General features: G+C 38.7%; 1 long non-coding RNA gene across 1 annotated transcript; it reads left to right on the top strand.

Annotated features, from left to right (window-relative positions):
- The first annotated feature begins 13,173 nt into the window (after positions 1 to 13,173).
- On the top strand, positions 13,174 to 66,684 carry LOC125755971 (uncharacterized). Its single transcript, XR_007413660.1, has 3 exons — positions 13,174 to 13,334; positions 38,492 to 38,571; positions 66,461 to 66,684. It is a non-coding gene; the product is annotated as an uncharacterized LOC125755971 (long non-coding RNA).
- Positions 66,685 to 131,832: the final 65,148 nt, after the last annotated feature.

The following is a 131,832-nucleotide window of genomic DNA, read 5'->3' as shown; positions in this document are numbered from 1 at the left end:
ACTTTCAGAGCAAGAAGCCAGGTACATTATTTAGGAGATAGTCTGAAAACATTTTTGCAGCCTCTTCCATATACTCACCATTCCTGGATCTAAGCATTTGTGTCAGGAAATAGAATAATTATTTGGAGTAGAACACATGAAATTAGAGAGAATTTGTTTGGGTGGATAAAGTTAGTCTTGACTATTTAAACTAGCAGAACTTGGTAATAGTCAACCGCGGGCCAGCCACAAAAAAAGCAAAGACATAGAAAGAAAAAAAGCATGCAAATTTTTATAGTAGCTCTGGAATTAATGAGTTCCATGGATTCAGTAATATCAGACAGTTTTCATAGTTTCTTAGAAACATAACTGTATGCATCAGTGCCTTAAAATTTACAAAAGAATCATTCAGAATTTGTAATTATTATTCAGAAAGCCAATACATGTATCTAGTAGTATGAAGTGTTCTCCTGTGTTGTTCTCTTCTGTACCCTTCAATTGTCATTTCCTTTGACTAAATACATTTCCTTTTCATTTTTTTACCAGACATTGAAGAGAGCTTTTCACTCAGGAGAAGTTCAATGAGTTGACATACTCAATGTTAAAACTGGTGTTTGGTCTAATTTACCAAACATGCATAGAGTGCTTACTGCACTATACTAGGTGCAGGGACATGGAATTACATAGATGGTGGCCCTGATTGAGGGGCTAAGTCTTGAGATGCCAATAAAGCATTTATTTGTCAGGATCATTGGTTTAGGGCCTGCCAATCATCCCATAGATTTCCTCTCCAGTGTCGTATTCCTGCTGCAATCAGTTTAGGTGTCTCACCCTTAGCCAGTAAATCCTGGAAACTGTTGAAAACTCATCTACCATCCATTGCTTGGGGATATGGAAAGTGTCATTTTGAAAAGGAAGATTTACAAACAAAAAACAGTCTTTCATAAAAGACACAAAACAAAATAATAAAATGTCACAACATCTCAGAATAATTTTTATATCAATTTATAAAAATTGATATTAAAATGAGTTCTTGGTATTAATCTTTCTTTCCAAAGAAGAGGAATGACCTTAGTAAAGCATACTACAACATTGCTGAGTCATTTGTATTGTTCTGCCAAATGGAAAACAGAGCTAAGAGCTCTCATTATTACTTTTTTTGTTCCTGGTTTATATCCCAATGGAACACATTTGGTCTAATATGCAACTTAAACATTTTTATTTTCTGTTTTGTTCCTGTCCTATTTCTAAAAAAAATTTCTACTAGAAATTTTCCTTGAACATATCTTCCATGACAGGGTTTAAAACTCTATTCTCATTACTCTATAAGGGGAAACAATGCATCAATAGCACAATTATATAAAAGTCACAAGTCAGTAATGTGCTGGGGCAAAGTTCCTCATGGTTTAACCCAGAGGTTGACAAAGTACAGCGCCAGAGTAAAATCTGGCCTGTCATATGTTTTTAAATAAAGTTTTTTTGGACCATAGCTGCAGACATTCAATTACAAATTGTCTACCCAACAGATTATAGTACAACTACAATGACAGAGTTGAGTGGATACAAAAGAGATCATATAGTCCACAAGAGCTAAAATATTTGCTACTTCGCCCTTTATAGAAAAAAAATAATCTACAAACCCTTGCTCTAAGCTATGTTCTTGGGGGGGAGAAGGGCAAGCAACTTTAAAATTATAGTTAGCAGTCTTTCCACTTATTTTTGAATAAGATGCATAAAATAAAAGTGAGGACTTAAAGAAAAAACGTTATTGATCAGTGATCCAGACATTAGAATCTTATTCGGATTTATGCAATAGACACAAGTTGAACAATTTTAATTTGGAGGTAATAGGCTACAATATAAAAATAAAACTAGAAAGATGACTAGATAAGAGAAAGGGACAGATAATTTTAAGTAGGAAAAAGAGTTAAGCAAAGACTTGAAAATAGGAAAGCATATGAAGTTCAAGGTATGGAATGCCATATTTTAGAAAGGAGCTATTAATTTTGATGGAATGTGTTTTTTCAGAATGTTCTCTTTTTTTTAGAATTTTTTCAAAAATCAAAGAACTAATGATTATGCGGTGGGTTTAGAAGGAATACAAGATCGTGGTTCTTGCCATGGAAGAGCTTAAATTTGAATTATAGATTGGAAAGTAAAGTCCATGATATTTAAAAAAAAATAGAAGACTTGTATATAGAAAACTATAAAACATTGCTGAAAGAAATTAAAAAAGGACCTAAATAAATGGTAATACATCCATGTTTCATGTATTATAAGACTTAATAAGATGGCAATAATCTTCAAACTGATTTACAGATTCAATCCCTATCCAACTCCCAGTTAACATTTTTGAAGAAACTGATAACTGATCCTAAAATTTATATAGAAATATAAAAGATCCAAAATAGCCAAAAAGATTTATTGTAAGACTTATACTCCCAGTTTAGAACTAAATAGCCAAAGATGGGGTTAAAAGAGCCAAAGTTGGAGGACTGATATTCACAATTTAAAAACTTACTACAAAGCTTATAATAATCAAGACTGTGATATTGGCATAAGAATAAACAAATAGGTCAGTGGAACAGAATTGAGAGTTCAGAATAAACATTTATGGCCAATTGATTTTTTACAAGAATGACAAGCCAGCTTAATGAGGGGAAAAACAGTTTTTTCAACAAAGGGTATTAGGACAACTGAACCCACATGCAAAAGAATGAAGTTGGACCCCAACCTCACACCATGTATAAGAATTAGTTCCAAGTAAATCAAAATCCTAAATTTAACAGCTAAAACTGTAAAGTTCGTAGAAAAATATAGGTATAAATGTTTGTTTCCCTGGATTAGGCCACCTTTTCTTAGATAAAATACCAAAAGCATAAAGCAACCAAAGAAAAGGTAGAAAAATTGCACTTCATTAAACTAAAAGCTTTTCAAAACACACTATAAAGAAAGTGAAAAACAACCCACAGAGTAGGAGAAAATACTTGTAAAACATACATCTGATAACAGTTTAGTATACAGAGTACGTAAGAACTCATAGCTGAGCAATGAGAAGAAAGAACCCAATTTAAAAATGGGCAAAGTATTAAATAGGTATTTTTCCACATGTTATGCAAAAGTTTAAATAAGCATATCAAAAGATACTCAATGTGATTAGTCATTAGAGAAATGAAAATCAAAACCACAGTGAAATACGACTCCATACCCACTAGGATAGCTATAAGCAGAAGGATAAACATTAATGTGAGTCGGCAAGTATGTAAAGAAATTAGAACCTTCATTCACTGCTGGTGGATGTAAAATAGTTTAGCCTCTTTAGAACACAGTTTGGTAATTCCCTAGAAAGTAACTATGTTTAAGTTACCATGTAATCCATCAAGTCCACTCCTATGTATATGCCGAAAAGAAGTAAAATGCCCATACAATATCTTCTTTGTGAATGTTGACAGCATTATTCATAGTAGTAAAAAAATGAGAACAAAAAAAAATAGAGAACAAGTCAAATTTCCACCAACTGATGAATGTGATATTTATATTCAGTGGAATATTATCCAGCCATAAAAAGGAATGAAGTACTGATTTATGCTATTACATGGATGAGCCTTGAAAACATGCTAAGTAAAAGGAGGCAGCACAAAAGGTGACATATTATATGATTCTATCCATATTAAGTCTCCCAAATAGGCAAATCCCTAGAGTATAGAGATTCTTTATGGAATGATAAAAATATCCTGGAATTCAATAGTGATGAGGGTTGTACAACTTGCGTGAATATAGTAAAAAGCACCGAATTCACATGGTATGTGAATCATATCTCACAAAAAGCAAAACAACAAAGTGAAAGCCTATGAAGCAATTAACTAGGTGAGGATGTGTCTATGGGAAATAGGAGTTTACACAGGAGCAAGCTTCTATGTCCTAAAGAGGCTAGAAAGGTGAAAGGTTGAGAGAGCTTTGGCTGTAGCAGGTTGCATATTGAGGAAAATGGAGAATTAGTTTGGAAATAGAGTTGTAGTTAGGTCACGTGGGGGCCTTAAGACTCATTCATAAAAATTTTATAAAGGGTTGCACATGGAGAAACAAGGAATCATTGCAGGTTCACTAAGTTGAAAGTAGAAGAAAGAGAAGCTTCAAAATGTCAGAGATGGAAATAGTAGAATTAAAAGGCCAAAGCAACAAAACCTCCTTAAATGGAACAAGACTAATTTAAATAGTAGATATATTCTACAATTTTATTTGTAGATATATTCTACAATTTTATACATATATGTGTATATATATACATATATATTATATATACATATATACATATTATTATATGGGATCACATATAACAATATGCATGCTAAATTCAGGCACATTATCTCTTTTGTTTGACTTACAAACATAAACTGTGTTCTTCTGCTTGTTTAAGAGCTATCAAAATTTTTTTATTTATTTTTTATTTTAAAAAAAATTTTTAAATTACAGATGTTAAAGCTCACTGCAAAAAATGATGAAATAAAATCCTTCAGTTTATTGATTTTTATCATATTTAATGTTTGCTATGACAATCTGGTGTATCTGTGTAATGAATGAAATGACTCTTACTATTAATATGCAACACCATGTTTCCCATTAAATATTACCCGTTAAATATTACAAAAGGAAGATTTTATCTTGTTTATTAGGTGCCCTCTTGAGAGTCAACACAAAATTATTGCAGGTGTAGGTAGGCCTGCTGATTGAAATCTCTGATAGGGCAAAGTACTTTCGAATCCATTTCAGTTTTCTGGGGTGACTAGAATCTATGGGCAGAACCAAACTTGTAATCTTGAATTTGTGACCAAGAATGTAGGACCTAATCCTTTAGTGTTTTCGACCGGAATGAAATAGGCAAAATCTTGGGTTGGAGTTTAGTGCCATGGGTCTGTAGCTATAAATGATCTTCCTTGTTTTGGCAGACTTGTCTATTTTGAGTGATTTTTAATAGCCATCCACCGTCAAACTCAACAGAGCATGTAGAACTATCTACAGAGAGGGTGTGATTATCGATACTCAGGTGTCCCATAAGTCATTTAGACGCTGGCTTGATTAGTAGGCATGAATAAACTATGAATAAAAGGGTGTGGGTATCCTTACTCATCGACTTTTATGTATTTATTTGCCAAAGTTTTGGCATAATTTAGACATTAGGGAGGAAATAATAAAGTCTTTGCAACAGATACAGATTTCTCAGAGTGATTCATCGTAGAGTGGAGTTGCCATACTTTTAAGTAAGTTGTGGCATATAAAATTCCCAGTAACTTTCCACCTATTCTTTGCTCACTAAAGGAACACTTAAAAAACTTGCGTCAGTTGTAGAGTACCATTTGAGGCATGTTGTAAAAGACACAGCCCTGGTCCCAGCATTTTGGGGAAAAAAAGGAAGAATTTTGTACATCATGAAGAGGTCAGAGCAAAGATGTCATTGGTGTTGGGAGCACATATATTTTCTGCATTTTTAACATTTTGGGTACCTTCAAAGTTTCCTATAATGAATACTTATGACTCTGATAATCAGAACAACAGAACTACAGCAGGAATAACAAGACATTAAAAAGAACTGTCCCTGAGAGCAGAGATAAAAGAATAGGGCAAGGCCTCAGGGGAAGTTTGAAGGACGATGGCAGACAGGGTTGGAAGGAAGGTTTTTATATCTGACAGGAGGAATGAGGAAAGACTATATGGGAAGAAATTGGGGGCGATCCTCATGATAAGCAAATACCAGTTGCTCACTCATGGCCCTGGTGTTGCCTGACCTTGCTTCTCTGACATGTCCTCTAGTTGTCCGAAGTCTGTCTCTCCTTTCTCCTTCTTGCTGATTCCAGAAGCTTCTACGGTGCCTACCCTCAAATCTTCAAATGCTTTCCTTTTGTCTGATGAATGAACTTTAATCTCCTCACTCTGCCATCGAAGACCTCTGGTCATCTGACTCCAATTGTACCGCCCAATTTTAATGCTCATTAGATGCCTCCATTAACCTCCTTGTCACATAGGCCCACTCGGCACTCTCTGATGACCCTTTATCATTTGCCCTCCCAGCTCTAGTTTTTGAGACTTTGTTCCTCGCTTCTTGACTAAAACTCCTATATTGCTCAAAGCTCAGTTCAGGAGTTCAATTCACAATGCTTCCACACAGGCATTCAACTTACGATATCTTCGGCCTTACTTTGGCACACATTGCACAGGCGTTTGACTTGAAATATCACTAAACATTTGTGTTACTATCTCTCTCCCCACCCCCGGCCCCAAGTGCACGTACAAATGTGTTGTCTCTTCAGTGAGATTTCAAATTTCTTTTCTTTTCTTTTTTTTTTTTTTTTTTTGAGATTTCAAATTTCTTGAGGGTGAGAGCCACTTACCGTTTTTCTCCCAGTAACGGTAAAATGACACTACCTAATTGGTACTCGATAATAGTAACTGCAAATACTTACGTGGCACTTGCTATAGACCAGGTGCTGCCCTAAGTACTTTATATGTTTAATTTATTTATTGCCAACGATATTCTGACATAGTAGAAACTATCATTATCCCTCTTTGGCAGACAAGAACACAAAGGTACTAGATTTGTACTGTCTGATGGTTTTATTCTTCAATCATGGGAGTCACATTTAAAGTGATCAATAGTCACACACTGCTAGGGGCTAATGTATTGGACAGCACAGATTATAGAGCATTTTAGTCATCGCAGTAAGTTCTGTTGGCTAGTGGTGGCCTATGTGGTTAAATGACTTCTCCAAGATCACACAGCTAGTTGGTGTCAGCAGCAGAAGTATGAACTCACTCCCCTGGTTCCAAGTTCACTTGCTACAAAGAATGAACCTAAGGCGCAGGTACACGAGCAGATATGCACACATACACGCACAGATGCAAAACACATGCTAACTGAAGGCTGAGGAACAAAACCACTTGAATAAGATAAACATGAAAGTAGATTTTTCACTGTCAGATGGAGGAACAGTAAAGGGACAACTCTTTTATCCAGTCTCGTGCCACCTATTGTAGGCAGCAATTCAAGAGGATCTAAAGAAAGGTCCTCAGCCAGGTAGGTATACACAGATATGCAAGGCCAGGTGGGTGCCAGTGCTCACTCATCACACCCACAAACGCATAACTTTTGATTTATCCAGAATAGAGGTCCTCAACCTTGGGTTGAACTTCTGGAGACTGTGAAACATCCACTAAAACATTAAAGTTTGGTAAAACTGTGTCTGCGCACTCTTTCCTTTGGGGCAAATCTGTAACTTTTATCAGATCCTCAAAGAGGTGTGTGTCCCCCCCCCAAATTTAAGAATCGTTGCTCTAGAATAATAAATCAATTATGACGTTAGTCTGAAATGCGATCATTATATGTCATAGGTTATATATAAACTTGATTATTACTTTGAAAACTTGAGTTATTAAAGAACTCTCACTCATTTTTGATGGTTATGTAAATTGGTACCAACCTGTCAGAGACCAATATGATAGAGTCTCTCAAAGTTTAAGAATATGTTCTTTGAATTAGCAATTTCCCTTAGGAGTATCTGTCCCACGGAGATATGTGTATGTGCACAATAACATATGTAGATAGCCCACTGTAACCTTGTTTATAAAAGTAAAAAAAGACAGGAAATAACCTGAATATTCATGAACAGAATAATTAATGAGGGAAGGGAAGAAATAGCAATATTTGGAATACTATGCAACAGCCGAAAGGTGTATCTATTATACCACATGTAAAGATATTTAAACATAGTGTTTAATTAAAAGGAAAACGTAAAAATGTACAGTTTTAAAAAGCTAAAAGGTTATGTGTACTTGTAAATGTGTAGAAAGAAGCTTGGCATCCCAGTCTAAATCCTTAAAGTCAGAAGTCACTCCCAGGGGCGATCCTGGGAGCTGCTTCATTCACTCTTGTACTGGTCGTGTTTTTATAACCAAAATGCATTTATCTACTGCTTATGTAGTTAAAAAAAAACCCAAACAATGCAAACAAAATTTGTATCGGACTGTAATATAGCTCTTCAATTACCAGGAAAATCGATCTTTCTTTTGTGCAGCTCAGATTTTCCATATTTCTAGATAGTTAAGAGTCATATACAATTTTTTGCATCAAACCACTAAGTGTGTGCGTCTAGCAGGGTCCTTTTCCTAAGGCGGTGCTTTGACCGGGATGCAGCTTTCGATGATTATCTGTGGATCTGCAGTCTCCAGGCTGGGCTCTAACTATCCCCCGTGCTAATATGATGATGCCCGTGGTGGCGGCGGTGACAGTGATGATGATCTGACAACGACCAAACTATTTCAGATACTGGTCTAAATGCTTTCGAGCTGGTAACTCACGCGACTGTCACGAGCACGGCGTGGAGTGGACCCCCCCGTCGCCCTCATGCTGTAAATGAGGAGCCTGGAGCACAGGGAGGTGAGGGCCTGGCCCACGGCGGGCTCCGATTGCCGAGCTGGGACGCATGCTGCTCTGTCGTGCCGAGGTCCACGTGTCTCACCGTGATGATCCTCAGGCTCAACCCACTCTCCAGCCTCGCTTTTCCTCACCTCCCATCTTTCTACCTCCCCCACACGCTGTGACCCAGTCCCTGCACTCAGGAGCATTTGCCAGGAGCCCCTGTGTTTCGGAGGAACGTAGCCTTTTACCTAATCCTGGGAAACACGGTTGAGAGGAGCCTGGAACCCAGTGCACCTGCAGCTTGGCTCTCGGACTGCCTCCTTTCTCCTGATGTCTGCATCCTTTCCAGGCTTGGATCAAATGCTGTCTCTTCATGGAAGAATTTTCTTTCTCAGCCGGAATTCCTTCCTCCTGCACTGCTCCCAAAACCCCTGTTTGTCACTTCTTTTACACCACATTCATCACATTTGGTCTTTTATAAGCCTTATTACTCTTTATGTCTTCTTTACCCCACTAGACTCTTAGGTTTCTTTCCTTTTTTTTTTTTTAAGATTTTATTTATTTGACACAGAGAGAGAGAAAGTGCGAGAGAGAGAGCAGGAGGAGCAGCGGGCAAAGGGAGAGAGGGAAGCAGACTCACCACCAACCACGGAGCCTGGTGTGGGGCTGATCCCAAGACCCTGAGATCATGGCCTGAGCTAAAGGCAGTTGCTTTACCAATTGAGCCACCCAGGTGGCCCTAGACTCTTAGGTTTCTGAAGGCAAGGGTCGGCTCTTGCTCATCTTCTACAGTGTACAGTTTTAGTAACATCTTCTTGAATTTACTTGGATTTGTGAGATTGTCAAGAAGCATACTTAGTGTTTGTGTCATTAGAGTCAGACCATTAACTCAGAAGCTTTTATTTTATTTTAATTTTATATTGATTAATTAATTAATTAATTAATTAATTTTGAGAGAGAGGGAGAGAGCATGGGGAAAGGTGCTGAGGCAGAGGGAGAAGCAGGCTTCTCCAGCAGGGAGCCCAGTGCGGGGTTGGATCCCAGGATCTGGAGATCATGACCTGGGCTGAAGGCAGTCACTTAACTGAGCCACCCAGGCGCCCCACGTAGAAGCTTTTTGAGCAGAGTTTTATGTGCGTATACAGGAACTTAGAATTCCCATTTTAGCAAACGAAGGTATTCAAAAATTATCAACAGAACTAAGGGTTTCATGTATAACATGTTTGACTAATAAAACTTAATAATAATGCTAATAGTATTGGTAACAATAGATGAGGTTTATTTAGCACTTACAGTGTAGCAGTACTTTAACTATTTCACTTGATATTTGAACAAATGTTTAAGGTTGGCACTATTAAATCTCTCTCTCTCTCTCTCTTTTTTTTCGTAGAAAAAACTCAGGCGTACATAGGTTAAAATATGTTGTGCAGGCTCAAAGAGATAGAGTCTGAGTCTGAGGTAGGACTTGAAGTCCACTGAGCCTGATTTCAGCCTCCTTGTTCCTTTTTTTTTTTTTTTTTTTTTTAGCCTCCTTGTTCCTAATGCTAACTTCCAGTAGTGTGCACTGAAGCATGGCGGAGGGAGCTGCATTTTGTCGTGGGATCAACGCTGGGCTGGATCTCAGATAACAAGTCTTCCAGTCCTGATTCTTCAATTAATTATGCAAACTCTGGGTTGTCCATCAACATTTTTAGATCTCATTTTCCCAACGTGCTGAGGTGGGTTGGGGTAGTGGATCAATAAGTATCCAAGGTCCTCTCCAATTCTAGTCTCTGATTCTCCAAAAGGAGCCAGCCTCTTTGACGTTTACCGAGTGTTACATATGGCACGTGTCAACAGCTGTGAAAATTTTATTTAATCCACTGTGTTTATTTTCTTCAACATAAAGGTGAAATATTTTTACATTTTCCCAATGCATTTCTCAGTAATAACATAGCCAGTAAAAATATTTTTGTTCGTGTAGAGCAGTGCTATTATATCTTAGCCAAAGAAAAAGCACACTATTATAAACTGGTGGGGGAAAAAAGCCTCATTTGTTATCAAGAAGAAGCAGAAATATAGCAATTATTATACTGCCCTTTCCCTAATTTGACTTAAATTAGTGACTTTAAGTTATCAGAGGTTATGAAATATACCATATGTGCACATAGGAGACAAAAATATTGCTTGCTAGTACCTACGTTTATGACATTAATCTATCTCTCAATGATCTAATATAAAATAAACCATTTGAAAGCAATTTCATTGAAATACTTTCAGAAATGTTGAAATGAAAATATTAATCTTTTGGAAGTGTCATGTTGGATTTTTTTTTTTTTTTTTAAATCTCAGGAAGATGGGTTAGGGAGTGCCGAGCATAAAGAAACAGCCAAGAAGATGCAAAACCAAGAGGTAAAGATGCCAGCAGGTAACCAAGAGTGCCACTTCCTCCTTACCTTCCTTCTTTCCTTCCTTCTTCTCTTCTTCCTCTTTCCCTTCCTTCCTCCCACAAATCTTATGGTGAACCCATGTTGAATAAAATACTGTCAGGCAAAGACATACAGACGTAAAACAAAGCAAAGCCTTGTCCCATGGAGCCTGGGTACTAGGGATTGTCCATAGAAGTGGGCTGGGCTCCTTGCGGGGGGAGGGGGTCCAAGTGCGATGATAGACTGAAGGGTCCTTACTTCATCTACTCATGGATACGCATTTTAGGCTGGTGCCTATTCAACATGTCCTTTTAAGTTGCTTTTTTCTGCCTCTTGTGCAGCTACACTCCTACATGTTAGCATACTTTCTTAGCCTACTTTCTCCTTAACCAAAGGTAAGTAAGTAATAGGAAAACTAATTTTAGTCTTTTAGGAATATTGAAATATGTTCAGTATATGTAATTAAAATCATTCCAGAAAAATATAATTGGGGCTGGGAGTTGAATGCATTTTTCTACCTCTGATACACAGGTGTATTTCGTACCTACTAATGAGTTTCTTTGCAATAGGAACCGAGGACAGCTCTACCTTAAAGTATGATTAAAATTCTTCAATAACTTATCACATCACCTAAAATGAAGTCCAATCTGCTGTTTAAGGTCCCGGATGATCTAGGCCATCTCTACTTCTTTTTTTTTTTTTTAAGATTTTATTTATTTATTCATGAGAGACAGAGAGAGGCAGAGACACAGGCAGAGGGAGAAGCAGGTTCCCTGCGGGGATCCCAATGTGGGACTCGATCCCAGGACCCCAGAATCACTCCCTGAGCCGAAGGCAAACGGTCAACCACTGAGCCACCCAGGCATCCCTGAACCATCTCTGCTTCTGTTTCATCTTGTCTCCTTTCTGTACCTTCAAAATGCCACGGCCTTTTCCAGTGTTATCATCCCGAACTGCAGCATCGATTCCCTTTGTTGCCGTCATTTACAGTCTCTATCTTCTTTGTTTTTGCTTACTTGTTTATTATTTATCTTCTCCCCAAAGTGTGAGCTCCATGAGGGACTTTGCCTCTTGCATTTGCTGCTATAGCCACAGGGCCTAGCATAGGTATCTGGTACATATTTGCTGCATACATGAATGAATGAAGAAATGAATTTAAAACTGAGAGAAAGACACAATGGTCAGTATTCTGTAAGATGGAATAAAGTGTTAAGGGTATCAATCAGAGGTGACACAGCTTGGGTTCAAATCCCAGTTTTATCATTTATAAACTATGTGACCTTGAGAAAAATCATTGAAGCTATCTGTGCCCCAGTTTCTAAAGAATGAAGATAATAATGGTAACTACCTCAAGGTTTATTGTGATCATTAAACGAAGTAACACATAAAAAGCACTTGGACCAGTAAATGCTAAAGAATGGTCAGGAAGTTTCACATTCTCGAATTTCAGAAATGCTTATCAACCACTAGAATTCGAATGCCAGTGAAAGCTTGGAGGTGGGATGTCCTGTGGCTCTGTGCTTGGAACCCGAGGGCTGGTAGCCCTTGCTAGGAGCTGGGAGGACCAGAGTACTCCCTTCCATATAGCTGGTCTCGGACATCCCATACGCACATGGCCCCATCTGGCTTTACTGATAGAAACACTAGAAGGCCATTCACACACACATGCAGCGCAGGGCTGGGTATCACTGACAGTATTTCACTAACAGTTCAGAGGAAAACAGTGGTGATATAACTCAGCTACTGCCTGCCCAACTGCCAGCTTCCAGAGCATCAGGGGCTTGCCAGGCAGAAATGACAAGACATTGACATTTTTTAGACTCTACACTGGAATTTGATTAGGAATCAAGGTTTGTAACAGGCTGAAAGTGATTCATCAGTTCATTTTTGCAGATAAACGAGCAGTCTCTTGTTTCCTTGGAAACTTGGATCTGAGCATATGTAGCTCAGAATGTGCACCCTCATGTTTTCAATTGAGCAGATACAGGATGGGTTTCTCCCAAGAGATTCAATATGTTGCCTTAAACAGAAGAAGCTAAAATAGAAGAGAATTGCCATATTAAAATTGGATACTACAGACATGGCTAGATTTCTCAAAACACAGTAATTCTGAATAAAAGAGACAGACACTCATAATCTAGCCTTGCTGGGTTAGCAATTTGCATAATTTATTTTTCTGAATTGGAAAGGTGAGTGTTACTTCTTGAAATATTCCTTTGTATGCATTTGGAATGTCTAGTGCTTACACTGCTTACTCTTTGGGGATCGTCATGAGCTAGAATCAAGCTCTAAACCCCTTTTCTGCATAGTGGCATATAGGGAACTACATAGATAAATTCTTGTTCTAGAATATATATGACAAACATGAGGCGACGTTAGCTTCTTTAAAGGAGCCTTAGATCTAGGATGATTTTTAGTTCCTAAGATGCCTCCAGGGCTTCTCCCAGCTTAGAGTGTGGGGAACTTGCACGTTTTCCTGTAGCATGTTTAAAGTGCCTGCTACTTTCGACCAACAATAAGAGCTCCTTTTACGTCAGGTACCATGCTGAACTTTTGTATACCTTCTTTCAAAGTCTCACGTTTTCCTACATAGCAAACGAGGAGATTGATGTTCAGAAACATTAAAGCAATTTGCCTGTGGCCACACCATTTTTAAGTGGTGAGACCAGAAGTTGAATTCAGGTCTATCTGAATCCCAAACCTATGCCTGTTACTCAGGACCTACTTTATCCATTAGGATAAGGATAAGTGAGTGAAGGAGGATAAGGAGTGAAAGGAAGGAGTGTTCTGTTGAATTCATATTCTGGTTAATAAAAAGTTACAAGTATATCATTTATAATTTACTAATAGTTAACATATTAGAATAGGACAAGTTGAGTGGGAAGGAAATAGATAGTGACTCGGTGTGAGGTGAAAAACACTCAGCAAGAGTAAGGATGAGAGATGCCACAAAACAGTATGGGTATCATGTGAAGTTGCAGGCCCCTTCTTGTTGGGTCTATATTTAGAGGCTAAAAGACCACACGTAAAGCATGTAGTAGAAGAGGTTTCTGCTGTTTTGTGAAAGACGATGTTGAAGTTCTCTAACAATTTTAAGACTATGAATCTAGATAACAGTGACCACAGTGAGTGAGATTTAATCTTTGCTGATTCAGAAGGTACTTCAAGGCTTTTCAGTGCTTCAGGGACATCACTGTGACCATCAATTATGAGTCCTGAGATACGAGGAAATATTGGATTTCTGGCTAAAAGAAGGCCAGCTAAGACAAACTTTTTAAAAAAATTTTTGATTCTTTTAAACTATTGCCAGGAACCGAAGTTACCCCTAGATCTGGAGTCTGAAAACTTTTTCTTTAAAGGTCCAGTTACTAAATATTTAAACTTTGTGTACCATATAGTCTCTGTCACAACACTTGACTCCACCATTACAGGATGAAAATGGCTATGGACAGTTTGGAAATGACTGAGCATGGCGTGGCTAAGAATGGTTTTCATTTATAAGAACATTTGGTGATGTAGCTTTGTAAATTTCCAACCCCTGCTCTAGTTTAACATCCTAAAATTGTCATACATATTTCCTTTTCTAGTGACTATACAAAAAAATCAGACCCAAGGACCTAATCACAATGGTTTAAGATCACCCAAGGGTCTTTTTTTCTCTTCATGTACATCAGATATAATGCATCAAAGATAATACAGCACCAACTGGTTTCCTTGAAAAAGAGAGCCAATAGAATAAGTGTATTTGGAAGTGATGTCCAACATTAAAAAAAATACTTGGAAAAAAGAAAGGAGTTCTCAGAATAGCATCTGGAACATTAACTAGGACCATCAATTATGCTGAAATAATTGCCAAGGATTTAGTTGACACATAGCCAATGTTCAATATGATGACTGTGGCCAAAAATTATTTGTGAAAGTAACTACAAATGAATTTAGAGGAAATTGTAATTTTTCCCTTTAGTTATTTAAGTGATAAGAAGCCCTTCAGAATAATGACAAATGTTACAAGCTGACTTTGCCCCATGGAAATGATGTTCAAATAATACAGTGCCCGAGCACCTCTGCCTAATTACCTAGGTACTATAATGACAGATAGTTTAGAAATATTGAGGTAGCTATTGATAAAGCACATGGAAAATGTGAATATTCTTCAAATTTCTGACAGCAGAGATGGACACTGTACTCCTGGTTTAAATAAAGAGCTCATGGCTTCTTTCCTGGATTTAGCTCATTTCAGGTCCATTGAACATGCGTTAGAATCAGTAGTGGTGCTATATGTTGGCTAATTGAATTTAAATTTTTAAAAAATCAGTAGTGGTTTTTTAATGGGAATTCATTCTTACCTCTGATTTAGAATATAGTAAACCATTCTTTCGTTTCCTTTTTAAAGATAGCCTGACATAGACTCACGATTTAAAAATACTTAATAGAAGAATGCATGCTTACTACACTCAAGCAATTCTACACAGATGAGATTCTGGGGTAGGGATATCTCTAGAGCTGCTATTTATTATGAAAATCTGGATTAGTCATGTGACCTCTCAGCCTCACTTTCTTCAAGTTTAAAATGAGGTCAGCAATACACAGTTCAAAGTCTTTTGTGGGGATTAAGTGATATAATGCTTGATGAAACATGCTATCCTACAAAATAGATAAAACTATAATTGTTATTAATGTTGTTAAATGGCTTTTAAAAATGGCTATACTAACAATATTTAGGCAAAACAGAAGTTAATTCATTAAAAATTCACTTAGCTCTCTTCTTTCCTTAAAAAAAAAAAATCCACTTGGAGTAAAAATAATTAATGAAATAGCCAGGTGTCGGGATAGCCACAATTTTCATATTACTAAGAATCGCACTACATGGAATTTCTCTGACTGTGGCTCCATTTAGAAATCTTAGAGGTTGGCGATTCCTTTCTTGACTGAGTGCATGGAGTCTTTCCTTTTGACATCCTTTCCAGAGGGATTTATTGGCTTAGTCTTTGACTATTCATTTCTGTGGCTACTTTGAAAAATGTGTACTTCCAGCTAGTTAAGTTCATGATTCCACTTGTGTAAAATTCCAAATGAGAAAAAAGCCAAGTTAATAGACTTGGATTGGTGAAGCCCTGAATAATCCCCTTATTTTTTTTCTGTTATTCTTTCAAGTAGGACAAATCTGGAGTTACTCAAGTCATAATGTTTTACCTGAAGGCTTGCTATTTAGTTGGCTAAATATTTAGTTTTATTTAGCAAAGTAGTAAAAGAAATATATATGTATAATTGCATATAAGAATCATATATGATAATACATGCATACTATACAGGAATCAAGTGGCTTATCCTAATCTGAAAGAAAAACTCCAATAAATTCAATTAAATGTGAATTCCTCCACAAATTTTCTTCCCTTTACAGTCTGTCTCTGGACTACCCACAGATCTTTGGTTCATCTTCCTAGTTAGGTTCAACTCTTCAACTAAAGATTCATAGATCCTGCAGTTTATTCTATAATGAGTTATAATTTCTCCTGTTGTTATCTTTACATTAGAAGCAGAGCTAATGCTTATTGATCACTTGGTCCATGTGAGATAGTGTGTTAAGTATTTTTCTTTATTTTTTTCACCTTTAAAACAATACTCAAAAAAAAATAAAACAATACTCAAAAAAGTAAATATTTTTATTATTAAAGAGGAAGAAAATGAATATTAGGGAGTAAAATTGATTAAGGACATACATTTAATGAATGGTATAGCCAGTATTCAAATCTCAGGCAATTTGATAAGAAACCTTGAATTGCAATCTATCTCTCATACTCTGTTGCTTGAACTTGTGAATTTAGAAATTATGGATGAGAATATCTTGATATATATTTTTATATATTATATATAAATATTTTATGTATGTATCATATAATATATGCAATATATATTGCATATTATTTGTTGTGTGTCTATGCCATTTGGTATATATGTATTGATGTAATATATGCCTCTATATGTATGGTGTGCATACATGCATACATATATATTTCATGTATCCATAAATAAAATAGCCCAGCTCATTGCAACTGCAGCATACAATTTACATGGTCACTTACATGTTTTTTGCATTTCTACAAAGGAATTTGCAATGGAAGCCATTAAATAGGATGCAATTTGTAAGCCTTTCATTAAATAATGATTCTCAGCTGGATTTCTGAGAAGGGAATATTAATGCAACCATATGTAACTAGCATTGCAAGAAATTAGCGTTGCTGATTTAGTCTTGAATCAATCATTTTAAGCTATGCATTAGACTCTTTGCTGATACATTTCTGTCTCAGACAACTTAGCACAAATTGTGGGCTGAATACAGTCATGTTCAGAGTATGATTTTTGTGAAATACCACTAGCATTTAAGTTTCTTGGGTTTGGTAGGGAATGATCAAATCCATATGCTAAAAGTCAAAATGCTGCCACTCAGGGTCCAGTGGCTAATTACTAATCTCTAGCATGTATTTTTTGGGCATGAGATTAGGCAGTGAGTCAAGGTTCTGATGCCAACCCAAAGCTAGATTTCTGAATGTAGAAGCTGGAATGAATTTGGATGTGGGTGTGGCTGCTGTGTATTAAAATCTCTAAAGCCCTAATAGTCTGATTACCAAGGTTTGAAAATGCTTTGAGGCATTTTGGAGTTTTCCTGGAAACTGTCTTATTGGGACAGTTGTACGGAATTTTCTCCACGTGTGAAGCAATGGAGTATGTTATTGTCCATGCCTATTTTTTAGTCACAAGAAGCTGTTTTAATAGCAAAGATTAAGTCACCACACAATGATGATCAGAGTTTTAGCTAAGAGAGATCATGAGAGAAGAGGAAGAAGAATTCTACAAAGAACTAGATGAGACATGTCTTCTGGGGGAGAAAACGGTCTAAGAAGCCTTCGGTTGGTAAGGCATGCAGATTTGTTGCCACTCCAGCGTGTGCACTGCTCCCTTTAGACAGAACTCTATGGAACCTACACCATGGCTGTATTTGATTGTCATTTGTTTTAACTTCCTTTCATTCTGTAATAGTCCCTTCCTCTACTCTTACTTTGAATAATTGGTTATTTTTCTTCTGAGGAATGACTTTAGTTTATTGCTTTCTCATGGTGTCATTTAACTGGTTTTTCTTTCTCCTGTATACTAGTGAGATCTACACATTTGATTAGATTATGGCTCAAATTTTTGGCCAAGAAGAATTCATAGGTGTTGCTGTGTCTTTCCTATTGCATCATATTCATAAACATATATCTGGTTAATCAGTCGCTGAATGGCTTCCTTGGGTGGCATCCTCCTGATACATCCATTTATAAAATTTCCCATAAACCTTTCACATAATGATTTTGGCGGCTGTGAATGAAGGCTGCCTTGATCTCTTATTTCATTAGGTAGTACTAAAGTGTTTTAGAATGAAGTCTACTCCAGCTAAAAGGAGAAGGTGAGATTGGTCACACCTCCAAAGACATAAGACAGGGACAATGCAACAGTACAGAGCAACTGAACAATATGATTCAATTGGATGAGCTTGTAAAATATAGTCAACATTCTCAAGTAAATTTCATAGGCATGTTTGCCAGTGTTAAGCAATAAGAAAATCTCCAGACTGGTACAGTGGCCAAAGCCGCAACACCGAATAACTCAATCAAAATAAAGGCTTAAGAACAGAATGGTCTTAATCGTTATGCTCCTTGGTGTATCTTCTAGTGGTATCCAGGTGGTCTCAGTCTCCTTCAAGCCTCAAGGAAGATTACAAGGTGACAGTCATATCTCTTTTTATGAATGTTGTACACGTAATTCTTCCAAGCTGAATATTTAGTCAATACCAAACAAATTGTAGAGGCCACATCGTCTTGCTGTTTCTTAGTGTATTTATCCCATAGTAGCAGCCACCAATATAGGTGATTTTGAACATCTTCAAAAGGAAACAACTACCACCAAAAAAATTTAAAAAAGCAAAACATGTTTAGGATCTTTTTCTTTTATTCATACCTCTCTTCCTTTCCCAACTGATATTTCATATTTCTACCATAGAAAATAGAAAGTGATTTGAGTAAGTATTTTCTCAATTATACCAAGGATGGTTCATAACCTACTCTGTGTCATAGGAGAGGGTAAGTCATTACTTAAAGTGAAGGCCTAAAGGCATTAGGCCTTTATTCTCTTGTGGGACTCTGATGGAGAAAGGCTGCTAGACTGTAAATACTTAAGCATCTTTGTTAGCCTGAAAGATCCTTGAAAACATTTCTTGTTCATCTTTGTCTTCACCATGTTGCCTAGCTCAGCACCTTGCCCATAGCAAGTAATCAAATAACATTTGACATTCATTAAATAAGTGTTTGATTAAGCCTAGATCCATGGCCTTGGTTGTCATAGTCCACAAAACTTGCTCTTTTGCAAGAATCATAAAAATAGTGCCAACATTTCTTATTGCTGTACGTTCCAAACATTTCTACATCCCTTTCCTCTTTTATTTCCTTTATAGAGCTTATTGTCTAACAGACTCTATATTTTTACTAATTTTTTAATTTCCCTCCAGTAGAATAAATATTTTTTTCTGTTTTGTTCACTGTTTTTCTCCCATAGCGTCTAGACTAAATACCTGGCACATAATAACAGATATTTAAGGAACAAAAGAATGTTCAGAGTATTCATTCTTTAAAATGTGCGAGTGGCATGTTTTCTGCCCATTTCTTAAACTCCATGTTTGTGAATATTGCCCAAATATTCTCAAGTTCTTTTGTCTTTATCTTTAATGTCTAAATAAAACAACGCAAACCTAGTTCCCATGTAATGATTTATAGGCAACCCTATCCCTGAATTATTTTGCTGATTCCTGGTAGATGCCTAGATGTCCCATTGTCTATCCCTTCTCATCTTGGGTCTAACCCAAAACTGCTCTGTTATTGCCACTTACTCTCCAGGTGGTGCTTGTGGAGACTATGGCTTTTTCTTCTCTCGACGCCTCTTTGAGTACAAACAGCAACCTTACTTCTATTCCCCTGATTTCCATAAAAGTTGCATTAGGTTGCTATGGTTAAGCACCTCTGCTGAGGGTTTAGGGAAATCATGAAAACCATTCAGCATAGACAACTCTGGAACAAACACTGCAGGTTATAAAGTTGTTGGTCAGAGTCTGTCATGGGTGGTCACCTGTTTGCCATTTCTTTCCTTAGACCCAGGTCTTCTGTTGTGTTTGCGGGCCCCTTGCCCTCACCTGTGTCAGAGTCTCCTTCCCCCCTTTCTCTCTTTTCTGGTCTATACACTTAGCTCTTCTCAAAGACCTCAACTACTTTTGGGATTTTTTTTCCCTCATATTGCTGGTTACTTTCCATTGCTGATGGCTTTCCTTCTAGGCCTGGCTTTAAGATTTGCCTTTGGAAACTAGTAGCACCCATTAAGGAGTTTCCTCAAAAGAAAACATCATTCCCCCATTCTGCTGCTACTTTTAGAGTGTGACACAATGTCCTTGTTTTACCCTTGTTCTCCTCTGGAGAGTAGAACTCAAGACAGACTTCTTTCTAAAGAAGTGGTCCTAGGGAACAAGAAATGGGATTTGAAGAGTGAAATATTCAAGGGCGCAATACTGAGCAGACCACCAATGTGGTTAACGTGCTCGATCCTACTGGTACTTGCTGAGGAGCTGTGCAAACTTGTTTCAGAATGGTCTCAAAGAACAGAAGGGAAAAGCATTTAGCCACTCCTGACACTTCTGGGCACGTAATGGGTATCTGCATGTGTGACTGGATATCGCATGGTCTGAGGACACCTAGGGCATATGCCATATGACTGAGGGAGGCACTGCAGGTTATCCTTACGCAAGACTGGCTGCCAACATTGTGGTTGGTATATATGCTTTTTTCAGGCTGAAGGCATGGAAGGTGGTGCCCCACATCGTTAAATATAAAATTTAATACTGGGCAGGAACTCAGAATTCCTACACCATTACCGACTGCATTGAACTTGGACAAATTCCTTTACTTCTCTGAGCTTACATTTTCTCAAAATAAATAATACCTATCTCAGAGGATTATTGAAGTTTGGAGAAAATGTAACTAAAACACAAAACAGTGAAATCAAGCAGATAATATGGATCCCAAATAGAGTATTATTTTAATATATAAACAATATTAAAATCTGGCTGTTGAGTGACTACCTGAATCAACATCAAGAAATAATAAACTATTTCTGTAGTAATGGGCAATCAGATTTCCTTGGAAGGGGATGCTGCTCCTTATTGTGGGAGGGAGGTTCCAACATTTGCATTTTTTTTTCATCCAGAGGATTATGTGAAGGGTAGATGCCCTACTCCTGGAGGACTCTGAAACCATGGGAGCAGATGCACTGCAAACATGGTGTATTTGGCATATTTGAGCATCCTTGATGTGCAGTAACCCCCTGCAATGTTAGTGCCATAGCAGATAGGCATGCTTTGGGCTGTAATTGAAGGAAGGCTGAGTGTAAGTGTGGTAATGATCCTTCCGAAAGGAGAAACTCTATCCTGTAAAGCCAACTGCCACTTAAAGCTGGAGGCTTTTCCACTTGAGAGTAACCTGGTTGGTACACTTTCTCATGGGTACTTATGAAAAGGTTAGCAGTTGACGCAAGGTTTTGTTGTTTTTTAAGATTTTATTTATCTATTTGAGAGAGCATGAGAGAGAATTTGCACAAGTCAGAGAGAGGAGCAGAGGCAGAGGGAGAAGCAGACTCCCTGCTGATCAGGGAGTCCGATGTGGGACTCCATCCCAGGGCCCTGGGATCATGACCTGAGCCGAAGGCAGATGCTTAACCGAGTGATCCACCGAGGTGCCCTGAAGCAAGGTTTTTAACCAAAGTTTCAAATTGAATATTGAAGAGATGATTTACTGATCTTTCCAGGAAGTAACACATTAAACAGTACCATCACTGAAGTTTGTCTAGACACATCTAGAAACAAAGTCCATCAAGATATACTCAGGCAAATCTAGATTTGTTCCTCAAAATATTATCATGGGGCATAAACCGAGCTGCCAGGTCAAGGTGAGGCACGTCCACCAAATGCTGCAAAAAGTTTTCTCTTGTCAGAAGTTCCAGGGAAGTAACAAAAGGATAAAAAGTACCACATATTCTCTAAGAATGATTGTGTATTTAAAATACTAGAAATTGGTTTTGTTGCAGTTACTGAAAACACCAGTAATTCAGACTCCCATAGCCTATGATAAAAAAAAAATCAACTTTTGTAAACATATTTCGGCTTGTCTGAAGTACATCCTTTACAAAACAGGACAGTTGACATCGTTGTCAATTACTGGTCACGGTAAGATGCCTGTGACCGCTTCTGTCAATAAGTGAAAACACTGTGTTAAAAGTCAGTTTTTTGGTGATTCTGGAACCAACTGAGTTATTCGGGATTTGCCTGGGATTAGTTTACGTCATTTCTATAATTCTTTATTTTTCTGTGATTCTTGATTTTCTATTTAAGGAAGCCTGTGTCAAATGAGTTGACACACAACACTATTTATAAAATATTTATCCTTTTTTGTAAGTTCTTTCATATTTGTTAATCTCATGTTTACATATTACCAGGATGGTGTTTCAATTTGAAATGTCTCTGTGTGTGTATGTGTGTGTGTGTGTGCACCTATGTCCATGTGTATACTCCCGTGATTGAACATATAAAAACCTCATGAGATCATTGCATCTACAAGGTGTTATCTCAGCAGAATCTGAAAAACTCCCTTTCTACCCTCAGTGCTCTTCTTGAACCACTCATTCCCAGAATTCCATTTTTTTTGTGTGTGGATTCATTGCTTTGGCTCAAGCGTTACTCCTTTGCAATTCCTCTAAGAGAGGTGATACCTAAAGTCATATCAGGCATTGAATATCTATGAGCCAGTTTGTCAGAAATGTTTAGTTTGAAGGAGGTGAGTAGCTTGTGAGGGCACTGGGCACCCAGAAGGCAGGAAGGAGTGGAGTTACCATCAAAGAATGGAAGAAGTAATAAAAGACAGAGAGGAGGGCCTAGAAGAATCTATGACCTATCGTGTTCACCACCCACTACATAACTCTAATGGGATGCAAATTAGAAACTATCAAACTGATGAAACTTTCATTTTTTCTCACATAAATGATGTCCTATCTTCCACAGCTACTCTTTTCTCATAGCCATCGAAAAACCATGAAGGCAAATATTACTCTTAGAGGATGACAAGATAGAATAGGAAGAAATCCCATGGCCTGCATGAAAGGGGAAATGAAGGGAAGCCCTCCTGGTTCTCAGGGGCTGTGAAGAGAAGATCGGTGGTAGGTTGGGGCTGGTCTTCTGAGTCTCCTCAATGAGGGTGAGGCAGAGTGTCAGGCAAGGCATGGTTGACCTATTAGCATGAGAGGCTAAGTATCCTTAGAACATCGAATGAAATATGTTAGAATCAGCCAACACCCACCAAGTACCAAATGAGACCCTGCAGCAGACAACAGTCCAAGAGCCATATGGAGATCCACCATGAGGCACTACGCTCCAACACTAATTAGGGAAAGGAATGAGTAGGGGAAGAGACAGCTTTTACAGGAGGCTGAAGTATTCAAATGAGAAGAACGTGGGTGGGGCACTGGAGGAATTTGGAGGCAGTTGAAGAAAATAAAGATGTTACGATTTTCAGCACATCTGAGCTGTGTGGATAATTTTATGACAACAACAAATTTCAAGGAAAATATGTACCTTTGGAGATCTTGTCCATGTCATTGTCTAGGTATTCTGATAGGAAAAATTCTGACGTGTCTTTATTCCAGGAGAAAATTCTAATGCTTTCCTCATTTTCTTAAAGGAAAGAAATGATAAACCAACCTTATGTGATCTGTTTCTGTCCTTAACACAACTTATAATTTTGTGAGATTAGATGAGAGGCTCCTGTTTATGATGAGTATATGGAAGCTTTGGTGGCTATTTTCTGTAGGCAGATCCAAATTGTTAAGTTTTATTAAAAATAATATCTGTTAAGAAAATAATGCTAGACGCTTAGGAAATGTACAGTTCTTTGGAATTCTTCATTCCGATTACTAAGCTAGTCTTATGTTTTGGGATCATTGCATAGATTCAAGTCAAAGCAAGATGGTGGCAATTTTCTGAATAGGCCCATTGATGGAGGACGCAGGCTCCTCTATCTTTAATGGCTGTGACTTGGGCATATGGTAATGGGTGGCAATAAAAGTTATTTGAGATGTCACATTATACAAAATAATAATGACTTTTAAAAAAGGTGTGAATTGAAATGAAAAGACTGCAAATCTGAAGTTTCAAGACAAGCTATGCAATATAAATAATCAAAATATCATTTGGCTTCAGTTTGAGTCCTAATTCTAAACAGCTTACACATTTTCAAGTCAGAGTTACAGGAAAAACATTGATAGCTAAATAAACAGAGTGAGTACATGATTAATGTTTAAAATAGTAAACACTTCACATTTGTAGCATTCCTTTAACAGATTGGTCTGGGAGACCTTGTTTTCATTCCTGCTTTGCAATCTGTGTTTTATTTATTTATTCTCTTTATGTTGAATTCCTCTCTTTTAATTTACCTTTCATCTTAATTTACTCTAGGGGGCAAAGTGAAAATGTCTAAAATAAGTGAAAAATCTAAAACAATTAGAAAATTTAAGACTGAGCTATAATCAACTCTAAGAACATTATTGCCTTTTTCAGCAGGATGAATTGTAGGCAATAAAAAGATACCATTAGTAGCTATTTTCTTTAGACTTTTAAAGACTCATAAAGCTTCATTTTATATTTCTAACAAAGAAATAAAATCATTCAAGAAAATTTTGAGGCTATGAGAGAGTCTTTTTGCTTATTTGTGCTTATTATCTTAGGAGGTATATGTAAATATAAGGAGAGTGAGGGTCTCCGACGGGGATTTCCCCTCACAGATCCCTGGGCCAAGTTGTACACACACTATGAGATACTGAGTATCAACCAAAATTCAACCACTCGCCCTTTAGGAAAAAGATTAAGACATATGTGATTCCTGTGGTTTTTGTACCTCAAAAAAAGAGATGGCCTAGAAATTATCCAGAGATAATGCTTGAATCAGATTGGATTTAAAATCTGCTCTACTGATTTACTTTTTGGATGGAGAGGGGAAAAGGTCCTGTGCAAAAATCCTTAGTGGCCATGATTGGGTTGATAAATGCTGAGCATGTGGGTACATTTTTTAAAAATTTAAATTCAACTAATTAACTTATAGCATATTATTAGATTCAGAGATAGAGGTCAGTGATCCATCAGTCCTACATAACACCCAGTGCCCATTACATCATGTGCTCTCCTTAATGCCCAACACCCTGTTACCCCATCCCGCCTCCAGCAACCTTCAGTTTGTTTCCTATGGTTAAGAGTCTTCCTCTCTGATTTCATCTCGTTTTATTTTTTCCCCTCTCTTCCTCTGTGCTGCTCTGTTTTGTTTCTTGAATTCCACATATGGGTGAAATCATATGATAATTGTCTGTCTCTGATTGGCTTAGTTTGCTTAGCATAATATCCTCTAGTTCCATCCACGTTGTTGCAAATCAGAATATTTCATTCTTCTTGATGGCTGAGTGATATTCATTGTACATATATACACCACATCTTCTTTATCCATTCATCTGTCAATGGACACCTGCGCTCCTTTCATAGTTCGGCTTTGTGGACATTACTGCTATAAACATTAGGGTACAGTTTGGATCAGTACATTTGCTTTTTTGGAGTATATGCCTGGTAGTTCAATTACTGGGTCATAGGGTAGCTCTATTTTTAACTTTTTGAGGAGCCTCCATACTTTTGCCAGAGTGGTGGCTACACCAGTTTACATTCCTATCAACAATATAAGAGGGCCCCCCTTTCTCTGCATCCTCGAACATTTGTTGTTTCCTAACTTGATAATTTTAGTCATTCTGACCAGTGTGAGGTAGTATACCATTGTGGTTTTGATCTGTATTTCCCTGATGCCAAGTGATGTGGAGCATTTTTTCATGTGCGTGTTGGCCATCTGTATGTCTTCTTCAGGGAAATGTTGGTTCATGTGTTCTGTCCATTTCTTGACTGGATTATTTGTTCTTTGGGTGTTGAATTTGATAAGTTCTTTATAGATTCTGGATACTAGCCCTTTATGTGGGTACATTTTAAAAAATGTTAGCCACTGCTTCCCAATGGGAGAAATACAGAGATACGTGATCCTGACAATTTGTTAGTAATATGACCCATGTCCTGGTTACTCAAAGTGATTTCCATAAGTAGAAATTTTGATCCCTTACAGAGTCAAGATAGGCCTACAACACAAATATAGACAACTCTGTCCTCTCAATGAGACAATTATATCCAACGTAAGGGTGGTCTAGGTATACATACTCTGCGCATCTTCCTTTGCTCAGTGGTATGTCTTCCTAGGGTACTACCAATGTACTGTTAGGTTGCTCATCTTCCTCGTAGGTCGAAGGCTTACCTTTGGGAGATAGTTTTGAAAATATCTGCTCATCATCCAGCATTTTATCATTTTCCTATGGGTTGTCTTTATGTCTGTATAAGTAAAATCAAGTTTAATTCTTTGAAATCAACAGCCCATAAAAAACATGTCCACATGATCACAGGCAGAGTTCCCCTGAGTCTGCCAAAGTCCAGCAAGAGCAGTACTCACAAAGGAACATTTGGGTCTCAGGCTATTCTCTTTGGTGGGGAATCCTTATTTTACAGCTAGAGGGTGCTTTAGAAATAATCACATTAGAAATTATCAAGAAGATAAATGGACCGCTTGTGTGTTGGGATGTCGTGTCACTGCTTTCAGTCCCCTAAGGTTGTGGTTGTCCTTTCATGCTGCCACATTCAAAGAAACCTAGGTTTGGGCATTAAGCATAACCTGTAATGGAGATTAACAAATTTTGCCCTTATCATCTGAAGGATATTATGCTTGATATTGTGTTTAGACAACTTGAAAAGCTACTTGTATGTGGATCCTAAAATGTAGCACTTGGGCAAAGTAGATATTTGTAGAATGGGCCTGAAAGGCGTGTCATACCCTCCCTCCTTCTCACCCTCTCATGAGCATTTATTGAGCACCTACTTTAGACACGTATCCTGGGGACTACAAGCATGAATAATTCCTTGAGGAATTTATAATCTAGGATGAGTGTGGACACGTGAAGACCAAGCTGTGAAGAACAAGGCAGAGTAGAATGAAATAAGGCTTAAAATACCGAGGTAAACAATGGGTTATAGACATGCTGCAGTAGGACTAATCTTGTAGGAAAAATTCTTCTAGAAGATACATTTCAAAAGATACATATGTAGAATTTCAGTAGATATAAAAAGAGGAAGAGGTATGTAAGTCAAGTTGAGGAAATGATGCACAGTTGAAATGTAGAGAGGGAACAAAACAATAACAGAAGACTGACCTGAAATGTGATTAGAGATCAGTGTGTTGAGGAATAGAAAAACTTATTTAACAAACACTTTTCTAGTGCTGATGATCTGTCAGGCGTTCATAACAACTTCATGATGTCTGTGCTAACACTATCCTAAATGAGAAACCTGAGGCTCAGAGAGCTTAACTAATTACAGCCAGCAAGCACCAGAGCTGGATTCACACCCAGGCTCTCTTGCACCAGTGTCTATACTCTTCGTGGTGAAATACGAGTCTTGGAACTTTGTACCATATTTTTTATTGAACAAAGAGTCTTTGGCAGTTTTTGAAAGGGTTAATGATCTAATATACGTGGTGGGAGATCATTCTAGTAACAGAATGATGGTTATATTAGAAATTAGTCATGCTGGCACAGAGATCTTAAGCAGAAGAGAGTTTATATTTGTCAAAGTCTATTAAATTCAAGGCAATGTACTAGGCTTATTTCATGTGTGCACTGAGTTTCCCTGGTTTCCACCTTGGGTGGAAAGAAGTCACGTTAAATTCTACTTCTGCTAACTCTTAGCCCTAACTGCTGTCTCAGGACCTCATTCCTTCCCCTTTCCCACTGCTTCAGTCTTCAGGCACTTGGGAAGCTATTAAGGGGTCTTGTACATGTGCTTTGGAACGAAGCAGTCGTCTACTAGTCCAGCATTGTCCAACTGAACTCTTGATTTTAATTGATTTTTATTTAAATTACCACACATGGCTAGTGGTATTATGTTGGACAGCACAGCACGAGTTGGTGTTTCCTGGGCACTTCTACTGGTTACCACTTCTCCCATGAGTATTTTGGGGTGAATGCTCTTTCTCTGAACATGGCAGCTGCCTCTGTTGGGAACCTCCCATTCTCTGGTACCACTGCTTCTTCTAGGGACTGCTGCCAACTCTGAGCAGAATCCACTACTTCCACCAGGTATGGCCATGCTACTGACATCTCTCTGCAGTTGTGCCCTTGGAGTGAGGAAGACAAATCCCCAAAGAGTATATATATTGTGCCCCAGTATATTGTAGAAATTTTAGAGAAACAGCCATGTCTCAATTTTTACTTTCAGTTATTTACAGCTTCCACACAAGTGCATAGAATGACAAATACCAGTTCGTTAACTTTACTTCTCTCAATCAACTTCGAGGTTGGTTTTCAGTTTGCCTTCTTGCCAGATCCCCTTCTCTTTGGGATGAGTTTTCTTTCAAAGAGCTCTACAGTACATAAGACACCTAAATTTGAGCAAGTTCAAAACTTTGACAAATTAAAATACCAGTTTAGGTACAGATAAGGTGGTGTGATAAACCCAAGTTACCTCATTTAACCCTTACAGCAAAAATGCCTCCCTTAGGTGACAGAAGAAAAAAATGAGACCCTGAGAGTTTAAATTTGTCAGAGGTCCCCCAGCTTTATATATGGTTGAACAAGATTCAAATTTAGGTCTGAGGTCGTGATTCACATCAAATCCAGTGTCTTCCCATATACAACAAGCTGCCCTTCTATTAAGGGCCTATTGCACAAAGAGAAGAGAATTTATATTTACATGAGAAGTTCATGCATATAATATACTGACTTGAAATTTAAGTACATTGAAATTTTTTTATTTTTTAAATTAAAAAAAAAGATTTTATGTATTTATTCATGAGAGACACAGAGAGAGAGAGGCAGAGACACAGGCAGAGGGAGCAGCAGGCTCCATGCAAGGAGCCCGATGTGGGACTTGATCCCAGGATCACGCCCTGAGCCGAAGGCAGACACTTAACCGCTGAGCCACCTGGGCATCCCAGAAACATTTTTTAAAAGAACATATATTTAAGAATGACCAGTGAATCTCAAACAGTGGGTTAGTGCATAATTACAAATTGTTGTTTTCAAATTAGATGCTCTTTTGAACTGGGATTTCATGTTTCAAACCAGTTTTGCATGCACATGCTAGATCAGATATCAGAAACTTCTATTAGTGGATGTTTGGAATGACTACAACCAAGTCCACGTGGTCGTGGTGACTAATCTTAATGTATTGTTGGATCCTACTGACTAGTATCTTGTTGAGAATTTTCGCATCTGCATTCATCAGGGATATTGGTCTATAATTCTCCTTTTTGATGGGGTCTTTGTCTGGCTTTAGAATCAAGGTGATACTAGCCTCATAGAACAAGTTTGGAAGTATTCTGTCCCTTTCTATCCTTGGAACAGCTTTAGTAGAATAGGTATTATTTCTTCTTTAAACATTTGACAGAATTCCCCTGGGAAGCCATCTGGCCCTGGACTTTTGTGTTTTGGGAGGTTTTTGATGACTACTTCAATTTCCTCCCTGATTATTGGCCTATTCAGGTTTTCTATTTCTTCCTGTTCCAGTTTTGGTAACTTGTGGTTTTCCAGAAATGCATCCATTTCTTCCATATTACCTAATTTGTTGGCATATAGATGCTCATAATATGTTTTAAAAATCATTTGTATTTCCTTGGTATTGGTTGTGATCTCTCCTCTTTCGTTCATGATTTTATTAATTTGAGTCTTCTATTTTCTTTTTAATAAGGCTGGCTATTTGTTTATCTATCTTATTAATTCTTTTGAAAAACCAACTCTTGGTTTTGTTTATCTGTTCTACAGTTCTTCTGGTCTCTATTTCATTGAGTTCTGCTTGAATCTTTATTATCTTCCTTCTTCTGCCTGGTGTAGGTTTTACTTGCTGTTCTTTCTCCAATTCCTTTAGGTACGAGGTTAGCTTGTGTATTTGAGTTCTTTCCAATTTTTTGAGGGAGGCTTGTATGGCGATGTATTTCCCTCTTAGGACTGATTTTGCTGTATTCCAAAGATTCTGAATGTTTATATATTCATTTTCATTAGTTTCCATGAATCATTTTAATTCTTCTCTAATTTCCTGGTTGACCCATTCATCTTTTAGTAGGATGCTCTTTAACCTCCATGTGTTTGAGTTTCTTCCAAATTTCATCTTATGATTGAGTTCTAATTTCAAAGCATTGTGGTCTGAAAATAGGCAGGGGATAATCCCAATCTATTGGTATCAGTTGAGACCTGATTTGTGACCCAGTATGTGGTCTATTCTGGAGAAAGTTCCATGTGCACTTGAGAAGAATGCATATTCAGCTGCGTTTGGATGGAAAGTTCTGTATATATCTATGAAATCCATCTGGTCCAGTGTATCATTTAAGACCCTTGTTTCTTTGGTGATGTTGTGCTTAGAATATCTATCATTTGCAGAAAGTGCCATGTAGAAGTCTCCTACTATTAGTGTATTATTATCTAAGTATGTCTTTACTTTGGTTATTAATTGATTGATATACTTGGCAGCCCCCACATTAGACGCATAAATATTCATGATTGTTAGGTCCTCTTTGGATAGACCTTTTAAGTATGATATAGTATCCCTCTTCATCTCCTACTACAGTCTTTGGGGTAAACTTTAATTTATCTGACATAAGGATTGCTACTCCAGCTTCTTTTGAGGACCATTTGAATAGTAAATGGCTCTCCACCCTTTCATTTTCAGGTTGTTGGTGTCCTTAGGTCTAAAATAAGTCTCTTGTAGACAGCAAATAGATGGGCCTTGGTTTTTTTTTTTTTTTTTTTTTTATCCTGTCTGAAACCTTGCATCTTTTGATGGGATCATTAAGCCCATTCACATTCAGAGTTACTATTGAAATATATGAATTTAGTGTCATCATAATACCTAATCAGTCCTTGTTTTTGTGGATTATTTCTTTGGGCTTCCTCCCTCTTTTACAGGGTTCCCCTTAATATCTCTTGCAAAGCTGGTTTGGTGGTCACATGTTCTTTCAGTTTATGCCTATCTTGGAAGCTCTTTATCTCTCCTTCTATTCTGAATGAGAGCCTTGCTCGATAAAGTATTCTTGGCTGCATGTTCTTCTCACTGAGGACCCTGAATATATCCAGCCAGCCCGTTCTGGCCTGCCAGGTCTCTGTGGAGAGGTCTGCTGTTAATCTAATATATCTCCCCATGTAAGTTAGGGATCTCTTGTCTCTTGCTGCTTTAAAGATTTTCTCTGTGTCTTTGGAATTTGCAAGTTTCACTATTAAATATCGAGGTGTTGAATGGTTTTTATTGATTTTTTTTGGGGGGGGACTTCTCTATCTCCTGAATCTGAATGCCTGTTTCCCTCCCCAAATTATGGAAGTTCTCAGTTATGATTTGTTCAAATATTCCTTGTGGTCCTCTCCCTCTCTCAGCCTCTTGTGGAACCCCAATTATACATTGATTCTTCCTTCTCAGGCTGTCATTTCTTTCCCTTAGCCTTTCCTCATGGTCTCCTAATTGTTTTCCTCTTTTTTCCTCAGCTTCCTTCCTTACCATAAGCTTGTCTTCTATGTCACCCACTCTTTCTTCTACCTCATTAACCCTAGCACTTAGAATATCCAGTTTGGATTGCATCTCATTTAATTTATTTTTAATTTCGGCCTGATTAGATCTAAATTCTTCTAGAGAACAAAGTCTCTAGAGTCCTTTATGCTTTTTTTTCCAGAGCCACCAGTAGTTTTATAATTGTGCTTCTGAATTGGCTTTCTGACATCGAATTGAAATCCATATTCTGTAACTCTGTGGCAGAGAATACTGTTTCTGATTCTTTCTTTTGTGGTGAATTCTTTCTTCTAGCCATTTTGTTCAGTGCAGAGTGGCTGTATGAGCAGGCTGAGTCAAGAATATCAGCCACAACCTAAGTAAATTCCACCCTAGATGATTCTGGTGGGGTCAGAGACCAGAAAATGAAAAAGAAGATCAGAACAACATAAAACAAAAGGACCACTAAAGTGAAAAACAGATTTAAAAAAAATAAAGTAGTAATAAGTAAAAGAGCAAAAAACCCCAAGAAGAAGAAAAAAGAAAAAGAATAAAAGAAAAAAAAGTAAAGAGGAAAAAGAGAAAAAAGAAAAGAAAAGGGCAGGACTGGGGGTAGTGGTGGTGCAGAAGTTGTAGTGGAGAGAATGTCTACCTGAGGGATCCTCTTGGTTCTGAGTATATTTTGTTCTGTATGTTAGAAGATGCTCAATCCCAAATTTATATAAACCAGCAATACTTGTAGAGAACCCCCAACATTGACCACCTAAACATAAACAAGATAAAAGAGGGGGGCAGAATGGGAATGAAGAGAGAATATAATCTCAGAATGAACCGGCATGGTATGCCACTTGGTTCTGGTGCATGCTGGTCATGGTTTAGAAGGTATTAACTTCTGCTGTTCTAGAACAAAACGAGGCAGAGAAAACAAAAAACACAAAAGAGAAACCCATATCTCCTGTATCTCCCAAAATTGAATTGAATGTGTTGAAGAGAATCCAGAAGTGAAAAATAGACCTAAGACGTGTAATTGTCAAAAAGGAAAACACTTAAAAATGAAGAGCTGGTAACATATTGTAGTTATGGTGGGAAAAGAGAAAAAATATTGGAAATTTTTAGTTTGATATATAAAAGAGTTGTAATGGAAAAAGGAAAAAAAATTCAAAAAGGGGGGGTACCGTACCCTCTAGGTCTATATGGTATTTTCACTGGATCCTGGAATTTTCCAGCACTGCTCAGTCAAGAACTTGCTCTTCCCCTGTCCTTCCAGCTGGTCTCCTGGGGGAGCATCTGCTGTGCTGATTCTCAAATGGGTACACCTGGGGAGATGCCCCCCACACACCAGGTGCCCGGCTCAGTGGGAGCTGTTTGCCCTGTGAGGCCTCTGTCCCTAGCTGCCCCCTCTCCCAGGCACAGGGTGAACAAGGAAGAACAACCACACTGGTGGGAGCCAGGTCTGCAGCTCTGGAGTCAGCTCCCCCAGTAACTACCACAGTTCCCAGTCCGCACTGGCCTGGATGCTCCCAGGGTGGGGGCGCTGATCTACACAGCTCACTGCAGCCCAGTGGCAGGAGTGTCCTCACTTCCCTGTGCCCTCCCCACCTCCACCCATCCCGGGGGGGACTGCAGGATCCTGGCCTGTATCCCCTGGTGCCCTGGGGTCTGGGGCCTGCACTGTTTTAATCATACTCCCAAGGCCTCAGCTCCCAAATGTAGTAAGGTGCAGCCCCTCCCCTGGAGCACCCCCTGACCACCGGCTTCTCCCCAGGCCCCCCCACCAGGGCACGCTCCAGCCCTTTATGGTTCTCGGCCACAGTGCGTAGGGTGCTCTCCTCGGGGCACCCCTCCTCTCCTAGTGACCCCGGGAACCTGGAGGCGCCCCTGCCCCTCCTGCAGTCCTGCCCGGTCAGTTCCCCTGCTGAGCACTCTTCCTTCAGGAAGATTCCAGCTTGGATGTTGGAAGTTCCCACCTGGGGTGGAGGGAGTGCTCACGGCCCCCAGGCTCCCACTGCTCCCTTAGCCCCAGCTCCTGGGGTCCCTCCCCCACTGGATTTATTTATTTATTTATTTATTTATTTATTTATTTATTTATTTATAAGTTTTTCTGCCTTCCTGCCTTGCTAGAAGCAAAAACTTCTCTCCCTGTAGTGATCCAGCTGTTCTCTCTTTATTTTTTATTTATTTATTATTTTTTTACATATTTTTTTAAATTGGAGTTCAATTTGCCAACATATAGCATAACACCCAGTGCTCATCCCATCAAGTGCCCCCCTCAGTGCCCGTCTCTCTTTAAATCTCAGGTGGGATTGGTAGGTGCCCGGAGGCTTTGAGAGCAGGGTAGTAAGTTGGTGGGGCTGAGCACTGAGGACCCTACTCTTCGGCCACCTTGTCCCTCCCCTTCAAAGCTTTAGTTATTTCACCTACTGATGATCTTGCAAAGCTGGAGACTTAGCTAGGAAGATGTGATTCCTACAGGGCAGATAATTTGTTGCATCCCTTCCACGATCTTTTTGTCCACTATCTTGTTTTCTTTGTTTTCATCATATATTCCAAACATATTACAGTTTGGGCAACAAATGTATATTTTCCTGTTTTTTTTTTTTTTTTTTGGTTTAAATACTTTCAGATGCTTTGAAAAATAATGCGACATTGCACACAGAATTCCTCACCATGCCATTGGCACTTTCGGTATATGCATTTTTGATCATAAGTCACGTAGCATTGTGCCATTATCTAACCTGCCTACTGCAGAACTCAGTGGTGGAAGTAAAATGCTTCTGCATAATCAAATGTTATTTAATAAGTGATATTACCTTAGGTCACCCCTTTGGTGTGAAACCCTTTTATTTGATGTGGGGACAAAAGAACTTCCGAGTGTCACCCCTGGCATATTTGCTTCTCCCTTGCAGGCCTAGCTGGGTTTTCTGTGCTGGCAAGCGAGGTCTAACATGGAATATCCAGAAATCACACTGCAGTTCCACCATTCTTGATGTCCTCCCAGGTGAGCTGCTGGGCTTCGTGCTCGTGCTTCTAAAGCAAGCAAACTTTAAGCTAATTACGTGCTAGTGTAGTCTCCCTTGCTGAATTTTGGCAGGTTGCTTCTGTAAATTATGAAAAATAAATGTGAAATATGCAGATGTCTTTTGTTTGAAGCAGATGTTTGGTCCGTCTTGCCAGAATCCAATCAGCTGTTCCCTTGGGGCCCTTCTCTCCACAACATTATCCCAGAGCAGCTTAGAAACATGAAGGGGTGATCAGAATAGCACTTCACAGGCCTTGGAGGAAGCTTCTGGACTTAGAGGTCTTTGTTAAGGAGAAATAAAAATGGAAATATCTCTGCCCACAAGACTGAAACAATCAGATAATTTCTGGTGAAAGACACTGGATGCAGAACACTTTTATCTGGTGATGCTAAATAGAATTGGGAAAGGGTGGGTTTGTTGTTGTCACGATATTCTCTGAGGGCCTACCTTCCAGTCCACCATCTTGGTGATTTATGGCAATACTCTGAGCTGTCGCAGTCACAAAATTGCTGCCAATGCTGCTCACACTACGGTCCAGTGTTTCCTCACACAGAGGTCTCACTTTAGACAATAGATTCTTGGATATTTGGCCATTTGGCCATGTGACCAATTGATTAAGTTTTAAGCAACAATACAGAATAATCCGATCCAATATAGTTCAACGACGATGCAAACTGCCTGCCACGCCATTGCAGCCTGACCATTCTCCTGAGGACCTCTGATTCACGGACACCCAACTAATGCGGTGAAACTGATGACCAACCCTGAGCCATACAGAATAATTCAGTGCATCCTTTATCGATGTATGGCCAGATGGCAGGATAATGAAAATGTTTAGGGCCACATATTCCATTTTGAAGATGAAATCATTTTGCTCACTGATTCAATGAATCTATCCTACTGGGCTCTACTTCTACTGTGAAATCTGGGTAAGGAAGACTTACAGTAAAATATTTGCCTGGGTAATATTTATTTGTATATATGAATATGTATATGCATATAAGAATATATTTATATATAGCATATATTATTTGTCTAGGTAAATAAATATATCCATAGGCAAATAATATATGTAAATATTACTTAGGCAAATAGTATATATATATATATTTTTTTTTCTTAAACAAATAAGTCTTTAAGCAGCATTAGTATTTCGTAGTACTTTGTATATGTATTTAGTATTTTGTATTAGTATTTTGTATTAGGTTTTGTATTATCACAGCTGTCCGTCAGCTTTTGCTCTCATGCAGTCTAATAAATAAAATAAAAAAAATAGAAATTGGGCTCCATGGAGGGAAAAATTGTAGAGCTGGTCACTGTTGAGATTGCATATGGTGGGTGTCTTAAGTGACACTTGGATCTAGGCGATAGAGATACGCACTAATTCCAGGCTCTGCTGAGCGCTGCTATGTGACTTTGGGCAAGTTACTTACTCTTCCTAGCCTCAGCTTCCTCATCTGTGAGGACATCTACCACAGAGAACTTGTTTAATGAGACAATGTAAGCCAAGCACTTAGGCACACTGTTGCCTGTGTCTGACACACAGCTCAGGAAAAAATGAAGCAAAAGCTCAGGAATGAAGCGCTAATGCTGTAACTTACCTATTCACTTTCTACCACTCCTCAGTGAGGGTTTATTTTGTGTATGCACACACATATGTATTTATATATTTATTTATTTTTACTCATGCACATCTTTTGTACCATAGTTGAGCATACTTCTGCTGCTTCTCTTCACGGCGGAATTGCAAGGATCCCCGTGCCAACATGTTCTGCTCCACCCTAGATATTGTGTAGGAAGCTGTACGATGCTTGTAATCTCCCCTGACTTTTCTTATTGGGACTAACTTCTTTAACTTTCTTCTGTGAGTCCCATTTCCAACACTCTCTCTTTTCCGAATTTACTTCAGAATTCCAAGTTCTTCTTTAAAATTTTGTGGTTTTCTAAAGGATCTGATTTATATGAGTATAATGAAAGACTTAATACCTAGCTAGTATTTATTGAGCACCAACTATGAGCCAAGCACCCAAACTACTGATTATGAATAAAATAAACATCCTCTGGGATGAAGTGGTTACTCATAACTAGGAAATACCTCGCAGCCTGATCCACCATTCATGATTTCCAGAATCATGTACTATGCCTTGTGTTAGCTACAGCATTGTAGAGTAGATGTGCATTTTATTTCTTACTTCTGGAATTTTTGTGCTTTCCAAGAACATTTTGCCATGTGTATAAGAGCAGTACAACTGATTAATAAGTAAAAATTTTGATCAAATAGTAGATTATTATGTTCTTCCTGACATCAAGTAAAATTAATGTTACTCTAGCAACATATAGATATACCCTTACTGTGCTTTTCTATTACAAAGCACTTTGCCATCTGTACTGAAAAAATTTATGATCTGAATCTATTTATCAAGCCACCTAAAAGAATGGGATATGAGGAAATAATAAAATAAGAAAGAAATAAAAGATAGATATGGCCTGTGTCTTAGGCCTATTAATATTAAATTGATGATATAAAATCTACAGACTGAAAATAATAATAATTTATGTAGTTAAAAATAGTATTTTCATACAGTTCACATAAAAATGGATGAGTAATAGTGCTCATCTTATTCTGTCATTTGGGGATTAAATGAGATAAATATGCAAGAATTTTATAAACCCGGAGAAGTATGCAATTATTAGGTAACATATTGCCAGCTCTACAAACCACATAGGTTTTCTCATTCTTCTTTGACATAAAAGAAACTGAGTCTCAGGCAAATAGAACAACCTATCTAAGCCCATAGAGATAATAAGCCTTGGGGCTTAAATGTGAGTCTAGATCTACTGACTCTCGATTGAGCCTTTTCTCACTATATCTCTAACTCTCAAATGATTTATGAATAATTAAAAAGCTACATAACAATAAGACCATATTAATGAAATATAGACTCGATATATAAGTGTTTGAGGAACATAAAGAAAACAAGCATAATCAGAAAGGCTTCCTGAGAGAGGCAATAGGTTTTGAAGGAGCTGGAGCTGGATCAGTCTATATATTGTATATACTGTATGTACTGTAGCCTCCAAACTCCTCTCTTTGCTTCTGGCTTCCTTTCTAAGTTAGGCTTATAATTTAAAATGATTTTCACGACTTTGAAAATATTTGACCTCTCTTCCAGTGTTCATTGTCCCCCCCAAGACCAGTTTTCATGTCCTGAGGAGGTGTGCCCAGCCTGAGGGGCAATCTCGAGTGAAACAGAGTTGGGGGCACACCTAAGAGCAGCTGTGACAGTTTTCCTCATCCACCATACAGGGGGTCATTCCAGCTAGTGACCCAAGGCTAAAAGATACAATAACTAACCCCCTGAGAAAGTCAATGCTCAATTTCTCAGCCAATTTTTAATTGGAATTTTTCTTGGGGAAAATAGAAAGTTCTAAAAAGGACTGATCATGTCAACAACAATAATCATATAATAATTCTTTATAGATCTACATCCAGAGTTAAAGGGAGTATATTTTAAAGACATCACTAAAGCATTTATCTAGCTTTAACTGCCTCATCAAAGAATATTATTTTTTAAAAAGAAGCCTCATAAAGATGTATGAATATATAGACCTGTGATTATTCAAAAAAATTGTACAAATCAAAATAAATTTGCTGGAGCAATTTAAAATAATTAACCTTTGACAAACCTCCCTCTCTGGTAATGGAATAGTAACTATATGAATAAAAGATAAGTCGTGACATTCAATGAATTACAATATTCATCCCATAAATTACTTGATATAATAGCTCTATAGTCTACATTTTTATAACACTAAAATGTCCCAAACACTAAAGAACCCATTCATTTCCAGTGTGTGCTTTGCAAATGGGTTGGGTAATTTCTTTTGCCTTCTATGGGTATCCTTTAATTAAGTCTTTACTATTATTTTTTCCCCCAAATATCCCTTGTTTCAGCCTGTCAACCATTGCTGCAGTTACGGACACCTGGAAAAATTGAGGCTTGTGCTCACCATCCGAGCATCTCTGGAAAATGAGTGAGTGTGAACCCAATTTGTTGTGCTGGGTGGGACGGTTAAGGGTCGGCATTACTATATGGCTGATGGCCATGTTTAAGGGTCTGGTGGTCCAGTTCCTTGTGCAGACTATGGGCCCTTTGGGCAAAGTGCTTCTGTCTCCACTTCCAGTAATCTGTCCTGCCAGGTAAACTGAAGCCATCTTTGACCCCATAATGGTAATTAGAGATCACAGCATGAAATATCAGTGCTTAATAATGATAACTAGAAGGTGTTCATTGGCACATACAAACCTCAGGATGGCAGGATGGCGGTAAAATGCCCAACATTTTTGGTCCTAAATGTGTTGCTATTTTAAACAAAGAAAGGAAACTGATGGCAATAAGATATCTCCTGAGACATGGATGCTTCTCTGGCTCCCCATTTTACCCATTAAGGACAAGATTTGCTAGTCATCTAGCAGTAACCGACTAGTTTTCTTTCACAGTTTAAAGTCATCAGCGAGGGTAAGGTGAACAAAATGAACCAAAACGAACCAAAATGAACCAAAACGAACCAAAATGAACCACTGGTTTCCAATTCAACTAGGATACCTTCTTGGTGTCTTTCTAATACATTCTACATCACAGTAGAATGTGTCTACCCTAACACATTGTTTAAGATTTCTTTATTCTTGATCTTTTAATCATGATCTGGATTCAGTTATACCATCATGAAATACACACCATTTATCGAACACTTACTCTGTATCAGGTATTGGGTCAAGTCCCACAAATGTATTTTCTTATTCATTCTTTCCACAACGTCTAAGGTAGATTCTAGTTTTATTCCCATTTTACATGAGAAAATTGAAGCTTAGAGTTCTCAGTGATTTGCTTAATTTAACATTATGCGTTTAACTATTACACTGTACTTCTCCAGACGAACCATGCAGTCTGGCTACCCAAACTCAGGATCTCTTCACAGACATGGTTATCTTTGTTTCTTGACACTAATATCTGTGAGCCAGAGTTGCAGCTGTAGGCGATGGCAGGTACAACTCAAGAACTAGAGCTCATTTGCCTCCGTTTTTATCCAAAAGTCGCAGAAGCAGGTGGGTGGGGTTCATGCTATTTCCAGCCTCTAAGTAAGTACTGATGAACCATTCTCAAAGAAATGATGCAGAGCCCTTTGCTGTGGTGTCTTTTGGGCAAGATATGGATTTGAGCCAAAATGCCTTCTGTTTCTCTGTCAGATGTACAAAAATAAAGGATATATGGAAAATAAAACAGGTCACGAATTCACAGCCAAAACATTTGTTCTTAGTTTGGGGGCTAGATAGAATTGTGTCTGTGTAGTTGGACATTTATTTTTTCCTACTAAAAAAAAAAAAAAAATCCAGAGTGATTTTTTTTTTCTGATCTTTTTTGAATCCTCCTCTTCCCCCTCTTCCTCCCTCCTCCTCCTCCTCCTCCTCCTTCTCTTCAGCCACTATTTCTGAGCCAGGAAGTTAGGACTCATTGAATGATTAGGAATATATAGATGAAGACGGAGGACATAGAAATCTGGTGAAGGGACCACCTATTAATCTGTCAGTTACAAATGATTTTCATGGGTTGTCTATTAACATTCCAAGAAAATAGTTCTGCAGATGTCTCTGGAGGAAACACTGCTCTTGCCCCACCATTTCTTTGTTACCAGTTGAAAAGTTGGAGCTCAGAGAAGTTAAGAATTTTACCCAGCTTTGCACTGCAAGTTGACTCTCTTATCTCCTAGTTCAGCATTCATTCAACACATATTATGAAACATTTACTATGTGCCAGGAACTGAATAAATTCAATTTGCTGTGTATCCCAAACTTAGATTTTAGGAAAGAAAAAAAAAAGTGTATCTTAATACCATGAAGGAATGTTCTGTTTCCTTTTTCATCTGTTATGTATTTGTCCATTCTCTAGTTTCTGATGCTTAATGTTTCCTTATTAATAATCTACAGAATGCTGTAATAGGTCTAGGGTAGAAAGAACATTTTAGACTGCAGTGACTTAAAAAGAAATGACTGTTTAGCACAAAGATCCCCACTTTTTTTTTTTTGAGAACATGCTATTTTACATTTCTTAGTTTTTTTTTTTTTTTTTTAAGAAAGTTAAGTGGAGCCAAAAGTGAAAATCCTATTAAGCTGAATTTCCTTCTTTTTAGTATGACCCACAATAAGACATACATTGTTACTCAGCATTTGTGTGTACCTGTAAATAGATATACATACAAAGAGGTACACATCTAAATAGACAGTTGACCCTTGTGCTTGCTTTGGCAGCACATGTACTAAAATAGACAGTTGACCCTTGAACAACGTATGTTTGAGTTGTACAGCTCCACTTATACACGGATTTTTTACAGTATAGTACTGTATGTGTATTTTCTCTTCCTTATAATTTTCTTAACATTCTAATTTTTCTAGCTTACTTTATTATAAGAATGTAGTACATAATACATATAACATGCAAAATATGTGTTAATCACCTGTTTATGTTATTGATAAGGCTTCCTTCCAGTCGACAGTAGGCTATTAGTAGTTAAGTTTTGGGGGAATCAAAAGCCATACTCAGATTTTTCAACCACGCGCAAGGGTTGGCACCCCTCAACCCTGTGTTGTTCAAGGGTCAGTTGTAATTGAAACATGAAAACTTCCATGAAATAATACTCTCGTATGATATAATAAAAATAACATATTTTACACCAAATGTGACCTTACTATTATTTAAACGCTACAAGATGTGTCACATAGTCTATTCTACTTCATATTTTTTTTAAAGCTAAACAAAGTTCAATAAATTAACCAAAGCAATTTGGGCAAATGTTTCAATTCTCTATTTAATTTTGCTTGTAAAAATACCAAAAGGTCAGGTGGCCAGTGATTTTTGTCTGGTTCAGCCCTTGATCACAGTTGGAGTCATTTGCCATTCAACTGCGAAGGGTACAATGGGAAATCTGCCCCCAATTTCTCTTCAGCCTTTAGATTTCCTGAAATCTAATCATATGAGCTACCTAGCGCCATGTCTCAACCTCCCTGAACTTTCATCACACATGTTGAATGGGGGGAGGGGAGGCCTGTGTGACTCTCATGATCTTTTCCAGCTTCAAAGGTCTGTGATAATTTTCATGTGAAACCTGGGTACCTGTGGAAATAAAGTCGCCTCAAATGTATTCAGTGGATAAAGTAAGAATTTCTAGAACCAAAAGTATATTCTGTTTGAAGTTTCTCTAAAATGTTGACAGATGTGAAAGGGAACATTATCAAATGCTTGGTTTTACATTTGCATTCAGATCTGCTGTTTCATTGGGGGCATTTTTTATAAAACAAAAATGTATGACTGCTGTTCTTGGAATTCTCCTGCTTCTGCAATGGATTTAATTAGCTAAAGTGCTGGATACTTCTGTGCACTTTGGTTTTTGAGAGGTTTAGCTGTTGTTGGGTTTAGGGAATCCCAGGAAGAAAGAGGTTCGGGTTTTCAAGCTATTAGGACTGTTAGTACCTCCAGCTGTGTGCGGGAATCCCAGTGGCCCCAGCACTAGCACCAGTGGCTCTTCTGCAGTCGTCAGGGGCATGGATATGGCGTTTAGCTAAGTTTAGTAGAAGTAATCCAGGTAACAGCCTGAAATGATACTACCTTTATTGCTTAGGTAGCTCACTGGCCAAAAAAGGTAAATTGTTTTTATAGTTTCTTCGTACATGGCTGTGTGAACATTTGACCCTTGAATCTTTAGATCAGTAAACCCCATGAATCAACTGAGGTAGCACTCAGGGACATGGAGCGCTCGTGAAACTGGCATAGAGAGTTTGGCAATCACTGAAAGCTTGGGAAATCTTTATTCTTCTAGTCCTAAAGCAAGTGAACCAAAGTTTTTGTCAAATTGATTTTCTATAGAACAGAGCCAATTCTATCTACATTTACAGTGAGGATTGTCATGTGGCCTGGAATCGTTATTTGGCTGAGCATGACCTGTGTGTAGTTGCACCATTGGCATCCTGCGCCAAACATAACCAGCAGCTTGTGAGGTGCAATAAGGGGCGTCGGTTACATAAGTGGAATAGTTCATTCCGTACGGCCAAGACAGTCTGTGTGTCTGTCTTTAAAAAAAAAAAAAAAAAAAGGACTTGAAAAAAAGTCCTTGAAGAAAGGATTTGCCCCAGCCTGTTGGCTAAGCCTCCTTTTCCACTAGACAGCGATTAGATTCTGGAAAGAATATCATCTACCTTTCAGTGCTGCTGTGAATGATAGAGATAGCACACACCTAGCACAGTGTCTGCCGCCTTATAGACCTGCTTGTAAAATGATGGTTATTTTAACCTTTGTGACAGGGCTTCTGTGCCCCACCAAGTACTCTTCTTCACTTCTGCATGGACATTTTCTTTCTTTCCTCTATTGTGCACGTAATAATAATAATTGTAGATATTTACAACATTCAGAAATGCACCCAAAAAAGGATAAAATAAGTATAATCTATGCAGACAAGGAACAAAACCCTCTCATTAATATTTTAGTATATGGTTTTCCTTTAAATGTGGCTCCATTTGAAATGTCTTTCTCTAAGATGGAAGGACAGCACTTATTTGATGCCAATAAAAGGGACACTATATTCACCCTTTGTTTAAGATCTGACCTAGTTCATCTGACCCACATAAAAGTTTTTTTTTTTTTTTTTTTTTTTTTTTGTAATTCAATTCTACCTTCTTCATCTCTGGCCAAGTAAAATGAGAAATAAAATTTCTGGATTCAGTCTTCAGATCACACTAAGTCAAGTAGGTAAGTAGCAGAGCAGAAATAACTGGTGGGGAAAACATTTTTGGTGTTGTTATTTGTGGCATAATTCCTGATAGCCTGAATTGCAGACCTAGGATAGAGCTGGGGTAAAGGTGAGGAAGGAGTTGAGGGAGGGCAGAGAGAGGTAGGGAAAGGGAAAGAGGACAGGGGAGGTGTTTAGCTTTCATTTGCAAGCGTGATACCCGCTGCTTTGTTTATGGATTTGATGCTATTCATACAGTCTTTGCAATATTAATTTTTAATTTATGATGCTCATTAGGAGACACTTAAAACAGAACAATTATCATTTATCTTGATATATTATTTACTAGGACTGACTGTCATGGTTAGGGGCCCATGATTAGTGAGAGGGGCATCGAGAAGAGCTTCTAAAAGGTGCTGGGGTAAAAGAATAGGAGCTTAGGAAGCGGTTGTCAAAACCCAAGACCCAAAGTTCTGATGTCAATGCGAAAGCCACACAATCCCTAATCAAGACTCAGGAGGCCCCCTCCAAGACAAGCCTGGAACAGTACTTAATGAAACTGCAGGATTATATTAATGAGACTCTCTGTTAGGCCACCAGCTCATCAATTATTCATCCAGCTGCATTCCTGATACTTTGCTGTCTTCCTCCTCTTTTTGCGTTGGTGTGATTACTTTTTTTAACCCTCGATTTCCTTACCTGGAGTGTAAACAAAGCCTCCTGTTCTATAGTTTCCTTTTCTTCTGCTTAAACAGCATCTCCTTTCAGTTCTCATCCGAGATGTCACATATGATGATGGAAGTCTACTGGAGGGAAGTCTAACTCTGGAGTCTCAGGGAATTAGGGCACCTCTGACTTTGCACTTCTCTAATACTTTAGGCCTGTCTCCGACAGGGTGCTTATCACATTATGTTATAATCATCTGTTTGTGTGTGCCTCTACCCCCACAAGACTGCGAATTCTTAGAGACAGAGCTTACATTGTATTTAGCTTTGTATTTTCAATTCCCAACACAATGCCTGACACATGACACTGAATGAATGAGTGAATGAATGCATGAATGAATGAATTATGGGTACTTGATCATGCCTAATATTCACTAATATCCAGCCCTACCCATTTATAATCAAGCAGATTGGGAGGTGGAGGCCTGAGTACTACCTGCATGTTTCACAGGAAAATAAAACAAAACTTTACATTTACAATCAGGTTCATGTAGGTGAAGGTGTGTCTGTGGGCTGGAGGCAAAGTACCCGAGTCTGTTTGGTACTCAGCTCTACATATACTTATTCGTTTCTTTTAGAAATTACTTATTAAAATTGGGCGTAGTTTTAGGAACAAATTTGTGTTGTAGTAGGGCTGACTGTCGTGGTCTAGACGGCTAGATGATTGTGAGGACGATTTCAGTGAGCTTTCACAGTAAACACCCCTGAGGCTAGAATGGGCTTTGGAGCAGGACAGAGGCCAAGGGCTGGGACTTAGACCCAGAGTCTATTATTTGTTTCACTCACTCAAGGTCAACAAGAAAACCAAGCAAGCGAGTTTCTATTCCTCAGGAGGTAGGATGTTGGAGAGGGTGTAACACGGACCCAAGTCATTACCTCATGCAGTAAGGACGGGAAGTACTTCCCTTTGTCCTGGACAGGGAGGATGATGGAGAATAGAGGCATGTTGACAAACCAAAGGAAAGGCAGAGACGGGTGCAAGGAAATGTTTGATATTCCACCCCAACCAGCTATAATACTCAAAAAGCCACGTCGGCTGGCATGTAAGATCACTGCCTCAGCCACACTCTCTGCAATGTGTCTGCACTCTGCCACCAAGTAAACTTTCCCAAATGCCATGTCACTGCCCCCCACCTCCCCCAAGCATCTGTAGTGGCCTTCTGATGCAAAAACTAACAAACAAAAACAAACACAACCAAGCAAAAGAACAAATACTAGAAAAAAAGAGCAAGGATACAAATTCTCTGAAAGAATAAAAAGAAACGAGAAGACATGGATGTAAATCCTCAGTTTTGTCAAGGTAGATAGATTGCAAAGCCAAAGGCAAGTAGTGACTTTGGCCAAATGGATTCTAATTTGTTACATCGCAACGAGTCACTACTCTACAGAATTATATGTAGCGAAAGATTGTCTGGAAGTTCTTTCCATAGATTTCAATAATCTCTCCATAGATCATCAGTGTGCTGGGCTGAGAATGGGGTATGAGCTCTTGTTCTTCTTTCTCCTTAAGGCACATGGGTGGGCTTGATCTGCTGGGGTCTTCAGACTGGTTGCCCCGGACTAAGAGAAATCGTACTCATTCGTCCTTAGTCGATGGATTTGAAGATGTACATCTTTTTCCTCATTTCACATTTCCGAAATACAAATGTTTTTCCTTATCAATATTTTGCGATTGCTTTTGGCCAGGTGGGAGTGATGAGGTAGTTGTCATAGTCTGCACATAAATTTAATGAGGTAGTTTTCATATCTTGCACACAGACTCACTAAACCTGGTTGCAGCTGTTCATATTGTCCTAACTTTAACTGAGGGGGTGGGGTACGTCATTGGACTGCTTACACTGAGTTGAGTTCCCCCAAAATGTCTTCATTAAAATACATTACGATTCAACATTGAAGCAAAAAAAAAAGTTATTGTGTGCACAGAATGGCATGGAAACAGAGATGTGGATGTAAATGTGACTTTGTTGAAGCAAAATATGCCATAGGAAGGACGAATAGTCAAATGCTTTATGAGTCTGAGGAAAGGAAGATGCCCAGCAACAGATGAGACGTATCAGAAGCCAAGCTCTGCTATTACAGGTGGGAGAAATTATTCTTTTCTTTCTTAGTGGCACATAAAATAATGGTATATCTTTGGGTGGCTAGATTTTCAGCTTCTAACCTGTTCTGTGTGTGCCATGATATGAACCACATAGAGAAGAATGGTTTTAAGTTCCTGGATTTTGGGGTTTTCTTCACGCCAGCTTTCTGGTAAAGAAATAATTTTAATTCAACTTAACAACTTTAAAATTATTAGAATAAAAGTATTGATTGTATTCAAAAAGAGCAAACTTGGCATTAATTTACCTCTGTTATATGTTATTTTCTATCTAATTTCAGTTTAGCTTCACATGATAAAGATGCAATTGAACTGTGACCCCTAAAGCAGGGATTCACATAAGCAGTGGGCTCTGGGTCCCCCATTGTTATTCCCATTGGGAACAGTGGGAAGTGCCCAGAGAGTTAGAGGTAATAGGCTCTTTCTGTGTTATCTGTGGTATTTATATGACACACCCCAAATGGACTGCATGTGATTAAAAAGAGTACAGCCTCTCTTATTTTTGAAGGTGTAATTAGGGGCTGGCCCCCTACTATCATTGACCTCTTCATCAAAACAATGTGGGTCATTCTGGAAATATAACTCTAGGATATGAATTACAAAATCAAATCATTATATGTAGAAATTATATCAGATAATTTAGTTCAGTTCTTTCATGTTACAAATGAGTAATCCAAAGCCCAAATGACTTGGCCTCCTGGGATCTCAGTTTGTTCAGGGCAATAACTGGGTCTTTGGCACTTGATGGGGGGCCCTGCTACCATCACACACACACTTCTTACAGGGCAAATTTTCATATAAACAAAATGTAGAACTGTTTCTGTCCTTGGTTATGCACGAAACTTTATTACATTTAATTCTTCTACTAAATCCTTGTCCTGTTAGCATTGATGAACATTTATTGAGGTTTTTCACTGGTTAGGGACTTATTAATCCAGAGTTTAACAGACAACTATATCCCAGAAGTTTTTCCTTTTCGGTAATTATAACCTTGGTGATTTTCACCCTCTATTCTCTACTCTTATTTCTATTTTCCCAATTAAAATGCAGAAATCTGGAAGAACATAAATCTGGAAAAATGCATGCTACAGTCTGTAAAAATGCACCAACATAACTATAACCAAGAGGGTGGAGATGGGGCGAGGAGGTAGCAATAGTCATTACCTCTCCTGCCTACTCTGCTCCTTACAGTAGAGTTGACATCATTTGCACGGGCCTGTTAACCAAAAAAATACCTTCTGGATGGAGTGATCCACTGTTCTGGTTTTAGGATAGGACTTTTAAGGGCATATGAAAAATAACAGAGATGGCTTGTCAATATATCTTAGTATACAGCAAAATGAGGTCTACTCTGCCTTTTAAAAAATATTTTGCTGCAGATGAGACTTCAAAACCAAAATTGAAAGGAAGTAATTCATAGTGTGTGTGTTTTTGTAGATTTATGAGTGTACATGACATAATGTATGTGCATGCACATGTATTCCTATGAATTTAATACAACAAAGATTTTTATTCCTTCATAAGGGATCTTAAAGTCTAAGGAGAAGACCATGATCTTATTTCTCCACAAATGTCTCAATTAAGTATCTCTCTTCTCTATATAGAACCTTACATTTCCTTGAATAGTTGTCCTAAGGATGAACTTCATCTTGGTCTTGTGGTTTATCTGGAGCAAGTGTCAAGTATTTCAAATTAAAAAAAAAAAAAAAAAGAAGAAGGTAACAAAGAACTTTAAAATAAGCCAAGACTATAAGAAGGAAGAAGGAAAAAGGAAAAAGAAGAGCCTTTCTTCCCCAGAAGCAAATGAAAGGGGCATGATATAATAATCTGAGGGCCTTTGAAAAATCACATTTGAAAGCCTGGTACCTGGACAGGTGACACATGATGAATATTGAAATCTATGGCCTGAACCACTATAAAAAGAAACAGTATATATATTATAAATCTTTCTCTTGACTATCTATAGACAGACAGAGGCTATTACGGTGAATAATCCATTCCATAAAAAAAGAGTATATGCAAACTTCCATTCAAAATAGAAGTACCTTATTTTACTTAACTCTACCTATTACTATTTTATAACATGAGGAGCTTTGCTAATTTTTTCCTCTAAGGTGTTTCCTTGTTGTTTTAAAAAAACCTTTGGGGAAATAATTCGAAGCATATGGGATTCAGTGTTGAGCCATGCAATGTACACAGAAGAAGAGGTGAAGTATGATGGTCAGTCCCTACCAGGGACTCACAGGGTAACTTAGGGAACCACAGCCAGTGGTGGGCGGTCCTGGGTCCGTGTGTCCCCGACTGTGAGGGGGTGGCTAAGTTCATTGCTGTCATCACTTTTAGCTTTAACCTTCTGTGGTTCATTTGCTTATCTTCCATTATAAAATCTGTGTGGAAGCTTTAGCTGTTCGATCATAAGAGCAAATTTTAGTTAAAAAATGTGAAATCTCCTCCCCCTGAAAATCCTTTTCTGGCCTCAATTACCAGCACATACACTTGCTAAGAAATAAAATTTGTCCATTCGTATTTCTAATCGCTAGCAGGGCATTATATTTTCAAAATGCCATTTGTGATCATTCCCCCTCAATATGGTGAAGCATCCGAGTTGAATGTCAGCCTAGGCTTTCTTCCCTTAGCCCTCGTGTCTTAGTCATTTAAAGAACAATGCTTTTGAGTAACAGAGTTACTCTTTCCTCCTGATTTCTTTTTCTGACAAAATTCAGTTTCCTGGGCGGCTTCTTGGGGGAAAATTCAATCATGAGATGTACTGTAGAAGAGGGCACCATGCTACTTTTAATATTAGCCCCTTTTAATCTGGGTAAGGTCATCGAAGTTTTCTGATTTTTGCCTAGGGAGAACTTTCCCCTTATTTTGTAATTGACTTTATCCCTTTTTTCATTTATTTCCCTGTCTCCTGGTTGTAGCATCTTCTCCCTGGAGTCTCAGGTTAGAAGTTTTCCCTTTTGTGAAACCATGACAGGTGCCTAATTGAATGATGAATGTCCCTTTATTACTCTGTAATTGAACTGCCAGCTTTTTGATTGGTTTGTAGAGATGCTCCCCCCCTCATCAAGCACTGCAGGGGGCTTGGTAGTTGGCAGTCTGGTCCTACACTCCATCTGTCTAATCCCATCTAGCCCCCACTTGCTTTTTGGGGGGTGGTGATAGAGGTAGGGAGTGAGGGGGAGGGGAGTCATAATAAATTATGCTAATTTGATGTGGCTCTGACAATGAGAAGATCGTATTGTTCCATGCATCTTGGGGGTAAATGCTTCAAGACATTTTGTCGTCATGGGTGCCTAGCCTGACAGGACCACGATGAAGATTAATGGGCCTCACCTGAGTGACAGAACAGGGGATTGTGGGGAAGAGAGGGTCATTCATCATACTCTGACAGGTGTCATTCAATCCGACAGCAGCTCCACCGTCACCCGGCGAGCAGTTCCATTTTTCTGCCAGTTAAGCAAGGAGTTTAATAACATCCCCAGAATTAAAACTCATTCTTTGTAGCAGGTCTGACAGCTGAAAATAAGAAAATCAATTCTTCACATGTTATAGCACAGTTAACTGACTGGGGCTTTGACTCTAATTTAGTCTTTGGGCTGCATTTCAAGCAAAGAGCTTTTTGTAAGACATCATCTATTAAAATTTATCCACAGTGCTAACTTTGGTGGTGTTGTTATTGTGGGTGCATTAAAGATTCAGGCTTTCATAGCCAGTGTCCTTTTATTCACTGCGTGTTGAAATGTATCCCCACAGTAGCTGGGTCTCTTCCGCTCCATCCTCATTAGCAATGTTTACTGCTTCTCTCTTCATTAATATTGATCCCCTCCCCAATTACCGGCAACAACAAGACAGACACTAATTTGGAACATTTGGTGTCATTAAACTGTTTGGATTTCAGATTTCAGGAATCTTGGAAAGCAGAGAAGATGGTTCAAAGATGAGAAAGGGAGTTAAACTTTGGGGTTGTAGGGTTGGCCTGATGAATGATGATTCTCATCAACGAAGAGAACAGTGGACTATAAAACATGGCTCTGGATTGCTTTAACTTGTCTTCTCCTCCTGGAGGAGGAGTCTCTTCGTCCACCTCCATGAATCTGGGCTGTCTGAGCCTGTCACTTGTTTTGGCCAATGGGATATAGTGATGCTGTGTAACTTTGGAGACAGGGGCTCAAGAGCTCTACATCTTCTTCCACTCATTGTGAAAGTGAGCCACCATGTACGATGTCAGTTCACCATGCTGTGAGGAAGCCCAAGCTAGCTACATGGAGAAAGAGAGACTACACAGAAATGCACTGAGGTACCAGACATATAAATGAAGAATTTTTGGACCTTTCAGTCTTTCTCAGCTGCCAGCTGCATACAGCCATCTGTCTTGGATGGTCCCAACCCCAGCTAATGCCATATGGAACAGAAAAACTGCCCTACTGAGCACTGTCCAAATTTCTGGCCCACAGAAGTGTGACCAAATGAAGTGGTTGTACTTTAAAGCCATTAACTTTGGAGATGGTTTGTTATAAAGCAATGGAGAGCTGAAATAGAGAAGGTGAGATAATAGGGGCACAGTGCGAGGGAACTGGGTACACTCCTGATTTCTGTAACCCAGGTTTAGAATCCTTTTAGTTTGAGGGGAACATTTTTCCCTTCAAAGGCTCCTTGGTTGAGTAGCTTTGCCTTCTCATGTTGTGTACTCCTCCTACAACCCTCTTCTCCTTTAGGACAGGACAGTTTTTCAGTACATTTTCCTGGGTTGAGAGAAGTTGTGTTAATTGGCTGAAGAGGACTTGTCACATTTATTTTTCTGCTTCTTAGTTCCTTCCATAACCATTTTGTACAGTTAAGGTCAAAAAAGGACTCTTTGAAAAAAATTCTGAAATTGGATATTTAATCCATGGCTTCCCACTAAGCATGATTAAAGGGTTGTGCATTATATGTAGTGATTAAGTTAACCAGATTACTGATCAATGTCACAGGATGCTGTATACACGTATACACAAAGTACGTATAGATAATTATTTTCTTGTGAATCATCTCTTTCTGTTCTCAATAGTAATCAGATTGGTGGAAGACATTGGTAAAATAATCTATTGGGGCATCAAAACAGAAAAAGTATCATATCTCTGTTGCTTACAAGGAGCCAAACACCATAACTGCAACTCTTTATATTTCTGAGTAATAATCTTGGAAAGACCTGGGACAAAAATGTGGGGTGTGGGATAGCTGTCTGTCTAAAGAGAAATTCTATAAAGGCACATCCTAAAAGCACACAGAGGGCATGCAATAGCTATTTTGAATTTTCCAAATTCACGTATCATGCCTATTCATTATAGCAGAACATCAGAAGCTTGGGAAGAGGAGATGAATTCAGAGGGTAGTAGCATCTTGAGAAAGATCTTAAGCCTATAGTTAATTCCAGGGAAAGAAGAAAACTGAAGATCACTGTGGCAATTTTTATTATAATGATTTACACCACAGAGCTTTTCCTTTCCTTGAGGCCATCCTTCAAAACAAACCTCTGAACGTCAGAATTGGGATCATGAAACCAGTAAAAATTACTTGACTGAAGTGTCTTAAAATGAGGCCACTATGGCTGAGGCCATATTTGCTATACTGTTGCTGTGACCTTGAGCGGACTGTCTGTATTGGCATTGCCTTCTTAAGAATTCGCACTGTCCTTAGTTTCAAATTGCCTGGAAAACTCACATGCCTGTTCAGAGTCAGTCTCTTTCAATCACCATACAATTACAGTCCAACTAGGTGATTTGAAGGCATCTCCTTAAGTAACTGCGATATTTTTTCCTATTTCAGATTTTGCTACTGTGTTCCAACATTGGTATCATAAAGGAACCCCAACCTAATACTCCACCCCTAGTATTAAAGAGTGGATCCCCTAGGGTTCATTATGTCCTCCCACTGGGCCTGAAACCAAGAATTAATTACAAAAACAAATTTTTGGCACCTAGAATGATAGGCTCTTTTTAGAGCATCTGGGATGATGCTCCAATACAAAGTATACTATATTCATTGATAGCTTATAAGCTCGTAGAGAGTCTGGCACATAATAAGTGCTCAAAAAAATGATTGTAAATAAGTATTAACAAGCCAATCCATAATTATCATCTGCTTACTGCCTATTGCAGGTAGGAGTTTGCATATTTGAAAAAGGCACATTTGCTAACTTCTAAAGATGTTGAGGCTAGCAAGGCAGTTTTGCATATGGACCAGCCATCGCTGCAAGATAGAAAAAAATAGTCAATAAAACCCACTGCTCTGAATCTATGAATTTCTTAGATCCACAATGAAGTAGCAGACTTTACCATCCAAGTGAAATTTTGGAGGTAGAACTTTGGATTAAGAGTCAGAAGACTTGGATTCTTGTCATGTAGGCTTTGCTGCTTATGAGGTAACTTTGGGCAAGTCACCTCACATGTCTAAGCACCAATTTTCTTACTTATAAAACTGAATTATGGGCACCTGGGTAGCTCATTCAGCTAAGTGTCTGACTCTTGATCTCAGCTCAGGTCTTGATCTCGGGATCATGAGTTCAAGCCCTGCAGTGGGCTCTACACTGGGCATGGAGCCTACTTATGTGGAATATAAGAAACAGTGCAGAGGATCATAGGAAGCAAACTGAGGGTTTCTGGAAAGGAGGTAGGTGGAGGGATGGGTAACTGGGTGATGGGCATTAAGGAGAGCATGTGATGTGATGAGCACTGGGTGTTATATAAGACTGATGAATGACTGAACTCTACATCTGAAACTATGATGTTAGCTAATTGAATTTATATAAAACAAAACAAAACAAAAAACAAACAACTGATTTAGTCTCTAGTCCTCCTACCCAAGGGATCATCTTACATGATGTATATTAAAACAGCCAAATCTTAAGTTAACTGTATGCCCACTACCCTCATCATCCTGTTGTCCCCAAACCAATAAGTCAAAACTTATTTAAATAGTTTTATATTGTGACTTTAACTCCAAACATTATATGTTTAAAAATCTTTAAAATAGTCATCTAGTAGCTCCTGAATTACATAAGTAGCTATATCAAACTTTTATTTTTTTCTAGTGCAGACGTTTCTGCGTAAACACGTATCCCATGGTATCTTTGCATATGCTATAAATGCTTCTCAACAGTAGACAACAAAATGTATACATGGGTTTTGTACATGATAAAGCACAAATGTTAATGGAAGAACAATCTGTATCAAGGAAGTCGTTATTTCTTGGGAACAGAAGATGAAGACAAAGAAAGTGGAAGAAGAATGACAAAAAGAAAAAAGTACTGAGAACAAGCACCTCATCATCAAAGGTGAAGGTTGTATGAAATCAGATGGTTTTGAGCAAAACTCAAAACTTGGGTTTAACAAATGTGCATGCTAACAACTACAGGAGCTCTGATGGCTGCCTTTTTGCTGGGGGTGGAAGAGGGAAAATAACTACCCACTGTAAAGATCCAAACAGGCCAGTAGCGCTGGCATGACAGCTACTTTGTAGCATGACATGTCGTTTCCACTCAGGGAAGCGCGAGCCGGAGAAACAGCATTCCAGTGGGTGGGTCTGATGTCAGGGAGGTGGATTCCATCCGACTTACAGCTGCACCAAAGGCTGACTTTGGCAGCAATTCCTGGGCTATAATTTTATAAACAGTCTTTTCTTTCCAGACTTCCAATGTGAATTTAGACCTCAGCACAGATTCCGCCTCACATCTTTATTTTGTGTCATCACATTCTAATCCGATGACAAACAGTTGGTCTGAGATTTCAGTATATTACTATATTAGTGCAATTTATGTCCTGTGTGGAAGTTGATGATGTGTAAAGGCTATATTGTGGACTCGCCTGGATTCTAATCCAGTACCTAAAAGGATAGCATTGCTGTGGTAGATCGCAGTGGCACTTTATCATGAAGCCAAATGGTTAGTGTGTGGTGCTGGTGCCAGTAGACCTTGGCAGCAATATTAATTTCCTCCCAAATGGGCCAAAGCTCTGCAATTTACCTTTGAACAATCATTATTATAATTTAGCATATCATTGTGCCATTGCTGCTGACACTGTTTATAGGAATATTGTCTTAAAATTTATACTTTACCTTAAAGAAGTAAGACACGTAGAATGGACTGGATCCAGCTGAGGAAGGGAGAGGATAACTACTTAGGTGACTCACAGAGCTGCCACTGCCTAGCCAAGTTGACAGTGGCTTGATTCTCCCTGCTTGGGACGACATGTGGTGCTGGATGGGAAACCAGTTAGCCAAGTGCATTCTCATTCCAAGCCTCCTTCAGTCATTTTATTAAGAGAAGTTTCCACGACTTGAAAGCAATGCAGTCTTCGAGCACACCCGAGAAGAAGTAGACCTGAAATAGATGAGCTCAAGAAGAATAGAAAGTAAATCAATTTCCATTTTCACAAGCCTGAGTCTGCTCATTTTCGGAGAGGACAAATCATGCAGAAAATAGTGCCAAATTACTCATGGTTTAATGACAATTTCACAGAAGAGACAACTGATCTCCCATGTTGTTATGCTCCGGACTATGTCTGGATAGAGGTGCGTTAGGCCTGGATGGGGACATCAGGGCAAGTACTCAAAGCCTCAGGGACCGAAGCCTCACTCCTTTCTTCCCGCCATGCCCTGTTGATGTAAACAAGTTGCTCTTCCCTCGGCAGCTGCTGAGTTCTTCTGCAGCCCTGCATGGGTTGTCGTGTCTCCCTGTGGCTGGCCTTTTATCCTCGCTGAGATAAAAGAGATCAAACAATGTCATGTGATATTACATAAATAAATTCTTGGCAAACTCAACGATTCACATGGTACCCTCTGGTTTAAGACTTTCCTTTGCTAGATCAACAGATATTTTTCAGACCACGTTCCTTTTTCAAGGTGTCATTATATGGGGTTTGGGAGGGACCACTTACTAATTTTGTTGCACTATCTTAAGACTTTTAAAAGAAACAAGAGAGGCTGATGAAGCCTTAAGTCATGGGACTCAACCTAGTTTCTCATAATGTTTAATAGGCAGATGTTAACTTACTGGGCTATTTTTTCCTTGTTACTTAAGATATGAAGTCAGTGAGACATCATCAGATGAGGTGTGGGATACTAGTACATTGTCTACAAGTATGTATCAATTTTTCTATCTTATAAGCCTTGCCTTTATAAACATTTCCTATTTTCTCCACTAGAAGAAAGTTGGCTTGTAAAGCTCTAAACTAGTGCTGTCCAAGAAAAATGTGGCATGAGCCATATAGATAATTTTACATTTTATATTCGCCACATTAAAAAAGTAACAAAAGAGTGAAAGTAATTTTAATAGTACATTTTATTTAACCCATATATCTAATATATTATTTTAATACATACAAAATCATACAAAACATTACTGAGATATATTGCACATCCCTTTTTTCATACTATATCTCAGAAATCCAGTATGTACAAAACATCTCAATTTGGTCTAGCTAGCTATATTTCAAGTGCTCAATAGCCAGATGTGGGTAGTGGCTACCATATTAGATAGCATAGATCTAGACCCCATATGGCTACTCCAACAGTTTTCTTTTTCTCTTCTTTTTTTTCTTTTCTTCTCTTCTTTTCTCCTCTATTTTCTTTTTTCTTTCTTTTCTTTTCTTTCCCCTCTCTCTCTTTCTTTCTTAAAGAATTGTTTGTTTGAGAAAGAGTGAGAATATGAGCTGGAAGAGGGGCAGAGGGAGAGGGATAGAATCTCTAACAGACTCCCCGCTGAGTTTACATCCCATCATGGGATGGGGCTTGATCATACAACCCTGTGATCATGACCTGAGCTGAAATCAAGAGTCAGCTTAACTGATTGAGCCACCCAGGCACTCCTACCCCCAAAGTTTTCAAAGTGTATTTCTGATACCAATGTGCATCTCTAAGATTTTGGAATATTCAGAACAATCTAGTCTAGATTCTGAACAATCTAGTTCAGATTTCATCTGAACATTTTCAGTTTCTCAAGGCATAAAATAAGTGTATATTTGCCAGCAAGATTCCTTCTTACTCACCTTTTTTCAACACCAAAGATGCCAGTATCCCATAGTGAAACCATAAATATTAGACCATTATTCCATCTTTCAATGACATGGCAGAAATTTCGACCAAACAAAGGTGAAAAATGTGTACCAAACGAGGAAGAAAATACTCTTTATTACTTCAGCCAAAATCATACTATTTTCTTAACTAAACAAAGTAACATGATAAGAAAACTCTAGATCAAATTTTAGGCTGTTACATCAGGGAAATACAGATCAAAACCACAATGAGATACCACCTCACACCAGTGAGAATGGTGAAAATTAAAAAGACAGGAGACAATAAATGTTGGAGAGGATGTGGAGAAAGGGGAACCCTCTTGCTCTGTTGGTGGGAATGTGAACTGGTGCAGCCACTCTGGAAAACTGTGTGGAGGTTCCTCAAAAAGTTAAAAATAGACCTGCCCTACGACCCAGCAATTGCACTGCTGGGGATTTACCCCAAAGATACAGATGCAATGAAACGAAGACTATAGTGAGAGATGAAGAGGGACACTATATCATACTTAAAGGATCTATCCAAGAAGAGGACTTAACAATCATCAATATATATGCCCCGAATGTGGGAGCTGCCAAATATATCAATCAATTAATAACCAAAGTTAAGACATACTTAGATAATAATACACTTATACTTGGCGACTTCAATCTAGCGCTTTCTACACTCGATAGGTCTTCTAAGCACAACATCTCCACAGATGCAAAGAAATGCCGGGACACCTGCACCCCGATGTTTATAGCAGCAATGTCCACAATAGCCACACTGTGGAAGGAGCCTCGGTGTCCATCAAAAGAAGAATGGATAAAGAAACTGTGGTCTCTGTATACAATGGAATATTCCTCAGCCATTAGAAGCAACAAATACCCACCATTTGCTTCGACGTGGATGGAACTGGAGGGTATTATGCTGAGTGAAGTAAGTCAATCGGAGAAGGACAAACATTATATGGTCTCATTCATTTGGGGAATATAAAAAATAATGAAAGGGAATAAAGGGGAAAGGAGAAAAAAATGAGTGGGAAATATTAGAAAGGGAGACAGAACATGAGAGACTCCTAACTCTGGAAAACGAACTAGGGGTGGTGGAAGGGGAGGTGGGCGGGGGTGGGGGTGACTGGGTGACTGAGGGGGGCACTTGATGGGATGAGCACTGGGTGTTATTCTATATGTTGGCAAATTGAACACCAATAAAAAATAAATTTATAAAAAAATTAAGCTGTTAAAGATATCCTTGGCTTAGAAATATTCTAGAGCCAGAAAAGTAAGACGATGCTGGTGTGGACTTGTGGTAGAACATTACTTGTGTGCGTGGAAGTAAATGCTCATTAGAGTTGCGGTTGAAATCAGAGGTGATCCTATCCCACTCAGGGACAATGATACCCCACATTAAGCCCACTCTGCCAAGACTTGAGACAGATACCTGATGTAGCTAGTCCTAGCTCATGAATCCTAGTCATTATCTCCCCAATCATTCTAGGGTTTCTGTATTCTCAGCCAACTAAGTAGTTGGGGTCTTCCTCCCCGAGGGGTCTAGCCCTTAGTTGCCTTACCTTTGTCACGTTGTAATTGCTACAATTGTCCTTTTACTCTTCTTCCAGTCTTGACAGTACACAGAGGTGCCCTGTGACTCCTCAAAATCCATATACACTACTCACTGCCCATATTATAAAGCAGCAACACCAATTCCTCATGATGAATCCAGCCAATTACTCTTGTCATTGTGGTAAACTCTTTCATTGCCTCTGGTTCCCCAATAGGCGGAGCTCAACAAGACTAGGCAGTAAACATAAGCTTTCGGTTTATTAAACTCTTTAATGTGTCCTCACCTGAACACATTCCTCAGTCTCCTACTCTACTCCCTACTGGGACCCAGAACCTGTAATCAACAAAATCTCAAGTGAGGGTGATAGGACATCCAAATTCCATAGGTGGATCACCAAGAGATTGTGCGCCTCTGTATTCTAGCTACTGGGGCACAGCACCTTGTATCACATGCAGGGTTTTTACATTCACTACATCCTGGAGCATAGCACCCTAACCCTGTCAGTTGGAAATCATGAGCTGGCATCCTAGTGGATTTTTTTGATTTTGGCCAAGTGGAAATTTTAATATGACATTCCAATGTCTTATCAGCCAACTGCTTCCAACTGATGCCATATATGACAGCCAGGATGGATCCTATGCTCCCATGCTCATGTGCTCATTGTTGCATCTTCTTTACTGAATAATGAGAAGCATTGATCAAATGCTTAGCCAATAAAGGCAAAGTCATTGTTTTGGTTAGTGAATGAAGATGTATGCTGCTTCAAAAGGTTATAATATGAGACTGTGACTGTCAGGGTGATCAAGAAGGCTTTCCTGAGGAGGTGATAATTGAGTTACTATTTGGAAGGTGTTTATAAATTAACTACGTGAGGAGGAGTAGGAAGAGTGGTCCAGGCAGAAAGCACTGCAGGCCCCCCAAAATGAAAGGTCTCCTGACTTTGAGTAGCATTTGGGGGTGGATGATATGAGGAAAGAATGGAGAGAGGGAGAGGACGCAGACCATGAAAGGGCCTTAGAGGTCAAATGAAGGAGGTTTTGTCTTCTCTGCAGTAAAACGGAAAGCCATTTAAGCACAGTGTGTACGAGGGCTTGTGTGTATGAAAAGGAGGTGGGGATAGAGAGAGAATTGGTTTTGCAACTCGTCTTTACAAAGCCCACCCTGGGTGTGTATGGAGAAGACACCAGAAGGGGCCAGAGAGAGGATACGAGTAGATCCATTTGGAGGCCACTGAGTGTCCAGGTGGGAGCTAATGGTAGCTTGGCTGATAGGAAACTTTCAATAAATTATGGTTGCTGGAGTCGTTATTGCTGTCCCATAAGGTAGAGAATAGGCTCGTGCTGGTTGGAAAGCATAAACCTTTTGGATTTAGGTGACATTTTTGCTCTTTCAGGAGTGAGTGTGTCCCATGAAGCGTAGGCGGCAGAGAGAGAAGCAGAGGCACAGCACACACATATCAGTGCTGCTCAGCTGGCACCTCTGCTCATTTTTAAAGTCTGTAACTTGGACCCAAAGCATTGCTTTATTAGTGTGGTGCTGCTCACAACTGAGTGGCCACATCCACAGAAGAGAATTGGATGAGGATGGAGTGGCCTGGATAAACACAGGAGTGAAAAAGGGAGAGTTAGCATGAAGGTTTTTAACCTTTAATTCCTAATCTTTTACTTTTCTAGGGGTTTCAGGATTTCAGATAGCTGCGTTTCAGATCTGTTACTTCTACTACGGAGGGTGAATCTCCAGGCCAGGCTTCTCTGGGTCAAGAGATCTGTTCTGCCTAGAACAGTTCACCACTCACCTCCTTTCCTTCAGTAACATAGTCACTTCTTAGAACGCTAATCAGTTCACGAGTCACTTGCTCCAGGTCTTTTCTGACAGCTCACCCCACCCAGGCTGGGTTGCTGCTTCTCCTCTGTGTTCCCAGAGTCCTTTCTGCTTAGCCCCTTCCCTGCCTTTCCACAGTAGACTCTGATCATATGTCACTCTCTCTGGGCTGGGAAGGCTCAGGTGATGGCATCGCATTCATTTTTGTATCCTTAGCATATCGCCAGAAATTTAAATATAGGCACAAATGAGTGATTGAACAAGGAATGGATAAAAGTAAACACCATGTGCATTTAAGATAAAACACAGACAGATGAGGCTTAATCATCGTCGAGCGAGAGGAGAAGGCTTGTTTGGGGAAGGGCAGCAAGCTTTGCCTGGTGTACTGGTGGTGCTGTGATTGTTATGTAGATGTTTGCTATCTTTTCCACCCCTCCATAGTATCATCCTCTTTTTCTGCTGGGTCGACTCCTTCTCATCCTCTAACACCCTGGGCTGCACTCATGACATTCTTTTGTCTGGTTCTGCGGTGAGGTAAGTGGGCGTAGAGTTGAGTCGAAGGGCTGGTGGGAGGGTAGAGAGGGGAGGGGCCATTGCCCCGTGTTGGGGTCAGCCTCCCTGATTGTGGGTAGGGCTTATACCAATGATTATCAAAATTAAAGTTAGTTACATAATTCATTGTTAGAGGGTTGTTTTAAAAATAATTTTTAAAAACTAAACTCAACTTATTATCCTCTTCAAATTGGTGTCCACGGGTAGAGTATGGAGTCAAAGTATAAAGAAGAAATAGTAATAACCATATATATCACCTTTCAATTCTTGGCCCTGATCCCTCCTACCTCAGGAGTCTTGCACAAGCCCCTTCACTTCAGGGAACCCCAATTTCGTTGTCTGTAACTGGAGATAAAGCTCACTGTTTCCTGATAGAGGTGATGTGAAGACGAAATGATATGACTGCTCCTTAGCACAAAGCCTGGCACATGGCGTGCGGGGGAGAATGTTAGCCAGAGCCTCCGTAATAGATTCGTTTTCACTCTATGCAACTGTATGTTTTAAATCGTTCCATTTGCTCAGTTGTTTCACTTGTGAATCTTTCCAGTACAAGGATCATTCTCATGCATCCGTTCTGCAAATGATTCTGCAGTTATTATCAAGGTTCAGCAGACAAATATAAAAACCGAGTATATCTTAGAATAGGATCATCATTTTGCTCCAGTTTATTTTATCTTTTTGAGCTAAAAATATGTGCTCTACCCTTTTATCCTTTGGAATTTATCAAAACTGTACTTGTCCAAGTTATTCAACCCTGAGTGGTTCTCAGTAGCATTATCTCAACTGGGAGATATAAAATTAGTATAACGTTACCTCCTTCCACTTTATCGGATATGCCTAAACTTAGCCGCTCCGGGGAGCCACGTTCCTGTGAGGTGGGTAAAACAACCACTGTTTTAGCTCCTGGCAAATACAGACGTCTCTTTCAGGAAGAATGGAAATTGGGCAAAATAAATCACTTACCCATAATGACATTTACAGAGATTATTAGCTTTTCTGAAATGTGGTCCATTTAGGGTTTAGACTAAAGGCGACTTATTGTACTAGAGGGAGCATAAGATCAGGGATCTGGATTACCAGTTTAATCCTTACTAGCTGTGTGACCTTGTACAAGTCACTTAATCTTCTCATATTTTATGCTACTGATAAATGAGGCTAAAGTAATACCTTATCTCTGTGAATATTGATGGAGATTTTATTATTGTTGTCATGATATGACGTACATCACCCAGTCCTTTCCCCAGAGGACAGGGTTTCTCAGGTGTGCTAAGATTCAAATACATGTCCATATCAGAGGGCACAGAACTGGTGCTGTCAGCAACAGCGAGACCTATTTATCTCATACCTGCTATAAAATCAACCACGATATACCTATAGTTCTCTAATCCAATCAAGAATATACAAGAGAAAGAGAGAGAAATAAAATGTAAACAATTTACCCAAAGACAAATATGTTTCCAAGATACCAGATTCTTTAACACGGAAAATTTATTGAAGTGGAGCAGACTTTTCTTTCAATGCAGGCTCTAAATGATTCCCCTTTTGGGTAAGTTTGCTGAGCATTAGGAATCCCACTACTTGATTAAGGAAAAAAGGAATCACCGCATAATACAATAAAGTTCCACCTTTTCTAGTTCTTTCAACTTAGTTCATATTTTTATTTCGCTTTGTGATTCTGAGAAGCAATTATCCTGTTACCCGGGGGAGCCACTCTTCAGTAACTTACCTCAGAGTCTCCGTCTCCCCGGGGAGACCTGCCTCTGCTATTCTCATGAAGCTCCATCTCTGAGCCCTCTTCCCTTGGCCAAGGGTGTAAATCAAGAAGCCAGTTCAATTTGGAATTTAGACCTTAGTCTCAGTTGGTGTAAGAAACTGACCGGGTTGTTTATAGCCGTGAGTGTCCAGGTTTTCATCACCACAGACGGTTGGGTGTTTGAGAGCATTCACCTTTAAGATCTCCAGAATACAAGCTGTTGATCCTCTGTGGATTGTAAATTTCTAGAGTTGGGCTTCTTGGTTCTTGCCGGTGAGGCAAGTTTTATGATCACCATTACATGAGCTCTTCTGAAATGTTGGGAAGCTGGGAGCCTCCTTCCTATTAGGAAGCCTTGTCTTGACTTTCATACCAATAAAGTTGTTCTTAGACTAGAGTTCATCCTAATAAGCATCTTGAGAATTGCACCTGAACTAAGAAATATTTCCCCCTCTGTCCTCCCTAAGCCTCGGAATCTCAAGCAGCCTACATGCTTTGAATCTAAGACAAGGCTTACAGCCTAACAGCTTTTTTATCACCTTCCATCAAGCAGAAAAGCCTCCAGGTGGATTAGACTGAGTGTGTAAGAAGCTTACAAGGTAGCAGATGTCAAGCCTCAGTAAAGGTCATTCTATTAGGGCTATTCTCTTTCAGGGCACAGATTTCCTCCTGGACTAGTGTAGACCCGGGAAGGAGGACTTGGTATTCGGCCACAGACCTTTGGAATGCTTAAGGGGAAGGGTTATGCGTGACAGATGTGCACACGGTTTAAGAATCTAAGCTTCAAAGGGGCAGCATGTAATAGGACAATGGAATACAAATGGGAAAATGTTCCTTGAGAAATCTTCCCAAGCAAGAGACACCAGTGATTGCTGGAATGTAATGGCGTTGTGGTTTCTCGACGAAGAATCTTTTGCTTATGCAGAAATAACCCCTTTCTTCATCAGACAAAGTAAGTTAGAAGTCCACACATGGTTCCGTCTGAGAAAGAAAGATTGAGGAAAGTTCTCCACCACCTAACCAGGATTGAAGCCTAACGCTCTTACCTAATTGAATGTGGCACAATGAGTTGCTGAAAGGATACAAAGCCAATGTGTTAGAGCAGAGGGAAAAAAATTGGCTTTAATAAACTCTTCCTAAGAGCCAAGCTCCACATTATGGTGGCAAGCTGCACAATAGCGGAATTGTCTTTGGGATATAAAAACTTTGTACAGAATGTTGGCTTAATGCTCTGGTTCAGTTGAGTTGAGTGACTTTGGCCAAGTAATGGCTGTTGATGCGTCACTCACTGGTGGACCATTGGAGTAATGTGATTAATCCTGCCGTTTATCAGTCAAAATGACTCTCTGTCACCAGTGCAAGTGCCAGGATCACACCAACGGATGGGGGTGAAGCACGGTGCGTTTCTTGAGTTGCTTTAGTCAGCCAGTATCTAGTTGCATAGCACCGTGTTCTCCTGTTCCCAACTTTTCCAAGAACTCTGGCCTTCCAGCCGACATCCCAAATTAATGTCAAGTACAAATGGGTTCTCTGTAAAAACATTTGACTAATTCATTGCCTAGATCTTACCATTTGTGGCCAAATTTCCAGTCTTCCTGCTGAATAACTTCTTGTTGGAAAACGTCAAAAAGGGGGAGACATCAGAGGCTTCTGAGTCAAACGGTTTCCTCCCACACACCTGAGTCACGGGTCAAGGGTTTTACCAATTTCCTCTCTAAGATTTTTGCTAGGCTCCCATCGGAAAAGAGGTTAGTGCCAGATGGGTGGGAAGGAGGGATGTGATTAGGAAATCATTTGTATTTTTTTAATGCTGGATATAATCTTATTGCCAGGGATTTCCATTCACTGTCTTTGAATAGAAATCTGGTATTTCTGAGGAAGTGGTGGTGGTAGGAGGATGTCTTTACATGGCAATACAAAACCTGTCGCAATCTGGTGAGCCCTAAGAGTGTCTTGCTTAAAAGGGTTCTTGTCGCTGGGAGTACTCACTGGAGCCAAGCCAGTTCCCTGGGGAAGGCTGGTGTCTGCTACTTGCAGAGCTGGCTGTCAGGTTGGTCCTGTGTGTTTGTAATTAACTACGATGTCTGGATGTTGATAGAGTGAGTCTGGCCAATGGTTCCCCTCCAAAGAGGGGTTTCCTGGCTAGCTCTCCTGTGTCAGAAATGCCAAGTTGGGAGTTGCTTGGAGACTCCAGAGATGCAGATTTGTTTGGCTGGGCTCCGGATGTGAAGCCAAGTGCCGAGAAAGCAAATCGGAGACCTAACCTGAATTGTAATCAGTGGGCTTCTCCAACCATTTGGCTCCTCTGCTTTCCAATGTTATGTTTAATGTTTTAAAGCATATTTAGTAAACATGTCACTAGCAATTGCCAGTCTTTAGTCTCTCCCCACTCTTTCCTTAATGATTTTTCCCTTTCCTTTTTGGGTTAGTGTGGTAGGCTGGTCTTGCAATGTGTGTGTGTATGTGTGTGTGTGCGCGCGCACGTGTGCACATGCACACACGTGTGCGCTGATGTACACATGTGTATGCATGCATGTTTCAGGCTAGAAAGATTGGCTAGACAGCTTATTTATTTTTACTAGCTCAGTAGCTTGTTTATAGCATCCACTTCTTAGAGGAAGTGGCAAATAAAGGCAAACAATCTTTATTCCTTGCTTTTCTCGTCAAATTTGGCCAAGTCTCCTCTCCTGAGATAGCTGAGTTTAGAGTACTCAACAATTAGCATTAACACAGTCTTAATTTTTAACCTCATGCAAAGTGTACTTTTTTTTTTCCTGAAATGAGTTTGATGAGCAATATTTCTGTGTTTTACCTCCTGTAGACTATAGCCACATTCACCAACCGGGAAGTAGATGGCTTCTCATTAATTCTCAAATGTCAATATGGGATAAAGTTGGGACCCTTGGTGTTCCCAGTTCCTGCCTCCCTCTTATTCCTTATCTCTCCTCCTCCTCCCTACATATATGTTTTACCCCATTTTCTAACTTTGTGTAGATCCCCAAATGTGTTGTTTCCATGTCTCTTGTCTTCACACATTGTATTAGTTTCCTATGGAAACCACAGACGTGGTGGCTTAAGCAGCAAACATTTATTTTTCTCCGTTTTGGGGGCTAGAAGTCCAAAATCAAGGTTCAGCTGGTACGTGTTCTCTCTGTAGGCCCCAGTGAAGAATTTGTTCTATGCCTTCTCCAATTTCTGGTGGCTGCTGGCATTCCTTGGCTTGTGCTCACATTATTCTAGTCTCTGTCTCTCTGGTCACATTGCCTTATCCTCCTCTGTCAGTGTCAAATCTCCCTCATTCTCCCAGTTGTGAAGGATACTTGTGATTACATTTAGCACACACCCAGATAATCCAGGATAATCTCCTCATCTCAAGATCATTAACTGAATCACGTCTGCAAAAATCCTTTTTCCATTAAGATAACATTTAGAGGTTCTAGGGATTAGGACCTGGATGTGCTTTGGGAACTCACACGCATGATTCTCTTCTACCCTTTGTTACCCAGTCAGTGCTTCTCAGACTATCTCTGATAAAAGATCATTTTTTTTAAATTAAATTCCACTTTGTTGCAGACTGATACTTTAAAAGCATCACACGCTTGGACTTTGCAGCAATACCAAATTTCTAAAAGTCTTCTAAACTCTTACTCTTGTCTCAAACCAGGCCAGCAACAGTTTGAAGGCTGCCACTAGTTCACAGAGCATACTTGGAATAGCACTGATCTAAAAGATACCTGTTCATTTAAGCACTATCTTTCCAAGGAATTTTTTTTCGGCTCACCATTTTGGCCCTCACCTATGTTTCTGTAGTTCCTAGAATACTTTATTCTGCTTCTTATCACCATTTTCTTCAATATTTGCCCTCTTCTCTAGCTTTAAGCTCTTTAAAAGCAAGAACCATGCTCTGGTGAGCTTTGAGCCTACCATAGATCCTGATACATAGTAGATGCTCAATAAATATTGTGGAATGAATGTGTGACATTCAGAGGTTTGACCCAAGACAAACAGAAAAAGGACTTTTTTGGGGAAATATGAGGAAAGAATGAAGCTAATAAAAACTTAAAGGACCCTAGGATGGTGTGGTAGATTGCAAAAATGGTCTTCCTATCGAAAGGGGGATCTATTTCCTTATCTTTTAAATCTGGGCTAATGATTTGCCTTGACCAATAGAATGTGGTCTGAACATGAGGTCTGAACCAGCAGTAAGAAACATCACAGTTTCTATTGCCCTTTGCCACCATATGAACAAGTCTGGTTTAGGTTGCTGGAGAATGAGAGACCTTGCAAAGAGACATACCGGCCATCTGTCTGAGCCTTCCAGATATGTGCATAAGCTCAATCAAGAGCAACAGGGACCACAGTAGTCCAGTAGAGCCACCTGGCTGAGCCCAGCCCAAAGTGATAACACACAGAATCATGAGCTACATAAAATGGTCATTATTTTAAGCCATTAAGGATGGGTGGTTTGTTATACAGCAAAAAGCTAACTGATCCAGACAGCTGACAGGACTGCTCCCAGGGCAGAATTGAGGTGTGTTCACATTGTGATGGAGAAGATTAGGGTTAAAGGTCAGAAAACTTTTTTTTTTTTTTTTCCAGACCAAAACACTAACAGAGCCAGCAAGAGAGTTTAACACAGATGTAGTTTGAGTCTCTGGCTATGGATCAGAGTGTGTTAACAGAACTTACACCACCAAGACCTGTCTTTAGTAAGAGTCAACAGGCAGTGGTTGATGTTTGCTCAGCTCATCTCAACTATATAAAAAATGGCAATGAGTTTGTCAGAAATCCACAAACAATACTAAAAAGGTAAGAGGAAAGCAATAGAGAAATACAGCTTTTGACTCTGATAACTACTATTGAACTTGTGCTTTTTGTTCCTCGTGATGCATTTGGTCATCCTCGTGATCATCCCTTCCACGCATACATACTGTCGTCTCCCATGTGCTGGGCAGAGCTACAATCCAGCTATTCAGTGGTGAGTAGAGCAGACACAGACCTCACAGATCTTATAGTTTGGCAGGAAAGACAATCCAACAGGTGACTATTAAGCTTTTAACCTTAGGCTTTTTGCTGACACGTCAGGCCATTCCTTTCTGCCTCTGAGATGCCTGCTATCGTGTATAGCCAGCCTCCATCAAGGCTGTGGCATCTTACCTTTCAGCATGATGCTTACACTACTTCATGACTAGTCTACCATCAACCATTTGAAATCATGCATTGCTAAGTGTTTGATATGGATCATAACTAAATCAAGGGTAGAATCAGAAGATGTGAGAAAAGAAATATAACACAGCAGGTGGAGGCTTTTATGAGCTTACAGGTGAGCCTATTTGTACCAGGCTATGGTGTACATTTTAAATTTCAGCTATAAAACATCTGAGGCCTGGGGTCACAAATCAGATATATTACACCTAATGTTAAAAACTTCTCATAATTGACCATAGTAAATCAATCAGTGTTTTCCGAGAAATACTGGAATTAAAACAAGAGTTGAGTCAAAAGGGAAAAATCTCTAGAGGTTTAGTTTACTTACAGATATTTCTTAAAATATTGAATCCCAATGGCTAGAACTCTGTATTAGAGAGATACTTGAAAGATATTTTTACAAGTTATGGAAGAATGGCTTCCCGAAAGTCATTTATTGTTTGTCAGATGGAACCCAATTTGCTAAATCACTAAAACAGTAAGCTCTTAACTACCTGGGAGCCAATTATTCCAAATCTGTGCTTCTTTGATCCTTGTGTCCATTTCACCTCATATTACCACTACTATGCAGAGGATTGCTGAAGAAGGTAGAGGACACGTAGTTCAAATCAGGTGAAAGTGAACAGCACATCACCTATGCCCATTCTTTGAATAGCTTTGTGAGAGACGGGCTTCATCTTCCTAACAAGGTAGCCTTGTATATTTGTGGATTTTATTTATTCCATTGTCCTTATCTGAAATGACAACAGTAGATCACCATGAGTGAATGAACAGAATACGGTTTTCTATTTCTCCCATTAATTTTGTTTATATCTTTTAGTTTTTTAACATGCTACCCCTCACCCTCCAAAAAAAGAAAAAGCTTACCCTTCCAAAAAGTCCTCAGCAAGGTGAAGTGGAAAGATGGGACCGGGTACCAGGAAACAGACTTCTAATCAATGCTCAGAGACCATCTAACTTCTCAATTTTCAGGTTTTTTATCTAACAAATAGACACAAAATAATACATTCTAGTCTTTGTTGTGGGAGGAGGGTGTTACACTAATCAATGAGAGGGGAGGTACTTTATAGAGATTAAAAGCACTATATAAATGTAATGTAACATCTTATTTTGTTTTATTTGTAATATAACATTTTAAGTTCAAAATCCTTGATATTATGCTCTTTCAAAACTACTCCTGAAACAGCTGTTGGTTCTGACTCAGGGGTGAAGTGAGGTTGTAGAGGGCTGGCTGTGGAAACTTTCCTTCCATGTTTGAAGGTGCATCCCCCTCATCGCTGAGGTCTTTTCTTCTTGTTTTGGCGTCAGAACCCAGCAGCTCATCTTTCCCGGGTTGGCAGTTGGCCATTTGCTGTCTCCCGAGAAACTCTAATTGGCCTAACTTTTTAATTCACAGGCATGACATTAAACTTGGGAATTATAAGATTATTTCTTCCAAATCACAATATTCAGTGTGCACACAGCACATTTTAGGATTTGAAATCTTAAGAGCGTTTCATTAAATTTCTCTGCTGTATCAATTCCAAAACCTTAGAGGCATTTTCCTTAATAAGAGGATACTGTTGAGAATTTGAGTCATTGAATTCCTTTAAATCATTCTCCTTTGATGAAGAAAGCCCTATAGACATCATATCTTGCTCTGCTTAAACTGCAAATGAAAACACACACATCTCCATACAGACCCACACATATATACTCCAGAAACAGGAAATGCTCCATTGTTAAACACTAAGCTGATTATGTCTCTCTATTACATAAAATAAATAAGTAAGTACATCATATATTTCTTAGTGGCTCCAGTAAAGTACGCTTTACCTTTTAAAAACATAGCAAATGTTGACAAAGAGGTCAGAGGCACTCATCAGGTTGGCCACACAGTACAAGGGAAGGGCTCTTGGACCAAGGACCAGGAGACTTCTGCTATGAACTTGTGAGCACGGTAAAACGCTGAACTCTCTGAACCTCAGTAAAGATGGATTGGGCTCAGTAGTATTTATGAGATTCCTTCCAACTTTAATATTGGATTTTGATACCAAGAGCAATTCCAGTCTACTGATTTCTTTGGATTTTACCATGTTTGGGGTCTAGGATAGCTTTTTTTTCCTTCTCTCTCCCTTCTTCCTTTCCTTCCTTCTGTAAGAATGATTTCTATGCTAGTCTGTGATGTTTCTAGCACACTGTTAGGAGTGATAAGATAGTAACAAAGACGGTCCCTGCCTTCATGTAGCTTGTATCAGTGAACCCAGAGAATAAATAATGAGTCCAGTAAAGTCTGTGAAGGATGGCTTCTGCTATCTTGGATAGCCAAAGGTGATGTACTATTTTAGGAAAAGCCAGGTTAGATCCCTGCTGGTCACTTAGGAGGATTTTACTAATTTGTATTGTCTAAAAGGAGAAAGTTTACATGTAGAGGCGAGAGCCTGGAAGGCAAAGGGTAGAGCATCCACTAATGGGTGCCGATCTCCCAATTCTTTGGTCCTACAGTCTGTTTTCTAATCTCTAGACCAGGTGTCCTGACCTGGTCACTTAGCAACAATAGCTGAGTTTCCTATTTGTTAGGGAGAGTACTGACTGCCCCCACCCATCCCCTCCCTGCAACCACAGGGCACTACATGGTTACAGATGATGAACCAGAGAGACGACCTGTATTTTAAATAGCTGCCATGTATGAAAAACTCTTCATGAAAAGAGCTTTTGTCTCCTTTGTTGATATTCAAAAAAAAAGGGGGGGGGGTAAAGATAAGGTGATTCAAGACATAGTTTGGAGAAATTTCCTGAAAAATTGATCTGAAACTAGTGATAATCTTTTGCCAAATGAAACTGGCCCAGATTCCTCAGTTCAGATGCCATCCAGCACCTCCAGGAGTCATTACAACTCTTCTTATCTCCCCCAAGAGGAGTTGACAATCTACAGATTGTCTTATCGCACAAAAGAAGGGATCATCATAGATATCAAATGGAGGTTTATGTCCCTCATTTCATAATCCAGCAAGTCATGCTAGGGAAGCAAGGCCTTCTACGAGGATTAAATGAGTTAGCAGGTGTAAACAGCTTAGCACAGTACTTGACACATAATGGAGGTCCAGGGAATTGTAGGAACTGATAGATACTTGGGTGATAAGTTACACTCCTGCATCATGTGAAGTCACACACACAAAAAAATGCTTAAGTGGTTTGATATGCTGGAAATAAACACAGGCTTTATTTTATTTTCTTTGCTTGATTTTTTTTTTTTTTTTTTTAGTAAAAACTACATATTTATTTCATTTTGTAATACCAGTCAGGTACTCACACGTCAAAATACCACTGCTTTCTCTAGTTGTTATAGGGCCAGAAATTCATCACTTAAGTTTCAATTGTAGAGAATGGGAATTTTTCTGTTTTCAGAATTCTTCAGGGTATTCTTTGGGAGAGGGAGGGAGAACTTCAGCTTCTTTAGACCAGCATCTAATGAGACAGTTGGGAAGAACCAAATAAACCAAATAATTCTTGAAAACAGCCCTCAAATACAATTGTGATCCAAGAGGGAAAATGGAAACTGTTAACTGTTGAGAGACTGCTCCTTATTAGAGCAATATTAGACATTTTCACCCGATTTTTCATTTAAGTCATTTAAGTGAAAGTGGTTATGTCTGTTTTAATAAGTGAGTATATTATGGTTCAGAGGGCTTAAGTGCTAATCGTTAGTGCTTCCATGGTTAGGTGCTACAGTTTAGGATCTGGTTTGCCTAATTTCAAAGTCAGATCCATTTCTCATACTGCCGAAGGTAGGAGGAAGAGTAGACAGTAAGACAAAGGGTTAGGTTGAAGTGGGAGGGCTCCTAAGGCAAAACTGGCATTTGCTTGGGACAAGGCTTGGGATAAAAACAGATAAACAGGAGAATATGCCTATCTTAGTCTGCTTGGGCTGCCATACAGAATACTATAGACTGAGTGGCATAAACAATAGACACTTATTTTCTCACAGTTCTGGATGCTGGAAGTCTGAAATCAGGGAGCCCGAATAGTTGGTTTCTTTTTTTTTCTTAAGATTTTATTTATTTGTTCATAAGACACACACAGAGAGAGGCAGAGGCACAGACAGAGGGAGATGCAGGCTTCCTGCCTGATGCAGGGCTCAATACCCAGACCCCAGGATCATTACCTGAGCCAAAGGCAGATGCTCAACTACTGAGCCACCCAGGTGCCCCAGAATAGTTGGTTTCTTGTGAGGTTTCTCTTCCTGGCTTGTTGGCCACCATTAGTGTATAAGCTTATATGACCTAAACACAAGGGGAGAGGGAAGAGAAAGAGAGAGACAGAAAGAGAGAACACACACTCAGGAGCAAGAGGGAGAGGTAGAGGCAAGTGAACAAGTGCACACTCTCTGGTGCCTCTTCTTATAAGAACACTAATCCTGTCAGATCAGGGCCCCATCCTTATGACCTCATTTAACCTTTATTATACCTCCTTACAGACCCTATCTCCAAATACAGTCACACTGGTTCGGGCTTCAATGTATGAATGTGGGGGGGGGGGCGGTGCACAATTCAGTCCATGGCAATACTTTTCTCCGAGTTAATGCTTGTCTACATCTGCTTTATTTTTATGTTCCCAATGCTTAATATGGCTCCCATAATAAAACACGGTAACTTATTTTGCGTGAAACAGTAAATGAATATATGAATAAAAGCAGTTGGAGGTTCTTGCTGTCTGAGAGGCTATAAAAATTAATGCTTAGGTACAATAGGATTGTAAAAGGACCTTTCAGCAGTTTAATTTTCTTTTTTCTCTCTTTTTCTCTCTTCTTTTTTTTAAAAGTAATCTCTTCACACACTATGGGGCTTGAACTCATGACCCAGAGCTCAAGAGTCTCATGCTCTACCAACTGAGCCAGCCAGGTGCCCCGTGGCTTAATTTTCTTTAAAAATTTCCCAAGAGTTTCCATTAGATAACCTACTAGATATTTAATTTTAATCTAGAGCAGGGTTTCTCAACAAAGACACTATAGGTATTACGGACCAGATAACTCCTTGTGGGGGCTGTACGGTGCCTTGTAGGATGTTTAGAAGCATCCGTGGCCTCTACCCACTAGATTCTACTAGTGCTGCTCCACCCCAATCCTGATAATACGGATTAATGTCCAGGCATCACCAAATGCCCCCAGGCAGGGATGAGGGTTTGTCAAACTCATTTGAGAACCACCAATCTAGCATCGAGATTCTAGACTATAGATTATTATGGATCATACAAAGGCTTCCCAATTTCAAAGCAGAGAATCTGTTTCAGCTTCATTAGGATGCATGAGCCTTTGAGCCTTCCCTGATTTCTCAAGCTATCGCCCCTTTATTGACTTCACGTACGTCTTACCTTAGTTTTTGCCTCATGTAACTCACACAGATTTCCTACGTCGCCCTCATCTTCCTTTATCACTTGTCCTGCTGCTGTTCTGCTCTTGACAGTTCCTAGTCCTTGGAAGTGCCCATTCTCCGATCCTGCTCCCAGTAAAGGTCAATTAAATAAGCAACAAATATGCACGTCTTCCTAGTTCTGCGGCAAACGTATGCTCTCTAACCTCAGCTAAGCAGTGATCTACAGTTTGCTTCTCAACTTTATAGTGACTCCCCCACTCTCAGATTCTATCATCAGATGAAGCCCATCTACTACTTTACTTAAAAGTTCAAGACTCTCTGGTTTGGCTGCTCTTAACTTCTATCTCCACTTCAGGAACTCCCTCTTTACTTGGCTCTGAAGGAAAGTCCATTCCCCTCTCCAAGCATTCTTGGTCTTCTTTCTCATTACCTTTTTCATATTATGTCCCTCTCCCCAAGTTTCACTACCCTCACTTGCATCTTTTTTTATTTTTAAAGATTTTATTTATTTATACATGAGAGACACACAGAGAGAGGCAGAGACACAGGCAGAGGGAGAAACAGGCTCCCTGGGGGGAGCCTGATGCAGGACTTGATCCCAGGACCCCGGGATCATGACCTGAGCCAAAGGCAGACACTCAACCACTGAACCACTCAGATGCTCTCACTTGCATCTTTAGTTTCTCCCAATTCAGTAGTCTTTTCTTCTGTTCCTAAACACTTGCTTAGTTCTGTCCACCCTAAATTGAAAACCAAAAATCTTCTTAATCCAGGGCTTTTCAATCAGGAGAGATTTAACTCATAGTGGACATTTCATAATATCCAGAGACATTTTTTTCTTGTCACACCTAAAAGGGAGGATGCCTACTGGTATCTGGTGGTAGAAACCAAGGGTGCTACAAAATATCCCCCCAAAAATCACAGGGCAGTCCACTCGTCCCAAACAAAGACTTCCCTGACTCCAGATGTCAGCTGTTCCTGAGGTTGAGAGTGCTCAACCCTATAATTCCTTGGACATATTGCATCACTTCTGCTCTCTCCTTTGCTTTTTAAGTTTTTAGAAAATTCACACACATCTGCTGTTCTGCTTACCGTTCAGTCACTTTCACTTATTCCTCAATCTACTACAATCTAGTTTCCTCCTATTGGCCACCAAATCATCAAATCAAGTGACTCCAGTCTAGCCCTTAGCTTCCTAAGCTTCTTTGAAATAAGTGATGCTACTTTCCCAGCCGGTAGTTTGGGAAATGAGGGAAGGTCAAGGGATCATGCATTCCAATAAGGCTGAAGCAGAGTCTCTGTTTGGAATTGGGAAGTCTTCTAGGATTCACTGTACTCTATGATCTAGAAACTAGACTCTAGATCAGTGGTTCTCAAGTGAATTTGCCACCCTTTCTACAACCTGCTCCCCAACTAGGAACAATTTTTATTTCCAGGATTGGGGCCAGGGTGACTGTTGGCATTTAGCAGGTGGAGGCCAGGTATGCTGCTAAACATCCTCTAGTCTTCTTCTTCCTTTCTCAGCCTTGGGCTACCTTCTTTGGCTCAGCTCTGTCTTTATTTATTCTCCTCTAATCAGACTTATCTGTTTCCAGTATTCCTACAGTCTCCTCTTCCTCCTCCTCTTTGTTATCTACTCTGCCGGTTTGGAAGCTTACAGAGAGCATTTTAATCATCCTGGACATCTCTAATGCCTGTGGGTTGCCTTGCTTGGAGGATGACCCCCAAAATACTTGTTTGCTTGAATTAGTATTAAACTACCTAGATGTCTAAGTATAAAACAAAGTAAAACAAACAAAACCCTAACCTTGTGAAAAATGCTTGAGCAAAATTGGGAGCTTTTATATATCATGTGGTACACCTTACCTAAATTTTTCTGTGATAGTGAAATGGGCTTGTGGAGAGCCACAAGGTCAGGGTGACAGAACTTGGGTTTTCTTGCTGGCGATACTGCTAAGGAGCTGTGTGACTTTATGAAAGAAATTTGGTATTATTCTTGGGCACATTTCCTTATCTATAAAATAAAGGACCCTAGACCAGATAAGCATCAAGATTTTTTTTCCACCTCTGAATTTCTATGATCCTACATAGAAAACTCATGAAATTGGATTGCTAGGAAAACAGTTTTAGTAAAAGGGACACTCCGAAGTTGACCTAATCAATTAATACATTATCTACATTTTTATGGATCAAATATAGTGTTTAAGTGTGTATGTGTGTGAATATTTTCAACCTTCCATCAGGTGAAACTTGGTAAAACCAGGCTTTATTCCTAGATCAAATGTTTCAGAGGAGTTCTAAGTGAGTAAAACAAGTTAATCATAAAAACATGGATCAGCCTTAACAATTGTGTCAGAGATAATGACGGTGTAATGGAGGGAATTCAAGAAACAATCAGAAATTATGGTTTTTTTCCCCCCACAAAGCACATGTGAAATTAACCAGTAACCCTTGAAACTGTACATACCCGATGATTATTTTATGTTATCTCATGTTTTAAAGAATAGTTCTAAAATGCTAGATTTACAGCACCACAGAATCCCACACTGTTGCAATGCTGTCTTCAATTCAGCCACTTCATATTGAAATTTCACACACAATAATTGGCTGACCTTCACAGCTATGGCAGAAACTAATTAAAGCTGTAAGGCTGTGCTAGCAATGCTTTTGTGTGAAATGTGAAGTTTGGTGATAATGAAATATGGGGTGCAGATGTTATTGTCTTAGATAGACTGTGCCCTTGGTTCACACTAATGAAGAACAGCAATTATTAAACAAAAAGTATTTTTTTACCGATTAATTATTTTGTGTTGTGATAGTAGAAATAAAAACACAGTGGCATCTCTCCTACCAGCTTCTCCCCAAAGTAATTTTATGGAACTTTTCTAGCTGACTTCTGTTTCATTAGACATCCAGTTTCTACTTTCTTCTCCTACTGATCTTAGACCTTTGCGAGCCTCCAGCAAGAACCTGGTTAGGTTCAGAAAGCAAAGGGTAAAGGGCAAGCTAAAAATGGTCACCCATAAAGATTTTCAGACAGCTGGAAGATTAAATAAATGAAGCTTTTTGGAAATAGCTTCACACACCAAACAGAGATGTCAGTAGAAATATGATGCCCTCCACACTGTTGGTGTATGATAGACAAAGGTCACTGCTGCTATTGAGGTGCAAGTGGAGAAATAAAGCAGGCCTGAGCTCTGTTTCTTGGTTGTTAGGAGGCTGAGTTTCTATTAATAGGTCAGTGTGACTTGCGAGACTTCCACTGGGTCAAATATAACAAATCACAGATTTGCAACAATTGAAGAAAAACACTAGAATAAATAAAAGGCACATTGTGTAGTTAAGTCTTAACTTTTCATGAACTAATGATCGAGTCTGCTTCTCTTTATCCCTCTCCTCAATGACTGTAGGTCACTAGGCTCTCATTAACAGTGTAGAGATGGGAGGGACATGAGTCAGAAATCAAATCAGTCAATTCCCCTATTTGGGCAAAGAAATTAGTTGCTAAAAGTAAGATTTAATGATTACTTGTCTAATTTTGTCTGTTACGTGTGTCCCATATTATCCGTATTCCACTACGTTGGCATCTTAAGGCACTATGAGGTATCAGCTACTAAAACACAGTGATGATGAGGGGTAGGAAATAGAGACGAAGCGGCGGGGGAAGCGGGCATCACTGATCCATGTCACCTCAGATTAGGCAAGGAAACAAAGCTTAGTACTTGGGAGGAAAAGGACTAATGACCACGGAAATACTGTGTAGGGGAGGATGTGCTGTAGAATATAGTTAGTCGTTTGGGAACAGAATGTTCAGTGGGACTATGAATTTGAGGAGTAATTAATAAAGGTAGTGATGGGTGAAAGGACTGTTGAGACATTATATCTCTTCATGTTAGGGAAATGGTAAGAACTTATTCACTTCTACAAAGGATAGCTACATACTGGAGGATAAAAACATAGACTGATTTGGTGGTGGTAAAGAAATTCAATTGTGTAGAGAAGGGTACATGTTGTACCTGAATAGCAAGAGGTAGACTGTACCAGTACCAGTTGTTCGACTCTTGCCTCGCAACGCCCAATCTACCCTTCAGTGTACTGCTTTTGGGGATGAAACATTTCTTCCTTGCCAGCATGCACCATGTTAAGCTGTTTAGTAGAGAAGATCCTGCAGGGACACTCGAGAAGGCAAGGGCCTGTCTTCCTGGCTTCACGTGCTCTCTATTTGCGTCTGCAGTGTAAGGTGGCCAGGAGCTCATGGGACACCAGTAGAGTGCTAAGCCCCAGCAAGTTTCATGAGCATTACCCTCTTGGGTGGCTTCTCCCACACTCCAGAGAGTAGCTTTGCAGAGTTGCACTGGTGCAGCATACTTCTCTGCCATGCAGTGGGTCATGATCGCATGCTTTTCAAGGAGGTCTGCATCTCAGTCCTTGAGGGAAGGAGGGCTCTCTGGGGTCCTTTGCCTCAACTCTAGAGGCAATGGCTGCTCCCCCCATCCATTTCTTTCATCCTGCCCCCCTCCCTTATGTAAGAGTTACCTATTGCTAGTAGATAATCCCCTCTGGTAGTCAATAATCTTTTTCATTAAACTTTCCTTGTTCGGATTACTGTGTCATTTCTGTCTCCTGATTGGAATCTGACTGATTCAATGATCCTCCCATCTTCAGTTCAACAACTTATAAAAGAAATAAATGAAGCCCTTTATTATCATGACTGATTGAGTTAAATATGAAAAATGTGCTGGGAAAGGAGGTATTGGTAATAGTAGAAGTAGTAGAATGTAGGATATAATTGAAGCAATTATCAGCTTTCAGAAGAAATAGCCATGAATTACAAAAGATTAAAATCCCATACAATTTCCAACACAAAGAACAAGACAAGAATGTACCAACATTTTTAACTTTACAATATGCCAAATAAACTAGTAAATGAGAGACTGAAAACACAGCAAATGCAAAAAGGTGGTGACGCAGACACATCGTCCCATGTCAAAATTATAGTGTATCCACTTAGGGATTACACAAGGCTTCTCATGTTAAATCCTTTGAGGCAAAATGTGAAACAACAACTTTTGGAGTAGCCCTGGCTTCCAGTGTAGAAGGCAACATTAGACTGTCTTAATCTCAGGGACTGGTTTTGCTCCTAACACCATTCATCCAGAATACATCTCCAGTGCATTTATTTGAGGCAGACTCCATAGCATCACTAAATTGTATAGACACAAGATCCCATATACCACCCTCTCTTTACAGGGTAATCATCATTTTCCTCAGCAAATGTACCATTACACACAATATGATCAATAATGGAGTGGATGCAGTTAAGTAGAGCAGGAAAGAGGCCTAGCTGGGCACATTAATGAGAGGCAAGGCAGAGCAATGGAAGCCTGCCCTTCTCTAGGAGAGAAATTGCCCCCAGGATGTCAAACCATGTTTCTCCTTAGGTTCCTTGGCACATGGACCTATCGATACCAGGAGTGGAGCTTTGTGAAGGTAGAGGCTGCTCATGGGACTGGCATCTGGGGACAGCAATTCAAGAAAAAAAAAAAAACGAGAGGGTTTTAACTTGTTCAGTGGGAAATATTATCATGCTCCTGACCAGGTGTCTTGTCTGACACGTCAATGCTAGAGGTGCCCCTTTGGCAGAGAAAAAAAATAATGTCAAACTTTGTTTCCCGCCAGAGCCCTGGGGACAGCTAAAACTGGGTTGCTGCAAAGAACTACTTTTTAACCAGAAGCTGAACAATGTGCTGCTGATAAAACATCAGATGTCTTTATGGTAGTTTCTTTCAGACGAGGCTGGCTTTTGAATGATGGACCTTTGGCATCTACCTGTTTGTAGCAACGTTCTAACTGTGAGTTCCTGTTTGTGTTGGGATCTTATTTGCCCTCATGAGGGTAATATTGCTTTATGTTGGAAATTGAGAATGACAATGACTGGGAAGTCATTTCTTGTGCCTCTAGGCTACCCAGGGAGGGCAGTTTGCACTCCTTCTACCCACTACTGTTAGGAGCACGGGTAAATTGCTACCCTACTCTACCGGTGATAGTGTATTGCTGGGCGTCTCACTAAATCAATAGTTTCTAAACCAGGCATGCTTTTGGGATGAGCCCTGCCTCTGGATATTCAGATTGAGTAGCTCCTGGGTGGAGGAAAAGCATCTGTATTTTGAACCAGTATCCCAGTTGATTTCCACACAACCATTCCAGGGACTAGATTTAGCCATCACTACACCTTAATGATACAGATTCTTCAAAGGCCAAGATGGCCTGATGGGTGTTTTTGGAACTTATTGCAAATTAGGAGACCTGGCAATTTGGAGAGGTCTGTATTAAACTAGCAAAAATAAAGATGGGAGAGTTTATACTGTCTGTGGTATGCGCAGCAGAACTTTGGTATAAGATCTGGCACAGTCTGAGTCCAGTATTCCCAGTACCATATCATACATCCCCAGGAGATACATTCCTGTCGTGTCTTCTGTCAATGACGTCCCTTGGAGCACAGTTGGAAACTGTGTTCAGTAATCAACACATCAGAAGCATCCTCAATATGGTTCAATCCACATGTTTGCTTCATCATTATGGCCTTCAGGTCAGGGAGAGGTAACAATTGTTGACCAAACGGGATCTGCAACTGAAGTGGTAGGTGGTAAAGATTCCAAGGATGATGAGAAATTGGGAGAACTCTTGGTCTGCATCACTTTGTAGTTTGGAGCATATGAGGCAATTTGCTATTCTTAGTTCCAAATTAAGAAGAATTTGCTTATGGAATGTTCTGGGAGAATATCTGTTATTTCCCCATAGTGGGGATTCATTTATGCCAGTTTATTCACATTCTTTTACTAGGAATTCATTAAAAACAGTAGTGCAAAGTAGAAAGACACAGGTGATTGATGTCAGGGCACAGCCCATAGTCAGGTAACAGGACAAAGATTGGTTGTCCATGGAGGGTTCACACACATAATTGCCCTGTCAACAACCAACATATGTTAAAGTCAGGTTCACACAGGCAAAATACTTGTTGACTAGTCTTAAGGGTGATGCATGTTCCATGTAGATTCACATGAAAATAACATACCCAAAATATATATCACAATTCTGAACAATTATTTTGTAGTTACACATTCCATGTCTCCTTCCAGGGAAACTTTTGCAGTTAAGACATCTTATACCAAGTTGATTAAGTTTTCTTAGTCATGTTCATTAAAACCTGGGTTAAAGGTCACCTTCTTAATCATTCATTGAGTCACATAATATTACTGTTACTACATGTGTGTTTGGAAACGTCTCAGGCCAAATACAGTTTCCCAGCAAAAACAATTAAAAAATAGTCAAAACCTGATAATGTATTTCCTTGATTCAAAGCAATCATTTGCTTTGAATTCATCCTCAAATATTTTGAAGTAAAAAAAAAAATATATATATATACATATATATGTAAAACCCCAAACATTAAGTGCACATGTGATTCATAAGTAATATCTTGGTTTTAGAAATGTGAAAATGTAAAAAAAAAAAAAAAAGAAGAAGAAGAAAAGAAAAGAAAAGAAAAGAAAAGAAAAGAAAAGAAAAGAAAAAACAAAACCAGAGAACCAGATATCTTAAAACTGAAGAAGATGCAAGCTACTATGAAAGAAGTTCTTCCTGTGCCTTGACACTGTATCATAAAAAGAACTAGGATATTTTGGTGTACAAGATAGTGTCATTTGTGAACTTTGACAAATTCTACTACTAATTCAACAATAATAATATATTCAATTTTAAAAGAGGAACATCCAGAGAATTGTTTAAAATACACACGCCAAAAGGAGATTTAATCTTTTCAAACCTCTTTATTATGATTATTAAGCTTTTATTTTAATTCCAATATAGTTAACATACAGTGTTATTATTAGTTTGGGGTATACAATATAATGATTCAACTACTCCATACATCATCCTGTGCTCATCACAGACAAGTGCCCTCCTCAATCCTCATCTCCTGTTTCACCCAATCCCCCACCTACCTCCCTCTAGTAACCATCAGTTTGTTCTCTATAGTTAAGCGTCTGTTTTTTGGTTTGTCTCTCTCTCCTTTGTTTTCCTCTTCTCTCATTTGTTTTGTTTCTTAAACTCCACAGGTGAATGAGATCATATGGTGTTTATCTTTCTCTGACTTATTTTGCTTAGCATCATACTCTAGCTAGCCAATGATAAGATTTCATTCTTTTATATGGTTGATAAATATTCCGTGTGTGTGTGTGTGTGTGTGTGTGTGTGTGTACATATACCACATTGTCTTTATCCATTCATCTATTGATGGACACTTGGCTGCTTCCATAATTTGGCTGGCTATTGTAAATAATGCTCTTTATAAACATAGGGGTATATATATATCCCTTTGAATTAATGTTTTTGTATTTTTTGGGGGGGGGGAATATCCTGTAGTATGATTGCTGGCTTATAATGTAATTCTATTTTTAACTTTTTGAGGAACTTCCATACTGTTTTCCACAGTGGCTGCAACAATTTGTGTTCCTGCCAACAGTGAAGAGGATTCCTTTTTCTCCAAATCCTCACTAACACTTGTTGTCTCTTGTGTTTTTGATTGTAGCCATTCTGACCTGGCGTGGGGTGGTATCTTGTTTTGATTTGCATTTCCTTGATGATAAATGATGTTGAGCATCTTTTCATTTGTCTGTTTGCCATCTCTCTCTCCTCAAGATTTTATCTTGACTTCATACATCTTTGTTAAAGATTTTCTGGGCAAATTTGCGGGATGTATCGATGTGCTAAGTAGGGTCTTATGTATAAGAGACAGAGACATCTCTTAGGAAAAACTGAATGGTAAGAAGAGAGATCCCCTAGGCATAGAAACTTTATCTAATGGCATCAAAAGACAGCTTTCAGATCAGCCTACATGAATTTTCACTTGAGTTCTAGGGATTGTGAGTAAATTAAAGCAAATGAAAGTAAATTCAGAAGGATCCGTTTGTTTTTGTTTGTTTGGCTGGTTGTGTAGTTTGTTCGTTTATTATACTTTTGTTTTTTTTGTGTGGGTTTTTTTGGTAAATCTATGGAGACATAGCTTATGTAAGAGAGTGTAACATAAGAGGGGTAGAAGGTCTGACAAGGTTAAAGCACATTCAAGTGCAAATACCAGGGTTCAAGCCACAGTAGACTAATGTGCAGCTCATACGTAGAAGAAAATTGAAGAGGACTTCATGCATTGTTGGTGTCACAGGCAGCAACAAAGACAGGAACACACTTGGAGGGCATCAGTGATATTATATTGGTTTCACCAAAGTCTTGGATGGTCACTAATAGTGGAGATGTAGCAGCAATTGCCCGACACTTAAAGTCAGCTGAAGTAGATGTCTCCAGAGAAAGCCAAACAGGAGAGGAGAAAAATGTTGGATGCCAGATTATAACCACAGGCTCATGAGAGACACTCTGAGAAACCTTCCCAAAATTGTGTTTGTAGGTAAAGAGAGAGTGGATAAGGAATGTGACTTTCTTTCACTTCTGGGTGGGGACAGAGCCCACAAAAAAATATTGTTATGGTTTTTAACTTAATTTTAACAGATTGGTCTAGTAAGGTAATCCCAGTTTATAGTTGTCAAAGTATTGGAAAGACATTTTGTATGTTCTAAATCAACTTCCATTTTAATAGCTCACATTAAATAATTCCATGCCGTCTGTGCTCAATATTTTAAAGAAATCATACAAAATACATTACTCTGCTATTAAATATAGATAATTTAATCCTGAGTACTCTAGAGATATATCATTTTCCTATTGTCTCTTCCAATAAGAAAGAGCAAATTAAGTTAGTCAAGTGGTTCCAAATAGAACGTTTGTTTATTATTACACAGCAGTGTTAAAAAGTATGGAATTAAACTCTGTGTCGTACCTGTATTACCAGATTTAAACATCTAGATATTTGGGACTCCTGGGTGGCTCAGTGGTTGAGCATCTGCCTTTGGCTCAGGGCGTGATCCCGGGGTCCTGGAATCAAGTCCCACTTCGGGCTCCCCACAGGGAGCCTGCTTCTCCCTCTGCCTCTCTCTCTGTGTCTCTCATGAATAAATAAATAAAATCTTTTAAAAAATCTAGATGTTTCTAAGACTTGAGGACTAAATATCTAAATAAAGAGTTCACTGCTCAGTAGGATTTTTAAATGACATTTTGTTATGATTCAAAATATATTGCAATAAAATGATCAAACAATTTAAGAAATTATGTACATATCCACATGAGTTCATATACTATGTGTGTGTATTTTCTTTAAATGAGGTGCAACATTAACAATTTGTATGTTGGTATCATAAAATACACCTGGTGTCTCAGCCTTGTTTCCCTTTTCCCTTTCTCTGTGGCATTTATGGTAACTTTAAAATCGGTTGGACACTAAAAATGGAAGAAATACAAATAAGTAAATATATTTATTTAATAGATGCTTATTTTTATTTAGAATCTTAAATGACACTTAAAAAAGAAACATGCTAACATTTCAACAGGGACAGCTCATAATTTTATAGCGTGTTCCTGGGATCTGTGTGGATCTCACCTTGTCTTTGTTACACAGAGCATCAAGTCAATGCATGTTACCATGATAGACAAAAAAAGGAAAAAAAAAGTTATGCTTACCCTTTCTTAATGCTTGTAGCTTTTTTAGGACTAATGTGTGCTAGCCCATACACTCCCATGTGATAGTCTTAGGCCCAACAAATGAGTCAGTAAAGATGGAAATGGTTGAGTGTATCAATGACACTCTGAAAAAAAAGTTCTTGTGTTCTCCACTAGCTAAGACAGACGCACATAGTGTCTGCTTTGATGTGTGTTTGCAGATAAATAAACACAATGAGACAGAAACTCTAATTTGATATGAACCCAAAAGGTGCAAGAAGTTATATTCATTTAATCTCCAGTGAAGTAACAAGGTAACATTAACATTGGTATTTAAAGACTGGAATGCATGGGACAGAAATACATCGGGAGGTTATTTTTATGAAAATTATTTGGAAGGGTTTTTCTTCCTAGACCTTGGTTTGTAATAATTCAGGATCCAAAAAAGGCATTTTAATTATAACTCTCAAATTCTGTCATCTTTCTTCCTTTTTTCTTTTTCTTCTTCTTCTCCTTCTCATTCTTCTTCTCCTTCTCCTCCTCCTCGTCCTCCTCCTCCTTCTTCTTCTTCTTCAAATGCCAATCCCCTGACCTCCAACTTCCACTGCATATAATCTATACATTTTGGTCTTGACTGGGAGTCATCTGAAGCACAGACTTGAAGATTTAAGAAGTGAAACTTGATAAAGTTTCTTCTTTCCTATAAATTAGAAAATAAAAGTTATGTCTTTCAAAGTATTACATTTTATTAAATAACTGAATACACACTTTGTTTCTACCCGGGGTCCCTACCCAGACCAGGGTGTTCGGATTTTTGTCTGCAAGGGATGTTTCAACTCTGAAGTCAGTAGGGATTTTCATTGGGTTGACTGCATTGAATCCAAATATCTGACTAGATTGAGTAAGTTTCTGAGAAATAGGAACAGTGCAATCCATGCTAGAAATGTTATCATTAAACAGAACTTCGTGGGACCTGGTTGGCTCAGTGGTTGGGCATCTGCCTTTGGCCCAGGGCATGATCCCGGAGTCCTGGGACCGAGTCCCACATTGGGGTCCCCGCAGGGAGCCTGCTTCTCCCTCTGCCTGTGTCTCTGCCTTTCTCTCTCTCTGTGGCTCTCATGAATAAATAATTATAATCTTTAAAAAAAAAAACAGAACTTCAGAAGCTGGCAAATGTTACTAGATTTAATTTAATTCTGAATATTTTAGGAATATTGCCAAAGTGGCAGCTAAAAATCCCAGAGAGGGGGGAAAAAGGGGAAGATGTCAAGGCTGTTGGCTCGTGGAAGTATTTTTCAAAACATTACAGTCTGTCTTTCTATGAGTTTTTGTGTGTCTCACTGAACAAACAGGAATGTTAGTAGCTGTGCATTAACTCATTAGGACAAGGCTTTTTAGTGATGTGACTGTGTTTATACAAGGAACAGCTCGTAACCTTGCACGGGCCCTGCTTTTGGGGTTCCACACCTGCTGATTACCTCCCTTTAGCTTAACCAGTTCAAACGCTTAATCGCTGAGATTCACAGACCCTTTTTCTTCAAGCACCTTGACAGAGTCTAAAAGTCAACTAACAGTATCTTCAGAAAGCTCTATTGTGAAGCTGAATTTTGGTAACTGACACCAATAACATAACAGCATTAAATCATCTATATTTTTATAGTGGATAAGCTAGTCTGCTTGTAAATATGTTCAAGGATAGCATGTAGGTGGCAGAAGAATTACGCTACAACTTTAACAGCTAATAAATCTTTATTTAAGCAGGGGACCTCTAAAATTTAATTAGGCATATGAAAGCAGAGATCATTCTGAGGGTAAAAATATGCCAATTCTCACAAGAAAAGACATCTGCCTTGTGGAAAAACTTCAAGTTAAAATTTACTCTTCTGTTACTTTGTCAATAGAAAGGCTTTCTGGTAGAAGAGCAAATATCTAACTTAAAAAAAAAAATGACAGAAGCAGACAGGAGGCATTCCTGGCACACCCTAGAGGGGAGAAAGAAAGGCCCATTTGTGAACTCTGTGTGCATTATTTAGCTAATGCAGGTAGACACCCCTCTCTTTTTCTCTCTTCCTCCTTCCTGGGTCATGTAGAGGTAGTCAAGGAACTACAATAGATTCAGCAGGACCCAAGATGTAGAATTGGCGGTCACTTTGCAATTCGAGACTTTTCAATGCCGTGCTTGCTCCCTCACTTCTCCCAACCTAAAAATGTCTCCTCTGCTCACATCACAAAGTATGGCTACCCTAAGGTAATACCCTCCCTCCCCAAGTTTAGAGCATATATCTAAATCACAATTGGCTCTTGAGTTCTTTACAGGTTACAAATGCCTCAGTACCTACCCCTCGCCCCTGGTAAAAATGCAAAGACACCTGGGACTGGTTACATTCTAATTCCAGATTCTAGACTTGAGCTTGTGTCTTCTCTTGATTTCCTTCTCAAGAGGGCTTCGGTCATTATGACATAAAATGATGACTTTGGGAAAGAGAGTAACAAATTTTGATCATCAGTGATGTGCTTTTAGCAGATTTTCTCCTTCTTTAGTGTAGAATTTGGTAGGCAATGTGGAGGAAGATGTAGAAGTCACAGCCTCTACTCTCCGAGAGCTTGAGCTGGTTCAGGAGATGAGATGTAAATGGTTGAAGCATGCGGTGGCATTTCAGTTGTAGAAAGCAGAGCCCAAGGCAATTTATACATATGTGCCACAGGACTAGGATAAATAACTTAAGTTTTGTCCATGGGCCAAACCCAGTCCTGGAGCCAACGAAGTTGCTTTTGTTGTTCTTTGTTTGCTTTTCATTTCTCAGGGGTCCTTCATCTAAGAACAGGATAATGTATTTTAACAAAATTAGCTTCATGAATGAAGGCAACCTTTGTTTTTAACATTTGCTGCTTGGAGATGCGCAGATGAAGACGAGTGAACATCATGAAAACATCTAGTTTATGATAGGATGTTTTAATTGTTTTTCTGCTACCATTTGATACATCTTGTAGATGGTATTTCCTCCGCATCACTTATTTAATGCTAAGAAGGTAACACCGGTGACTTACTTCAAATGTCAACAAACATCATAAATAATGAATTCAGAATCAAGCCATATTGCCCAATTAAATAGTTCTTTCATCTGATCAAATGCCATTCAGGCCCCTTTGTGTACTTTATGCTACTTTAAAGTCATCCTGGTGTTGTTTTTAAAGAATAAGTAAAGTAGGAGCTCTCTTTCACGAAAGACTTTAGATCTAGCCTTAAATGGCAACAGAATGCAATTTAATGAAAATAGAAGAAGCTATGATATAAGGAGAAATGCATTTAGGTATCCTTTCCAAGCTTCTGGAACTAGGCAATCCTACACTAGGTGCCCCCGATGAGAACTTGGAGACCTTGGGACTGCATCTGAAAGGCAGTGCTCAGTGGAATGGGTGGGAATCAGGTACCTGGCTTGGCCCTGCTGCTAGGAGCCGAATGGGGGGACATGCGGTGGTTTCTTAATTCTCTAGCCATGATATTTGAGACTTGGACCAGATGGCCTCTGAACTTCCTTTCAGTTCTAAAATTCTATGAACTAGCCCAATTCCATCAAAAGGCTACTGTATAATGCTTAATAAAGACTTGAGTCTTGTTTCTATTAATGTGAGAAACTGAAAATTTTGTTAGAATACAAATGGTTTTGATCTTCCCAGAACTTACATTTGGCTAGAGTCTGCAATAGGCTCTCAGCCTTTTGGGAAATGACAGAGACTTATTGGGAACACTGGGGGGTTTCTGCATCATTGCATGAAGCAGAACAATGCTTTACAGAAAGTACAGAAAATTTCTTTGCAAACTCCTTGATGAAGAGGGAGAGTTTTGTAGCGACCTGACACAACCACCATGTTGCTATTCATGATCGTGTTGGTTGGGAATGTGGGCAGGGCTCAGAGGTGTCTGCTCATTTTTGCTTTATAATGTGCTGGCCAGAGCTAGAGTGGCTCAGTGCTTATCCATGTGGCCTTTCCCTCCATGTGGCTTTTCTCCTCCAAGGGACAGAAAATTTCTCTCCATTATGACCTATCTGTTCAGTGGGATAGGCTAGACTTTTTTGGCATCGCAGTGGGTTTCCAAGAGTGAAAACAGGTCTGGATATGGAAGTCCTGGAAAACCATTTCTGTGGCATTTTATTGGTTGAGGCAAGTCACCATACCAACCCAGATTTAAGGAATGGGGAAACAGACTCAACCTTTTGATGGGAAGGACAGCAAAGTCACTTTGCAATTAGCATGGATCCAGGGAGGCTTGGTTTATTGGGGACCATTTTAAACTATCAACCACACCTCAAATAAGGCCTGGCACATGGTAGGCACTTGATGAATGGATAACATCTTACATGTTGCAACTTTCATTACATTCAACCTTATTAGGGAGGCAGCACATAGTAACTCTGTGAGTTGAGGAAACTGGGAAGAAATGTTGTGTTGGTTGTCCAAATTAATGCAGTGACTGAGTGATAATATTAGGACTTAAACAGAATTTTCTTGACTCCAAGTTCTTTCTACTATGAATTCCAGCTGATAAACTGGAAAGAAATTGAAATATAGAAAATGATCACTGACAACACCATGGCTAGGGAGCCTAACAGGGCTTTGATATTTTAGAAAACTATACTTCTTTGTGTATGAGTCAAAAATTGGTTGAAAACAATGAAAGAAGAATATGTTCTTGACTACATTTCTTAGATAGGTTTCTCTTAAAATTTAATTACCTCTGGGGGCAACTTTGTCACTAAGCTCTAGACTTATATTTAATAGCAAATGATTTCTTGGAAATATATCCAAACTTTCACATAGTTTGATCCTCAACTAAGAAGTCTATGGAAAAAACAATAAAGATATTGGAGTTGGAGCAGGTATGATCTGAAATCTATGCCTATCATGATCTCCTGAATTCAATCTCTGTTTATTCTTTTCCTCCTTCAAATTTGGTATGAAAACTAAAACTATTTTCCAGCAAGTAAGCGGAATAAAGAATAGGAAAATATATTGATATTTTTTTTGAAAATATAGAGTACTCATTATAGTACAAGTCATTATATCATGTTTATATAATACTTAACATAAATATATGAAACTCTTTATATAAAAGTGTCATACAAAGATTTTTATTCTTTGCATTTTAGTTGTTATTGTTGTCATTATTTTGATTGAGTCCCTTGTTGAACTCTGAATTCTATTTGAACCTGAAACGGTAATCAAAATGTGGGCTATTTGATAATCCCCATGAATATGACTGAGAAGTTTTCTTGAAAGCCCTACAGACTGAACCCATTGAATTTAGAATAGTTCTCATTCTGGTAGAAAGAAGCAGATGTCCCAGACCAAACACACTTGGTTTAATATACTTTTACATTGGCTTTAATGGACAGATGTTTTGACTATGACATGGCAAGACAAGGATTTGAAATGGTGGATTGGAAAGATTTTGTTCATAAAAGTAATTGCTCTTACATTACAAAGTGCAGGATTTACATGTGGAAAATGTCAGCCTGTTGCAGCATCTCATGATGGATCGTGTTACCACAAGCCATGGAATTCACTAGAAATAACCAACTTACTTCTGAGGGGCCCTTTTAATAGGCATCGCATACAGAATGGCAGGGAGGGGGAGCCTCAAGTCTAGAGTCATTCTAGTTATGTAGTTGATCCTTGATTATACAGTTGCAGGATTATCTATGACTTTTTTTTTTTTTTCCCAGTAGAATTTGGCTTCTGTCTATATTATTTTACAGGCTTAAAGCAATTCTTACGTGCCAAGCAGCATTCAAAGAGCTTTACAAGCATAAGTAACCTATTTTATCCTCATAAGAACTCTTAGGAACAGGTGAGAAAAACGATGCACAGAGAAGCCGTGTGACTCACTGAAGGTCACACTGTGAGTAAATGACAAAAACGCTGTCTCAGTAGCTTCAGGGTCCATGCTCTTAACTCAGACTCTGCTCTTATTTTTATTCTTCAACAAGTGGGTGGTAAGAGCTACATCTAATTATTTCTGTGGTTTAAGAATTCCTTAGGTGAGACTGAATTAGGGAAGTGAAACTATTGCCCCCACACTTCAAATATTACCTTGTAACTTATGCAGAAGTCAGTTCACCAACAATTTTCTTGCCAAATTTGGAAGTCCGAGGGTCTTCCAGCCCATTAAAGAGTCACAAAGGCCTTACACCGATTCCATGCACTTTATGCCTTGTGCCCTGCTTCCTAGTGCTTATTTTAACATATGAAATGAGAGGGAAAGGGACAGAAAATTTAGAAAACATAAACCTATTTGTTCTCCTACATAACATAATAAAAAAATTCATGATAATGGCTCTGTGTTATTAGCGAAAGGTCAACTAATGTCCACTACCCTTTATTTAGAAGGTAGGGAAATAGGCAATACATATTGAGGTCTTTCCTCAAAAATGCCCAAAGTTTTAAACTTTGGTTGCTCTGCAGGCTAAGCCTCTATAGTGAGAGATCATATTTGTGGAAACCCTGTTCCCAGCAGTGCCAGATAACTAAGTAAAAGACGCATCGTTGTGGAAAGAACACAGGGTGTGCTGGAGACACTCTCCCACTAGCTCGCTGATAAATGGTCTGGGCAGGTCATTTATCCTCTCTGTGCCTCAGACTGCTTATATGCCTCCCTCAAAGAGTTATTGTAAGGATGAAATGAAATAATGTATGTGAAAGTGCCTAGTATGTAGTGTGTTCTCAATAAATATTTATTAAAGAAAAAAGTAGCATTGCATTCCAATGTCAAAAATGAGTTATTTTTGAATTATGCCTTGGATATTGTTTGTGCAATAATCTACATGTGGAAATGTGGATAAAGGAACGGAAGTGATTGTCCTGGGATTCTTCAGTAATTACACTACCTTCCTTTTGATTTATCCAACTTTTTTTTTTTTTTTTTTTTTTGGCTTTTACCTACTTTGAAGAATATGACTATTCAAAGACAGAATCTTTCCCTTTGATAAAACCCAGATGCACAGGGCAAAATGCATTTCCCACAGAGATTCATTTGGGGACCAAAGGATCCAGGAACTGTTCTCTTATAATCCCACTGCTCGTCCGTTTTGTTTTCCCTTGCAGGTGGGGAGGGAGAGTGGATTGTGGCAAGAGAATGACTGAGAAAGAATCAAGCGGGTCATCAGCTTTTTCCACACACAACCCCAGGCTCCAAGTGTGACAATCGATGTAAAAATCTATTTTATTGTTTAAAACAATTTTTAACTTGATGGGGGGTGGTGGGTAGAGGCAGAGGATGGGGAGGATTCCACATTATCAAAAAGACCTGGAATTTTTTTTTTTTAAATATAAAAATGTATCATGTCTCCCTCCTTCACCCAAAATTTTAGATATTTTCTCTGGGGTGGAAGAGGAGACATGAATATTTTCTCATACCTTGCCAGGAAATTCTGATAACTGCCCGCTAACCATGAGCACTACTGGTCTAGTATATTAATTACATCTGTCTACAGTTTGACTCACCTCATGGCTGCTATCCATCCTCAGGGCCACAGTGAACTGAAGATGATCACCAGCTGCCCCCTTTAGGCAGGGCTGACGCCCTCGGCATCCCCTTCGTGAAGTGCGGCATGTGTCTCTTATGCTAGGCCTACCGAATCCGTATTGCGGTCTGCCCGGCCTTTATTGACCTTCAGACATTGGCAAGCATGCTTTTTAGCGAGCGCCATCCTAGCCTTCTTTCGGCCATGCCTCTGTCCATAGCCTGAGGAGGCCTTGGAACCAAGCAGCTACCCTTCCTACCCTCTACCCACCACACCCCTTCCTTTTTGTTTGTGTTTTGCTAACCCAAATGTGTTTAAGAAACACCTGAGGATCTTGCCAACGTGCAGATTCTAATTTAGGCATCCTGGAGCAGATCTGAGATGCTGCATTTCTAATTATGTCCCTGGTGCTGTGCGTAGCAAAGGTCTACATCATGCTTCAGCTAGTGGCTCCTGGTATCCCTCGAGCGAATGATGTCAAGCCTTCATGGCCTCTCTCCGGGGTCTTGAAGACAGGCTGTGTGGTCAGCATGGTGCACGAGGCCTGAGAGGTGGTCCAGGAAGTGCTTAGGGTTGAGGATCTGTGAACACAGTTTAGATATATGAGGCCCTTGAGGTGCACAACAGAGTCAGAAGTCTGATAAAAGGGGGCAATCACAGGATTGATACAGTGAGTGGAGATACGGGCCAGGAGCCAACTCTCCCCATATCACTATATTCCAACACAGAATTCCAAGTAGCCCAAGAATTCTAAATTCAATATTGGCCTTCCAGGTTGTTATTTAACATAGGAAAAGAGAACACGTTTTACCCTAACAGCACATTACCCTGACTGTATATATTTTTCAGCATTGTTTTTATGTTTTCATGTGGTCTGTGCACCTCCATTTGCATTCTTGCTGCAAACCCCCAAATTGTTAGAAGCACGCCAGTCAGTAGGCACCCGACTTTGTAACCAGCCTTTCCCCCTCATCTAGATCATTCAGATCATAAACTTGAAAGGACGAAAAGATCAAGGGACATTATTACTTTCGACTTGGACCTTTCTTGTGCAGCTGCCTGCGTTTATTTCCAATGTCATGTGACTCTATTTCACTTGCCACACGTGTTTCTTTCCTATACAACTTTAATATGTATATTGGGCTACGCAGTACTGAACGGTCTGGGGTGTGGAGGAGCCTTTGGTTAGCAATATTTGCAAATGTGACTCCAGAGTTTCAGGACAATGAAACCCACTCAGCTCAAAAGAGAAGGCTGGCTTGCAGTACTCTGACTTTTCTTTCTTTTTGAACCCCTTCTCTCCTCCCGTTACTGTAGTATACAGTTTTACGAATCCTGGGTTAGGGTCAAATCTTCATCCCACCATTTATAAGCTCTGTGATTCTAACTTTCCGGGGCCTCAATTTCCTTCACCAGTGAAATGGAGACCAATACTGTTCACCTCTTAGGGTTATTAAGAGGGTCTAAGGAGGTAATACACGTGAAAAGTATTCAGAATTGTCTTTGCGTCTACCTGATACAGAGTGATCTTTCAAACAGTATTTTCTATTATTTAGCTTATTCTATTTTTACAGTTTTATTGAGGTATAATTGATTTATATAGAAAATTACACGTATTTAACATCTGCATTTTGAAGAGTTTGAATATACGCACATCCCACCGCCACAATCAAGGTAATACTTTCTCCAGGTTTTTTTTTCCTCCAGGTTTTACCTCCGTATTGAAGCTATATAAATGCTTTCTTGTCCCACTGATTTGTCTTTTATTTGAAGGCCTTCATCTTTGACAGTCATTATTTTGCTATTTAACTTTTACTTATGTTCCATTGCATATTATAGTATAACATGGTTTTTCTCGTTATCTTATAATAGGTTTTAGGTCAAGGAAAATACCTTTATTTATTTTCTATCCTCCGCAGCTCAGTGTGTAACACCGAATGTGAGAAAGACCCTCAAATCTCTTTTGAGTGTTCAATTAAATTATTGTAAAGGAGTATTCAAGAACAGACAGGGCTGACCTGGTTTGAGTGTGTAAGAGAGATGGAAAGAGGAAACAGTGCATATAGGAAAGGGGGTCAGAATCACCAAAAAGCAAGGGTCAGAGAAGGGGAAAACCGTGGATTTGCTGAGCGGGAACCGAGATTAAACAACCGAATGTCATCTGGCAGGACTTGGTGTAAAGGTGGACATGCTCCTCCAACTGGGTGAAGGGGGTAGGGTTGCTTAAGTTCGAGTTGGGTAAGGACCTCTTACCTCAGACATAGGCTTATCTCTTTGCCTGGCCTCCGAAACTCTCAGAGCATAGCGATCGTAAGCCTGGGCCCTGAGAGCACTGATTGACCTAGGGGTCATGGAGACAGAACAGGATGAGGGTGCAGGGGTTTTGCAAAGGCAGTGGTGTGCACACTTGTCTCCTGCCTTTGCACCCCGGCAGCACCGCTGACCCACGGGGAAGGGAAGCAGAGCCCCAAGCCAAGACCCCGTCCTCTCCTCGGCCCAGGGCGTCAAGCAGGGCCTACTTTGGCTGGGGAGAGTGTCGAGCTGGTCCTAGGCCACGACGTAGGGGCGACACAACCGAAGGATCTAGCGAAATCCTAAGCTGTGGACCTCCTCGGGCCAGGGCAGCGCTTGCGTTGGTCTCTGGGGCCGGGGCGTGCTGTGGAGTTCAAGGGTCCTGACACGCTAACACCCCAGTGAGGTCAGGAGCCCATTTGTCCTTCGTTAATCGGTTGGTGACTATACTTGGGTTTCCACTTCACACCAAAAAATGCAGGAGGGGACGCGGTTTTGACATTGTTTCTTCGCCCCTGCGCTCCGTGTAAACAGAGGCTGTGTGTCTGGCTGTGCAGCGCTGCATGTAAAGCCCCTGTTTACTTAATCTGAACGGCCGTGTCTTTTCTGCTTGGTCTGCAAAAGAAATGAAATGAAAAAGCGTGCCGGAATCCGAATTGCTGCGAGTCTGAGAAAGACATTTGGGTCACCGAGTAACTAAAAGCGCCCTCTGTTTACATGTTTCTGCAGTTTCTGTCACTGCAGCTGTGTTACAGCTTATAACAACTAATCTCCTTTTATTTGTGTTTTGCTTTATTTTATTTTGTATTAAAGGCACTCTTTAAGCCCTGTCTTCCAAATGTGTGCAAGGTTTCATAACTGTCTTAATGGTGTATACACATTACAGTGATGGCAGCGAACCTCCTCCAATCTGGATTTTGTTAAGAGCGACTTTAAGAATAGTTCGTAGGACAATTAAAATGTGTTAATCTGTATTTGAAAACTTGATCCAGTTAAAAATCAGTTTTCCATCCACTTACATTTTGCCAAAGTTTTCTTATGTCACGTAGCTGGGTTTTCTTGAGAGGCGGGAGAGGGGGCCGAGGGGAAGGGAGTGTTCCAGAAAGCCTGGGAGTTAGGCTAGATTTTAGGCCTCTGGGCTGATGTCCTCTTAACCTAACCCATGTTCTGCTTCAGGGGAAAAATAAAAAAAAATGATGCACTGAATGGTTGGAAATGGGGCTTGAGCAAAAGCACACTTTTCATGCTCAACAAAGCCTAACGTCATTTCACTATACAATTTGAGTTATGTGTGTGCTTTTAATAAACCAATCCTTACAAAAAATAAATAGATTTGTTCTGCTTAAACTGGCATACAGAGGGCTTGGGGGAAAAAAAAATCCTTAACACCTCTGGGGGATTGGAAGGTAACTTCACACTCCAGCTTCATGTCGGGAACGTGTGATAACAATTTGAAAGGAAATAAGTGGATCGTGTCTCAGGCCTGGGCAGGAGACCCTGGAGCTTGATGGTGGGAGTCTGAGGGCCGGCGAGCTTCCCGCCCAGCAGGGGGTAGCCAAGTGCCAGGAAATGGGAAGGAATTCGGCTCCATAGGATCCAGTCTGCGCCAGCAACGCAGCCCACATTCTGCAGGCGGGTGTTCTTCTCCGGGGTCGATTGTGTGCCCCCCAAGGAGCCACTCACCTCGGCCTCCAGCTGAGGGCCTGAGCCTCTGGAACGGGTCCTGTTCGCAAAGGGATCCCCGTAAAGGGGTGGCAAGAGTGCGTCTATCTGCCCAGGGCTCCCGGGGCAAGCTGGTGGGTCGAGGGGCAAGCTTTGCTTTTCCTTCTGATTCTGCTCCCCTCTCTCCCACTTGGTAGGAGGCCAGGATCCCCTGGGGGAGGCTGGAGAGAGACCGAGAAGCCAGGCCTGCCACCCTGGCTCTGCATGCACGTGAGTGTGCGTGTGTGTGTGTGCACACGTGTGTGGTTTCGGGGAAGCCAGGGGACAGCATCCCCGTAAGGTCCCCCGAGATGAGCTGGGCTCCGCAGGTGAGGCCCGGGCCGCCCAGGCCGCCCAGGCAAGCCTGAGAGGGAGACAACCCGCTGGGCCGCTGGGCTGCTGGCGGGAGGAGATGCCAAGCCGAGCCCCTGGGAGGGAGAAGGAGGGAGAAGGAGGGAGAAGGAGGGAGAAGGAGGGAGAAGGAGGGAGCAGCGGCTCAGGAGGTCACTAAAGAAAAAACATTTTGGAGGAAACCTGTGTTCCTTACCATCTGCTGTGGAAGGAGCTTGAGGCTGCGCCACTGCCCGGGCCCAGCGAGAACATTCCAGCCCCCTGGGCCTCCCCGGCCCGCTTCACCTTGTTGCTTCCCACTCAGGCCATTTTCGGTCGATGCTGCTTTTCTTTGTTCTGTTTTCTCCCAGTGCAATGAACCCTTACGTTATGGGTTTCTGTTGTAGTTTTAACCTCTAATACACAACCATTACATCTTATCTCGTCTTCTAAATTACTCTAAAATCCAATTATAAACCCCCCTCTCCTTTAAGAGCACACAACTTGCCACATTAGTGAAATGCTGGGCTGCTCTTTTGTTTTTCTAAATTAATAATAACTACCATTTTCCGTCTGCTCTTTGCATGGGAGTCTTTTATATCACCACGCAGCTTTCCGAAACGCATATTATGATTCCTTTCTGCGTCTTTGCTGGGCTGCAAAAGAGCTAAGGATGATTTTCCAAATATTCATAAAAGATCTGTCGGTTGGTTTTTAATATCAAAACATGGGGAACGTGACAGTCTTTACAAGAGAAAGAATTTTTAAATCTATCAGTTAAAAGTTGACTACGGCTTAGCTTTGTCAGGGTGACCTAGGAGTCTGTCCCTTTAAAGGTCTTCAAAGTTTAGATTGGATTTTGTTTATGAAAATTTTTATGGGTTGAAAACTCTTGGCTCTACTAAGGCTTCAAAAGCACACGTGAGTTTTTAGATCCCACGCCCATCGTGAGTTTCTTGAATCTGCAGGAGTGGGACGGCCGCCTTCAAGACAGACTGGGCATCTATAAAGCTATAGGAGCGTCTAAGTGAACATGCCAGGAACATTGTGGGCAAAACTCCAACACCCCCAAGAAGATCCGCAAATACTTTTATCTGACAAAGGGGTGACTGTGATTCGTAGTAGAAAATTGCTCTGAGGAAAACACGGTAAATTCAAATCTGATATTAGAAAAAGAAATCTGACTTGTTTTAGTGTTTTATAATCACAGGTATGTGATTGAATGGTGTCTGCTAATTTCTTTCTTTTTTTTTTTTTTAAGATTTTATTTATTCTTGAGAGATACACAGAGAGAGGCAGAGACACAGGTAGAGGGAGAAGCAGGCTCCATGCGGGGAGCCCGACGTGGGACTTGATCCTGGGACCCCGGGATTGGAACCTGAGCCGAAGGTAGACACTCAACTGCTGAGCCACCCAGGTGCCTCAGCATTTGCTATTTTCATTTACAAATTCATTTAGTTTTAGGGATCCCTGGGTGGCGCAGCGGTTTGACGCCTGCCTTTGGCCCAGGGCGCGATCCTGGAGACCAGGATCGAATCCCACATTGGGCTCCCGGTACTTGGAGTCTGCTTCTCCCTCTGCCTGTGTCTCTGCCTCTCTCTCTCTCTCTCTCTCTCTCTGTGACTATCATAAATAAATAAAAATTAAAAAAAAATAAAAAAAACAAATTCATTTAGTTTTAGAGAGAAAGTTTATTTGATATGCCTAAGGCATCTGATCATGCAGCAACAAAATACACTTTATATATAATTATTAAAAATATGTGGATGCCCGGGTGGCTCAGCAGTTGAGCATCTGCCTTCGGCTCAGGTCGTGACCCTTGGGTCCCAGGATCGAGTCCCACGTCGGGCTCCCTGCATGGGGCCTGCTTCTCCCTCTGCCCGTGTCTCTGCTTCTCTCTCTGTGTGTCTCTCATGAATGAATAAATAAAATCTTTAAAAAAAAAAAGTATATGGCTAATCGGCCACTATGCGTTGAACTTCACAAGCTTGGGCAAGGTTCAGGGGAGCTTTTCTGTGTAAAGTTTGGACGTGTGAGTCCTTTCTCACCATCAGGATTTCGCAGCTCAGGATAAGTATATTATGACATGTTGGGAAAATTGGAGAATTCCTAAGGCGCATGCTAAATTTCAGTTGAACATTTTAATAATAATATCTCTAGTTAGATATTTGGTACGTGTATCGTACCCTGTAGTTAAGTCTTTATCCCTTTAAATCTTAAATACGTACGAGGTAGGTTATTTTGCTTAAATAAAGTAGGTGTCTTCAGAGGCCTAAGTGAAGACCAAGAAAGAAGACAAAGGGCAACTAAAGTGGCACCACTTGAAACTTACAGGCTGAGGACATGATAATCGCTTAATAACATAATCAAACACAAAATATAGGAACATGATTGCTAGCATCGCGAAAAGTCAGGGAAAATGCAGCTCAGGAAAAAGAAAATCATAAACTACACACACAAAAAAACAAAAATTAGCGTTTTTCATTCTTACAGTAATTATGTATCATGTGTACAATACTTATCCGTATGCGAATATATGCTGTATATTGTATGTTCTTTTTAATTGTCCCGAACAAATAGACTGTACTGTCTTAATGTAATCACGATGAAAGCATTACACTGTCATTTCATATTTCAACAGCCCTAATGGAACTTCCTTCCTCCCTCCCTTCCTTTTTCCCCTTCCTTTCTTCCTTTTTCTCTTTCTGGCTTTTTAAGATTTTCAGTGAAAATAAAACATAGCCAGGATTATTTTTCCCTTGCACTTCTAAATTCTGAATATTATTTTACAATTTCAGTGCATCCTAAACGCCACCTTTTAGTCTTGTCGGGCGGAAGATAGCGCAACTCATACATGTCTTTAAAGTTTAGATGTTTGGAGAATTGACATTGTTGACTTTGCTTAGAAATCTTAGAAATGTGCTCAAGCATTCTTCCAATGTGTTCTTTAAGGCCTTCTGACTTGTTCCTCTTATTCCTAATTTTAAATACGTTTTTTAACCATCTGGACAAACAGATTCAATTCACACAACTCAAACATAGGGGTACCTTTGTGGAATTGACTTTTTGGTATCCAAAGTGCGTTTCCCATTGTGTATACATCTTGCATAGCAAATTTTAAAAGGAACATTTAAATCTATAATCACATCATTTTGCATACTTCATGGGGCTTCGTGTTTTTATATTTTAAATTAAGATTTTTGGGGCTTCTTGGCAGGTTAAAACATGGACTGTTTGATCGTTAAACCTTTTTTTAAAAAATCTATTATTTATATCTGCTAAACAAATCAAAAGCGACTATATCATACATGACATTTAAAAAATAGTATCTAGAAGATAAACCATATTCCCCTAATTTATAAGCCACCCCTAGCAAGACTTTGAGATTTCATGTCGATTTGGAGATAGACCAGGCCTTGGGCCGCAGGAGCACCATTTGGGGTGATGTAGCAGTAAATTACTCTGTAGTACCCTAGAGGCCCAGCAGAGTTAATGCAGCTTCCAGGAAAACGGAACACCTGGCTAGTAACTCAGGCAGGAGGACAGCCTGATTGAATGTGTCACGAGCATGTCTCAATCATGATTTTTAAAGAGCACGATGTGACAGTGCAACAGGGCTTTCTCCCCTCTTCCTTTTCATCCTATGTTTCTGGGGGACTGAGCACCCATGCACCCTCCCTGCAGCACTGGGATGTGATTATGGTCTTAAACGCGAAAGCCTATAATTTAAAGTCATAATTCCACCTTTAAAATGGAGATTGAAATACAGTAATATAAAACACGTAAGGCATCAAGATGTAGCAAATGTCTCCTCCCATTAGATTTCTCTATTTACAAAGGGGACAAGAATAACAAGCGTATTTTCCTTATGATTGTGTAGCTTCCCCCTTTAAAAAGGGGCAAGTGCTGTGCCAGACCCCAATTTCTTTTAATGCCTATGAAATGAAATTCCCTGGATCTAAAATAAGACAAAATAAAATAAAATTTAAAAGCCCAGAAAAAGAGCCTCCAACTTTTTCAGACATTGAATATTTCTTAGAAAACAATAGATTGATCAGATAGATGTAAAATGAACCAGGAGAGACTCCTAACTCTGGGAAACAAAGGGCTGAGGAAGGGGAGGAGGATGAGGGGAGGACGGAGTAACCAGGTGATGGGCACTGAGGAGGCCACGTGATGGGATGAGCACTGGGTGTTAGGTTATATGTTGGCGGATTGAATTTAAATGAAAAAAAAAAAGATGTAAATGAACATACAGACTATGTTTCCCTTAATAGAGCAGTAGCCTACCCAAAATTAAAAAAAGGCCAAGTGAAGAAAGGATTACCACTGTCAGCTTCTTGACTTTAGAAACAAAGGAGCCCAAAAGACACTTGACAAACTCAAGCCATCCCCTCCCCCACCTTTAAAAGTCATGCTTAATGTATTTATTTTTTACAACACTTCAAAGCTTCTTCCTGATGCTGTGTACTGATTGGAAAATACCAGTTTTAAATACTAAATAATGGAGAGAGAAAATTGTCTGCGAATCAGTTTTTCAGCCACGTGAAGAGAAAAACTATATGGAAAATGATTCTACTTTCCCAAGGAAGGAAATGTCACAGGCCTCTGAATTGGGGATTAAAAAAAAAAATTCTCACAGTGGTGCCTATTGGAAATTACTCAGCATAAGTATCTTTTTTTTTCCCTTGAAATAAAGTTCAAGGTAACATTTAAATGAATAATTATTTACCATTTTGTTAAATGCTGGCATGTATGGCAGGAATCATCTATTAGTACAAATGCTTTTTCTGCTTAGAATGGCTCATTAGTTTCTTTGTAGGCTGCACTGGTTTTAAGATTCAAATTCAAAATCTCCTCTGATTTTGCTGTTCCATTTCTGGCAGCTGGCCAGCAGCAGATATGCATAATATTTCACTGTTAGACCTTGCAAACATTATATCCTGCTGTGCTAAAGAAAACATTGTGTTTCTTACCACATGAAAATAATCCATCACTTTTCAATCAGCACACAAAAAAAGCTCTACCTGTTTTTTCCATCAGACTCAAGAAAAATTAATGGCCCCAATGTGAAAGGTGGACCCTCCATGCATGATCCATTAAAGTACAAACTAATCAAAATATATCTAGCATCTGATTTGCTAAGCAAGATGGAACAAAAGAGGTGTGATGAAAAAAATAGATCCTTCAAGACCCATACAACCTTGTTCTATCAGTATTAACCTTATTTATTTTAAATGTGGGAGGACATAAATAAAAGATCATGAAGTGGATCCGTGGGATTCAATCACTTCAAATAGACACTCTCTATTTATCTGGAAGAGATGGCTGAAGGCGCCTACTGTGGATTGAAGGAAAATGTTACAAAATGAAAAAAAAAAAGGTTTTGAGAAAGTAAAGACCGACAGTTATAAGCCCCCCAGCTCCCCCAAGTCCGTTGCTAGACAGCGTCGTATATTAAAGTAAAAATTTTCTTTGGGAGTAAAAAATCCTAGTATTTTGTCAACTTGCTCGTGCCTTTAAAAATAATTTCGTGTCTTTAGCCATGCTGATGTTACAGCTAGATTTAAGTGAGGCATGAGGACTCCTCTCGACTGCCATGTGACGTTTGCTACAATAGTCGAATCAGAAGGACGGCCACACTCAGGGAGGGCCAGTCAAAAAACAATCTATTTTATAACTGTTTAATCATTCCATGGGATTGCTTGGATTTCTTCACCACCACTGGGTTTCTGAAGCCCATTCTCTCTCTCTCTCTCTCTCTCTCTCTCTCATTCCTACTCTCTTGGCACAACATGGGTCTTGCAGTTTCCTGCATTAATAAAAGTGTACTAAGAAAAATGCAGACAGGAGAATAGAACACTAATGCTAAGAAAGTATCTATACTGGTAAATAATTGTTCACATCAAATATGTGGGTTTTTTGTATTTTTATAACTTTGAAATACCATGCTGCGTTTTTAACAGGTATTCCAGTTTCCACCCTTTCTTTCTTTTGTTCTCTTTTCTTTCTTCCTTCCTTCCTTCTTTCTTTCCTTCCTTCCTTCCTCTCTCTTTTTCTTTCCTTTTTCTTTCCTTCTCTCTAATTCACGTTGAAAATGGTCCTTAGGTTGGTCTTCCTAAAACATAACTGATCCCCTCACTTCTCACATCTTAATTTCCCTTTTTGCTGATCCCCATTGAATGAGAAAACAGAGTTCCAGAGTGGAGAGGTTCAAAACCCATCATTTTGTGTTTAAGGAAGGTGACGTTTACAGATCTGAGGGGACTTATCCAGGGACACTCAGTATGGGATTGATAACGTTGGGATCCTCAGGAACCCCAGTGCAGTGCTTTCTTCACAGTACAGGTGGCTCCCCTCTCCCAGAGGCGTGCCTCTCAAACTTTAACTTGTATCCTACACAATCTTGGGATCTTGCTAAAATGTGGAATTTAAATTAGTCGGTCTGAGGTTCAGCAGAAAATCTGCATTTCTAACAAGATTCCAGAGCATCGTGGTGCCTATCCCGAGAGATCACTCTTGGAACAGCAAGGATCAGAGAGCTCTGTCGTATGCTTAGATGGGCTCTCAAGGTTTCTCGAAGGGGAGTCCTATTTTCCTGTGGTCTACGTGAACGCTTCCGTAGAAGCATTGTATTGAGTACTTGCTCACTTTATTGAATATCCTTTGAGTGTTTTGACTTAGATTTCCTTATTTGTTTCTCTGCCTCCTTTTGCTTCTTTGTAATTGTCTCCTTTTTTCAACAAATAAACTTAAATCTCAACTTTTCCATGACGATATTCTCATGATCAAATACAGAACAATCTTTCCCTCCTCTATTTCTATCACTCCTTTCTTCCATCCTACCCTCTTTCCTTCCTTCCTCACTGAGATCATTTTAAACTATTGTTCTGATAGTTTTATTATGTAAGCACTCAATACAAATGTTGAGTTCCTAATAAAGAGAAGAATATCATTAAACTAATCAGTACAGATGAATGCATCTGAATTATTATAATCTACTTTGTTCTTGATTATTAAAGAGCATTTATGGAAAATATAAATTTAGTAGTAAGATATTATAAGTGTATGTGCATCTGATTTGACAGTTATATGAATATATTTCAGTCTACATTATGTTTCAATGGACTTCTTTTCTCAAGTTAGTAGTTTCTCAGAAACCATTTTTTTTTTTTCCAAAAACTATTTCATCATGGACCAAGCTTTCAGGGCTTTGTTACTTTGAAAGAAAACAATACCTAAAAAAATGTAGGCATGTCTTAAATGAATATTCTTGAACTGTTCTCTAACACCTCGGCATTGGAAAGGCTACAGAAAGATTGGAAGAAAGGACAAAAGAAGTTGAGAAGGTCAAAGGTAAACTGTGTGAAGAAAGGACCCATTGATAATAAAGGATCCATTAATGGATTGACTCATTGAAATAAGCCTAGGATTGGCAGACTCAGCTATGCTAAGGCATTGTGCAGGGGGCGAAAGGTAGGGTATTAAAGTTGCATTGTCCAGAAAAATCTCTCCTTATAAGCTCCTCTACAATTGGAGAGAAAATTATAAGTCCTTAATTTTTCATGACATTACTGGCTGGTTATTTGAAAGACTCTAAATAGTAAAGAGTTTACCACAAGCATATTTCCTCAGCTATATTTATATTACTATGGTTATTTGTTAGAGATAAATGTTCTCCATATATTTGTGTCTATATGTATATAAAAGCATTGTTTTCTTGAGTCCATCTCTTTACATAAGAATAGAAAGCCTTTAATAGAAAAGCATGCACACAAGCAATACTCGCCAGAGATTAATACACTTTTGGGACTATTTAAGAAAAAAAAAATCCCAACCAGTGGTCCCATTAGTATAATTTGAGCCAAGTGATTTTATTCATTTTTTTATTTCTTTATTACACCTTCATTGAGGGAGAGTTGATGTTCAATAAGCTGTATGAATTTAGTTTGCAATTTGATGCACTTTGGCCTAAGTGTCCACTCTGAAACCATCCTCGCAATAAGATGATGAGCATATGCATCACCCCCATGAGTTTCTCCATGCCTCCTTGTGATTTGTGATCTGTCTTTCCCCCTGATTAATCTATAGCAGCCACTGCCCTATTTTCAATCACTGTAGATGATAGTTTTGTCTGGCTTCTTTCACTGAACATAATTGTTTTGAGTTTCATCTCTGTTACCGTGCATATCAACAGTTCATTCTTCCCTCTTGCTGAGTAGTAGTCCAGTGTAGGATGGATGTATGATAATCTGTTCATCTGTTTCCCTGTTAAAAGACATTTTGGTGTTTAAATTTTGGCTATTGCAAGTAAACTTGTCTCTTTACAGACATATACTTTTATTTCTCAGGCTAATGCGTAGGAACAGGATGCTGGATATGTGGTAAATGCATGTTTAACTTTTCAAGAATATACAGGACAGTTTTCCAGAAGGCACCATTCCACACTGGTAAGATGTAATGTGCCACCAGCAGTGTATGCCGGTTTCAGTTCCTTCACATCTTCAGTAATACCTCGTGGTTAGTATTTTTTTTTTATTTTTTTAAGGATTTTATTTGTTTGAGAGTTAGGGGAAGAGAGAGAAAAAGAGCATGAGTGCAAGAGTGGGGGGAGGGACAGAGAGACAAACAGACTCCCTGCTGAGTGGGGAGCCCAGCTTCGGGCTCAGTCCCAAGACCTCAAGATCCTGACCTGAGCTGAAGTCAGAAGCTTAATCAACTGAGCCACCCAGGTCCCCCAGTATTGTTAATGTTAGCCATTCTAATTAGTGTGTAGTTCTATTTCAGTGGGACTTTAGCTAAGTGGTTTTAAAGACTTCTTTGCTAGGGAAATGGGAAGTAAGAAAACATGTTTCGTCTTCTTTTTCTTTCTGTCCTGTCCCCGGTACCTCAGGTTGAGCATCTCTTCTAAAACATTTGTCTCTGCTCTACCAGGGTCAAAGAAGTTCATTCACCTTTCCCTTTTGACTCTAGCACACAATTGCATACCCCTAAAGGAACTACAGCCAGAATTAGGAGTTCCCTGAAGCAGGGTAGAATTTAGCCCATGTAATCAATCATATCTGCTTCACTGAACTATAATGACCCGTGTACAGGAAAACATCTTCAGTGAGGCAGACTTATTTCCATGAAGTCCTACATTTCTAAATGTGACAAGTTATTTCCACATTTAGTTTCTACCGTGCTCAGTCTTACCTAGTCTTTTCTCCTTGGGCATATAGTGAATTGTATTGGTGCGCAGTTACAGTGGCATATCAGAATATAAGGATAAGTAGATCAGTAGATCACCTAGCCTGCTTTTTTTTTTTTAAATGCTGTCATTAATAATTCAAGCTAAGGAACAGGGTCAGTTACATAATATCCGACATCACAATAGCCATTTACAAATAGTGAATAGTGGCAGCTGCCCTGGGTTTCATCAAGAATTATTCCCTCCAAATCAAGTAAAGTAAAAGACTTGGAGATATATGACTTCGAGAAACAATTTCCAAGAGACACAAAGAAAAACAATTTACCCGTGTCAGCACTGGGGAAAGTAGCTATAATGTTGTATGGACTCATCAAATTATGATAGTGGCCAATAAAACTATTATAAATCCCAAGCATATGCAGCGTTTATAGCAGAAGTCACTTTATAATTCAGTTTTCTGGTTTCTGTTATCATTGAAGTTCAGGTACACACTTAGGATTTCGTTCAGCTACTGAAGAGCTGAGATTAAGGCTTTAAGATACATGGCTTTCTTTGTGCATATATCTCATAAGTCATTCCAAACTACTCTCATACAACATAAAGGAGAAATTGGGAAAAAATCTCTAGTCGACCTCCACCCTTTGGAAAATTATTCCTAAATTAGATGTGATATAGTGGACATCATGACCTCTAGGAGTCTAATCTACATCTAATCTAAGTGTCTAATCTTGACCAAGATGATGGTCTTGATGATAGTGATGATGAAGTTGATGATGAAGATGAAGACGTTAATGATGATGATGGTAGGAATAATCCTCCTAATGATAATGGCAGCTAACATTTTCAAAGTGCTTACTCTGGGCCAGCACTCGGCTAAGCACTTTGCATGAATTGTCTCATTTAATCTGTGCAAAGCCCTGTCAGGTTGGTCCTATTATTATCTCCCCTTTACAAGGAAGTTCAGTGAAATAAATTACATACACCATGCACCACTCTGTAAGCTCTCTCTATTCTAGTCCTGTCTCTGTTGCTCCAAAAAAAAAAAAAATGGGACTTAGTTCTAATAATTATTATTAGTGAAGAAATTGGAGGACAGACAACGTACAATTTGGTTGGAGGAAGAGCTCGATAGCTCTCAGCCTGGATAACAATCAGTTAATGGAGGTAGATATCAGGAATAGGGAGAAAGCTCTTCACGCAGGAGATCATTATGCAGCAGCTCAGCATGTTTATTAATCATTGTGCACAATTAAAATGCCATTTCATCCCTCTAATTAAAACAAGTAGTTCCCTGAGGCTAGCACCTGAACTAATGAAGCCTGGTTGCCTAAGGATCTTATTCAGGAAAGGGAATTAAACAGTGGAGGAAGCAGTATGTTTACCAAGTTGCCCAGACAACGTCAAACTATATATGACATCATGAGGGAGTGGACCAGTTGAGACCATGATTTTAAAGATCCAGGGATGCTTCTGTTCCCGAGCAAAGGCTGGGCTTAAACATTGAAAGTATTCTGGCTTTTGAACCGTCAGGTCCCATCTTTCATCATCCTATATACTTAACAATTGATTCTGAGTAATTTTCCTTCTTAGTATGTGGAACGGGAGTCCTAATATTCAGAGGAAAGGGTTCCAGGGATTGTATGTTAGCATCTAGGTATTTGAGGGCAGGCAAGGATTCCTGAAATTGGTTGATTCTGTAAATAAAAGGGGATATAGACAGCTGTGTAGCACAGTTTAAAACAGTAGAAAAATGAATGGGCTAGATGAGGGAGAACCCAAGATTCAGTCCCAGCATTGCCATCTCAACTGAATAACCCTGAACAAGACTCTTCCTTTATCATAAGATAAGGAGATTGGACTAGATAATCATCAAGTTTTCTGTTAACTCTAAAATTTTGTGGCTTTGGGAGAACTCGTGATTAACAAAGCAGCTCAAAGAGTTTTCATCATATCCTAATACCTTTACAAATTTCACTGATATCAAGGCTTGCCTATTCTTCCCCTCTCATTCTTGTTTCATTTACCAGGATATCTGTAGTGTCTGGCATTACACTTTGTACATAATGTAGCTGTTCAATTAAATATCAATAGACAACAAGAATCAGGTGAAATACACAGAAGCCAGTAGCTCAGTGGTTCCAGAGATCTCCTAAATATGGGGTACTCCAAAGAGAAGAACCATTCAACGTAGAGTTCTGCATTACTTATCTGTGGAATGGCAAATCTGAGGATTATGAGAGTTGCTTTCATTTTGACCAGTGTGTCAACTCAGTTCCCTACAATTCTGTGCTTGAAAGATATGGCTCCATGTTGCCTCTACTTGTACTTGGGAAAAAGCCACGGTTAATTTTTCCTCTGCTTTACCTGTTACTCTTTTGGTCCTCATGGTGTCCCAGAAAAATATCTATGACTAGAAGTTTGAAGAACTTAGGAATTTTCATTCTTGACCTAGTTTTTATGGGTCACAGATTTCTGTGAGAATCTATGTTTTGTGGAACCTTGCACCAGGAAAATTGCTTGGAACAATTTTGCAATCATCTGTGGAGTGAGGGGTTCATAGGCTTCCTAACACTCATCTATGGAGGCCACAGTAAGTTAAGAATCCTTATTTTAAAGGATTGTGGAAGAACTTCTATCAGATATTCCTTCTGATAGAGACAGGAGCAGTACATATGCAGGTTGATGATGAGTTGTTTTGATAAGTTGTTTTTGTATGGCCAGCAGGCTCCAGGATGAGAGATCACAATTTCAGGTAACTCTTATACCTTCTTCATTTATAATCAGCCAGATGTCTGCAATGTCTTTGTTTTAAACAAAGTAAAGAACAACAACAACAACAACAACAACAAAAACCAATAATGAGATGGTAGTAGCCATACTAGTAAAAACAGGTCAATTATATAAAATCTTAAGACCTGAATTTTTTCATACTATCTTATTTTGGGGGCCAGGAGGAAGTTGGTAACTGAAACTGCAAACTTAGGTCTTAGGATCTAAGAATTTAAGAATTTAATCTTTCTTATTTGGGGCAATTATTCATATGCTGAGCCTAAATTTTTCTTTTCAAACCAAAGCTCCGTTTCTCTTGTACGTCATAGTGGGAAATATAACTTGGTCAATAAGACATCCAGAAATCAGCCAGTAACTCAGATTAAGTGACATGATAATTAGGTTTCATAAGCATTTTTTTGGTATTAAAACAAGTTAATCAACCATAAAACACAAACTCATCAGAATCTAAGGTCTTATTCAATTAACTTCTGGCCTCAAACACTTAAGGTTCTCTTTTTTCTTTCCTTCAAATTTTTATGTCATATTTTGCCAAGAAAGAAAGGATTTCTAGGATGGGAAATTCCAGAGATGAAATAAGAGCCAATTCTTTTAAACTGTATCATTTTATCCATAATTATTATTTTTAGTAAAAAGTGAAAACAAAAGTTTTCTTTTTGCCTAGAAGGGGGATCAAATCTTGAACTTAGAAGTTCAAGCAGAGGGACTGAGGTTCTATAGCTTTTTGTTTGAAGTGACCCTATTATTCTTATATCATATTTACTCTAAAACATTGGATAAACTAGAAACTTGAGAGCCAAAATAACTATTAATATAATACCACCAACATATGATTTTGTGCCTAGATGCCATATTTTAACCTGATTTACAACTTCTTAATATTTTTTTCTTGGTATTAAGGTTCTAGATTTATAGTCAATGTAGACAAACACAAATTTTACTAGCTATAGCATGAGCCTATATGTTGCTATTACTGTGGTAGTTCAACGATCAGAAGAGTTGTTTTATTTCATTTTTGGCTAGACAAAACGGTGTTAAGATTCCATATTTAGCTATGTGCCCTGGGTAAGTTATTTGATCTATGTAAGTATAGTTTTCAGATCTATTTGAGAGAAAAATATTTCTTTCATAAAGTTCATGGTAGGCACACTCACAAAAAAATATCAGTTCCTCTCCTATTTCCTGGATCATCACTACATTTGGATGGCATCACGATAGCCTTAAAGATAATTTTAAAAAGGTGGAGTTAACTCTCTTAAGTAGGAAGTAATAAGGCAATGGGTCAGAATTTTGGTAGGTAACCTGAGGTGAAGGCATAAGTAATTGGTTTTCAGATATGAGTATAGACACTGGTCAAGAACATAGATATTTTCATCTAGAGTCAGGGTTGATAAAAGGAAACCCAGGGGGTTGAGCATGAGTAGTTTAGTATCAAAGCATAATCTGGCCAGCTAGGGAAGGGATAAAGGGATTCATTCATTTACTCAAAACGATGTACTGAGAATCTGCACTATTTCTTACTAGAGAAGTTAACAGTCTAGTTGGGGCGATAGACCACAAACACACATAAATTTTAATATGCTCTTGTTAAGTGCTTGTGATCTTAACAAAGTCCTTTGGGAATCAAGAGAGAAGAACAATTAACATAAGAATCAAGAAATATTCTTGGTTCACTAAATGTTTGTGGAATGAGGACAGAACATTTGATTTGGTGCTAAAGAATAGTAGAAGTTTGCCAAGGTGAAGGTGCAGGATGAGAGCATTCTAGTTTGAGGGATATAGAATAGATATAGCTTGAAATAATGAAGATCTGATGTGTAAAGAGAATGACATAAAATTTAATGGAGTCAAGGAGGTTGAGCAGGGAGGGAAATGGGCCCAGACTGTTTTTGTATGCTGATTCTGTTTATATTACATAGGCAATGGAAGGCTATCAGAGATTTACTAAAGTGTTGGATGATATGACAATTTTGGCTTTTATGGAAAATAACTCTAGTAGTGGATTGAGGATGCATTAGACTTAAGAGAAGTCAAGTCTCAGAAATATCAGGAAATTCACTGATTTAACAAATAGTTTAGTAATTTGTTGAGGGGTGGGGAATACTCATATTGAGCCTCTACATCTACAAATACCTTGAATTTTGGAGCACTTACAGTTTACAAAGCATTCTTATATCATTTGTTCTCTAAAGAGCTCTGTAAAGTAGATATCATGATTAGTAGTAGTTATATTTTATAGATAAACAAAGTGAAACTGAGAAGATAAAAGACATACTCATCTTCTAGTTACTAAATGGAATGCTGGTTTAACTCAGGTCTTTGATCTTGAAAATAAATTTTGCCTCTACCAAACAGACACTCAGAAGTTAATTGCATTTTCAGCTGAGCATGGAAATTATATTGTTGCAAAAATAGCTGCAATAACTCACCTTTCTGAGTCAACACATTTGGTTAGTTCCCTCACACCTTGACTTTGGACGTAACTATATTACTTCCTTTGGCCAACAGGACCATAGTAAACATTACTGGATTAGAGATTTTAAAAGTATTCGTGCAATGGGGCTTGCCCACGCTTGCTGTTCTTTGGAACCCTAAATCTGCCATGTAAAGAAGCTGTGGCTTGCCTTCTGTATGAGAAGAGACATGTACCCAAATCATCCTCGTTGTCCCAGCTGACTTTACTACAACCACAAGACATATGAGGAAGGCCATCCTCGGTCATCTGGCCCCAGCTGAGGCAACCCAGATCAGAAGAATTACCCCGGTGACTCACAGACTTTACTTATTGTTTTAAGTCATTAACTTTAGGAGCTATGATGCAACAAATGCTAACCTCTAGTTCAATACAGGGTATTTCTGCAAATACTGTTTCGCACCTACAGATATTCTAAAAAAGCAACAAACAATATATTTATTTCTACCGAATAGAGTGATGATGTTCAAACTTTATCATATGAGAGTTACTTGGTAACTTGTTAAAAAAAAAAAAAAACCCTCAGATTCGGGATCACCCCATGTCTACTGAATCAACATTTCTGTGACAAGAGTCTAGAAAGGCTACCTTTTTAACAAACTACCCTGTAATTCTTAGATTCATTAAAATGTCAACTAAACTAGCATATTATTTTCCTTATATTCTCAAATATTCTCACATGAATGTCCTTTATTAGTTTGATAAGTTCCTGGAAATTACCTTTAAACCCACTTTAAAAGAACAAGAGTCACTGAAAGTTTGCTATTTTTAACATAATGTCCTTCTTCGTAGTCTCTATAGATTTATAACATAAGAAGAAATAAAACACAAAAATATAGACAGTGGCTGAACATGAGATGTTACTAAGTTGGCAACAAGTATATAAGTTAAATATTTACTTTTATAGTAAGCTTAAGTTACTAGTGGAAAGAGAAATGAAATGGGGAAGATGCGAAGGGGAAAATGGCAGGTATGAATGTCCTGTAAGAGAGTAAGGGGAGACTTAATCACTGGGGAGTGTGTGGCCTCCCAAAGTAAGGTACAGACAGAAATAGAGGGGAGAAGGGTCAATAAGAAAAGTAGGATAGACTTGCTAAAGTATCACCCCAACACAGCTTAAGATTAATACCTACAGTAGCTGTCTCAGGTTTCTTCTGTGAACTTATACAGTATCATAAAGACAACAAGATTCATGAAGCATAAAAGAACAATACAATACCTGCTAAAGTACCAGTGTCTCCTAACTAAAGGAAAGGGGAGCTGAGAGCCAACTCCCAGTGAATGAGGGGGTCCAGTTACACCATGAGCTCAATTAAGAGAAAATCAACTGGCTCATTATTATACACAAGGACATTCATTCTTCTGAGCAAGGAGAATGATTACAACTTGAATAGGAAAGCCACAAACCACTAATCAGGGTATCTCAGGTTTGACCTATTCAAGTATATTCCAAATTACCCAATTAGCTGGATTGCCAATAAATTCCTTGTAGCAGCTATATTGGCACTGATGATACCATAATCAGTTGTCTTAATCAAGCTTTTGAAAACAAAAATGATGGGCTGAATATACTCATAACAAGGACTGGAAAATTAGAGTCACCAGGTCACTGCTGTCAGGTCACTCAACATTCTGCTCTGGCAACTGCTCTCAGTGGACTGCGTGAGTTTTATTTTGTGTGGCTTTGTATTGCCACTCACCTACCCAACCTATTCTCAGGCTTTGCTCCTCTTCCTAATGTTCCAGCCTCTCTTGAGGTAGGTAGCACCATTGAGGTAGCCCTTTTCCTGGTCCTGAATCCCCTGGGCTTCTTTGGCTATATCTTGGTAGCCTGGATTCTTAGCTTTCTTGTTTGCTACTCATCAGCCTGGGCTGGGTCTATAATCCCTAAACTGCAGATGATGGAAAATGAAAGACCTTCTGCACCCCAGACTTTTCTGATGATGACAGAGTACTTCCTGTTTGTTGGGCAGTGATAGTTATTTGAGGGCAGGGACTGTTCATCCCAATAGCTTCAGAAAACATGCCTCATGCATAGTACATGTTTCAAATGCTCAATAAATGAATTAATAAACACTTGGGGAAAATGATATTTTAGGTCAGTCATAACACCGTTCCAGTAGAAATAAGATATAGTATTTTATAATAAGTCTACCCCAGCAAACAGAGACTTTATATCAGTTATTTTCCCTTGGGCCCAGAATGATACCTGGAGCAGCACTTACACTCAAGAAAAATTGTTTTGAATAAAAGGCTGAGTACCAATCATATTTTTTCTGGTGAAAGTCATGCAAAGGGCTAAGGTGAAGATGTTAAAGCTAGGGTGGAGATAAAGGAACAGTCACAAACTGCAGAGCAGGGGACAAGAATTCAGCATTCACTGGAACCTGGAGTTAGAGACCAGAAAATTCTAAACCCATAGAAAACAAATAATCTTGAAGAAGTCACTGACTTTTCTACTGCTTAAGGAATAGAGGTTTGAATTAGTTCTAAGAAGAGGCTAAGGCACAGGACACTAGAACTGGGCCACTGGGTGACCCAATTAGTTAAACCAACAATCACTGCCATAACAAAGTGCAGTCCTGTTGGAATGAAAAGGCTGAATGATTGTTTAACTGTGGCTAAGATGACGAAAAATCCAAAGAGGTTGTATTTAGGCTGGTCTTTTAAAACATTATTTACAACTATGGGTGCAAAAGTTCAAGACGTGGTCTCTGTGTTGGTTTGGGTTCCCCTAAACACAGACCCTAAGACGAATATTCAAGGTGAGTGGTTTCTTTGGAAGGTAGTCCCTGGTAGGAAACCGGATAAGGAAGTGGGAAACTGAATCCGGGAAGGTGTGGAATCTGGTCAGTTACCTGACAGCCCCTGAAGGTCAGGCTCCCTAGGAAACTGGTGGACAATGTAGGACCATTCTCAGAGTTACTCCAATGGAAGCGCCAAAAGCAGGGGGCATTCTTGCACCAGCTGTCCGCCATTGGTGGAAGAGCTGCTCTTAGAGACACAAACTCTTCATGCCTTGTCCTGTAAGTAAGTCAAGCACGATTCTTGGGCAGACCATCGCCCAGTCCACTACAGCCTCTGACTACACAGTGATAATACGGAAATCAATCCAACATCGGCATAACTGGATTCTGCTTTTGCTTTTGCAACTGCTTTCTTTTCCCCTTCCTCCAACTGGGGCTCTATCATAACACAAGAGAGTTAAAGAAGGCATTGTCCCTTTTGTTCTTGCTCAACTAAGACCTGAAGCAAAGTTGGATTTCTTCCACAGAACAGAGTGGTTGGATTTCCTGGACCAGGCCAGGCAGCAAAGTTTCTATAGGGTAGAGCCTCATTGATGCCCCTGGCCCCTTTTCTCTTTCCAGTCACCTGTACAGACAAATAAACAGTGCTCAGTTCTCTAGACCCCTGGGTAATTGTTTGATTCTCTTTGGAGTCTTCTGACATTTCTGAAACTGCTTCCATATCCTGGACTCTAATCTCTCTGCTCAACTTTCTGGAAGCAATGCCATTATGTTGCGAACCTCTTAAGGGCAAAGTCTGATGACTTTGTATCAGGTTTGTATTCTTTCCTGCCTCTAGAATTGCACCTGGAGCCCAAAAGATGCTAAAGAATACATGGATGTTGGGTGGATGGATGGATATATGAGGAATGAGTGAAGAAGTAAGTGAATGGTTGACTCCTGTTCCCTGTAATATTCTGTTGACTAGCATTGGGGATCCATTTGCTTCACCATCCTGATCCTAGTTCATTTTTTTTTCAAGTTATTCAACTTTCCAAAATAAGATGCCTTCCCTTCCCAAAGATCTACGATGTTATTGCTCAGGACACTGGCTCTTACAGAACTGTGCCTAAAACACCAACTTCAACCCTTCTCCTTCCCACATTTCGCCCTCTCAGCTTTTCATTTGCTCATTTGCTTTCCCTGCCCCTTTGGTACACAAGTCCTCTCAGGGAAGCAGGATGCTGATTTAGAATAAGCTCTATCAACTCTTAGTATACACCTCTTAAGGAATATTTTTACTTTGAAATACGATGCTAATATTTACCTAAAAGATGTTATTGCCATGTTCCCAAAATGAGTAGGATATCTGATTCAGAACTGGAGCCCTGACTGTGACCTAATTTTGCCATGCTGTCACCTCTCTCCCTCCCCCACAGGCAGAGATTAGGCACAGAGATGTGACTTTCCTACCCTGTCAACTGAGAGCAAATTGTATTTCTCCATAACTATTTACCTATCTTATTCCCTCATTTCCCAACAAGAAGACAGGACCCAGTTTGGGGATTTTAACATTCAAGTTAAGTAATGAGGCTTATGGGCTGTGTTTTAGATTATTCTTGACATCAGATATCTCTACCTATGTGGCAATTCCTGCCACAGAACACTGTACTACCAGCAAAGCCCCACGGTCCTTGGAGTAAATCTGGCAAGGATGGTGGATAGAGTACTGAGGAAGCGAGATTCGGACCAAGGGTTCCATAGATTAATTCCAAAATGAGTAAAAATGGCTCCAAAGTTCCAGATACACATGTGAAGAGAAAATGAGTAAGAGAAATAAGCCCCTGGTCTCTAACAGGAAAAGGCAATGTTTTGGGGTCAGAAAGGTTTGCAGGCTTTAAGTTTCCTTTAAAAATTATTTTAAGTTTCCTTTAAAAAGGAACCCACACCTGAATAACTTAAGGATGATGCAAAGCTTATGAATAATAACTAGACTAAATGGATCATTCTCATCAAAGGGAGATCCTGGGTGATGGCAGAAGGTGGTATGGAGAGGAGGTAAGGTTCTGAGAAGAAGAGTTGAAAGGTGGCAAAGGACGAATTTTCCTAGAAAGATGCAGGTGATTTCTTGACTTAATTTTATGCAGGGTGTAACAAAATCTTACTTGCAGAATGAATTCAAATTGTTTGGATATGAACACTATTGCATGTATTGAAATATAATGATGAATAGAACAGGGCAATGGTACCTGACGATACATCATGGGGAAGAGAGATTGTTAGTGCAAAATTCGAAAGCCTTTTTTTTTTTCCAGTTTCATTAAACATCTTCATTAATGCTCTACAGAAGGGAGTAAACAATAATGTAGTATTGAAATCTGCACATTTAAATTGAAAAGCAAACTCCAGTGACAGCTGACAAAATGATGAAAAGCAATATTAAGAAATTAGAAATTGGGCCAGAAAATAAAAGTTGAAAGGAAAAGATACATATACACGGGATGTATATACACACATATATACGTATATACACACAATGTGTATATGTGTGTCATATGCATGTACATACATCACATGTAATGTATATATATGTATATGTATGTGTATATGTCTTCTGAAAATCACTGTAAACAAATAATTCTTCTAGAAGAAAATCTAGAAGGCAACATATTTAGCAATATTGGAAAAGATTTTACAAGCACATGGGGCAGGAAGTGCCCTTAAGAGGGTACGTGGTTTGGTATGGCCACATAGAGCAATAAAATATCCATTTGGTAAGAAACCTCGGAAATCTAATCTTTTTGTCCCAATCCTTTCAGACTCACACCTCTCTGTCCTGGACACACACACACACACACACACACACACATGAATTTCCTACAAGGAAAGAACAATCAGTGTTCTTAAGGGTTGGGTATTTTTTTTTATCAACTTATATTTTTACTAGTTACTGGTATTGTTGGAAAAATTATTTTTTTGTTTTTACACTAGATATAGTCTTTAAAAGTGAAGACTAGGGAATTTGATTCAAGAGGGAACAAATCAAAATTAAATTTCTCAAATGGGCTGAATGCTACCAAACATGCTGCATTTTCATGCATTTTTCCCTTTTCATTTAGACCAGTGTTTCTCACATTTTTAAAAAGATTTTATTTATTTATTTGAGAGAGAGAGAGACTACACATATGCTAGCAGTGGAGGAGCAGAGGGAGAGGGAGAAGTATACTCCCTGCTGAGCATGGAGACCGACTCAGGGCTCAATCCCACCACCCTGAGATCATGACCTGAGTCAAAATCAAGAATCAGGTGCTTAACCCACTCAGTCATCCAGGCACCTCTCACAGGTTTTGATCACAAGACCCTGTCACTCCTGAAATCAGTGAGGACCCCAAAGAGCTTTGATTTATGTGGGGTATAGCTATCAATATTTACTGTATTAGACATTAAAACTGATAAAATTTAAGTACATATATTTTATTTAAAATAACAATAAACTCAGTATACAATCACATAACATTTGATGAAAAATAATTATGACAAAAAATTAATGCAAAGTGAAAATAATTAATTGAAAATGGCATTGTTTTACGTTTTTGCAAATCCCTTTAATATTTGGCTTCATAGATACAGCTGAGTTCTCATATTGGCTTCTGTATTCAATCTACTGGATATTTTGTCTTTGTCAAAATATATGGAGGAAATTCAGCCTTGCAGAAATACGTAATTGGAAGAGAAGGGATAATGCAGACCATCTGATAGAGTGTTAGGGGACTCCAGGGCTGGGGTCTCAAACTCTGAGAATCCTACTATAGGTCAAAATAAATTATATCATTTAGTGCCTGTATATGCTGAGATGAATCCTTTTAGAAAAGAAATCATATTTTTATGCATGGAAGAAACATTTGGTAGAAAGATTTGAGTTTTGGGGATATGCAGTGAGGTACTAAAAACACTTTTAGATCTAACACCTACAGTTTAATAAAGCCACAATTCCATGAGATGAGATCAGAGTATTTTAAAAAATCAGATATAACTAGAAAAAGCTCTTGGGCTCCAGTGTAGTAGCTCATATGAAATTGAATATATTTTACAAATTCACTTGCATCATTACCAGTAGAAGCGCAAATCATTTCCAATGCTGAATGCTTGATTTTGGTTAACAAAATTATGGAGGCTACAAAACTTGAAGGTCACCCAAGGATAATCTCTGGAGCATAAACTAAAACTTAAAGATTGAGTTGTGTTACTGAAGGAAGTCCAAAGACAAACAATAGCACTATTCTGTAGAATGATGAGCTCAGAGAAATACTCTTAAATTGTTCCAAGTCAGACCATTGGGTCATCTTTCAGACTGAATTGGCCAATGAGTTTGGCAAATATTTTTACTGTGCTGATCAGTAGTTTGAATGACTTGACCAAATAGTTGTTTTGGCATTCTCTACAATATTACCAAAGTATTTGAAGTGTCTTTTTTTTTTTTTTTTTTTGATTATGTAACTCCGTTACTTGCTCAGATTTCTTCAAAGACTTCTTTCTGTGGTGTGGTCCAAAAATCACATAGGGGGATTTTTTTTAAAAATGCAGACTCCCAGTGCCCACCTTAGGCAATTGAGCTAGGATTTTTGAGGAGGTACGTTCTGGGAATACATATTTTTTTCTTTTCTTTTTTTTTTTTTTTTTTAACTTTCTCTCTGAGAGAGTCTTTGGTATTCAACTTACTGATAAAAGTCTAATCTTTGTAGAATTAAATAAAAGATTCTTCATGAGCCCCTAGACACCCCAGCTTAATTCAAGATTACTCAACTCATATACTACCCACACCAACTACTTACAATTCCCAAAATGTGCCCCATTTCCTCATTTCTCTTTACCTTTGACTCTGTTCTTCCTTCACCCTCAGTCTTGGCTGCATTTGGTCAGTTAGCATTCCTTCAAAAGTGGGATCAATATCAGCTCTTCTGTGATGCCTTCCCTGATTTACCCAAAGCGTATGGTTTCCTTTGCACACTGCACCTCAACTACAGTATTACATGATTTATCCCATTGTAGAATAAGGGTCTGTTTTCTTGATCTCATCTCTATGAACTGTTAGGTCTTCAGTGGCATAAGCTGTATTTTTTTCACCCACATATTCCAAACACTTAGCCCAGGGCCTAGAACACTGGACACGCTAACCAAAATATTGTGAAAATGAACATGGTAGTTCATAGAAAATATAATGATAAGGGGAAAACTCTGAAAGCATGCTTTAAAGTCAATTTTTTCTTTAGTTGTAAAGGTAGGAAGTTGAAAACATAAGGAAAGAGAGAGAGAGAGAGGGAGAGAGAGGTCATCGCATAAAAAATTGGCTAATGTAAATCAGTTTTATACAAATAACAAATGAATTTGGAAAAAGGGGGAGCTGCCACACATCTCTGAGGCAGAAAGTCTCATTAGTATGCAATGGAATATACAATGGATTCCAAACTCAAACTCAAAACAGTAATAAATCAAAGCAATAAGGTGAAAAATGATGGGATCAGCAACAGTAGTGGCTATTAGCATGTGCACCTGCTGTGAGACCAAGCAACCCAGGGAGATGCTTGGGAGAAAATTCCAGTGCTGAGAACAAGAGCAAAGATATAATTTGGAAATGAGTGAGAGATGAAGCAGAGCTTCAGGATGCTTTGAACATTGTTTGCAAGGTCAGAATGGAACACTGAGCTGCCCCAGAATCCCTTTTTTAATGACAAATGAGCTCCGGGTAGTATTTTTAAGGGAAAGTTGGTTAGTATCTTCTGAAGATATCTAATGGAATAGGCTCATGGACTCCTCCTCTTGGTTTTGTTGATATCTTGCAGTTCTGGATAGTTAAGATAATCTAATTATCTCTGGAGATATAAAACGCTATTAGCTTGTCTCAAAACTTCTAGATCTGCAGCCAAACAGGTCTGTTTCATTCATACCTAATTGCCATAACACTATTCATGGATGGCTTGCTAACCATATGAGAGCCTAAAACTGTCACATTTTCTAATGCTAGTGCCATGTGCAGATATTGGCATCACTTCTTAGAGGGATTTACCAGTTGGTTTTTTGTTTGTTTCGAGTGAAAGCAGCCAATAGCCACAGAAAAATCACTTCTGTTTGCTTCTAATAAGGTCAATAAAAACATTGTACATGATCCTTGTATGTTAAGTTTTTACAAGTCAATCAGACTTATTATGTTTTTGTTTTTTTTTTAAATAGATAGTTCAACAATCGGGTGTTACAAGAATCAGTGTCTTTAAGAAAATGTGGATTGTGGTTCTATTAAATATTGTGACACTATTTAAAGCCAAATCTTATCGCTAGCAAAGCACTTGACTTCGAACATGGTGAAAATATTTCTGAAACATTCTGTTTCCCAATATCTCCACATCAAAATCAAGGCAAATTCATAATCCAGCAAAAAAGTAAGCTATGTAATAATGAGAGAAGCTTCCTAAATAACACAAGTAAACATTTTTGCAGTTGGTATAAACTTTCTTTGAATTCTGGCAGCAAAATGTTTAGCATATACTCAGAAATCACCATAGCTCCCATTTATTAAGGACTGTGCGTTAAGCACAGTGGTTTTCCCACCATCCCCAGGTGCACGAGTGAGGGAAAGGGCATTGCAACGGCAGTCGCATGTCCCAAGTTTGAGAGTTATGAGAAAATAAAGCACATTCATTTGAGAAATGAATCTGATTTACTTTCAAATAACTTGGAAACATGATTTCCTCATGAAAGCCATTTCTTTGGCTGCTCCTTCGCTATGAGAGCCAGACTAGGGAAGATGTCTAATTTCTATAGCATTCATTCTTCTCGCCAGCTGTTTACTGGTCACTATTGATGCCTCTGTCTGTCCTGAGCAGATAGTTGCAAAATCTACTGAGATTAATTTCTTTCAATTCTTTATACTCTTCCTGTGTGGCTGCTGTGAACGGCAATTCTAATCCCATCTCAACCTCACCTCCTTGCCCCTTGCTGCCACTGCTTTGATCCTGAAGCGCTTTCACGCTGCCCGCTTTGCAACCACCACCACCACCACCACCATAACGCAACAAATTGGCTCAGAATGCAATATTCAGTTCCAGATAATTTTCAAATAATGAAACATAAACAAATATGCAGTGAACTGAGTCTCTTCTTTGTGGTGATTAAACTTAGCTGTCAGGGATTTCCTACATGTTAACCACAGCACTAGAAAATAAAGTACAGGAGTGGAACATAAATATCAAAAATTTACTTAATGAATCCTGTGAAGACGCTGAGACATCAGCTGAATCAGGAGAAAGCATTGCGGATTGCAAATCATTAGACTGCTACTCAGCTGAGCAAATTATTATATAAACCATAACTCACAACAGGGAGTACCTGCAGCGCCCAACTCTCTTATACTCCGGAAGTGCTGAAGTTTCAGAGGCGATATATTACCTGACGAATATCTACCTGTGGTTAAGCAGCGCACACACATACACGCGTCTATGCATCTATGCGTCTCTCTGTCCGTATACTTATAAATATTATACATGTCTCTTTCTTCAAAGAACAATTTTTTTTCAAAGAACAATTTAAAGCAAAATTGCATATTGCTATTTAACGTTTTAAGTTGCTAACTGAAGATTTCTGTTTCCAGAGTTGATATTGAATTTTAGAAGACCTCAAAGCTTTAGGTATACACTTAAGAAATCCAGCAGTCACTGGATAAGAAAACTGCTAATCTAAATAAATCAAGGTGTGAGCAGGGAAGCCTCCCTTTTATTTTAAGTATGAAAATTCTGATTCTATTTGAGGTTTGCCCCATGATAGCTCTATTAGGGGTTCAACTCCTTGCAGTGTGTTCTCTGCTATAACCAAGTAGTGAGTAGAAGGGAAAGAGCCCCGGGAACCCAGGAACAGACATCTCATCTAGGCCTGCAGCTTACAAGTAAGCATGATGTGACGTGTAGAGCCCATGTTGTCCCTGGACTTCAACAGAACCAGGTGATCCCTAATGTTAGGACTGTTTTATTCTCCAGGCATATATGATGGTAATGTTAGGACTAAAGGGAGATGTGTGTATGACAGAGGAGGAGTTGTCAGTAGACCAAATACATCCATGCACGCACATTGATATTTAATTAAAACTTAAAAACAGATTTAATGAAAATAAAAGAAAAAACATAATTCTACATTCCTCCTTTGAAGGAAGTTCCCCAAAAGCCCTATTGGATCCTACAGGGGGAAATGGGAGACCTATGTTACCTATGCCTTTTGGAATTGGACATGTGGTGAGGCTTAAATAGGGCCTTGGAAAGACTGAATAGGAATATTTGGACATGCCGAATGGAGACCCTCTCTTTATACCTTTTTTTAAAAAAATTATTTTATTTTATTTTATTTTATTTTATTTTATTTATTTTATTTTATTTTATTTTACTTTTTTATTTTATTTTATTTTATTTTATTTTATTTTATTTTATTATTTTATTTTATTTTATTTTTTTGCTGGAGAAAAGAAATTGAGCAGATGCTTCGGTGACAGTCACATACAGGACATGCACCTGGGAGAAAACCATGGCTGGTAGGTGCTGACTGAATTTATTCACAGCAACCTGTATTTATCGGGTGCTCACTATGTGTCAGGCTTTACAAGGAACATCTCATCTTGTCTGTATAACAACACTATGAAGTGTGTATATTATTATTTCTACTTTTTTAAGGATGAAAACTAATCTAGCCAATTGGAAGTGCTGAGGTTCTCACATAAGCGGTTTGGTGACACAGCCTAGTCACATAAGCAATAATCTTCCCTGCCTCCTGGGTTCATGAGTGGCTATGATCTTTTGGGAGGCAGAGCGATTTTATCTGTTAGTAGAGAGCATGATCTTCCAGGCTTCTCCTACTTTCTATTTTCTGCCCTATAGTCACAACATTATGATTTCCTACATATGCCATATTCCCCCACCGTTTAGTTAATTTTATTATTGTTTATCATGATCTCACAGCACTGGCTGCACAAATAGGGAACATGTGTGCACTCAGTTGTCCCTGGCCAGGGGACTTAGCAGATGGAGATAAGATGACAGAGTGCTCTGGGATGATCATTCAAAAAGAAAAGAAACTCGTGGAATAGTGTCAAAAGGAAGATTTGCTGTCTTGAAACAGGAGACAAGATGATGGACCAAGAACCAGGAATATGTTCTTAAATAAGCAGAGCAGACAAGCAGCCTGTTAAAAGGAAGGAAGCAATACGTTCCCATTATAGTTTCATTATAGTTTATATTACTTAAAAAAAATAATCTATTATTGAAGTCCAATATGTGTTAGTCTCTCCCCTTCCCCGGAGATAGAGTAATACACTCTTTTGAAGCTATTTGAATCAATCACATACACGTTACATCTCCGTAGAAGGAGAGACAGAAACACAGCATATTTAGTTACTACATATGTCAGTGTGACCCATGTTAGATTCAGACAGGAAAGAAGATTTGTCAAAGCAACATTATTTAAAGGGTATCTGGGTATGTTCTAGTGGTCAGTCTGCTGGTCCCAGGCCTCCCCAAGTGGGATCTGGGATCTAGCTCACAGTGATAACTGGCTGATAATACACCCTCCATTGGATTCCTTCCCTTTCTCGCCCTACTCCCTACTCCTCTACTGGTGTTTCCTGTGATCATTTTCAACATAAACGCCTCACATTCAGATTCTCATCCTGGGGAGGGGGTCTGCTTCTGGGGATACTAATCCACTACCAATATGAGAAATTTGTACTTGAAATATGTCAGTATATCAGTGGGAAAAGATGCCATGGATGTAAAGATCACATGGAGAGAATATGAAGTAATAAGAGAAGAAGTAAAGAATCTTCCTCGAAGAACGCCAACGGTTAAGGGTTGGGAAGACAGTGCCTCCGCAGGAGTGTCAGAGGAAGTTGCAAAGAGAGAGGTGGTGGAAAGAACAAAGGAGGGGTTTCAAGGAAAGATTTTTTTTAAGATTGAAAGGAACTTTTGAACTTGCTTGAATGTTGATGGAAAGAATACAATAGAAGAATTTGAAAATGCAGGTATATTAAAGGATTAATAGTAAATGTTCTAAGATTCTCGAGAGTAAGATGAAATTGGATACAGATTCCAAGTGATGGGATAAACTTTGTGAGGGATTTGGCAGGTTTGGTTATGGAAAATACAGGAAGTTCCTATCTGATGTTTTGGATAATTGCGTGTTTGGGAACAATAAAATAAACTGACTTTCCCTCTTAGTTTTATCTGAACATTTGACAAACCTAAGGAGCATTGGCTGGACTGAAACTCAGAACAAAATGAATTCCATTTTTTTCCTTAATAAACTGTCACTTTAAAAAACAAATTGGATGGACCTGGAATTTAAGGAGAAGGTTTTTGTTTTATTTAACTAACTTAAACTCTCTTCCTCTATTCACCAACCTGACTTAGAATAGGAGTTCCTAATCAAGGACCTCCAAATGGGGAAATGCTCTAGTGATTCTCATAGGTTTCATGTCATGTATGGATATAGACAATTTCCACATGAATCTCATTGAATTATATTAATTTTAAAAATTCACTACCGCCTAACATATTTTGGTTTCGTCTCTGTTACAGAGACTCTACATTGAGTAAAATAATTGTAGGACTACTTAAACTCTGGTCTATTAGCCATGGCCCATTAGCACCCACATCATGGTGCTAGAGGTTAACATGGCTAATATGATCCTGGCTGAGGAATTAGATTAAAAATTAAATTTTTAATGCAATATAAAAAACACCAAAAATGGTTAGAAGCAATAAAAATATAAGTTCCCATATATAGGTTAAGAAAATCTGACCTTTACTTTGTGCCTAGGCCTTAATAGGCTATAGCAAAATATATACAAGAAGAAAAAAGTGTAGTCCTACTCTCTGTCTCTAACTATAAGATACTTGAGGTAAAATAAAAGGATGGGCCTCAGTTATTCTAGTACAACCATGATATTTATAAAGAATAAAGACCTATAATCAAATGTTTAAAACAAAACTCTTTGAAATGGTTTGAAATCCCACATAGAAATCTATTTATTATTTTATAAACAGTTTAGTAAAATCAAATAACAGAACATTGTAATAGTTGAATTATAAAAGTATATAAAAGTATTTTGGAAAGGTTTTTTTTTTTCTCCCATATGGGGCGTGTGTGTGTGTGTGTGTGTGTGTGTGTGTCTGTCTGTATTTAGCACGGTGTTGTTCTACTATATGGGATTGGATATTTTCTTTGCTCCTGCTAGCTACCCTTTTCCTCTCCTTCCCCACCCTGGAAGGTTATGAAAGCAAAAAGGAGGGGGTTGGTGAGGAGGAAATATGAATTATTTAAACAGTGTAAAAATACTGGAATAAAATGAACATTCAAAGCTCCTATGGTTGAATTTAATCTTTTGTTCAACTCATTCACTGAGAAAATCTGTCTTCAAATGGTTCATATTGCAGAATATGATGACTCCAGTCACCTATCCTAGACTCTACATTTGCTATAAAGACTATTGTGGCATGATGATAGATGAGGAAATTTACTCCTATAGTCTGCGGGGGAGTCAAGTACCAATAATTTAAGACTTTCGATGATACAGTACTAACTTTATATTCTAAGCAATCACAACCTATATTTATCCACCTGCTGTTTTTATGTCTTAGAAATCACACTATTTGTTTGTGATGGCAATTTATTATATTATAGAAGAAGATTTTCAAATTACAGTCTTGCATTGAGTTAGGGGAAGGAATTACAATACTACTCCTTTCCATAAATAAAAATAGTTCGTTCAATAGATTGAGGGCTCTCAAGGAAATGAGACTCTTGGTCATTTTTGGAGTTTTCATTTGTGAACAAAATCTGGGAACATGTTTAAATTTTAGGTGAGAGAAGGCTAGAAATTAGTTTTTAATAAGTAGAGAAGGGTGTTACCTACAGCATGTTGACGGACTTCATTATGTGTAATATCTTCTCATTGGCTGTCTAAAAGCCATTAAAATAAGATTTCTCTTACTTTAGGTATTTGACAACTACCTTTATAATGTCTGCCATAGTCTGTGTTACATTTCATGATTATTTGCCTAATTTTTCTTCAAATAAACTCATTTTTAAATTACTTAGCATGGAAGCCAATACTACTAGTGATATACCTCCCACTCTTTGGAAAACACTACATCAAAATAGTAATTTTCAGCTACATTCATTGGCAGTGTTCTACCCACATTTAACCACAATTTGATGAGATCTAAAAATGTTTCCTTTTTCTCAATATCTCAGTGATGGTTGGTTTCTACTGAACTATTTTAACTTGTATTTGAATCATTCTACCATAATATGGATTCATCCATAATTAAGCTATATGTTGCTAATAAATTGCTCTTTATCATCTCTTAATTTAAATAGTCTTTTATCATTTTTCTTAACTCCATGCCCAATTGCCAGGCATAATTAAATGTCTATGAACATGTGCCTTTCTCTTTCAATGATATTACTTACATAAAAAGAATAGATGGCCCATTTCACAGTTTTTAAAAATACTCTTCTGTGGTTGGGTATAAGGATGTTCACTGCAAAATTATGTTAACTTTTTTATATTGTTGAAAATTAATAAAAAATTGGGGGAAAATCCCAATTTATACTTCATGACAACAAAAACATGCATCTTTGAATTTGTTCCCAAGATAGTGGTTAAAAGCAAGTGAAATAAGCTGCGGCTAAATGAGAATATTACTAAATTTTCTTTATATAGGTTGTGCGTTCTTAGAATCTTATTTATGGAAGGTCACAAATTCCTTGAGGTATTGACTGGTATTGATAAGTGTGCATATTTGGTTTATTTCTTCTACCAACAGTCAACAGTTACCAACAGTTACTGCAGATATTAAAGTCAATCTTTTAAAAAAAATTCATGGTTTTTGTTATAACAAAGTTTTCCTGAATTTAAGTGCTGGAAAGGTACAAAAGGTAATATTCAGATTTAAAGAGGATACTGACTTGAACTGTTGTAAAAGCATGAGCAATTCATCCCTTTTTGTTCATTCTGTGTCAATTTACTTGACATATTCTCTCAAGGAAATATATTAACACATTTATTACTTGATGAATTTTTACCTTAATTTCCACTGGTCAATTTCCACTGTCATCTACACACCCATGTACAATGATATATATATATATATATATATATATATATATATATATATATATATATATATATCTCCCAGTGGGTAGAACACTGCCAATGAATGTAGCTCTCCCTATTCATTCTGAAAAGCTGTAAACAATTGTGGAATATGTTACATTATTGTCCTCAAATAGGCATAAGAGTTTTAAATGTTTAAAACTAAACATTCTAAAATGTTTAAATGTTTAAAAAGATTTTAAAAAATCTTTGTAGTGATTTTTGGGGCACATTTGCAGTGTGATATGGCACATTGTAATATACAACAAGCAGTTTCCTGAATACAGAATAATACATATGACAGTTCTGTGGTGTGAATAGTCCTCATTACCTTTCAACAAATAATAGTGACTCATCAAATAAAAATTAATGATTTTGGTGAAGAATCATTGGAACCTGCTGTTATTAAAGACAGACAGATGCATTGATTGATGCGCATAGTAACATGCCCTGAAATATGACTACAATAGGTCTTTACTCTTCTCGATTGATATGCAAGCTATAATAAAGCTTTTACTGTTATTCAATATCAGCAATGGTGTTGGCAATATAATTTGAGTTGCTTGTTGGAGAAGAACTGAAAACAAAGATCATTGAATATTGTTGTTTGATTTCAAGGTTTAAGATCTTAACTTCATTAAACTTGGTTATATCCAGATTCCTAGAGAAAAGGAACTGAACAAAGGGAAAAAAAGTAGAATATGTGAAATATATTCAGAAGTATGTTTATTCTTAAAACAGCTTTTCAAAAATTTAAATCTCCATTAATTATTTGTGATACGATAAGGACAAAACATTCTTATGACAAATATTTTAAGTCTGGTGCTAAAATACCACTTTGATAGGTCGGCCGTACAGCATCTTGTAAAATTCATTTCATATTTTCTTCATTGCAATGATTAATTACAACTGCCATGGCTTAAAATAAAAATCACAGTGCCCATTCTTTCTAATGCCCAATAGCTTCAATCAGTGTTGCATAGTGTATATGATTAAAGACTGAAGATGTTTTCTAGGATAGCACATCCTTCTTCACCCCGGAAATTTCTGATCATTGACCCTCGATGTAAAATGATCCATCGTCCACCTGCCACACGGACTGTGCCATGTCTTAAGCTTTAAAGTTTCATGGGATTAGCTTAACCCACAGGGTACTGGCTTATTTGAATTTCAGCTGACATCCTTGAGGATGGATGATCTGGAGAAAGAATGGTCATGGTCAACCCAGAACACATTGAATTTGTCTGTACCTAAGCCATTTGCCTCCAGAATTGTTTTCTTAATTGAAGGAGTTCAGACCATATAATCTATGGGCCATCTACTCAAACATGTGATATTTGTTTACCACAGTTATTTTAACTCCCAGTCTGGTTTGACATACACAAATAAATTGACACTCATGGAGTCAAAGGGATTTTGAGGAAAACAAAAAGCAATATGGTTTACCATGTGCCCTAATAAATAGTGTTATAAGATTTAAGACTCTTATGCAGATTTGAGGGCAATATTGTAACATATTCCACAATTGTTTACAGCTTTTCAGAATGACTAGGCAAGTTGTTTGTTATTCAGTAATGTTCTCAAGTTGTAGAAGGAAAATAGTAAGTTTGGAAAGCTAAGAATAGTTGCCATAAAATTCTAGAGTCATAGAACTGAAAAGAATATAATAGAAAGAATTAAAATATCTGGCACTTCCTCTCTGTCCAATCAAAAAACACTTACTACTACGTGCCGGGTTTTGATGATGAAAAGATACAAAAAGCACATTCTATGCTTGGACGAGTGTAGAACTGAGAGGGAGAGATACACACCAAGGACACAATTAAATAGAAACATTGACAGGAGCTTTGGGAGAAAAGAGGACACTGCAAACCTCTTTGAAGGCAGGAAGACATTCCTTCCTCTGAGGTCTTTCTATTTTTTCTCTTCTCATGAGCTTCTCCAAATGACACTTGTGTTCTCCTTAATCCTTCACTGACAGTGTTTGATGATGGCATTGAATGGGAGTTTGCTATTCATAATAAGGGAAGACGAAAATGTCTTATCATGAGAGCATTCACATTAAAACATATGCATATATGTATGCAACAATTCCTAGTAGAAAATTCTTAACCAAGAATGTGTCAAGGTGTACTTGTGCTCTCCCGATTTAACTAGATCATTGTTCAGAGTTAGGTTAGTTGTCCTCAATCTTGGTTGCATATTAGATTTACCTGCAGAACTTTTAAGAAGTACATGTTTGGTTTCCATCTCAGACAGTTTGATTTAACTGGTTTGGGATAGACTGAGGGAGATAGTATTTTTAAAGAGGTCCCCAGTTGATTTGGTCTTTCCTAGGGTTGAGAGTCTTTGGTTTAGATGAGTGGCCCTTTTCAACTTATCCTCAACTTGATCTGAGTAAATCCTGACACTTCCAAGTACCACATTAGTGGGACTCACTTTATTAAGATAGAAAAGATACACAACACCCTGAATTAATCACCCTGTGCTTTTTCTGAAGGCTCAGAAGACGTGGCACTCTTCCTGCTTTATTCTCTTTTCCTTGAAAAGCCTGCCATAATTCTAGTAGTATGGTGTACTTCTCTTATTGTTGGTAAATTGCCTTGTCTAGTTTTTAAGATGCTTTTTTTTGTTGTAAACTGCTTTCAATTTTCTTCTCTCTCTCTCTCTCCTCTCTCTCTTTTTTTTGGAAAATAATGTTATTTTTCTGTAAATCATGTATTTTCATAGAAAAATTTTAAAACATAAAGCATAAAATTAAGAACAAAGTTCACCCTAATACTACAAGGACAAACAATACTGCTCTGTAACACATATTTTCAGCCTTTTTTCCTGTGTTAATAGATATATAAACATTTTATTTACAAAGTTAGAGTTCTAAGGTATCAAAATATGTTTTGCAATCAATATTTCACCTGAAAAATTTTATCTTGAAGAATTTCAATACTTGGGCAGCCCAGGTGGCTCAGCAGTTTAGTGCCTGCCTTCAACCCAGGGCATGATCCTGGAGACTCCGGATCGAGTTCCACGTCAGACTCCCTGCATGGAGCCTGCTTCTCTCTCTGCCTGTGTCTCTGCCTCTCTCTCTCTGTGTCCCTCATGAATAAATAAATAAAATCTTAAAAAAAAAAAGAATGTCAATACTTCTAACTAATCTTGAAGATCATAATTTTTTAAGGTGCTTGGTATTTTGTTGAATACGTAATAGTTTTTTTTTTAATTGAAGTTTGATTTGCCAACATATTATAATAGGTTTTTCTTTTTAACTAGTTTCTTATTTGGGACATTTAGGTTGGTGCCTTTTTGTTTGTTTGCTTCTTACTTGAAAGGATCTATCATTAGATTTGGTTTCTTGATACCAGGCTAGAATCTTTGGGGACTTTAAATCATTCAGGATGTTTGGAGTAGATTGCAAGTTTAGCCTTCTTCCGTGTCATCTCATGCTCTCTCCCTCTTGTCAAAAGGCTACTTTCCTTTTATTTTCCTGCTCATCATTTGACCTTCAGTGATGAAAGTGAGTTGGGCTGGGCGTCAACACAATGGCAATCTCCTCATATGCTGCTGGATCTGTCCTTTGCTTTCAGCTCCCTTATTCCAGGAAATACTGGGACCACTCTACCAGAATCTCTTCCTCCCTTCTCCTAAGACATATGTTCTCCCAAATATGGATCAGAACTGGATTTACTTCAGTGTAGCCTAAATCTCACAGAATTTCTTAGAAGTTTCTGGTATTTGTGTATTAGTATCCCTAGTTCTGAGTGCTACTATGTTTTCCTTTACATAATACCGTATCAGTCAGAAGCAGTAGTTCTGCGTAGAGATTTGAGACTCAGACAGGAAGGAACATTAATCAACCTTCCAAATTTATTCATTTTATGCATTCATGCAATCATGTAACTCTCTAAATCTCAGGTTTCTCACCTAGGTGATAGGGAATAATAATAGGGAATAGTAATTGTACCTACTTCATAAGGTTATTATATGGATTACATGAGATAGTACTTATTAGCACAAAGTATGCCATGAAGAGGTACTTAATGAATGTTAGTTTGAGGAGGAGGAGGGAGCTGATGATGAGGATGAAGATTTCAGTGGAAATCTTAGGTTGTCTTTACCCCCTGCACCATTTGGTGAGGAGTGAGTAAAAAGGAACCTGATTATTTTATTGGAAGTACGTTGTTTTGAGCCAATATAGACATAGATTACGTTATAAGATCTTGTAATAAGTTATTGAAAGAATGTTTTTAAATTGTTCAGTTTAAAGTTGAATCACTCTGTGATTCAATAAGCTTTTCTTATTTCATAGGGAAAGGTATGTTTCTAACATTTATAATCCCCAAATTTATGCTACTGCTTAAACCACCTGTGGGCTGAATTGTGTCCCCCATCCAAATTCACTTGTTGAAGTCCTAACTCCTCATACCACAGGATGTGACTGTATCTGGAGATAAGATCTTCAAGGATTAAAGTTAAGGTAATTAGGATAATTAAGGTTAAAGAGGTCAGTAGAGTGGGCCCTAATCCATTAAGTCTGGTGACCTTATAAAAAAAGAAGATTAGGGCACAAATACATACAGAGAAAAGATCACATGATAACACGAGAAGATAGCCCCTTACAAGCTAAGGAGAGAGGGTTTAGGAGAAACCAACCCTGCCAACACCTTGATCTTAGACTTCCAGCCTCCAGGACTATGAAAAAATAAAGGTTTGTTTTTTAAGCCACCAAGACTATGGTACTTTGTTATGGCAGCCCTAGCAAACTAACATAGATCATATTTAATTTTTGCCCTTTGTAGAGCTTAAAAATTTGTTGGTTAGCCTTTTTAAGACACATCATCATCATCATCATCATCATCATCATGCTGCTTTTCAGCGAAGTAGCCTTAGTTCTTATAAATGTCTCTCATTAATCCTATTTTCCAAGTATTTTGGCAAAGGCTACAAAGCTGAAGATTTTATTTATTTATTTATTTATTTATTTATTTATTTAATTTATTTTTTTTTCTGAAAAGATTTTAAAGGAGGATTTCTTTATTGTGGATATTTGCTTTCTTAAAAGACTGCTTTTTGTTTACATCTTCACTTTCCACCCTGGTCTTACTGTACTGTTTCCAAAACAATCGTATGCTGAAAAGTTCATTCCAGTGTTTTCATTGTTGGTTTACCTTTTCTTGTTAGACAACAGGTGGTCTCCTAAAGTGCCCACTCACTTTATATATGTACGCATACATAGATGTATGGATATGTATATATGTTCATTCTTATAATCTCATATATCTTCAACATATACATATATATGTACATACATACATACATACACATACATATCTATATATATGAACAGACTCTCCTTTTGGTATAGTCTTTTCTAAGAGCTCATTTTCTCTCTTAAATATACAGAGACAGTATATGAGTGCTCCATAAAAGTTACTTGTTTGCGTGAATGTTGAGAAGATAATCAGTGAAGAGATTGAAGTTGCAGTTGTGTAAGACCAACAGAGCCAAGCAAGAATTACAGCTGATTTTTCAGAGTTCTGTAATCCACAAAGTTGAATTTTTGTATTTTGCTTGAACTTAACTCAATTAGCAGCCTTTGAAAAATAAGCTAGCTTTACTTATTTACCCATATTTCTACCTAATAACGAAAAGGAGTCAAGAAAACTCTCTCTTTTCTCATTAAAAGGGAGCTCTTTGAGATTTAAAAAACATATTTATATGCCACTGCAGCTATCCAGAATTCAGAACATGGAGGTGTCCATTAGTGGTTTTTGCTGGTGGAGAGATTTGCCAAATGTGAAAAGCTATTGTCATGAACAGAAAAAGTGTGGTCATTGTTAAGATAATGTCTCTCTTCATCTGAATAATTGTTGATGAAGACTCTGAAAATGGGAAGGAGAATATTCTTGGGACACTCATGCTTAGTGTTTTTCTCCTTAGAATCAGTAAATAGATGTAAACTTCAAATTAACATAAATATTTCATATTTTAAGATATTTTCCAAGAAAAGTATTTTAGAAGCATAGCATAATTAGATAACTAGATGCTATCTCAAGAGCCAATTTTGTTCATTTTCCAAGGTTTTAGGGAATATAACAAGACTACTCTGGATGAATTATTATATATAAGTTTTTAAAGAACTTTACAGACAGTGACTCTACAACCATACATAAATATATTTTCATTTCATGTCTGTATTTGAATTACAGGAAGAATTAGGACACATTACATTGCTAGAGTCTTAAAAATGTTAGAAAAAGGAATACATTTAGGAGCTGTTGGTCCTATTCAGGAGGTCTCATTCCCTAAGTCTGGTTTTCTTTCTCCTGTCTCCCAATCCCAAGATAATTACTCTTAATTTGTTTTATGGCATAGCAACATTTCTGAGTGAGAGTTAGTGTCCCAATTTTAACTACAGCTCCTTATCAATACCACACATCCTTCCCCATCAATTTTATTCTTTGCAGTTGGTATGTACTTTTGCCTTATCAAAATTTAACATACTGGTCAACTTTTTAATCATATTTGAAGCTTACTGGGTTCAGGGGTACTATCATTGCCATGTTCACTAGATGCCCTTCCTATAGTGTAAATTA

Source organism: Canis lupus, chromosome 10 (assembly GCF_003254725.2).
Source record: "Canis lupus dingo isolate Sandy chromosome 10, ASM325472v2, whole genome shotgun sequence".
NCBI lineage: Eukaryota > Metazoa > Chordata > Mammalia > Carnivora > Canidae > Canis > Canis lupus.
This window is presented reverse-complemented; position numbering and strand designations above follow the sequence as displayed.